Genomic DNA, 144,179 nt, shown 5'->3' on the forward strand with positions numbered 1-144,179 from the left:
TGCAGAAATGTAGTGTGCAACTGGTCAATGTGTAATTGTAGCACAGAATAGTAGTAATATGCCTGTGTGCACAGAATAACAATAACAACAATAATATAATAATTTTATTTCTAACCCGCCTCTTCTCGTGGCTCGAGGTGGGTTGCAACATAGTTAAAAACACATAATCTGTTGTAGTACAGTGTGCTGATCAAGCTACTACTAGTAGTAGAAGGGGAAAGAGGGCTGCTCAGATGCTGGATCAAGAGCAGCAAAGGAAGCGAATTAGGGAGATATTCATGACACCTACAGATACTGAGTCATTCGAAGGTTTTACAGACTCGGAGATGGAGGAGGAGGGAGATGGGAGTAGAGGCTTGAAACGGGTTACTCGGGAGCAAGAGTCAGATGAAGAGAGGGAAAGGAAGCGGATCTGTGAAATACTTAATGCTCCAATTGGGGAAGAAGACTTTATGGGGTTCACGGGGAGTGATGGGACTGAGAGTGATAATGGGGAGGAGGATGGGCTGGACTGGACCCGTGTACAAGAGATCAGGGACATATGTACACAACTCACCTCAAGTGAGGAGTTTGAAGGGTTCTCGGGAGACTGGCAACCTGGAAATACTTGGGGTGATCTAAGTCTTGATAGACGCTGGAGAAGCTGGAGGGGCGGGCGGTGGCGAGCAGCTGTGGAAGCAAAAGCACCCAAGAGCGAGGAGGACAGCGTGGAGTCCAGCTCCACTTCTGATGAGGAGTTATAGGATAAAAGAAAGGTATCAAACTATTGGAACTTTGCAGTAGGCAAAGTATTGTATTGGGCTTGGGACGTTGTTGCTGCCTTTACTGTCGCCTTGGGTCCTGGGACTGCAGATCGTTGTGCTTCTGTGCTTCTACTGACTGGAATCCTGCAAGTGTTGACTTCTACCCCCAGCTGACTTTGGATTGTTTTTGGACGACGACATCGCATTTTGGACTTAACTTCTGTTTTTGGATGTGCCTCAACCTTGGACTGTTTCCTGACTACGTTTTTGCTTGCTCCCACCTTGTTATTTTGTGCTTTGTGAACTCTGAATTTTTGAAGCAGTTTGCTTAAAGTTTTTGTTATACCGGATTATATCTCTGTATAATCCGGATTATTCTTCAAGTTGCGTTTTTTGCTTAGCAGTTGCTGCAGATTTTATTTTATTGCTGGATTCACTGAATTCAAGTGTTTCTAAGCTATTTTTGTTTGTTAATAAACCTTGATTGCACCCTTTCACTTGTGTTTGGCTCCTTTAAGGCTTCTGGTTCACAACATAATCATTGTAAACATTCTATAAAACAAACATATTAAATATATTTCTATAAAATACATATTAAAATACACCGAATAAAGATTAAAACATAGGACTTGAGTTTAAAATTCATGTTTAAAACCGATTGGGTAGGCCTGCTGGAAGAGAGAGGACTCTTCAGATATGTTTTAAATTCTGACAGCTCATTTAGTTGTCAGAGCTTTTTTGGCAGATTGTTCCACAATCTTGGGGTGGCCAATGAAGAACATGCTGTCTACACTCCTTTGCTTCTATCACTATCAGCAGAATGTATTTGTCAAAGTTTGGCCCACATTGGATGCCACCCACAGATTGATTTGCTGAGTAAATTTAAAGCCCCATCTATACTGCCATATAATGCAGTTTAAAACTACATTATATGGTCAGTGCAGACTCATATAATGCTGTTCAATACAGTTAAAACTTCATTATGTGAGTTTATACTGACTATATAATTGCAGTTTCTAGCTACACTATATGGCAGTGTAAATGGGGCCTAACAATAGAAAAGTAAAATTTATTCAGCCTACCATTTTTTGTGTCATATTTGTGGCACTTTAAGAAATCTCCCTCCTGAACATAAATGTCACAACAAATACAACAATGTAGTGTTTGGCTTATACTTAAGAAATGGTGTGCATCTCATAATTCTTTACAATTCTCTCTTTCTTCCTTGGCCCATCTCCTCTAGTGTGTTGGATAGGGTAACTATGGCAAGAAAAGAGAACTCTTGGAAAACCGCCTATTTTCCCTTAACCCAGGAGATGTCTGCTGAGCTTAGTCTTTTCTCTGAAAAATGAACCTAGATGGTGCCAGAGAGACTTCTTCCTTGAGCAGCCATCCGGTCAGGCATCCCCCCATTGCTGCCTCATTTGGGGAAGGAGTAGGGCATTTCCCTCTACTCCGGCCTCACCATCCTCCTTAGGGCCTATGACGAAAACTTAGAACCATTATTTATTTATTTATTTACTTACTTACTTACTTACTATATTCTCAGCCCGTGGGTGACTCAAGGCAGTTTACAGAGGCAAGCTTCAGTGCCCAACAACATAAAACATTTAAAACCATTTAAACATAAACATATAATATATAATCATAAATAAAATCAGTAACACATAAAACATTTCCGTCTCCTAGTTGTGGCGAAATTGCTACTCTATGTTAAATTTTTGATGTATAGCTCTATGTTTACATAGGGAAGAATGGGCACAGACAGGGTAGCAACAGCAGAGATAGGATTCATTTGCATATGGAAGCCGATTGGTCATATGCAGATTAGTGTAGGCCCAGGATTTGAAGTGGTTGCTAGGCCAAAATGACAGTTGGGAAGAGCAGAGCTAAACATTCCCAAAGGGGCGGAGCCAAAGTTTAAAAATAGGCAGTTAGAGAGTCAAATGAGTGAGTTAGGAATTGTTGTTTGTGAGGAGAGTTAGGGATTCCTGTTTGTGAGATACAGTTAGGAACTTCTGTGAGAGAAAAGAGTTAGGAACTCCTGTTAGAAATAAGCAGTTATGAAGATGTGTTAAAAACTTCTGATATATAGAAGCAGTTAGTTAAATAGAGCTCAAGTTTTAGGAACATAAAGAAAGCCAGTGGTGCTTTAGTCAGCATATAATTTCAGTCAAGAGTGTGTAAAGCAAGTAACATGTTTGTGAATGTGAAACACTGAAAGTCTATTTCAGAAAAATAAACCAAGTATATTATACTGACTGAAAGCCTCAAGATTACAACAAAACACAAATGTGACCACAAGCGTTGGAGCCAGAAGTTATAAATAAACTGTGTTACTTTGTTATACAGAAGTGTGTCTCATTGTCTGTACAAAGGTTAAACAGAACATAGAAAGTCCCAGCTAATATAAAAGAAGAAACTGAAACATTAAAAGAGTAAAGAGGATTTTCTTTAATAAGGCAATAGTCTCTCTCCCTCCCTCGCTACAAATCCAGTCCCATCATCCAATCGTTCCATATTCCTATGTCTGTTACACTGCCTTAAAGATTTCCAAACTTTTGCTCGAACAGCCATGTCTTAACTTTCCTCCGGAATGAGACTTACACAACTCTTCCAAAAGCCATAGGTCAGTGTTCTAAATCTTAGTTTTTATGGGTATCCCTCATGTTTCTTAATATTGAGTTGTATGTATAGATATGAAAAATGAGGCACAAACAAAATTTGCACAACCCTATTAAGTATGCAAAATTTTGTAGAAACTTTGAGATTCTCAGAGAGAAAGGAGTTCATAGCATGGTCTTATATAAGTCTATTTCATCAGATGGGTAGACTCAGATCTGTGAAAATCTCATGCTCTTAAGTTCTTTCTCTCTGTTAGTATCCAATGTGTTACAAGATCCCTTTGCACAGATTCAGATTAACAAGGTATACTTAATTATGTAGCTTATACATGATTCCAGCCCTTATCGGTATAGTATTTGATTTTAGCTTGATTCCACCATTTGAAATATTACAGTGCAGTTCTAGGGTTCTTCCAATATCTTTAAAATGCTGAAATACTTATAATGATTTATGTGTTGCCAGCTTTCTTTGTGTGACAATGGTGTTATTTTTCATCCAATTATAAAATTCTTATGCCAAGGAACTTTTTTGACATGATAAATATATTTCTTTGTTGCGTGCATTTCAAAAAGAGATAGAGAAACAAAGGAATATACTCATCCACAAGCCCATTAATCATCTTTAATCAGCCTATTATTTTTATTGCTTTTTCAGAAAATAAAGATATTTTCCTTAGTGTGATTTTATTATTCTCACATTCTAATCATCTTACAAGATGCTAATGATGGAATATCTGATGTGAATGTGTTTTATTTCAGTAATGTGAATGGGTTTCTAACATACAGCTAATCAATAATTTTCAGCAGACCCTAATGTCATTGAAATGTACTACTCCCAGAATTGTTATATTTTTTCTTTATAGTCAAAGCTTTACTGTGGTACTCATATTAATAGATTCTTAATAATGCTATATGGCATCTTAGATTGATTGTCATTTTACTAGTGCAGGTCTTCATTCTTTCTCCAGTTTTCCAAGTAGTTTTTAAGTTTATTACATGCTTCATTTGCACACATTTGGAAAGTTTTGAAGCATGACAAGAGTATAGTTCTTTAGCATTTGAAGGCTCAGGCAGGCCTTCAAATGCTAATAAAGGTGGTCAGTTGAAACATTCACATCTAGCTCTAGCAAGGAAGAGCCCTTTGCCCCACCCCAGTCATTCCACAGATATATAAACCCATTGTCCTATTTCCAACAGACCTCACTACCTTTGAGGATGCTTGCCATAGATGCAGGCGAAACGTCAGGAGAAATGCCTCTAGAACATGGCCCTATAGCCCGAAAAAACCCACAAGAACCTAAGAGTATAGTTCATTCTTCTTTTAGTTCACCTAATGAGTTTTCTGCCTATTGTAATTTCTGTTGATTCTTTCTAAGATCATTTATTTCCTATAGTATCTGTACACCAATTGAAAAATGACTATGTTTCTTTTCATGAAGTTTTCTTTCCTTCCTATTGGCATCCATAGTGAATTGGGTCATTCAAGAAAGCCATAGCCCTAGTTTGCAAGATCCAAGTAGAGTCCCATCTACACTGACCACTCAGGTTGGTGGGAAGTACCAGTTCCCAGGTGACTATACACCACAAAGGCTAACCCTGGTTAACCTGGAGACAGCCACAGTGGGGGAAGATCAATACCTGAAGCAGGATTTGGGTTCTCTCCTGAGTTAGGGCAGTCTAGACAGCATCAGCTAGTTCCCAAGGGGAACCAGCTTCAGCTATGCACCCCAGGCTCAGGTAACTGGATCTGCAGGATGGGTATAACCTCCGGATCCCTTCCCCATGTTTCTGATGGCTACAGCAGACAGACAGTGACATACGCTATCTTGGGGGCTTCTTCTTCATCTTTCCATGTCATGTATATCACGAAGGAGAATGGGAAGAAGGAAAGTGGAGCTCATTACAGATCATGACAATTCTTAGTCTTGTTTTCCTTTTCTAAAAGTACAGTCAATCATCCATATTCACTGGACATAGGAGAGCAAGACCCACATGAAAATGGGGAAACCATGAACACAAATATGCTTTTTAAAAACACAATTTTGTGACTGACTTCCAATATACATTGACCATAAAATTACACTAAATGATCTAAAATGACTATAAATTTTAAGAAAAGACAAACACATACATGTGGAGGGTGGTGTGCGGTATAAATATATTTGACTTGGAAATATCTGCTACACTAAGGCGAACTAAACAAAGGCGAACTACCATATATACTCAAATATAAGTTGACCCGAATATAAGCCAGGGCACCTAATTTTACCACAAAAAACTGGGAAAACATATTGACTCAAGTATAAGCTGAGGGTGGGAAATGCAGCCACTACAGGTAAATTTCAAAATAAAAATAGATACCAATAAAATGACATTAATTGAGGCATCAGGAACTAAAACCCAGCATAAATGCACTACCCTACTGACATGGAAACCACTTGCTCCTGCTAATGGTGAATGACGAACAGATATCCTTCGGTTAGCAAAGGAATAAAAATCTGTGATACGATAAACCCAGGATCTAAATCTCTTCTAAAAGCAAACCATATTTTTCAAAGTGGGGAGTTTCACAGCTTTGACACCTCTGAGTGGCATGAAATCATTGTTGCTTTGTGTTCTGTCTTGTGAACCAAAGAGAGTGTTTCTTTTCCTCTCTTCTTCTTTTTCTTATCCTTCTTCTTTTCCTTGAGACAGACCTGACAGGAAAGCCAGAATGAGAGAGGTCTAGGAGAAATGGTTGAATCGCTAAATAAGTCATATCACCCTTCGCCTTTAAAAACTTTTTATGTGAAATGAGAAGTTATTCTGCAATTCTAATAAGTTCTGTTGAAGTGAATGGTGCTTCGCAAGTATATGGTATGTTTCTGTGTGCTTGTGTGGGGACATAGATAAAGTCGTGGCTTTATTTCTCCACTTCTAATGATATACCTTATATCAGGAGTCCTCAAACTTTTTAAACAGAGGGCCAGGTCACAGTTCCTCAAACTGTTGGAGAGCTGGATTATAATTTTTTTAAAAAAACATGAATGAATTCCTATGCACACTGCACATGTTGCAGTAGAGTGTGCTGGTCAAGTTACAACTGGTAGTAGAAGGGGAAAGAGGGCTGCTCAGGTGTTGGAGCAGGAGCAGCAAAGGAAGCGACTTAGGGAGATATTCATGACACCTACAGATACTGATTCCTTTGAAGGCTTCTCAGAGGTTTGAAGCAGGTTACTCGGGAGCAAGAGTCAGATTAAGAATGTGAAAGGAAACGTATCCGTGAAATACTTAATGCTCCAACTGAGGAGGAAGATTTTATGGGGTTCATGGGAAGTGATGGGACTGGGAGTTGTGATGAAGAGGAGGATGGGCTGGACTGGACCCGTGTGCAGGAAATCAGAGAACTATGTACACAACCAACATCTAGTGATGAGTTTGAAGTTTTCTCTGGGGATTGGCAAGCTGGTAATACATGGGGTGATCTAAGTCTTGATAGATGATGGAAAAGTTGGAGAGACGGGCGGTGGCGATCGGCTGTGGAAGCTAAGGCAGCTGAGAGTGATGAGGAAAGGGTGGAGAGCAGTTCATCATCTGATAATGAGTTATATGATAAAAGTAGGTATCAAACTTTGGGGACTTTGCAGTAGGCAAAGTGTTGTATTCGTGCTTGGGATTTTGTTGCTGCCATTACTCTCGAGCTTGGGTCCTGGAACTGCAGATTGCTGTGTTTCTGTGCTTCTACTGACTGGAATCTCGTAAGTGCTAACTTCTACTACTCCTTTGACTCCGGATTGTTTTTGGACGACGACATCGCGTTTTGGACTTCACTATCTTCTTCTGGACGTGCTTCGACTTGGGACTGTTTTTTGACGTCGATTTTACTTGCTTTCACCTTGTTTCCTTGTGTTTATTGAACTCTGTGTTTTTGAAGCAGTTTGCTTTAATTTTTTCTTATCCCGGATTATATTCCAGTATAATCCGGATTATCCGCTAAGTAACATTTTTGCATAGCAGTTTGCTACAGACTTTCAGTTATTACTAGAAGCATTGAGTTAAGTGTTTCTAAGCTATTTTTGTTGTACTAATAAACCTTGTTTGGACCTTTTCCTTGTGTTCGGCTCCTTTAAGGCATCTAGTTCACGACAGCACATATTTTATTTGTAGTGCAAAAAACACTTAAAAACAATACAATAATTAAAATGAAGATCAATTTTAACAAATATATATTCATTAGTATTTCAATGAGAAGTGTGGGCCTGCGTTTGGCTGATGAGATAGGGTTGTTGTTGTTGTTGTTGTGTGCTTTCAAGTTGTTACAGACTTAGGCTGACCCTAAGCGAGGGCTGGGTAAATGACCTTGGAGGGCCGCATTCGGCCCCGGGGCCTTAGTTTGAGGACCCCTGCCTTAGATAATGTGGTCCACCAAAAACAATACACATCTGAAAGAAACTGAAGTTGTACTTTTTTCATTTATAAAATAAGCAAAACAGTTTCTGCTGATTTTCTGCTTTTATTGACTCTGCACATGTTTGAGGATGTGTTTCAGCTTTTATCATAATGGAAACCTGAAAGGAAAAAGACATAAAGATGTTGGTAATAGGAAACTGTATTTACATTTGATCAGTGTGCCGTCACACCCAGATGCCTTAAAAAATAAAACTGAGATGTGCCGCTCTCTTTGATTGGGCGGACCGCTGGGATTTTACTTTAGAGCAGTGGTTCTCAACCTTCCTCATGCTGTGACCCCTTAACACAATTCCGCATGTTGTGGTGACCCCCAACCATAAAATTATTTTCCTTCCTACCTCATAACTGTCATTTTGCTCCTGTTATGAATCGTAATGTACATATATGATGTGCAGGATGAATTCTCATTCACTGGCCCAAATTTGGCACCATTACCCAAATGCTCATATTGGAATACTGGTGGGGTTGGGGGAAAATTGATGTTGTTATTTGGAAGTTGTAGTTGCTGGGATTTATAGTTCACCTGCAATCAAAGAGCATTCTGAACTCCACCAGCGATGGAATTGGGCCAAACTTGGCACACAGAACTCCCATGACCAACAGAAAATACTGGAAGGGTTTGGTGGGCATTGACCTTGTGTTTTGGAGTTGTAGTTCATCTATATCCAGAGAGTGCTGTACACTCAAACAATGATGGATCTGGACTAAACTTGGCACAAATACTCAATATGCCCAAATGTGAACACTGGTGGAGTTTGGGAGAAATAGATTTTGATATTTTGTAGATGCTGGGAGTTATAACTCACCTACAATCAGAGAGCATTCTGAATCCCACCAATGACAGAATTGGGCCAAACTTCCCACATAGACCCCTCATGACCAACAGAAAATACTGTGTTTTCTGGTGGTCTTTAGTGACCCCTCTGATACTCCCTCATGACCCCTCCAGGGGTCCCGACCCCCAGGTTGAGAACCACTGCTTTAGAGGCTCAAACTTTCTGAGTAACTGAGTCTACTGCAGGTATGGAACAGCAAACGGAGTATTTATTTACAAAGTCCTTGTAGACTAGGCACAGCTTATCAGCGTTACAAACAGGCAATTGGTAAAGCATAGAGATGAGCTTTCTTGCATTCAAATATTGAGGTAATCTTTCTCCAAAAGGTAAAAAAAGGGAGAATTCTGGAACCCCTATGGTTAAAAAAAAAAGCAGGTCTTTTTTCACTATCTATAGTTCAGAGTTAGCCTTGGAGGCAAATGCTCAATACTATCTATCTAGCTCAATAGTTCTTTCTCAATAAACTCAATACTTGCATGGTCTGGGGCCGATGTACCTGAGGGACCACCTCACCCCCTACCAACCCCAGAGATCCCTCCATTCTGAGGACCAAGATCTATTAGAAATTCCCAGTGTCTAACAGCAACCAGACACAGAGCCTTTACAGCAGTGGCACCATCACTCTGGAATACTCTGCCACCTGAAGTCCAAACTTTGTGGGAATTATCAGCTTTCCGCAGGGCATGTAAGACATATCTGTTTCGACGGGCTTTTGATCTCTGATATTGCTGTTTTTACATTGTTTAAAATTGTTTTAAAATTGTGTTCGATTTTAGCCTGTTCTTGTATGCCGTTCCGAGCCCCAGGGGAGTGGCGGCATATAAGTTCGAATAATAAATAAATAAATACTCAATACTTTCTCAATAGCTTCTCTATTGCCGTTCTGAGCCCCAGGGGAGTGGCGGCATATAAGTTCGAATAATAAATAAATAAATACTCAATACTTTCTCAATAGCTTCTCTATTGATCTATCTATCTATAATTTCTCTATAAACTCAATTTATCTTTCTATCTCAATTTAATTTAGTTGAATTTAATTTAATTTAGTTGAATTTAATTTAATTTAGTTTAATTTAGTACTTGCAATGGTTTTCTCAGAGCTATCCTGATTTGGCCACAGCACATCTGAATTCTTCTTCTAGACTGAAGAGGCAGGGGAAACTCCAAAATGGAGAGTCCTTCCCTGGGAGAAAGGGCGGGCCCAAAGAGCTGCTCTCTAGGCCAATAGCTGCAAAGAGTCTGCAGATTGGTTTTCCTGTCTTTGAAACTGCTAGCCTTTTAGGGCTTGCAAAGCTGCAGCAGCTCTGAGATGAATGGAAGGGGAAGACACTCTAAGCAACTAAAAAGGTTAAGTAAACCAGGCTCCTGGGAGACGGAACAATCAGTGACTGTTAAGGAACACATGAGAAATGGATGGCCAACCATAGAGATAACTCTTATATAACATTTGTTCATTATATTTTCTTTTCCAGCTATGAATATTCTGATGCCACATTCTCTTAAGTGCTCAGCAGATTTATATACCAATAACACTGCAAATAGCAATGTTTTTAAGTTCTTACAGCAGATCAGGCGAAATATAAAATTTTAAACCAGGAATAAGCATTTATCAGATCTGAGACAAATACTCTGCTTCCTTCCCTTCCAAAATAAATTCACAATATTTTTCGACTAAACATTCACTAGCTTGGCCCTGAGGAAGTGGTCAAGGTCAAACCAATTTATTGTTATGGAATAGATGGAGAAACATGATTGCCTGCCAAACAAAAACAGTCTGTTTAACCTTTGGAACCATATAGACTTCACAACAGAGGGGAAATGATATCTGCTTGGTGAACTGCTGCTTGCTGAAAAGATTTTTTTGGGGGAAAATTGATAGGATCTACATAGTGTCAGCTAATCGCTTTCTCATTCTCTTTCACTTTCTTTCTGCGAATGAGATGAAGCTTTCACAAATCTGTGTGCAATGCTAGAGTTTGATGAGCAGGCTGCAGCTATGAACTCCAATGTATCTGCAAGAAGTGCATTCCTAGCTGTCACTTTGACTTTTTGTCAGATTTGCAGAACTACCTTCCACTGAAATAAAAAAGGAGAACCAAAAATTTGAGCTTGTATTAGCTTACTATCAATTAATAAAGGTTCTACTGTCTGTAAATAAGGCTTACATGAGACATTTCAACCTTTTGGATTAGTGAAAAATGAATACCAATGCCAGGGAACCTCCTGACAATATATGATGGAAAGGTTGTGCCTATCTGAGGAAGCCCAGTGGGCCTGTTTGGGACTTGTTGGATCTGCAGGTCTAAGGTTTCCAAATCGTTAAACGATTGGAACAGGCTTATGTGTCAGTATGCTTTCAGTACTGGGAGAAATAGCAGCTCTAGCAGAGCAGTTTTGCCAGAAAAAAATAAGTATGTATATGAGTCATATATTCTATTCTGTGCTCCCCATTCAGGCTTTTGGACACCCTCCAACATTTTACATATGAAAAGCTGAACGAGTGTTGCTGAATGACATGAGAGTGTGGTCAAAAGAGTGTGACTAGGCAACCAAAGGACAACATTGACTATTTAGGGGAAACACACACATAACTACTGTTTTAACCAGAGAAAACTTGGTATTAATATATAGGCAGTCCCCGAGTTAGAAACATCTGACTTAAAAATGATTCATGGTTAAGAACGGGGGTGAGATAATAGGAAGTAAGAGAAATGTACCCCTAGAAAGGAAATTCACTCTAGAAAGAGTTAACATGGGGAAAAGTGGTCTCCACTGAAACTTTTGCGCCAATCCTTGTTTCCACAGCAAGCCAATGTTTTTCAAAATCCAATTATCACAGGGACAAAAAATGCAGTACAAATTCAACTTAAGAACAAACATAAAGAACGTTACTTGCTTGTAGCTTGGGGACTACCTATACTGAATTGAGGAGAACCCATGGGAAAAACTCCTTAAATCAGTATGGACAATATTCTCTGTGTTTGAAAGTATACGCATGGCATGATTGATTAGCCATAAATATTTTACAATAATTTGTTGTTGTTGTTCATTCGTTCAGTCGTCTCCGACTCTTCGTGACCTCATGGACCAGCCTGTCGGCCGTCACCACCCCCAGCTCCTTCAAGGTCAGTCCAGTCACTTCAAGGATGCCATCCATCCATCTTGCCCTTGGTTGGCCCCTCTTCCTTTTGCCTTCCACTTTCCCCAGCATAATTCTCTTCTCTAGGCTTTCCTGTCTCCTCATGATGTGGCCAAAGTACTTCAACTTTGTCTCTAGTATCCTTCCCTCCAATGAGCAGTCGAGCTTTATTTCCTGGAGGATGGACTGGTTGGATCTTCTTGCAGTCCAAGGCACTCTCAGAACTTTCCTCCAACACCACAGCTCAAAAGCATCGATCTTCCTTCGCTCAGCCTTCCCTAAGGTCCAGCTCTCACATCCGTAGGTGACTACAGGGAATACCATGGCTTTGACTATGCGGATCTTTGTTGCCAATATGATGTGTCTACTCTTTACTATTTTATCGAGATTGGACATTGCTCTCCTCCCAAGAAGTAAGCGTCTTCTGATTTCCTGGCCACAGTCTGCATCTCCAGTAATCTTTGCACCTAGAAATACAAAGTCTGTCACGGCCTCTACGTTTTCTCCCTATGTTTCCCAATTGTCAATCATTCTTGTTGCCATAATCTTGGTTTTTTTGATGTTTAGCTGCAATCCAGCTTTTGTGCTTTCTTCTTTCACCTTGATTAGAAGGCTCCTCAGCTCCTCCTCGCTTTCGGCCATCAGAATGGTGTCATCTGCATATCTGAGGTTGTTAATGTTTCTTCCAGCAATTTTCACTCCAGCTTTGCATTCATCAAGCCCCGCACATCGCATAGTGTGTTCTGCATACAAGTTAAATAATAATACCTTATTCTAAAACAAAAATTCTTTCATTAGAACTGCTCCAAATGACAGCTTCCTCTCCGATACATTGTATGAACTCTCTGTTGATACCCACCACTTCTGTCCAATGGATAATCATTGCTTCTCAACCTGACTTAAAAACTCCAGAGGAGACCCCATTGTTATGGCAATAATGGCGGGGGGGGGGGGGGGGGGGAGAAGAATACATTTAGTTCCTGAAGATAAATGGAGTGAAATGAAATCAAAGTTGGAGGAAAACATGATTGTCAAAAGGATTTTGATGCATTATAATTGTCTTTTGTAATGTCTTCCTTAACCTACAATTGTGTGGCAGTACTCCCACTGAAATTATTTGGGCATACTTCTGAGCTGATATGTGAATGATTGCATTGTTGCTATGAACAGAATAATGCTCTGCAGAAGAGTCTCCCAATGTTCGCAGTCAGTAAAGTTTGAGGAAAAATGTGGGTTTTAGAGAAGGAAACCAGTAAAACTAAGGATACTATTGCATGAGGATTGAAGCGTGTACCAATGAATCAAAATGCTCCTGATTGCATGGCTTCATCTCATACTCACTTCAATCCAGTTTGCAAGTTATTGTATCGCTTTTTATACAAGGAGTGCGCCTGTTTTCACGTTGCAGAAAATGCAGTCTGTGGATTCAGCCTGTATGAAAATACATGATTGGTTGGTTGCTCCTTCCTAAATCTTCCTACAAATCAAGTGTTGCTAAAATAACTATAGGAAATTATTGTTGAGCCAATGTGAACTTGGCCCAGTAGTTCTGTAGACTGTGTACTTCGCTTTTCAACTAAGGACTAGTAGTTTTGATCTCAAGAAATATGGTACACTTTGCCATGTCTGACCACCTCATTAAATGGGCAAAATTGTCCATACTACGACGCTTGCACCTCTCTTTAAGTACGGAGCCTGCTGGATCCCATCACATGATGTTAGGGGGAAGCCGTATGGCAACACTTTCTTCTGTGGGATAAGGTGAGGGGTGACCCAGGTGATGCAAGATGGAGGACGATGGGTTACCCATGCCGTATTAGCCATGATCCATGGCACATCACCCTGCTATTGCCCAGATCAGGGACCTGAATGTAATGAGGACCACAGTCATATTAATAATGCTGGTGTTTCTAGGAAATGAGATTTAGCAAGCAGACATTACAGCTTCTTTGGTTTGTTGAACAACCAAAACTAATTTTATAATGTATTGTTAGTTTTAACACTGGGCCCATCTACACCGTCTCCTAAATTTGAGGCTGCTCTGGAGCATTGCTGCTTTGGATTGACACTGGATTCAGCAGAGGTGTGTACACGCTCCACCCCTAAACTATGACAGCATCAGGAGCAGAGTCCACACTATCCAGTTGGGCTGAACCTGCTTCAGACTTGCCGGATGGTCACCCCTACCTTTGTTGTTGTTTGTATGTTGTGGCAGCTGGCCATGAAGCTCTGGAGGGCTCATAGCAGACATTGCGTGCCTTTGTTGACATCAGCCAGGACACTCAGTGAAGACTAGGAGCTATCTGTAACTTCATAGCTGGCAACAAAGTGGAACATGCCCATACAGCCTGGAAACCTCACAGCAATCTAGTTATTCTGGCCATGAAAGCCTTTGACAACACACAGAACCAGATAGATTCCATTTTCCTTTGTGCTGAGAAGTGCAAGAAAAAGGAGATGGTGGTACTGGCCCATATGGACAGCTGGATAAGTTTGAATTAGAGCCTATTCAATTATCTGCAACATGCATCCTGAAGTATAGAGTTGCTCTGGCGTTTTGGAGAAAATCTAGAGCATTCTCAACTTCTAATGCAGAGTAAAACTGATTTGAGCTTCTGGCCAGTGTAGACAGGCTTACTGTCCCAGTTCCCAGAAACCTAGATCTCCTTCTTCCCCTTGTGCAAGGATCCAGCCCTTCTATCCATTGGTTTTATTGTGTGTGTCAGGAGTGACTTGAGAAACTTCAAGTCACTTCTGGTGTGAGAGAATTGGCCGTCTGCAAGGACATTGCCCAGAGGACACCAGGATGTTTGATGTTTTATCATCCTTGTGGGAGGTTTCTCTTTTGTCTGTTGAATGTCATGAATGTTTGCCGTATAGATATTGTGCTCTGCCTTCAATGTTTTGAATAAATAAATGTGGAGCTGGAGCTGATAGAGGGAGCACAACCTGCTCTCCCCGGATTCCTGTCGGTCAGCAGTCCAACTGGCACAAGGGTTTAACTCATTGTGCCACCGAGGGCTCCCTCTCCTTGATGGTAGCTACTAGTAAATGTTTTAGAGCAGGGGTCCTCACACTAAGGCCCGGGGCCCGGATGCGGCCCTCCATGGTCATTTATCCGGCCCTCGCTCAGGGTCAACCTAAGTATGAAATTACTTGAAAGCACACAATAACAACAACAATCCTATCTCATCAGCAAAAATCAGGCCCACACTTTCCATTGAAATATTAATAAGTTTATATTTGTTAAAATTGTTCTTAATTTTATTTATTGTATTGTTTTTAAAAAATGCACTATAAATAAGATATGTGCAGTGTGCATAGGAATCCATTGTATTTTTTTCGAATTATAATCTGGCCCGCCAACAGTTGACCTGGCCCTCTGTTTAAAAAGTGTGTGGACCCCTGTTTTAGAAGAAAAGATGCATTTGTCTTTCTTTATTGTTATTTCTGGTGCAACCCTGAGACCAAGATTCATAGGTTGATTATCATCAATGTACATTCTGAGAGACACCTCAGGGTTCTCTCAAATGCACAGTGGTTTGTCAGCAAATTAGATGATGATGATAATAATAATTTATGTTCTGCATATCCCCATGGATCAAAGCAAGGAACAACAACATATTAAAATACAATGTAGACTATAAGTTGAAAACCCATCACATATAACCCAGTTAAAACATTAGTTTAAAACACAACAAAGCTCGTAAGTTAGTAGTTTTTTTCAAATATATGCACAACAGGGGGAATAAAATATGTGCTGTCATTAGCCAGTGGAAAACTGTAAATGCAAAGCATCCTCCCACTAACACCTCCTGATATTATGAAAGAATTAACAGCATGCATCCTTTATTTGCTGTATTTATTTTGTTAAAATTTAACAGACTGTGGTACCACAAGGGCATAGCTCCCTTGTACAGGTGTTACATTAATACTCAAAGAATGTGGGAAGATATGGGAATTAACAGGTGCAATTGTTTTAGTTCAAACATTAGTATTGCTCCTTAGCAGAAAAATAGAAATCAAATCCATCTGTTTGGAATAGTGGAAAGCAGCATGATCCCTTTGGAAGACACTGGGGATAGACTTCTAGGCTAGCGCCACATGATTTTTCTTGCATCTCTAATAAAACGACAAACTCTGAACTGCATTCATAATACTAAGGAGAACACGGGGCTTGATATTCTTTTGGGGCTCTAAGTGAGCATAAAAAGAGTTGCTTGAGTACTTGTACTTTCTTAGAGGTTGCATCTACTCTTTGTACTCTCTCACACTCACTTTTGATTTGGTAGATAAGGATGGAACTGTACAACCATTGGGCTCAAGGAGAGCTCAAGGCCTTGGTGTCCATTGGAAAATCAGTAGACTAGAATCTAGTGTAAACATGCCAGTGTATGCATTCATAGAATTAAAGAACTGGAAAGGACTGGAAGGATCATCTAATTCAACCTCCTGCCATGCAGGAACACACAGCTTAACAGTTCTGAGAAATGGTTCTTTGACATGTGGTTTAAAGGCTTCAAAAGAGGAGGAGTCCACCAACAACAGTTCTGGTCCAACTTACATGTCTGAACGCATCTCTCCTTATGAACCATCTAGGACCTTAAGATCATCTGGTACTAACCAGGGTTCATTCTGCTTAACTTCGTCACAAGTAAGTTTAGCAGAGACGAGAGACTGAGCCTTCTCAGCGGTGGCCCCTCGGCTCTTAGGATTTCTATTTTGCTAGCAAAACATGTAGATCTTGATTCTTTTCAACATGGCAGGGAAGTTGGTGAGGCAGGATAATTTGCTTTCCACCTTTTTCTTTTCGTTTTGCTTTTCAGCAAGTTTTTCTGGAGGCTGAATTTTACTTCTCCTATTGTACATAGGCTTGATGAATGCAAGGCTGGGGTGAAAATTGCTGTAAGAAACATTAACAACCTCAGATATGCAGATGACACCACTCTGATGGCCGAAAGCGAGGAGGAGCTGAGGAGCCTTCTAATCAAGGTGAAATCAGCCTATCAGCCCACCAGGACCCTAAGATCTTCTGGGGGGGCCCTGCTCTCTATCCCGCCTGCTTCACAGGTGCGGCTGGCGGGGATGAGAGACAGGGCCTTTTCTGTGGTGGCCCCGCGGCTATGGAACGCCCTCCCCATGGAGGTAAGATCAGCCCCCTCATTGATGGTTTTCCGGAAAAGACTAAAAACCTGGATGTTTGAGCAGGCGTTCGGTTAACTCAGTGCAATAAGTGTAATGATTGAAGGACTGGCAATTTGGACGACGAAACTGGATCGCGATTTTAGTCAAGAGATGAATTGGATTGTTTATATATTTTTATTTATTTATTTAGTACACTTGTATACCGCTAATATCTCAGCCTGTGCGGCGACTCATTGCGGTTTACAACATATTTAAAAATACAATATTCACTTTAAAAATATAAAATAAAATATAAAAATACATACATATACATACATAGTATTGGGCCACCAATACAGACCGGAACATCTCATAGTTAAAGTCGTAATCCAATTCGTTATCCTTGATTGCTAGTCCATGATCAAAACATCATCACATCGGAATTAGTTGAAAACTTGCTCGAACATCCAAATTTTCAGTTTTTTCCGAAATGCCATTAGCGAGGTGGCTGATCTTATTTCAGTAGGGAGGGCATTCCAAACCCGGGGGGCCACCACAGAAAAGGCCCTATCTCTCGTTCCCGCAAGCCGCACTTGTGAAGCAGGCGGGATGGAGAGAAGGGCTTCTCCTGAAGATCTTAGGGTCCTGGTGGGCTGATAGGCCGAGATACGTTTGGATAGGTATGTAGGGCCAGAACCGTTTAGGGCTTTAAAGGTCAAAGCCAGCACTTTGAATTGGGCTCGGTAGCTAATCGGTAGCCAGTGGAGCTGGTACAGCAGAGGAGTTGTATGCTCCCTGCGCCCTGCTCCTGTTAATACCATGGCTGCCGCCCGTTGGACTAATTGGAGCTTCCGGGCCGTCTTCAAAGGCAACCCCACGTAGAGAGCGTTGCAGTAGTCAAGGCGGGATGTAACCAGAGCGTGGACTACCGTGGCCAAGTCAGACTTCCCAAGGTACGGTCGCAGTTGGCGCACGAGTCTTAACTGTGCGAATGCTCCCCTGGTCACCGCCGAAACCTGGGGATCCAGGCTCAGCGATGAGTCCAGGATCACACCCAAACTGCGAACCTGTGTCTTCAGGGGGAGTGCGACCCCGTCTAACACAGGCTGTAACCCTATACCCTGTTCGGCCCTGCGACTGACCAGGAGTACCTCTGTCTTGTCTGGATTCAATTTCAATTTGTTCACCCCCATCCAGACCGTCACAGCGGCCAAGCACCGGTTCAGGACCTCGACAGCCTCCTTAGTAGCGGGTGGGAAGGAGTGACAGAGCTGGACATCATCTGTGTACAGATGACACCGCACCCCGAAACTCCGGATGATCTCGCCCAGCGGCTTCATGTAGATGTTAAACAACATGGGGGACAGTATTGAACCCTGAGGAACCCCACAAAACAAAGGTTGTGGGGTAGAACAGGAGTCCCCCAGTGACACCTTCTGAGACCGACCCTCGAGGAATGACCGGAGCCACTGCAGAGCAGTACCTCCGAGACCCATTCCCGCGAGGCGTCCCAGAAGGATACCGTGGTCGACGGTATCGAAGGCCGCTGAGAGGTCGAGTAGCACCAACAGGGACACACTCCCCCTGTCGAGCTCCCGACGGAGATCATCCACTAAGGCGACCAAGGCTGTCTCGGTACCGTGTCCCGGCCTAAAGCCAGACTGTGCCGGGTCTAGATAATCCGTGTCTACCAAGAATGCCTGGAGTTGTGAGGCCACCACACGTTCCATGACTTTGCCCAAAAAGGGAAGATTGGAAACAGGCCGATAGTTTACCAATTGAGTGGGGTCCAGTGATGGTTTCTTCAACAGCGGTTTTATCACAGCTTGCTTTAAGCTGGCTGGAAAAATGCCTTCCCGAAGGGAGGCATTAACCACCACCTTAACCCACTCGGCCAATCCCCCTCTGGCCTCCTTTAGAAGCCAGGATGGGCAGGGGTCTAAGATGCATGTGGTAGCTCTCATTCCTCCAAGCACCTTGTCCACATCCTCGGTTTGAACCAATTGAAATGAATCCATCAAAATCGGACAAGCAGATGCTCGTGTTACATCCTCAGAGACTGCCGTTAATATGGTGTCCAGTCCAGAGCGGATCAAAGCGACTTTGTCTGTAAAGAACCGAGCAAAAGCTTCACAGCGAGCTGCCGCGTCATCAGGGCACCCATCCTGAATGGTGGGTTTTAAAAGGCCTCTGACAACTCGGAACAGTTCAGCCGGACGGTTCTTTGCAGACGCAATAGTGGCCGCAAAGAAAGTTTTCTTTGCGGCTCTTATTGCCGCGGCATATGACCTTAAAAAGGACACAAACCGTGTTCAGTTTGGCTCGCTCGGATCCGAACGCCACACGCTCTCTAGTTCCCTCTTCTTTCGCTTCAACACCGCCAGCTCCTCAGTAAACCAAGGAGCTGGTTTAGTTCGGCTACTTGAGAGGGGACGTTCTGGAGCGATCGTGTCTATTGCCCTGGTCATCTCCCCATTCCAGAGAGCGACCAGGGCATCAACAGGATCACCAACCGAGGTGGCGGGGAAATCCCCAAGAGCCATCAGGAATCCTTCCGGATCCATAAGCCTCCTGGGGCGGACCAATTTAATAGGTCCTCCACCTCTGCGGAGGTTAGGGGGCGCAGTAAGTCTAAAGCTGACCAGGTGGTGGTCGGTCCATGGCAACGGAGAGATGGATAACTCCTCAACACCGCCACCTTCCTCCCATCCCTGGCAGAAAACCAAGTCCAATGTATGTCCAGCACTGTGGGTGGGGCCAGATACTTGTTGGGACAGACCCATGGTCGCCATGGTAGACATGAAGTCCTGAGCCGCTCCCGTTAGGGCAGCCTCGGCGTGGACGTTGAAGTCCCCCAGCACAAGCAGCCGTTGGGACTCCAATGCCAGGTCCGAGACTACCCCCGCTAGCTCAGGTAGGGAGACTGTAGTGCAGCGAGGTGGACGGTACACTAGCAGAATCCCTAATCTGTCCCGGTCACCCACCCTCAGGTGGACGCATTCAAAATTTGTTGACTGCGGGATGGGGGTCCTGTTCAGAGAAATGGAATCTCTATAGACTACTGCAACCCCGCCTCCCCGCCCTCCGGATCTCGGTTGATGCTGCACAGAGAACCCGGGTGGACAAAGCTGGGTCAAGTTTACACCTCCAGCTTCGTCTAGCCAGGTCTCTGTGATGCACGCCAGATCTGCCCGTTCATCCAGGATTAAATCCTGGATGAAAGTTGTTTTACCATTGACAGATCTGGCGTTCAACAGCACCACTTTCAATCCTGAGGGACCGCCATCCTGGTTACACCTACTTACCGTATCAGGAGACCGATTTGGGATTACTAATGTTGTTCCACGTTCCCTAGGCCGAATTAAAGGTCTCCTTTTCCCGTATCACCCCTTCCCCACCACGACTTCTATGGGGGCTCCTCGGTTAACGGAAGCCTCTCCCTCCTCCATGATGCATTTGATGCTTATAATAATAAACCAAGGATCATTGCGGTTTGCATGCCATGTTACAGTTTCAGTTTGCCATAGCTTTGCCTTCCAAGTGGTCTTCGGTCCTGTTAGGCTGTATTCGAGTTCCCTCGTGCTATTCCATTTCTTCTTACCCACATATGCAATTAGCAACCAAATTAACAGATGCCAAGAAGTAGATGGTGGCATGAGTAGTAATTGTTAAGCACAGTCAGGGCAGGGTTAAGCTGTTGAAATACAGATGGAAACTTATTTCAGCACAACACAGTAGAACAACAAATAAATGCGATGGCTTAAATTAACCCAAGGTGTTAACTAAAGTGCGTCATGGAGGCCTGATTCAACACTAGCTGTATCAATCGAATTAAAGTGCTATAGTTGGTTAAGTGCACAAAGAAGTAGTTTAAAGTGCTAATGGCATAAAGTGCAAGATCACAACAATTAATAAAATACACGATGTAACCAACTGGTCATGGAATCAAGATTAGTTAGCAACCATCAGGAACGGTCAGCACAAATTAAGATGGTCAACATAGACTGCAATAATAGTCAATAAAAGCAGAGGTAATTGGCACCGTCAAGAATGATTAGCACACTCAAAAATAGATAGCAAGGTTAAGAAAGATTAAGGTGCTAAAGCTCATATAAAATAATAGTCCACTGATGTAATAGGTTAAGGTGCTGATAGTATAAATGCTAGTAACCCACAAAATTGGAGACAATGAGATGCCGGAAGATGGCAATAATTAAACCAAAACAAGGATGGCCCACACGGTTTTCCGGATTTGGTGGGTTGCCCGGCGAGATGATAAAAACTCGAGCAATGGCGGCGGATTACTCCCAAAGGGATGGAGGAGCTGGGGCGCTGGGAAACGGCAGATCAGCGAACCGGCGCAATGAAGAACTCCCTCGAACGCCAGGCCGGACGTCCTTAATTGTTGGGCCGGAGCCGGAACGCCGGGCTGATGACCGAGCACCGGGTGGGTGACAGGAAGGGACGACCAAGTGTCCGGCAGAGCCGGGGCCAACGCGTCGGGCCACGGCAGGCAGCAAGCACACGGGAGACCGGCGCGCCAGAGATCGATGCGCCGGAGGCCCAACCAAGCGCCAAGTCGAACGGCAGCAACTGGGGCCGCGAAGGGTTGGCGGGGCAGGCGCGCCAAGGACCACAGCAACAGTTCCACAACGGAGGCCCTGCAGGACACCAGGCCAGAGGCACTAGCGGCCGATGGAATCGAGGCCAAACGCCGGCTGGGGTTATTGAAGGGTCGCGTCAATTGCCGCGGTAGCAGCACCGGCCGGGCAGGGGGCTACTCACCCTTCACAGCTCCCTGAGAAGGGGAAGGCTCCCACCGTGGCCTTAGCTACGATGATGGTGGTGGCAGTGTCAGCAGCAATGGCGGCAGCAGCTCTCACCCGGTTGCTTGTCCCCTCCCGGGGGCAGCTCTGCCGCGGCCCAATCGGATGGCAGAGTGGCGGTAAAGGCCCAGCTGGAACACGCGGCGCTCGCGGCGGCGGCCTCAGAGGCGGCTTTGGCAACAGCACAGGCCCTGACACGTCCCTCCTCAGCACTCTGAGGAGGGGATGGACTCTGGCAGCAATTTCGCTGCGGCAAGGGCGACCGCAGCAGCGGCAACAACAGCGGTCTGTCTGTCTATCTCCTCTCGGTCTCCAGCACTGAGTTCTCAAGAAGTAGCTACACAAATAGATGTCAAAGGAGCAACTTCGTAGGAGTAGCTCCAAGCACTGAGTTCTCCAGAAGCAGCTACACCAATAGATATCGAAGGAGCAACTTCGCAGGAGTAGCTCCAAGCACTGAGTTCTCAAGTTCTCAAGAAGCAGGCAGGATGATAGTAAGGTGCAGCTGGGAGGCAGAGGTTTTAAAGCCTCCTTTCCTGGCTTGCTTATCTCACCAGTGTGGAGGCGAGGCAGCCAGGACGCCGACCCTCTCCTGTTCTTGCAGGCCGAATGATATATATATGTATTGTGGATCGTGTTTTTATGCTTTTAAACTGTATACTGTTGTTTGTTATAAGTTATTGTAAACCGCGTTGAGTCGCCGGCTAGGCTGAGAAACGGCGGTATACAAGTATAGCAAATAAATAAATAAAAAGAAGAAAGTACAAAAGCTGGGTTGCAGCTAAACATCAAAAAAACCAAGATCATGGCAACAAGACTGATTGACAACTGGAAAATAGAAGGAGAAAATGTGGAGGCTGTGACAGACTTTGTATTTCTAGATGCAAAGATTACTGCAGATGCAGACTGTGCCCAGGAAATCAGAAGATGCTTACTTCTTGGGAGGAGAGCAATGTCCAGTCTCGATAAAATAGTAAAGAGTAGAGACATCACACTGGCAACAAAGATCCGCCTAGTCAAAGCCATGGTATTCCCTGTAGTAACCTATGGATGTGAGAGCTGGACCTTAGGGAAGGCTGAGCGAAGGAAGATAGATGCTTTTGAACTGTGGTGCTGGAGGAAAGTTCTGAGAGTGCCTTGGACTGCGAGAAGATCCAACCAGTCCATACTTCAGGAAATAAAGCCCGACTGCTCATTGGAGGGAAGGATACTAGAGACAAAGTTGAAGTACTTTGGCCACATCATGAGGAGACAGGAAAGCCTAGAGAAGACAATTATGCTGGGGAAAGTGGAAGGAAAAAGGAAGAGGTGCCGACCAAGGGCAAGATGGATGGATGGCATCCTTGAAGTGACTGGACTGACCTTGAATGAGCTGGGGGTGGTGACGGTCGACAGGGAGCTCTGGCATGGGCTGGTTCGTGAGGTCACGAAGAGTCGGAGACGACTGAACGAATGAACAACAATTGTACATTAAGCACATACAACTACAGTAGGATCATCTCAACTTGAATCCCATTCTTTCCTGGATCAAGTTTTTTGCATTGTTTATTACAGGTAAATTACTGCAACCCAACTCTGAAAAGCTGTATTTTTCCAGTCCTCTGTTGTCATTTCCCCAATGTCAATTCTACAAAAAGTTATGATCTCCAAAAGGTTATGAATGCCATTTTCCAAAATGGCAGTTGTTACTTACTTAGGCGATCCCTCGTTGGACGAGTAAGATGGTCTTCCATCATGGGTTTCCTTGTGGGTCCGTATGTGGCTGTGGAGCCCTATTCTTGCTCTGCATCTTCTTCCGCAGTGTGGGCATTGGTTTCCAGGTGGAAGGCGGTCCCGTTTGGGTTTGGCTTGACGCACCTTCCTCCTGGCACGTTTCTCTCTTTCACCCTCCACTCGTGCCTCCTCAAATTCTGCAGCACTGCTGGTCACAGCTGACCTCCAGCTGGAGCGCTCAAGGGCCAGGGCTTCCCAGTTCTCAGTGTCTATGCCAGAGTTTTTAAGGTTGGCTTTGAGCCCATCTTTAAATCTCTTTTCCTGTCCACCAACGTTCCGTTTTCCGTTCTTAAGTTCAGAGTAGAGCAACTGCTTTGGGAGACGGTGGTCAGGCATCCGAACAACGTGGCCGGCCCAGCGGAGTTGATGTTGGAGGACCATCGCTTCAATGCTGGTGGTCTTTGCTTCTTCCAGCACACTGACGTTTGTCCGCTTGTCTTCCCAGGAGATTTGCAGGATTTTCCGGAGGCAGCGCTGATGGAATCGTTCCAGGAGCTGTCTACTGTCTGTAGACAGTCCACGTTTCACAGGCATATAGCAGGGTTGGGAGGACAATAGCTTTATAGACAAGCACCTTGGTATCCCTACGGATGTCCCGGTCCTCAAACACTCTCTGCTTCATTCGGGAAAATGCTGCACTTGCAGAGCTCAGGCGGTGTTGTATTTCGGCGTCGATGTTGACTTTGGTGGAGAGGTGGCTGCCAAGGTAGCGGAAATGGTCAGCATTTTCTAATGTTACACCATTAAGCTATTTATTTATTTGTCGTGTCAGAGCAACCAGTCCATTATATATTACATTTCTAACAGAACAAAGCAAACAGACAGAAAAATACACATCTTGTGAGTTTGGTAGTTGGTTAAATGTCCTTTGACCAGTATCTGGCCATTAAGCTGTATCTCTGGCATTGGAGAGGGGATGGCTGGTGACTGCTGGATCAGCACTTTGGTTTTTTCGATGTTCAGTGACAGGCCAAGCTTCGTGTATGCTTCTGCAAAGGTGTTGAGAGTGGCTTGTAGATCTTCTTCTGTATGCGCACAGACGACATTGTCATCAGCATACTGGAGTTCTATAACAGCAGTTGTATAGTTAAGTTGTATCAAGTCTGTGGCCTTTTGGGCCACAAGGTGCTCCAAAAAGGATCCCAAGACCACTTTGACTAGGCCTCCTCAACCTGCAGCCCTTCAGCTGCTTGGACCTCCAATTCCCAGAAGCCTTTGCCAGCTTCCTCAATGGACAAGAATTGTGGGAAATGGAGGCCCAAACAGGCGCAGGGCCACAAGTGGAGGAGGAGGCCTAGTGAAAGAGCTGCCAAACTCCAGGCTGAGAGTCCCTCCCCGCCGGTCACGTGAGCGCGCTCTATGACGTAGTGCGGGGGTGACATTGGCGTCCTACTGGCCTCAACTTTTGTGATGTTTGAAAAGCGCTGCTTGCTGGCCTTTCTTTTTTTGGCGGGAAAAGGGGAAAATGGCCTGTAGAGAGATGAAGCGGCGGGGCGGACTCTTTCCTCTCTCTCCCTCCTCCTCCTCCTCCTTCTCGCCCCAACCGTACCGCACTTTGCAGGAAGTCCCGGCACTTCCTGCGAAGAGGGCCGGCTGAGGAGGAGGAGGAAGGAGAGAGGAGAGGAGAAGAGCGGAGGCGCGTCGGGCCTCCTCACGAGTAAGTAGGCGTCCCAAACGGGAATGGAGGCCTCCTTTCAAGTAGCTTCGTTGCTCTTCGTCACTTCAGCGCTTTCGAAGGGAAAACTATATTGGGAGAGAGTTGGCCAGGCCGTGGCTGAAGGCGGTGTGGCCAGCGATAGCTGACCTCATCCCCGAATAGAGCCAGAGCGCCTCCTCGGCCCAAAGCGCCTCCTCTGAGGGGAAACAAACAGCCCTCGCCGCCTGCCATTTCCACGCCCCTTTCTCCTCGGCCCAGGCGTCTGTTTACCTTCAGAGCGAGCGCCTTGTTTGTCAGTTATGCCCAGGGATCTTGTGGCACCTTTGAGGCTTCCCTAGGGTGTCTTTGCACAGGGGAATGGCTGCAGTTTGACACCACTTTCACTGTGGCCCCTTCTACACTACCATATACAATCCAGATTCTCTGCTTTGAACTAGATCAGGGCTCCTCAAACTTTAAACAGAGGTCACAGTTCCTCAAACTGTTGAAAGGCCAGATTATAATTGGAAAACAACATGAATGAATTCCTATGTATACTGCACATATCTTATTTGAGTGCAAAAAACACTTTAAAACAATAATTAAAATGAAGAACAATTTTAACAAATTAAAATAGCCTGTGCTATTCCATGGTATTCCCTGTAGTAACCTACGGATGTGAGAGCTGGACCTTAGGGAAGGCTGAGCGAAGGAAGATCGATGCTTTTGAGCTGTGGTGTTGGAGGAAAGTTCTGAGAGTGCCTTGGACTGCGAGAAGATCCAACCAGTCCATCCTCCAGGGAAAAAAGCCCGGCTGCTCATTGGAGGGAAAGATACTACAGACAAAGTTGAAGTACTTTGGCCACATCATGAGGAGACAGCAAAGCCTAGAGAAGACAATTATGCTGGGGAAAGTGGAAGGCAAAAGGAAGAGGGGCCAACCAAGGGCAAGATGGATGGATGGCATCCTTGAAGTGACTGCACTGACCTTGAAGGGGTTGGGGGTGGTGATGGCCAACAGGGAGCTCTGGCGTGGGCTGGTCCATGAGGTCACGAAGAGTCGGAGACGACTGAACGAATGAACAACAACAACAGAGAGAGGTCAACCTTCCTGTTTAAAGAGCTCCATTGGCTGCCGTTTACCTTCCGATCCCAATTCAAGGTGCAGGTGCTTACATACAAAGCCCTAAACGGTTTGGGACCTGCCTACCTGCGTGACCGCATCTCCGTTTATGAACCCACGCGTTCCCTTCGTTCATCCGGAGAGGCCCTGCTCGCGATCCTGCCTGTGTTGCAGGCACGTTTGGTGGGGACGAGGGACAGGGCCTTTTCTGTGGTTGCCCCCGACTTTGGAACACCCTCCCCAAAGAAATCAGACTAGCGCCCACATTGGCAGTCTTTAGGAAGAGCTTGAAGACCTGGCTTTTCCAATGTGCCTTTCTGGAATAGGAAAACTCCAGCATTATGTCCCAGAAGCACTTGCCCTGAAATCCAACATACCACCTGTCACACCCAGCACTTTTTAATCTGTACCCATTACGTGGCCCGGCCCTAGTTTTAATTGTGTTATGGTGTAATGTTTTGTTGTTCTATTGTTATTGCTTTATGTTTTTGATTTTGCTTTGAGTTGTATTTGTTATGCTGTTGTTTTGTTGAGGGCTTGGCCTTTGTAAACCGCATCAGTCCTTTGGGAGATGCTAAAGGTAAAGGTAAAGGTAGTCCCCTGACATTAAGTCCAGTCATGTCTGACTTTGGGGTGTGGTGCTCATCTCCATTTCTAAGCCGAAGAGCCAGCGTTGTCCGTAGACACCTCCAAGGTCATGTGGCCGGCATGACTGCATGGAGCGCCGTTACCTTCCCGCCGGAGTGGTACCTATTGATCTACTCACATTTGCATGTTTTCGAACTGCTAGGTTGGCAGAAGCTAGGGCTGACAGCGGAAGCTCACGCCGCTCCCCGGAATCGAACCTGCGACCTTTCTATCAACAAGCTCAGCAGCTCAGTGCTTTAACCCACTGCACCACCGGGGGCTCCTTGGGAGATGCTAGCGGGGTACAAATAAAGTTAATAATAACAATATTGTATATACATATAATATTTATAATATAATAATAATAATAAAAAACCTTTATTTATACCCCTCTAACATCTCCTGAAGGGCTCGGTGCGGCTTACAAGAGGCCAAGGCCCAATACATCAGTAAAACAACAGCATAACAAATACAACAATAAATAAACTCATAAAACAAAGCAATAAACATTAAAACAATAGCAATAACCATTAGACAATAACACCACAACACATTTAAAAACTAAGGCCGGGCCAAATGTAATGATTAAAGAATTTAAAATGCTGGACATGACCAGGTGAAATGGATAGGTTTTTGGAGATTAGGTGCGGTATACACCTAATATTTTGGGTTATATGGCTGTGTGGGTTATATGGCTGTGTGGAAGGGTCCAACAAGGGGCCTCATATAATCCTGCTCAAAGCATATGACCTGGGATCAGATCCTGGGATATCAGGCAGTGAAGATCCAGCCTTTAACTGCCAAAGGTCCATCTTGTTCGTTCTGGTAACAGACATAAACATCCTATGAAGCCACAAATCCCTTATTTGTATTGTCATGAGTCATTGCAGTTTATGCAGTGCCAAACTGCTTTCATTCTGCAGTATGGCTTCAGCTTTGGGGTGCATTCTCAACTGGAGAATCAATGCAGTTTGACCCCACTTGCCATGTCTCAATGCTGCAGAATTCTGGGATTTGTGGTTTGGTGAGGCACCAGGATTCTTTAACAAACAAGGCTAAAGATCTTGAAAAACCATGACTCCGGGGGTTCTACAGTTTTGAGCGGTGCCAGTTAAATGGCAATAATTCTGCAGTATAGATAGCCTATTAGGTCTATTTCCTCAGAAGCATCTGCTTTTGCACTGCAACTTCTTTCTCCCAGTGGCTGTAGTCTCAAAGGTGCAACAAGGTCCCTTTGGATACTGACATCTCTGACTCACTTGGCTATGTGTTTGAAACTTGTTTATAAATTAGTCACCGGATGAAAATAAATGGTAAATTGTGATCACTTTCAAAACAAGCAGGCAGATTTTTACAAGTCAACTTTTTGATGTGCTTTGTCGCATACTGTTCCTACCACAGAATGTGGTAGGAATTAACAATCCCCTTTAATAGAGAACAGGTGGGCAATTTGTAGTTTTCCAGGTGCTGTTGGTTGTAATTCCCATCAGCCTTGGCTAATAATAAAGGATTATGGGAGCTGCTGGCAAACAGTATGTAGAAGGCCACAAGATGGCTATCTCTGATGCGGAGCATATAAATTTGATGAAACTATAGAATTAAACAGCAACAGTAAGCATCAAACTGCTGTGTATCAGAAATAGAGACCCCTATGTTGTAAAGAGAGATGTAATTACAGAGAACCATACTTGGATGTTCAAGCAAGAGAGCAAGATGGTGCTGCATAACTATCTGTGTGACTTAACAGTTGTTCTGATCTCTGGGATCTGTTCCCTTTTGACATTCCTTCCTCCAGAAAACTTTGTACTACACACTACACTTGATCTTAGCCAAAAGGCCGAGACTACCATGCAGCACTTTTCAGTTGCAGAAAACTATGGACTTTGATGTACTGTGTGTGTGCGTGCACACGTGTGCATGGGGTCTTTGGGGTCTCACCCAGTCTTGTCCAGCACTACATGGACTACTTAACAAAATACTTTATTTGATAGGATAGACAAAGTGTGACCCTTCAGATTGCAGTTCCCATTGTTCCTCACCAATTATTATGCTGGCTAGATTTGATGGGAGAAACTGTCCAAAAAAAGCATGGGGTATAAAACAGCTCTGAAGTAGTCCACAAGCTGATGACTGGGAAGTTGAACAAGAATCTTCCAGAGTATCCATCTGTCATCATTGGGGGGGGGGGGGGGGGGGAGGGTGGCAGGTGCAATTTGTACCAAGTGATGCCATCAGAGGAGGAGACACTAAATAATTGTCTATTCTGGACTGGAAACAATCAGGGCCAGCTAACACCTCCCAACAAAAGATTCCCCTGGGCACGAAGCAGTCAGGCTTTGAAGCTGCAAGGCTATTCAATGCTAATCAAGCTGGCCAATTGTAACATTCACACTTGTCTCCAATGTACAAGAGTTCTTTCTCCCACCCTGGACATTCCACAGATATATAAACCCCCTTGCCTTGTTTACAACCTCACAACCTCTGAGGTTGCCTGCCATAGATGTAGGCGAAACGTCAGGAGAGAATGTTTCTGGAACATGGTCATACAAGCCGGAAAACTCACAGCAATTATTTATTATTTTGATACAGATATCTCATAAAAAAACATTTATCATATATTCAGCTTACATGTTCTGTACAAATATAATGGCAAGGGTAAATCTCTATTCTAATTTCATCCTGTGCTTTCTAATGCACATGCGCTATGGCCAGAGCTACTCCATTATAGTGATGTTCTGAATCTTGTCGATTTATCTGCATGCACTCCAAAAACACACTTTGGAATGCTGCTGTTATTTTAAAATAGTAGCTCATTTTGGCAATCTTCCAGTATTTTAGCTATAATATTGTAGTGTGGAGTGCCATGGAGATTATACAATGAGTTATCACACTGGGTGACACCAACATTGGGCTCCTATCTCAGTGAGGTGTCTCAGGAAAACACCATGGTTGAGGGGATTGAAAGCCACTTAATGGGCCTTGGAACCAACAGGAACACACACACCCCGCCAGGTTTCCAGTGAAGATTGTGTATCAAGGAGACATCAATCCTGTTATCATAGTGAAAAACCAGATTGAAATGGATCATGATAATCGATTTAATGCAGGAACCCAATATAAATCTACCTGACCTTAGATATTCATGACAGGCTCTTCTCTCAATCCCTCCACCCTCAGAGGTTTGTTTTTTGGAAACAGAAGACATGGGCCACTGCACTAGGCAGGTTAGCCCAGTATAAATTTATTTTTGGAGTGGTCTTAGGTGCAAAATTCAGGGCCATTGTTGAGATGACCAGGACCACATCTGTTGTGCCTTTTTCTGCGTCGCCACTAGCAGAAAGGACGTCAATAACTTCTTTTGTATTTAAAAATTGTATGTGTCATGTTGGTTTCTATCTCCCCCCCCCCCCCTATTATGTTGTGACCTACTTCAAGTAACATTTTTGATAGAAAGATGGGTATATCAAATAAATAGTAAATTAAAGATAAACTCATTTGCTCCAGAGCATCTCTGTGGGCGTGTGTTGAAAGGAGATATGAGCAATGTCTTCAAGGAAAATGTATATCTGTCAGAAGAAGTCTGATTGAAGGACCCTGAGAAAAATTCAAGGAACTCGAGCGTTCCTCAACCCACAGTATTGAAAGCAACTATTCTGAAATCTGCATAGCTTTTTTAAAAAGTAACCAAAAGTCAGATTTTTTTCAGTTGAATTTTAGAAAATGTTGATGTTTTTCAACAAGCTCAGAAATAATATATTAGAAAGATGGATTTCAGAGATGGTAAATGTAGCTTTGAAGACCTGTCTGATTTTGGCAACTAAGCTGGCCCATACACAATCAACAAATACCAGATACCTGAAGCTGTTTCAGAAGAAGAAACTGGCAAAACCATCTCTGAGTATTAGTTGTCTAAGAAATCCTTATGAAGTTAGTGGTATTTGATAGGCAAATGGAAGGAACAGATGAGGTGCAGCTTAATAGACTTGTATCAACATAACTTTGCTACCCACCATGACAATTGTTTTGAGTTGCAAGATAATAATTTCATTATCATCATTAAAGTGAATCAACCAGTCAGAATTATTTTGTGGAAAATGTTTGCTTCTGGGTAACGGATCAGAAGTTATATATAGTGATGTTACCACTGCTTAATGATTTCAATAGGTTAAAAACATAAGGTAAGAGAATATTTATGTAGGTGTGATATTTTTGAAGATAATTAATATTGACAATTTTTATTAGAAAATGCAACTAATTCTTTCATAAGTGATTTTGATAGCACTTCTCAGTTAAGTAGGCTCCTTGATTTTTAGGTTAAAATATTTGCTTTTCTGACTCCGCTCAAACAGGAAGCTGATTTTATTTTATTTTTTAATTTTTTTTTGCAAGTGGTTATTTTTATTCTTTCACATTGGATTCTGTTTCAATTCACATGAAACAAAAACATTGGGAGAACTTTGCAACAAACAGAATATATTTCTTAAAAACAAACATTTACTTTTTACTGAAGTATTTTTTTAAAATAAACATATAGACACACAGTTTCCTGACAATAAATAACTAAAGAAGTTATTACACAGGTAAATATTTTACCCAGCTCTTGTGGGTTTTTTCGGGCTATATGGCCATGTTCTAGAGGCATTTCTCCTGATGTTTCGCCTGCATCTATGGCAAGCATCCTCAGAGGTGAGGTCACCTCTGAGGATGCTTGCCATAGATGCAGGCGAAACGTCAGGAGAAATGCCTCTAGAACATGGCCATATAGCCTGAAAAAACCCACAAGAACTGAGTGATTCCGGCCATGAAAGCCTTCGACAAAATATTTTACCATCTACAAATGCAAACATAAAATAAAAACATACATATAGATATAATTAAAAATGATTCCTCGCTTTCCCTTCATTAGTTTACATATAATATTACCGTTTTCATCCACCTCATATGCTGCAAAATATGTACTTCCGCTTACATCTAGAAAAATAGTTTACATCCCAATTATTATCTCTTTAAACTTGCAAATAATATTCATCTCTCTTGTGAAAGTTCCAAGAATTCATTGTTTGTCCTATTGTGCAATCAACTTGTTAATATGTTCCTTTTTGTTAGCTTCAATATCTTTACCATCCATATTACTGTCAAGTCACCACCCACTTAGAGAAGATCATTTTACTTCACTAGGATTATTTTTGAGGCCATGTATTATAGGTTACAGTTAGGAACTTTTTTTTTTATTCTGAGTGCAGATCTGTACTCATGAATTGTTCTCACTGGAAGGATAGATGAGAGATAGGGAGTTAAATTTTTGGCATTATTACTTGCCTTTGCCTGTTGCTTGAGGTGGGGTACAACATTGTTAAAACAAGAGAGAAAGCAGCATTAAAATACATACAACACGATACACAGAGCTAAATACAAGTTATTTGCCCTTCCATTTTATCCATTAGATATCAAACCATTTATCCATAGAGATTACCTCCTCTACCCATGACAAACATTCATATGTTGTATAAAACTGCATGTTTTATGGAAGTTTTTACTTATGCTATTTGTTCTCTTTTTTTGTATTATTAAACTGTCTTGTTGAATCTTGACTTAACTCTGTGACACACATCATCCTTTCTCATGCCACTTGATTATCCATATTTGAAAATGGAAACTATCTCTGCCTGAAAAAGTAACTGTGTTTGAGGAGACATGATGTAGTGGTAAGATGTAGCAGTCTTCTGGTATTTCATCTGTAATGGTCTGTTGCATTGATTTTTCACTTATGAGTCAGGACCTACTGCTTGGATCACAACAGAAGTGGTGTGACTCAGTACATTAATGATACAAACACAAGAAACAAATCTCTCAATACATGCCTGGGTTAAGGAAAGGTTGAAGATCAGAAAAAGTTGAAGGTTGTTGTGGGTGAACAAATGATCTTGCGACATTTCACTGATGATGTGTCCTTTTCTTTTATTGGTTGCTCCATATTGGCCTGTAAATCCCCATCCCTCCCTAGGTAAATCAAGTTAATGTAGTGCCATTCTTCTTTTGTTTACTTCACACTCTGGGTTTGCCTGTAAAGCATCAAGGAAATGTTTAGCTGTATAAGTAATGCCAAGAAGAAAAGATACATGCAAAAAATAAGGTTTTATTGTATTGTGTTCTTATACAGGTGATTGGAAGTGTTGTAATTTGAACAATGGATGAACAATCTCAAGGCATGCCAGGTCCTCCTGTTCCTCAGTTTCAGCCACAGGTAGGATATTCTACTGGTTGGTAAAAGTAGGTAGGAAAGGGTAGATTAATGTAATACTAAACCATCAGTACCAATGGAAAGCTTATTTTTCAATGTAATTTTTCTGTTTCTCATCCTGTACTGTTCTGCTCTCCCCAAGTGTGATGCAGGCATTTATTTCAGTTTTCTGATGGAATTCAAACTGGTCTGTTAAATTATTGCTCTATAGATGAGAACCAGTGTGGTGCCACTAGGTGACCTTAGGCAAGTCACACTCTCTCAGTTTCAGAAAGACAAAAGAAAATCCCCTCTGAACGAATCTTGCCAAGAAATGCTTGAAAGCACACAACAAACACGAGCTGATGTTGTGTAAAGATTATAGTGTAGACAGTTCTCTAGTGAGATGAGGTGCTCATAAACATTGTTACGTATCTTCAAATCAGCTTTGACTAATAGTGATGTCATCATGATATTTTTTGGCAAGATTAATTCAGAAGAGTTGTGCTATTGCCTTCCTCTGAGAAAGAGACATGGAGGGGGGCTGGTTCCCCATAACTGAACAAGGATTCAGATCCTGGATTATGGAGTCAGATCACTACACCATGCTGAACATGTTGATAAGTAATATCATGCTATTTTTGTGGTATTTGTGTGTATACATATATTTCTTTTTTAAAGGAGAATATACCAAACATCAAGCAAAAACAGAATATCGCTACTCATTTCAATGGAATGCATGGTCTGCTTCTAAAATATATATTCTGCCTTTTCTTCAGGACATGGCCCAAACAGTCTTACTTACCAATCTCAGGGTAGATTTTTAAAATTCAGTAGTTAGGAAAAGGGAAAACAGCATATTGTAATGGTTTGAGCTAGCAGTTCGAAATCATGCAAATGTGAGTAAATCAGTAGGTTTGGTGGGAAGGTAACGGCACTCCATGCAGTCATGCCAGCCACATATCTAGGAGGAGTCTCCGGACAACGCCGGCTCTTTGGCTTAGAAATGGAGATGAGCACCACTACCCGGAGTCAGACACGACTAGACTTAATGTCAGGGGGAAACCTTTACCTTTTACTTTATAAATAATAATAATAATAATAATAATAAAGTAACAACTAGTTAGATTCCTCTTCATGGAAATGGCAAGATTTTGGTCTCAAGGAGATTTCTAAAAGATATAGTTCATGTATGTGCAAGACATGATTTAAGCATAGTGGCTATCGCTGAGGAGCAGAGGATTAAATCTTGTCCATTTCTCTGATTCTTGAGCAGTCCTATGTCAGGTAGATGTTGGAAGTCTTGTTGACCAATAAGGGATACACATCTTTGGGGACTTAATACCAAGGAGACAAAGATGTGAAAGTTGGAATCTAGAATGATTAGTAAATTAAGAAGGGAGATTTGCGTACAAGGCGATTTTTTTTTACAATGGTTGTGCTGAGCAGTCACATATCCATCAATTGTCAGTAGTTTTATATACTCACCACCAAAAACAAAGGTTTTAGTAAATCTGCAATAAAGTATCTATCTGTATAAGTGCTTGTATATTTCAGATGTCATGCCTTTGGCAAAGTTGGCTTGGTTTTGTTGTTTCACTTGTAGAGTACAATGTACACTAATGACAAGATAGAAATAAATGATGATTATCAGCCAATGTGATTGTAGATAAATGAATGTGAGACATTTCTTAGTTACCTCTCACAGTTTGAAAATGATAAAAAGTGTGTGTGTTTGTAAGAAAGAGATTTTCTTATGCCTGCAAAACTTCCACCATGCTATAAAATGATTGCAGCCTAGCTTTTGAAAAAGAAACAAACACTTTAATTGAATGATTGAAAATCTATGCTAAAGTATAACAGCAGTTTTTAAGAAAGGGAGCAGTAAGATTATTAATATCCACTATTTTCAGCATATATTTTGCTTTGGAATTGGCAACTGTTTACACTTTATGTCGTAGTCTTCTTTTTGCTGCCTACACATTTAGAGCATGAAGGGGAGATAGATGTTTTTAAAGAAGCTGAGGACATCTGTTGTTTTGTGAACTGTACCATTCCAAATGTCTGGCTGCGGTATAATAGCAAGCCAATGCATGTACATGTGTTCTTTTTATACTTTACCTGTGACAAGTAGCAAAGTACTGGTAAATGTTTCTTTCTCAATCTGGTTTTGGATGTTCACATCAGATCTTGATTTCTGACTCTTGTTCATGTGGAAACCCATGCATGACTCACCTTGAAGCAGACCAGAGATAGGGAAAGTTATCTTTTGAAAGAATAATTTCCCCAATCAGCCTTCCCTCATCAGTATGACCACGACATTCTCCTACGTAGGCTGCAGTACAGTAGTAATTCTAAACTAGGTGTGGGATTGATTAGCCCTCTAGATCAGTGTTTCTCAACCTGGGGGTCGGGACCCCTGGGGGGGGGGGTTGTGAGGGGGTGTTAGAGAGGTCGCCAAAGACCATCAGAAAACACAGTATATTGTGTTGGTCATGGGGGTTCTGTGTGAGAAGTTAGGCCAAATTGTATCATTGGTGGGCTTCAGAATGCTCTTTGATTGCAGGTGAACTATAAATTCCAGCAACTGCAACTCCCAAATGTCAAGGTCTATTTTCTCCAAATTCCACCAGTGTTCACATTTGGGCATATTGAGTATTTGTGCCAAGTTTGGTCCAGATACATCATTGTTTGCGTTCACAGTGCTCTTTGGATGTAGGTGAATGACAGCCCCCAAACTCAAGGTCAATGCCCACCATACCCTTCCAGTATTTTCTGTTGGTCATGAGAGTTATGTGTGACAAGTCTGGTTCAATTGCACCGTTGGTGGAGTTCAGAATGCTCTTTGAATTTAAATCAACCATAAATCCCAGCAACTCCTAATCCCAAATGACAAAAACAATCCCCGCTCCAACCCCACCAGTATTCAGATTTGAGCATATTGGGTATTTGTGCCAAATTTGGTTCAGTGAATGAAAATACATCCTACATATCAGATATTTACATTATGATTCATAACATTAGCAAAATTACAGTTATGAAGTCGCAACAAAATAATGTTGTGGTTGGGGGTCACCACAACATGAGGAACTCCATTAAGGGGTCGCAGCATTAGGAAGTTTGAGAACCACTGCTCTAGATGTTGTTGATTTGTAACTGTCCTTATTCCTCCATCATTGGCTCTGGCTGGCTGGGGGAGTCGGGAATTCTAGTGCGATAACAGCTGAAAGTCTGCATAGTCTTGAACCCCCTTCCCACCCCAATTTTAAACCATAGTTTAGGGTGAAGAGGTAAAGAAGAAAAGAGAAATGGAGTATATTTCTGCAGTTTACTTATCTACAAATCCACAGTTTGGAACGAGACAAGTCTTGGGTTTGGCTTTCAACCTGGGAGGGAATTACGGTACAATGCTGATGATGTACTTCCATACATGGATTGCCATTTAAAAGAAAAGCACTCCTCCTGAAACAGAAGAAGTTGTTGCTGTTATTCTCTCCACCTCCTTCCAATGTGGGCTGGTTTAAAATGCACTCTCCGCTCATTACTGAAATGTATGTAATATGTTCTGTGCCCAATTGATGCCCCCATTATGCATGAGCTTAATGTATTTTTTCCAAATTACACTGCGGCAGGGAAGAAGACCTGGGTGATAGTTGGGAGATGTGCAGCTATGTTGCTTCTCATGTCAAGTCTCCACGTCTAAATTGTCTGACAGGACAAGGGAGCAGATGAGACAAGCTGTCAGTCAGCCACGCTGCCCTTTGAAGAAAGGCCATTGGCAGTGGGGGTGGGTGGGAAGGTGCCGCAAATGGGCTGTGAAGTTTACATACACTGCCCACTGTTAAACAGATTACCTCTAATGAAGTGTCTAATGCTCAGGCCGTATCAGTCTAATCCTTGGTGGCAGTTCATCCCTCAACTGGCAAAAAAACCGCAGCCCTCTGGCCCTCTCTCGCCACTCTGGCCGCCAAGCACAGGGAGGTGCCCAGTCTTAATAAAGCCAGACAGTGTGTGATCTGACATGCAAATGTAGGTCATTGCATATGTAAATGTGTGATTACAAACCTGCATGCCAAAACACATTAGTGAGACTTTGCTCTCAGCATGCGGTTGTCACACTGCCTTAGTAGTTCACGCTAATGTTTGTCAAGTTACTGCACAGACAGAGGATGCAATTCCCAATTCCGAATTTTTTTTTTTTTGCAATATATGCTGGTTAAACAATCACACACATACACACACAAAACCCCTATCCTAGCTTAATGAAGCTGCATTCTGCTTCTCTGTAACATGAGCCTTGGAATAACAAGAGAGAGGACTCCACAGGTCTTGATGTTTTTACTCCACATGCTGCCGATAACCTCATTAAACCTACATAGGCGCATTTCGAGTATACATGCCTAAATTGGTGCAATGCCTTCTCAGTTCCATATTTGGATGTTGGCTCTTCTGTTGGCTATTAATTTGTTTTTGACAGTATGACAGTATCCAAAAGTCAGCAGCCTAGATGTATTTCCAGTATCTGTTGCAGTTCAGAGAACACTCAGTGTGTACAAATGCATTGAGTAAGTTTCTGTTTTTCCTTTCACATTCTAAAGCAGGAATGACAAAGGACAATATTAATGCTGTTCTATAATCCTTTAGTTCCTGGTCTATTTTGATTATTTTTTGCAACCAAGCACCATCCAATGTTTTGGTGTAACCAGAATAGAAAATAGAGAGCAATGCAAAGAATCTCTTTCTCTCAGTTTACAATTTGCCTCCCCGTGGAAAAATCTGCTGTGTATTCAGCATCACTTGGAGTACTGCACTTTATTTAAGAACGAAAACTATTCAATAATAAGCTTTCGTCAAACCTAAATCCATGTATACACAGTGCGTTCTGCTATGTGTTTTTACAATGCAAATTGGTAATACCACAATTAGTTAATAGGAGAATACTATTTGTAGAATATGAACTCTTAATTGGCTACTGCACGATTCTATCTCAGGCATTCAAAAAAATTTATTGTCTCAGCTGTTAAGTGGCAACCCCACTTAACACCTTCGCCCTTCAACTTTGCAGTTCAGCCACATGGGTTTGAGAAGCGCAGGACTGAAGTGGATGGAAGGAGTGGGAGGGAACATTTTCAAGCCAGGGTTGAGGTTTTAAGATGAGACTGGAGTTAGCTAGGTGGATGGAAGGAGGAATGAGAGAATTTAAGGATATGAATTTAAGTCAGGATATGAGTAAATGATGGTTTGAAGAGAGAGAGAGTGTGAAAGTATTTGTATGGCATTTGACTGCTGCCTAGGTTGGCAAGTGCTATTAGCTGTTTAAAGAATTGGGAGTCTCTTCACTTTTCAAGATCAGGTGGTTGGTTATAGTCTATCTGGATTCATCTAAAGGAAAGAGGGTCTGTGCTTTAATTTACTAACCTGCTAATCCTGCTTGATGAGGAACCTAAGGAGTAGACCAGGAGTCCTCAAACTTTTTAAACAAAGGGCCAGGTCACAGTCCCTCAAACTGTTGGAGGGCCGGATTATAATTTGAAAAAAACATGAATGAATTCCTATGCACACTGCACTTATCTTATTTGTAGTGCAAAAGACACTTAAAAAGAATATAATAATTAAAATGAAGAACATTTTTAACAAATATAAAGTTATTAGTATTTCAATGGGAAATGTGGGTCTGCTTTTGGCTGATGAAATAGGATTGTTGTATTTGTTGTTGTTGTGTACTTTCAAGTCTTTTCAAACTTAGGTTGACCCTGAGCGAGGGCCGGGTAAATGACCTTGGAGGGCCGCATCCGGCCCCCGGGCCTTAGTTTAAGGACCCCTGGAGTAGACAATATGGTAGCCTGGTGTTAAAATATCCCACCAACATCAGGAGGGAATGTTTCTAGAACATTGCCATGTAGCCCGAAATACCTTCAACCACCCTATTCCACTAAGAACCTCTCAGTGGTCATTCTTACAGCCTTCTTTGCCATGGCTGTCATGATGATTCCCCCAGCACTGGATCCAGTTTCTGAACTGCTCTGAGGGATATATCCAACTATCTCTCTTATCCCTCTGTTGTCTTTATAACATGGCATACTTTTGAAGTCACAACTCCTGAGAAGCTGCAAATGGGATTCATGATTACTCAAGCAGAGTCCCAGGAAAGCATTCAGTGGCTGCATCATGCACCTACAGCAGTTTATTTATGTTTAATGACTCATGATATTAAAGTGTGCTACTCTGCATAGTGGAAATATGGTATGACAGCAGTACCTGCAATGTTCTTCCTCCATCTGACAAAATGTGACCTCTCTAAGAAGTTTTTACGTCTTCCAATGTGACTGAAAACTTGTTATTACCAACAGTTTCCTATTTCAATGGTAAGTTCAGAAATGTGTCTCTTGCAGATGCAGGAGTCCGTATCTTAAGAAAGTATAATTTTCTTTATTCAGAATATCATGTTTTTTATTTTGGAGAAATCTTAAGTAGCATCCTTCATTATAGAAATCAGTCATTAAAGTGGTTTATGTAACAAATCAGTGAAACAGAAAAGTACATAGGCCTGCATCCCTAAAAAAAAGGTAAAACAACAGTGTTAAGCAGATAGCAAAGAGTAAAATGTCCCATTTGAATAAATCTGTCTTTACTATCCAACTGGAAACAGACACTTGGTAGGGACCGCTTTCTTGTGAAGATGTTCCAAATTTTGAGCGTCACAACTGAAAAGGCCTGTCTACCTTATTTCTGTAGTCCTGATTAGGGGCACTTGTTCAGGAGCTCTTTTAGTCTTGGGCCATTTTAGCCGGGGTGTGCTCTGGGAGGTTCCCTGCGGGACCATGCTTCCTGGTTCCCCCATCCTGTAGGGTACATTTTCTCTGTTAGGCTATTGTAGACCAGGAGAGGCATATTTTTAAAACCAGGAAGTGAATCACCAGTAATTCCTGTTCTTTAAATTTCTTTTTAGGACTCAAAATGATCTGAGGGTTGAAAATAGAATGAAGATGCATCCCACATCACCAGGCAGCATTGGCTTAAGTCTGAGCCCAATTTTTCCCCCAAGGAGCTTAAAATGACTTAAAGGCCTCTTCAATCTTTCGTTCTCCAGGTGTTTGGGCCTCCAACTCCCATAAGCCCCAGTCAGCTTGTTCAGTGGTCAAGAATTGTGTTTGGTAGCTGAAATCCAAAACACCTGAAGGACCGAAGGTTGAATAGGCCTGACTGCTCAATTCTCACTTTAATTGAAAGTAAAAACTAGCACCTTGAATTGTTATTGGGAGTAGACTGGGAACCAGTGATGCTGATGGACCTCGTACGCTGACATAGAAACACCTAGTGATGACATGGAAGTGGAAGGGAGCTATTTCTAAACAGGGCACTTAAAGCTGTAATTTGTATAGAAACTCTGCAGCAGTAATTCGCAGACTTTGGTCCACCAATTATTTTGAATTTCAACTCACAGAAGCCCAAGCCACCTTGTTCAGTGGTTGGAATTCTGGGAGGTGAAGTCCAAAACATCTGGAGGACAAATGTTCAGGAGTTAGAACATATTTTCTAAAATAAGAACTATCACTTAGAAATCATTAAATCATAATGTTGGCTGGAAACAAAGAGTTTGAATGGGTTACTTATTTCTTCTAACACACATTCATGTCACTTTTGCCACTTTTATATTCTTAAATTGACAGGTTGGTGAGAGTATGCATGGATAATGTATAACTTACTGTTTGATGTTGTTTTCTTATTTCTTTGAATGCAGAAAGCCTTACGGCCTGACATGGGTTATAATACCCTAGCCAACTTTCGAATAGAAAAGAAGATTGGCCGTGGACAATTTAGTGAAGTCTATAGAGCGACGTGCTTGTTGGATGGTGTGCCGGTAGCATTAAAAAAGGTGCAGGTAAGGATGCTTCTGTTAATCCAGTTTGAACAACTGGCGTCTTAAGGTAAAAAAAAGAAGTGGGTGGAAAAGCTAATTTGCTGTTGAGCTTAGTCATTTCAAGGTGTTTTTTTCTAACCCTTAGTAAAGGAATACCAGATTTGGCATCATTACAAAATGATTTGAATTAGTCACAGCACCAACTTTTAGGTACAATTGCTCATGTGTGTGTGTGTGTGTGTGTGTGTGTGTATAACCCATATTTCTGCTTCAGATTGCAACCTCTTATAGCATTTGAAATAATATTCAGACCAGGGTGGAAACTGTCTTAAGACCAGAGTAGAATACTTTGTTAAGAAGGTATCTACAACTTCTTTACAATAAAGGCAGTCCAAAGACCAGTCTTAAGAAATCCATTCCTTCATTATCAGTGTATTGTAAGGATTGCTGCAGTTAATACTTTTTCTAGCATTGAATCCATAATTCCAGTCCTAAATGTGGAGTTTTTTCTTCAAAAAGGTTCTAAATCCAAAACAAAAAAATGAAAAATGAGTTGCAGGTGATAGCACATTGTGGACTAGGTGTAGAATATTAGGTACAGATCAAAACATCGCTTTGGTATACAGCTTGGAAAAATGCATTTTATAGCAAAACAATGCACCTCCCCAGCACATTTTTTATTCCTGTAATTTTTTTTAGGTAGCTTTTGGAAACAAGCTCCATAAATATTTGTTTGACAGTAGTTATAGTAAAAGGCCCAAAACCAATTCGTAGTCCCAACTGTAAGAACCCATCTACCTGGGTCAGTAAGTCAGTTCAGAGGTGTGAAATTTGGTTCTATCCCCATGACTCATGGGTTCCATTTGCCTTAATACAGCTTGTCCCATGTTTAAAAAGCTTGACTACATTTTGGAACAACATAAACATGCCGCTTTCTATTCAGAAATGGCCACAGTTGTTCACATAGTCATCTAACTTTCCCCAGATCAGGCAGCCTGAGGACAGGGAATGGTGTTTACCTTCCTCCGGTCTAACAGTGACCACTGGGCATGAAAATGTTGGGGATTGTTGCTTGGCGCTGGTAGTGAGCTACAAGGCAATAAGAGAAGGGGGAAAGGAGGGAGCAATGTCTCATTCCCCTATTCCCCTCTGTTGTGTTGCTTTGTCACTTCAGTTAGTGTCCCTGCAGGTGCCAAGGGATGACCACTGGCCTTTTTGTGACCAGTGGTTTCCAGATTGACAGGGAGAATGTAAGGGTGGCTGTCTGGTGGTGCCAAAATTGTTCCGGCACTGCCGGGCAATGCTGATGCCATCCAGACCCTGAGCCTGCTCACTTGATGGCTGTGTGCACTTTGGCAACAATGATCTGGAATCAGTATCCCCATTTGTGGCACGTGTGCGTGGCCCATCACAATAGCAGCAAAGAGGATTTTTCCACATGTTGCCTCTCATATGAGTGTCTCCCCTTTCCTACACACTTTTTGGTATGTTTAGTTTTGTATGAGATCAAATGTGGGACATTGGTTTAAGTGTTGGACTAGGACTTTGAAAGAACAAGATTTCAACCTGCACTCATTCAGTTATGGAAACACATAGTTGCTCTGTCGTTCTGAGAAGAAGGAAACCAGCAAATCTTTCCTGAATAAATCTCACTTAGAAAACTCTCTTTGGGGTGTGATACATTGCTGACTGCTTGAAGGCACATAACAACATTCATTGTTGTGATGCCCTCCCTTTATTGCTTGGTAAAAATAGCCTCGTTTTCCTTAGATTTTTTTTGTCTTGGAATCCCGTATGCTTTGATATAGGGAATGACTTTCAAAAAGTACCTTCTTGGCAGTGGAAATTTTCTTCAAGCAGCAAGCAGTATTAGTGAGTCATAATTTCCCACTCTTCCTGCAAACCAGTAGTGATTCTTATCAATTCTGGGAAGAAATCCAGGGCTGGGGTGTGAGGTTGTGATGCTGACACACATAATAATGTTTTACCATAGAATTTGGGTGGGGTAGTTTTTCCATCCCAAAATATGCATTTTATTAGGTGCTTGTCTTTGTATTTTCATTTTGAAGTCTATGGAACTTGAAGGTGATGCTTATCTGCTTGAATGAGTTCATGTTTCAAAGTGCTTTTGTTTGTTTTGTTTTTTGTTTAAAAATTTTACCGACCAGAAGTAAACACTATCACTTTTATTATGATATAAGTTGGAACAACCGGAAAGCACACGGCAACACGAGAAGGGAGTTTTTTTTCTTCGTGTTAGTAGCGACTTGAGAAACTACAAGTCGCTTCTGGTGCAAGAGAATTGACCATCTGCAATGATGTTGCTCAGGGGACGTCCTGATGTTATTGATGTTTTATCATCTTTGTGAGATGCGTCTCTCATGTCTTTGCATGGGGAGCTAGAACTAACAGAGGGAGCTCAACCCTCTCTCCCCAAATTCGAGGCAGGGAGTTGAGAAAAGGTTATCAGGTTTATGCTACTACAGAAGGAGTGTTAAATCACAATGTAAAATGCACCAAGGAACACAACTAAATAAAGGCTGTAGTTGCATGCACACATGGTTTTTTAACTGATTTAGAATGTAACAAGATCTTAAATTTTCTAACAAAAATATATTTTTATTGTTTTTGTTTTCTCCAGAATATTGCACTTGATATGAATCATACAATGTTTACCCTCTATTCAAGAATTGCTCTATTCAAGAATTAGGGTGAAATACATTGGTTTTTGGGCCCCAAGTAGTTCCATGTTTTATCCCTTTCATTTCAACACTTAATACCTTGTGTTAGAAGATCATAGAAGGATTCCTTTTATCTCACTCATTGATTAATTATTCATTATGCGTTGTCAGTGAATTGCCTCTTGAGGATTAAATTAGAACTAATTAATCTTAAGGAAGAAAGTTCCAGTTTCATGCTATCTAAAACCGTGACGAGCCATTTCGTTTTCATTGTTGGCTATCACGTTATTGCTTATCTATTTGTAAATCTGTTTGTGGTGTGCTTCACCACAGCCCTCGGTGGCTCTACAGGTTGTGGTTTATTGTTTAAATAACCTGCATTAAAAACGGTTCACTTTTAAGATCCAAAAGATCTTGGCATTCATACATTCTGGATAAAAAGACTATTGCTCTGCAAGATCAAACACCAATACTAAATTTTGCAGAAAAGAGAACAGAATCCCTTGTAGTTGGTGTGTTTCAAAAAGGCTGCCCTTTTAAGTTAACTGACTTATTTTATATGACTTCAAAAGATGAGATTTACATTCAGTTGTTGGATTAAAAGAAATAAATACTGAATCTTGAGGCATCATTGCTTTTTGTTCCTTTTTTGTTGCCTTCTTGATCTCCTCCTTAACAATTCCTTGCCTTGTTGCCTCTTGGAAATAGTACCTCGACCCTGACCTTTAGATCCTCACCCCCCTTTGTGTTCATGGACAGAGATGTTCAATGTATTGTCGGAGGCTTTCATGGCCAGATCACTGGGTTGTTGTAGGTTTTTTCAGGCTATATGGCCATGTTCTAGAGGCATTGTCTCCTGACCTTTCGCTATAGATGCAGGCGAAACGTCAGGAGAGAATGCCCTTAGAACATGGCCATATAGCCCGAAAAAACCTAAAACAACCCAGAGAAGATGTTGCTGATTAGCAATTGATCTTTCCTTTCCTTTTATAATATAGGCTGAATATCCCTTGTCCAAAATGATTGTACCGAAAGTGTTTTCGGCTTTGGAATACCTGTATTTGTATACATCTGCATAATGAGATATCTTGGACACAGGATCCAAGTCTAAACACAAGATTAATTTATGTTTCATATACATAGCCTGAAGGTAATTTTATGCACAATATGTTTATTACTTTTGTGCATGAAACAAAATTGGTTTATAGTGAACCAAAGGAAAGCAAAGATGTCACCATCTCAGCAAATCAGTGGGGCAATTTTGGATTTTTGAGTATTTTGGGTATTGGGAATTCCGGATAAGGGTATTCAAACTGTATTTCTTAATGTTTTGTTGGATTCAGAAATATTTGCATATAGCTATCTTTTGCAATGAACTAGTAGCAAAACAAATGGGATATTTATTTTGGTATGTCACTTTTCGTTCACTTCCCAGTGTGGGAACAAATTGCTTTAGGACATTTTAAAAGGTCTTTGTGACTCCCTTCTCCCTCATTAGTACTTGAACAACTGTTTTCAGGAGAGTTTAGGTGTACCATATATGTTAAGTGAAATAGATGAGTTTGTTTTAGGAGCACTTACGATTACAAAGCCCTTGTGGAAAATAACAGGTATTAGGAAGTGTGACACCTAGCTTAAGACGCTGACGTTGGTCCCAAGGATCTGAAGCTCTTTTGTTGGTGGATATTAACCAAAGAGAATCGATGTATTTGTTACAAAGTTGCTAGCTTGCAACATTTAAAGTTTGTTGAAGGAAATGGTAACACAATATTATTAATAGTGTGTTAATGGCCTCTTCCATAGTAAACCACAAACAAAGACCAACTTCTCTTAAACAGTAATCTGGTTTTTTGAAATTCTCTGAAGGCAATTTATTTAATCAGTTCCAGATGCTGTGCATTGCTTGGATAAACTTGAAAGAATGTCCTTTTTAAAAAGTTGCTTCAAACTTTCTCTCCCGTCTCCCCGCCCTCCGCAAACTGATCTTCATTCTGTGCCAAAACAATGCCTTTTGTCAGAATACATATCCATTTATTACTATAGAAAGGTTTAGCTTAAGCCTTTTTCACTGCAAAATTTAAATCTAAGAAAACCGAGTCAAAGTAGAAGTAAGGGAAGCAATGCATGAGTGTGGCTTTGGAAACGTCCATCACACAAAGTAGTCTTGAGCTCACAGGTATGGTAATTTCATTTTGTTCTTTTTTAAAAAAATAATCTCCTGTGGTCCTGCATATACAGATAATAGTATGCATGCAGTAGAATTTGCTGAATTGTCGAAGGCTTTCATGGCCAGAATCACTGGGTTGTTGTAGGTTTTTTTGGGCTATATGGCCATGGTCTAGAGGCATTCTCTCCTGATGTTTCGCCTGCATCTATGGCAAGCATCCTCAGAGGTAGTGAGGTTTGTTGGAACCTCACTAAAGGACAAGAGGGATCCTCTCACTACTGCAGGAGTCTACCGTGTATCATGCAGCTGTGGACAAATCTACATAGTCGCCCCCGGGCTGAGAACAGCGGTATATAAGCGCAGTAAATAAATAAATAAATAAATAGGGACCACCAAACGCGGCATTGCCCAAACACGAATCAAGGAACATGAAAGGCACTGCAGACTACTTCAAGCAGAGAAATCAGCCATAGCAGAGCACCTGATGAACCAACCTGGACACAGCATATTATTTGAGAACACAGAAATGCTGGACCACTCTCACAACCACCATGTCAGACTACACAGAGAAGCCATTGAAATACACAAGCATGTGGACAATTTCAACAGAAAGGAGGAAACCATGAAGATGAACAAAATCTGGCTACTAGTATTAAAAAACACTAAAATTATAACAACACAACAACAGAGAGGAAACAAACAAGGACATCTAATCACCTCTCAACAAAAGTTTGCTCTAGGCACTGTCAGGCCATTATATGCTAATCAAGGTGGTCAGTTGAAACATTCACACCTAGCTCCAGCAGACAAGAGTCCTTTGTCTCACCCTGGTCATTCCACAGATATATAAACCCCCTTTTCCTAGTTCCAACAGACCTCACTACCTCTGAGGATGCTTGCCATAGATGCAGGCGAAATGTCAGGAGAAAATGCCTCTAGACCATGGCCATATAGCCCGAAAAAAACGTACAACAACCCAATTTGCTGAATGTTTGGCTGCTCACCTATTTTCTAGTGAGCAGTTTTGCAGGGAAACAAATTGCATCGAAGTTAGGGTTAAACCTCACCCTATAACAAGGGTCCTCAAACTACGGCCCGAGGGCTGATTATGGCCCCCCAAGGTCATTTACCCGGCCCTCGCTCTTAAATGGCCTGAAATCACACAACAACAACAACAATCCTATCTCATCAGCCAAAAGGAGGCCCACACTTCCCACTGAAATACTAATAAGCTTATATTTGTTAAAATTGTTCTTTATTTTAATTATTGTATTGCACTACAAATGAGATATGTGCAGTGTGCATAGGAATTTATTCATGTTTTTTTTTTAATTATAATCCGGCCCTCCAACAGTTTGAGGGATTGTGACCTGGCCCTCTGTTTAAAAAGTGTGAGGACCCCTGCCCTACAACAACTTTGTCCATTGACTATCCCCCTTTCAGTGATTCACTAAACAAGGGAAGTGGGAGACAACAAGGAAAGTGAAGCTGAAATGTCACTCACAGTTACTTGCCCTCTGCTGCTCCAATGAAGGCTAGTGAGCAGCTGATAAGAGGGAATTCCTTCCTCCCTTTTTGGATATGCCTTCTGCTACATTTTGCCCATTGGCATGTGGCTTCCCATGTAGGTTTAGTAGAACAGAGAAACAATCTTAGCAATATGTTGTTGAAGGCTTTCATGGCCAGAATCACACCCTCTGAGGAGGCCTGTCATAGAAGTGGGCAAAACATCAGGAGAGAATGCTTCTGGAACATGGCCATACAGCCCAGAAAACTCACAGCAACCCAATCTTAACAACAAGTAGCATAGATGGAGGCACAGCGAGCCTTGGAGTAAGCAGTGGAGATGTTGGCTCTGATGGATTAGACAGAATAGTTCCCAGATCTTCTAGTGTAGTGATTCTCAAACTGTTAGCCTCCGGGTGTTATGAACTTCCAGAAGCCCTCCCAGGCAAGAGAGTCTAGGAGCTGAAATCCCGAACACTTAGCCAGAGTTTGAGAACCACCATGATAGTGTCTACATGTCCTTTGTCTAGTCCGGGGAGTAAACAAGTAGCACTTGGCCTCATTTGGGCATGAGCTGGCAGGAGCTGAGACTAGTCTTATCAGAAAGCTGTCCGGAAATGCTTGTAAAAGTGGAGTGAGCAGGAGTGGCAGGTTCCTCCTTCTGCACTCTTTCCTTTCATCTTTCTTTTTGTAGGTCAAAATTGACATCCTGTGTTGCCTAAGAGGCTTTTCAGGAGGGAAGAAATGAAATCGGGAGAGGACAGAAAAACGATGTAGTGCTTCTTTGGCAACCCCAAAAGGGTATATAGTATGATCCCTGAATCAATGGGGGATATGTTCTAAGACTTATCATTGAAACAGTTAGTGAATACAATTGAAATGTATGTCTTCCACTATGAGTTACTATAGAGTTGCCTTTGAGGACCTAGACATTCTTAGAGAAGTATACCCAGTAGGAGTTTACTGGGTTTTCCAGGGCTACTATTGTATCTTCTAGTGAAAGCATATCACTGAATCTTTTAAAGGACCTTGATATTCCCAGAGAGGACATTTTTGTCGTATGTGGCTAGTTGAAGCCACAGATCCCAATTCTGCAGGTATGGGGGTCATACTGTGCTACAGTCTTATGAGTAGGGAGGAACAAATACAGTTTTACACTATGTCCTGCTACAATTATTCCTTTATAGATTTATACATCAAAGAGTTTTGTGTTTCCTGAAGAACTTACACTTTGCTATTCTTTTGCTTATTTTCAGCATCACACTGGGTTTTCTATGCTTATAGTTCAGTAAATGCATAGAGCACCTTGCTGGCACTCAATTTTTTTTTTTTTACAATCCTCCTTTGAACTTCACTTAGCTTTAATGGAAACCTTATGATGTAGCTTGAAGGGGACTGCTGGAAGGGTGATAGATAAAATTCCCACTAAGAACATATCCACACCAACCAATAGGGTTGATGTAGATGAAGATCGTCCTGCGGCAACCAAACACCATATGAAACCGATCCAGGGTAATGCTGGACAAGGCACCTCAATGTAGCCTTACCCTGCATTACCCAAAGTCATTTCCCCTGACTCAGGAACTTTCTCATGACCTAGGAACTGTGGGGACAGCTCTTAATCCAAACCCCACTATCCTGACAAAACAGAGCAAACTGAAGCCTTCCAGATGTTAGTGTATCCAACTCCCATCAGCTCTAGCCATGATGTCTATGAGAAATATAGTAGTCCAGCATCTGAATGGCCACATACAATGGCATTGCAGACTGGATGGGCCTTGAGTTTGACATATGTGGTTTACAGCAAGTATTTTCACCATTTTGCAAAACCATGGTATAATATGTGTAGCTGGGTGGCACAAAGTGTGGTCCTCATAGTTGCTCACTGGCAACTGTGGGCAGAGGGCCCTTACCACAAGAACCCAGTATCCATCAATGCATATTTTCTTGTTGTGTGCCTTCACTTGATAATTACTCTTTTAGTCAGACTTTTGCAGCTTGCTAAATCATTATTATGTGTGCTGTCCAGGCATTTTTGCTGTTTCAGTAGTGAGCATTGTCTAAATTGATTGCATGCTGTTTAAAAGCCAGGGCCACAGGTTGCTTATGTTTTCTACTGCTGAATTTCACATCTAATATTGTTGTTTATTTGTCATTTGTATGTAAAATCCTTTTGTATATACACCCTGCATTTAAGCATTTAAACATTAAGGTAAAGACGTAGAGTGATAGCCTTTACTTTCTGAATGTGAGCATAAAGTTGAAATTAATTGTGATTTAGAAGGGGAAGTTAACTGGATCAGACACAATTTCTGTTGAAATGTTGAATTTTCTAAGGTAAATATTTAGAGCTCTCAAATTTTAATTGTGGATGTGACTATTACCCTGGGTGTTTTTATTGATGTTTGTAGTTCTGTTGTAATAACATTCAGTCTTTATGGAGCAAGCACTTTTTGTGAGTCATTGAACTCTAATTGCTATGAACAAGCAACTTTTTTCTTATAAGTCTTTTGATTGTCCAGCTCAGTCCTGGGTATTGGGCCAAACTCCATGTTGCATAAGCATACAATTATAAATGTGGGTAGGATCTGACACTAGTTAGTGCCTCGCACTGGTAGGGAGACTGGACCTGGTACACAGGAGCATGAAGCTCTCAGAGAGTGGAGGCTTCTTGCCAGTAAGTCTGAATGCACCCACTGTGTTTTCTTAGAGGTAATCAAGTTCTTGGAAAGTGACCATATGGACCGGTTTTGTAGATTTTTATGCCAGGGTGTTCTCAGCAAGACCGTGTTTTTCATTCTGGCTCTGTCTTAAAGCAGCCACATGTTGCAACGTTTTTCTTTTGCCAGGTATCCTCTAAACCCTAAGTCATAAACCTTTGCTTCTGTGTTTTCCATCAACACTAGCTTCTCTTTCAGTATTTAAAATATCTATACACACACACAAACCTGAATATACTGTGCTAGACCTTCCTTTCCTTTCTGTTAGTCAGACTTTTTTTCTCAGCATTCCATTCATATGACTTATCTTGCCACTCTTCTCTTCTGCCACTCAGCCTCCTCCATAGATCATAAATAGCAACCCAGTGGCTATGCTTTCTATTATCCTAACACTGGCAAGGCACAGAGGTGAGAGGATTCTTAGGCGTTGTCCTTCCTTTTGCATTCCTTAGCCATGTGATTGGTTTAAAATTGCATTTAGTAATAGTTCTCCCATGAGATATCTAGAGAGCATCTTGATTCTTCAGTTAACATTTGTTGCCAGACCTGTTTGGTCTTGCTCTTTTTGGTCATGTTAGGATTGTTCAACATGGCCCAATTTTGCATTTCAGTTAGACATGCTGTACTTCTGTAAGGGAGAGCATCACTCATGGTTTAGGAAGCAAATTATAAAAGGAAAATGGATAAAACCACTACTGTCTTTTGCACTTAACTGTTAGAGAGGGCTTGTGTAATAATGAAGAAGTGGGCTCCCAGGCTCTGGGAGGCTGAGTCTCTTAGTGCCCTTGCTTTGCAATTTGGATCTTTAGTCTAAATTAAAGGTACCATATTTCTTCGAGCTGTGAATTGAATGTTCAAGGACCTCAAGATACATACAGATCTCAGTAGGGTGATGAGAAGGCCTACAAGGCATTTCATTTTGTTTCCTGTGTCAGGCACTGAAAACGAGCAATAGTGCTCAACAGATTTCATGTGTAGCTGTGTGTGTGTTGAACTTCATTCACACATCAGCATTATAGTGCTAAGATTCCACTTCAACTGCCATACCAACTTCCTATAGAGTACCAGGACTTTCCATTGAGGAGGGCCAATTAAAGTGCACCAGTGCCTCACTGAAGTATACACTCCAGGTATCCATAGGATGAAACTCCCTGGCTTTTAAGGTTTCACTTTAGGCCCCAGCTTAACACATTTTGCTACATAAATATCAGGAGGCCTGTGCTGGGTGATCAGCATATAATGTACACTGAAAGAAATGTTCAATGTTATACAGGGTGAGGCAGTATAACTTCCTTTTGTACAATTTGCGCCATTCAGTCATTTGAAGACGTAGCGGAGCGCTAGTGGTTTCGTTCGAGAGGCAGGAGTATAAAGTTTGGTCCTGACACAGTTCAGTCGCCATCATATGTTGGAACAGTGAGGAGCATGCTTTTGCTGTTGAGGCCTACTTTTCGAGCGGATTTGGAGTGGCTGGCCCGCTCTCCAGATTTGGCCCCTTGTGATTTTTTTCTATGGGATTTTTTGAAATCCCGTATTTATGTGAACCGTCCAAGGACCCTACAAGATTTGAAGATCAACATCCAGGAAGAAATTGCCAACATAACACCTGCTATGCTGGCAAGAGTCATGACAAACGCCAGAAATCTGTTTACTCAGTGTATGGAGAACGGGGGATGTCGCCTAGCTAACTTGGTCTTCAAAACTACGTAAAACAAAACTTTAGGTATGCACCTACATTATAAAAAAATAAAAATGTCTGATTCATACAATGGGTTTTATTAAGTTTTTGAAAAAAGGAAGTTATGCTGCCTCACCCTGTATAAGCATTTTAAATGTTATTGTCATATTAAATTAACTTCAAAGATAAATGTCATGGTTCAGATTACTCCAGATAGTTTTTCCTAAGTGTCATCTAGGTAAGAAACCCTAATTTTCCAAATTTAAACTTCTTACATGTTCTAAAAGATTTGTACTAGTCACACATACTGTATGGTGAAATTTAGTTCATTCATTCACCTCTGATTTGCTTTATGAACAGAAGGAGGTGAATATAGAGTACTAACTGCATGAGGCAAAGTGGGATTGTGCAGCCTTCCACAATGTTGCAGAACTATAAATCCCACCTTTCTTTCAATTTGGATGTGTTGGCTCAGGCTCCTGAGAGTTTAAGTGTGATAATATAGCATTCAGAGAGCTGTGAAATTTTCACTCCTGCTGTGAGGAGCCTCCCCTGAGAACATGCTGTTCTGCTGGAGCATCATCAGTATGTAGGCACAGATTGAATTATTCATTTACACCCACAATGAAGATAGGACGGAATTGAAGGAGGCAAAACCAGAGCAGTATATCATGCAGATGTGCAGTAGGTGGGTGGGGAGCTTTTTTGTGAACAGTTGTTTGGGCTCAGAGGAAGCTTTCTTTCTTTTTTCAGTTTAATGTCCCTCTGATGGTGCACAGATTGGGAATTTCTCATTTATGCTGTGGGTTGCTTACTTTTAAGGCACTTTCGGTTTAAAATAAATATTGAAGATACAGACCAAGTGAATTTACATTGACTTAGTCATTTTTCTGTTTTCTTCTCTTTAAATAGATATTTGATTTAATGGATGCTAAAGCGCGTGCAGATTGCATCAAAGAAATAGATCTTCTTAAGGTAAATGTTTACTTTGCTGAAGAGCTCTGTGAATTAGTTGGGCCTCCTTACTTGAAATGCTTGAGACCAGAAGTTTTTAGATTTCAGTGGATTCTGGAATACCTGTATTTGCATATACACAGTGAAGGAGGGATAGGGAGAAAGGGGATTAGTTACATGACCAATGCCCACTGTCCCCGTCCCGTCCCGTCCCGTCCCCCCCCCCCCCAGAAATCTGAATGGGGAAAGAGAAAAGGTGAAGGTGCATAGGATGCTGGTTACACAAATCCCCTGCAAAAATCACAATTTCCTCAAACTTTTTAAACAGAGGGCCACGTCACAGTCCCTCAAACTGTTGGAGAGCCAAATTATAATTTGAAAAAAAAATCATGAATGAATTCCTATGCACACTGCAACATATCTTATTTGTAGTCCAAATTGCTGGGAGTAGCAGTCCAGTAACATCTGGAGGACACAAATGCCTCACCCTAATACAGAGCATATATTGCTTTTAAATACAACCAAACAAGAACTTTTTATCCTTTACAGATTATTGTAGTTAAGAACCATGGAAGAATATACTTTTTTATTTGTAACCCATTGCATAGATTCATAACACCTTTAGGAGAGATCATAGTCAACAACAACAGCAACATAGATTTTATAGTGCAGTCAGTAGCATTCGGGTAGTATGGCAGATCCAGCAATCAACTTTGAGTAGATTTGCAACCAAGAAAAAACAGCAGTTTGTGTAATTGAGAAGTGCTAAAATGTTAACGTGAATCACTAATAAAATCCACCAGAGTATAGTATTCTTGAGCAATGCAAGAACTACACACACTGGGTTAAATTCACCTCTAAGTGTTTGTTTTTTAAAAAAAATAGATTTGTGTTAAGCACATCAAACCCCTTCTTCCCCAGACCTGGGTTTTATTTTTTATTTTATTTTTTGGACTTCCATATCTCTCATAGTGGAGTTTGGAGTGTGGCTGCTTCAGGTTGTCTTTTATACTGATAACAAGTTCAAATAGGTGCCATTACTATAGTTACTACAGGTAATGAGTGGAGGACAGAGGAGCCTCTTAAAGAAGTTACAGGTTTGTGAGACCCAGAAATCTTGCTTGTTTTTTGTAGGTGACCAAGTACTTATTTTCCACTATAATTTGCAAATAAATTCCTTAAAAATCAGACAATGTGATTTTCTGGATGCGTTTTCTCATGTTGTCCCTCATAGTTGAGCTCTACCGATGATGCCAATTACAGGCCTGTCTCATCTTTTAAAGTGGGAGAACTTGTACAATTGGTATCTGACTAAATACTCCCCCCCCCCCATTGTATGTGAAAGGGCGTCATAAGGAAGAGGGAGCAGACTTGTTTTCTGCTGCCCTTGAAACTAGGACTAGGAGCAATGGGTTCAAATTACAGGAAAGGAGATTCTACCTGAACATTGGGAAGAACTTCCTAACTGTGAGAGCTGTTCAACAGTGGAACTCTCTGCCTTGGAGTATGGTGGAAGCTCCTTCCCTGGAAACTTTTAAACAGAGGCTGGATGGCCATCTGTCAGGGATAATTTGTGCTTTTCCTGTATGGCAGGAGTTGGACTAGATGGCCCATGGGGTCTTTTCCAATTCTGTTATTCTGTGATTCTATAATCCTGATTCAGCAGGGGTTAAATCAAATAGCTACTAGAAGAACTAGTTTCAGACATTGGTGGCAATAATGGAATGAATATACTGTGAGATCTACTTTGACTCTCTCAGGCTTCTTAAATTCGAGATGAATTTGGGGTTTGACTAAATTGGTTTCTAATTTGTTCTAAAAGATGATATGCTTTAAAAACTATAGACAATAAATGCCCCCATGAGTATTGAGTTTAAATAGGTATGTATATTTCATATTTTAATATTTAATATTTTAATAGTTACCCTTTGTCACCATTTTATTGATGCTTAAAAGATGTGTAGCAAGTAATAAATGAAAATATCTGTTTGTTTTTGTAGCAACTGAATCATCCAAATGTAATCAAATACTATGCATCATTTATTGAAGACAATGAGCTAAATATAGTGCTGGAGTTAGCGGATGCTGGAGATCTTTCTAGAATGATCAAGGTATGCTGTATTTCTCCTAACAGATTTTTTAATGTGTTCTTTGTTTGAAGCTACTACAAACATTATTTTTCATATTTTATTGCTTTCTTTTTGAATCACATTATTTGGGTACTGTTTTAAATTTGGTTTGTCAAAGATTCTAAATAGAAATAATAGCTCCAGTCTTAGTCCAGGTTACAGATGTGTAAATCCTTCCCCAACTTGTCAGAATTGCACATGTGTAGCTGTCTGCCAAAGTTTGCACTTTATTTGCATAGGCAGTACACGAGTGGAAGGAAAAGTGGGTTGAGAGAAGAGCTCAGCTTTACACTCCAGATCTGGCATCATGCCACCCTTGTATATTCTGTTTGTAGTTCCATTATAAATGTTCTCTTTCAAGAGTTTTTTCCATGATGGTTGTAAAATTTTGCTAATAGCTGTTGAAGCTCAAGAATGTATTTGCTTTGAAGTTGTATATGCAAAGCAAACAAACAGCCCTCGGGGGCATATAAGGTTTTCCCCCAGAATACAAGATCTTTGCAGATCTTGGAATTGCTGCTTTCTTGGGCTGTTGTTCCCAGAATCCAACAATTTGCTGATAGTGCAACATGGAAATGACTTAAAGTGATATTTTGGATGATACTGAAAATATATATATTGGGGGATGGGGGACCTGAGGCTTGAAGGACATCTAAGAATTTTGGGAGACACAAAGTTGGAGTTGCTTGTAATGTGCCTCCTCTAAAAGGAGAAACACATATTATGGCCCAGAGCTTCAGAATCCTGAATCAAATTCTACCATCTCATTAAGCTGGTTTATTTGTCAACTGGCCTTCTTTTATATTCATGTAATGCAGATCTTAGATAGGCTACCTTATTTCCAATTTTGTCACTAATTTTGGTTATGAAAACTGGCATCTCACTATCTCTGTTTAAGGATTAGGAAAAAATGGGAATTGCTGGAGCTAGAATGAATATTTTTGGTCTTAGACCAAGAACCTGAGTGTCATAGTCTTGGAATGAAAAAAAGAAAGAAAGCTAGCTACCTTTTTCCATTACTGTTAATGGAGGCTTTCTAACAAATTAGTTAATCATTGTACTTTGGCCAGTACTCATAACACATTCCAGAGAGATTTCAATTCTCCAGGTATTCAAGGCATAGAGATCAATAGCTTAAACGTGCCCAAGAAGTTGAATAAATTGTGTCTTGAAAAAAGTATGAAACCATGAAACCTCCTTTTATTTTCAGTTAATCTCTGTAAGCCAAAATTTGGCATTATTATTTATTTAAAACTTTTATATCCCGATCTTCACAACCTCGGTAGAGGGACTCAGACCGGCTTTAAAAAAAAAACCTACTTTAAAAAAACTACTTGCCAAAAAACCCTCCAATATTTATGCTACTTCTTAATTGTTGTCATCAATGAAATAACTTATGCCAAAAGATATCTGTTTAAGATACTTTGACTTGGTTGCAACATACCATGTCCAGTGACCAACTCCTCCCGTATTTCAGCTATTTTTCTGGCTAAAAAACAGGTGATTCTCTTTCTCCCGTACAGCCTCACTGTGTGTGTAGGGTGACAGAGGGTTGAGGACATGCTCTCAGGAGAGGGAGATTATGGAGAGGTGGGGGGGGGGGAGAGAAGCCATCAGAAGCACCAGAACCCCCCACTCCACTTTTCCCTTCTATTCCCCTTCACAAGCCCTACCCCTTTAGTAAGGAAAGGAGGTGTGGCTTTTGGGGTATCTCCCTCCCCCATGCCTCCAGGGCAATCAAGGGAGGAGGAGGAAGAAGAGGGAAGAGGGAGTAGAAGGGAAAGGAAGAAGAGAGGGGAGGGAAGGAGGAAGATGGGAAGGAGGAAGAGGGAAAATAAAAAGAGAAGAAAGAGGAGAGGAAGAGGAGGGGAGAAGAAGAGCAGGAAGGCAAAGAGGAAGAGGAGGAGGAAGAAGCTAAGGAGATGAAATTCACCATGTACCCATAACTAACAATGCACATACATGAAATGAAACAACCAAGTCAGATAAGCCATTCTTTCCCACTTCAAGTTTTATTGCAATGTTTATTGCAGTCAAACCCATCATGTTTATTTATACCCTGCTTTTCTCTCAAACGAGGAGACTCAAAGTGGCTACTGAATGTCTGTGTTTCTCCAGCCCTCCTTCACAATCATCTCAATGCTGATGCTGCTCAAAAAAAAAAAAAAAAGACAAGAAGAAAAAAGAAAAGTGGAGAAAGGCCTCTGGGCAGGCCCGTAGCCAGGATTTTGTTTCCGGGGGGGGGGGGGGGGGGCTGAGTTTGGTTCGGGGGGGGGAGGCTGAGTCTGAGTGAAAGAGAGTCTACCCTAGCCAACCTTTTTGTATTGTTACCCCAATACCCCCATGCATATGGGATATAATGAGCATGGTGATCAGATCATGATATGAATAAACATAACCGTTTAAATAATGTACCAGTAAGACCTTCTCGCGGACCATCATGAGAATTTTGGGGGGGCTAAAGGCCCCCAAGCCCCCCCCCCCCCCCCGGCTACATGCCTGCCTCTGGACAGCCTTTGCAAAAAAAAAAAAAGGGGGGGGGGTGAAACAACTCAAAGAGTGTTGCTCTCGGTTTTGTTTAAGAGCACCCATTCCATGAACATTTGTTGGAGTAATATCATGCCACTAAAATGTGCATCTCACTACCTCTGAGGATGTTTGCCATAGATGCAGGGGAAACGTCAGGAGAGAATGCCTCTAGAACATGGCCATATATCCCGAAAAAACCTACAACAACCCAGTGATTCCGGCCATGAAAGCCTTCGACAATAAAATGTGCAAAATTTGTCAAAACTAAATCTCTTTTAAATTTATGGCTGACAGTTAGTTGGTTATCCTAATACCATGCAAGTGCTGTTTTTGAACACCACTATTGGATTTTTTAAAAAATTATTTCCAGTGTAAATCTTTTTCATATTAACTCATTCTGGTTTTTAATTCTATTAATAAAGTGTCTCTCAACAGTTGGGTAAAATAATAAAAGTTCATTCCTTTGAAGTAATCTTTGTCCTGTGCCATCAAAATATTGTTTTGTTTGGATCTTGGAATATTTATTTTGATTTCTACCAGACACTACTGGAAATTTATCTGCTTGCTTTGAAGAATATTCCTTGTCACAATGACAGGGTTAAGCTAAGATGGTGAAAAAATTTGCTACATTGATTGACAATGTCCTGTTAATATTTATAACCAAATTGTATATATTTTGCTTATGAATTAATAATTCTGTAGGTTTACATTTCCTACAACATAAAGGTTTTGTTTTCTTTTCTGAATATTTCTATTTGACATAACACTTATTAATATGAGGTCTCCCTCCCTTCCCACTTCTCTCTCCCTGTGGCAGATTTCATTATGGCCTATTGATGCCTTTATTTTACCTGGGGCTGTCAACTTTTAGCCAATTTAACACTCTTGCTTTAAACTATATAAAATAAGTATTCTTATATTTTTTTTTCTTTTTTGAGACTTTTTAATGAGAATAGCAGTTCCTCTTGAATACAAAATTCTTTATGTATTTGGAACTTTTTTGTATATGTTTTCAGAGTAATCAAATATTGTTTACTGTAATGCAATCAGACCTTGAATGCTTGTTCAGAGAGGTTATCTCTAGATACATCACATGTTAAATTATGTTTGTAATTAGCTTTTTGGTAATTTTAATGCAAGATAAAGAAATCCATAGGACAGGTTGGCTATGTTAAGCTTTGGATATTTCTTTCCTTCTCCTTTGTTATTGTTGAGTAGTTCATTCTGTCTTAGGTGTTGTATCTAATATAGTAAAATCAGATTGCTGTTTGAAGTTAATGACAACCTATCAAGTGATGATTAACTATGTATAAAGTGTCAAAACAGACCTACATTTTCATAGTTTTCATAGATGGAGTATACCCCCAATTCATTTCTAAATGGCGGTTTGAAGAGAAGGAATATGTTATTCAATGGAAAAAAAATGTGCTTCTCTATTTGTAGTGTCTTTGCCATATGATCTAGGAAAACTAGTAATTAAACTCAGGAACCAAGCTCTGAGAATCTAGTAAAGATGATGATGGTTTGCAGCTTACTTTTTCACTGGAGCATATGGTGAATCTTTAATATACTGTTGTGCCTTAAAGTCATTTCTAACTTACGGTGACCCTAAAGTGGTTCAGGATTTTCTTGGCAAGGTTTTTTCGGAGGGGGTTTGCCTTAGCCCCTTCCCTTTTTTTGGTTGATTTATGAGTCAGTTTCATTTTGGTGTAACGGCTATTTTCACGTATTTTAAAATTTTCTTAATACCACAGTTTAAACTAGAGTTGGTCCCAAACCACTAATAACAAAAAGAATTGTAATATTTGGAGGACCATTTCTGTTTAATTTCCGAAAACGAAAAGGTGAAGAGAGAGATGAAAAGACCAGTGAAACAGATTCAGAGAGAAAATACGTGAGGCAGGAGGATCTGCAGTATCTTTTTCTCTCCCCGGCATTTTTTCTTGGAAAGTTACCTCCTCCCCCAGAGAGGGCCCTGGGAGCTTCCTTTCCCAGTGGCACTAGCAGAGGGTGGCAATTGAAAAGTTCAGAGCATGATGGGAGTTGAAGTTTTTTTTCGCTCTGTGTGTCTCAGCCAGTAAAAAGCCTCGTTGTGTCCATCTTCTGATTGGTTGAGAATGGACACAAACAGCGACTACAATTCCCAAATGTTATGGTTAAAACTTAAAATAATTATAAAAAATCATAAATTGGTGAATTGCTTTGAAACTTAGTTGCCCTGCAGTTGTCAATGGGGTCTACAACTGAGGTAGGTTTCACGCAGATAGGCCTTAAAATGGCTGAGGATTGAGCCTTTAAAGTTTCCCATTGTAGCCAATGAGCCGAATCGGCTGAATGAAATGGAAGACACCCCTCCCCTTTCAGGTAACTTTCTGGTAAACAAAATGAGGGGTCAGATGAAAACCGACCCCAAAATGGGATGCCTTTTGGCCTGAAATCACATGCCTAGTTGAAACCATTTTTTTTCTGTATTCAGAGGAACATGCGGCTTTTGGAAACAATATAATAGAAGCCATGAATTTAAGTATATATATTTTGGTTGCACTTGGTGCATCTATTTGGAGCAAGGGTGGGCAACAGTAACAGATCCATTTCAGGTGTCAAAACTGGGTATTTTTAAAAAGTATCAATCAGTTCATGGAGGTCCTGAAACCTGTTTCAAATACAAATGCTTTGCTCCCAGGAGTCACAATTCACCCTCATTTTTTGTCCAGAAAAATGTCAATCTGGGGCCTTTGGAAGTGTAGATTTTGTGTTGTTTTAATGTATTGATTTATCTTGACTTTTATGATTTTTTGACTGATTTTAATTTATGAGGTATATAGTATTTGTATTTTTGTGTTCGTTGTGGCATTGAATTGTTGCCAACCTGGAAACCGCTCTGATATTCCACTCTTATCTCACCCGTTTGGGGTGAGATAGAGTGGGGTAAAAATACATCAAATAAATAAATAAAGGACCACTAAATCATCTAAGGGGCTTCACATAGTCCCAATTCTTTACCTTCAGGCATAATAACTTACAGCATACTGGAAAGCTGAACGCATTGTAAAAATACTTAACACACCCTTTTGATGAATTGAATTGTAAAGTGAGATCAGTGATTGTAAATACTCTGCCATTCTGGGAAGCCTTGCTATCAATTCTAGCTTTTTCTTGAAAAAAATCCTCAGGTGCTTAGGAAATGAGCAATGAGACCCTTATTCATCTGTATAGTAACCCAGAGGATCTTAATTTAGGCTCAATGTATGGTACAGCAGCTATTACCACAGCATAATGTAGGCTAGACATTGCTATTGTTAGATGGATTGGGAATTGGTTGACTGTCTGAATCCAAAGGGTTCCTACTCATCTTAGAGAGAGGTGATCAGTGCAGTGCTATGGGGTAATGTCCAGAGTCTAGTGCTATTTTTATCAATAACTTGGATGACTGAATAGAGGGCATGATTAGTAGATTTGCAAATGACACCAAATTGAGAGGGATAGCTAAGACCCCAGAAGACAGGATCAGAATCCAAAACAACCTTAGACAGCAAATGTCCCTACTCCTTTGCAGTGCTGCATGTCCTGTTATGTGGTGGAAGATCTGTTGCAAAATTTTCCATAATGCCCTGTTTCACATTGGTTCAATTATCTAACATGGTTTCGTATTAGGTCATTGACATTGCTCTGTCATTGTAAAGTTACACATCACAGTCTTACATATTTTAAAAATGTAACATGAACGCAGACATTAAAACTAACTTGTGGCCCTTCACCATCCCAGAAAGTGCCTCCATCTCTGTTGCATTTGCTCATCCTTGTGCTAAGCCCTTTGTCTTGATCATTGGATTTTGACGATATTGCGGTTTTTCAGTGGGAATGTGTCTCTGGTAGGATATCTTCTTTGTCCCACCATCACAGCTGTTTTGAATGGTTAATAGATATCTTTACTTTGATTTTCAGGATTATTGCATAGCTCACAAAAAAGGCTCGCTATGAGTATTTGCAGCTTAAATTCACTTTTGTCTGGCACAATGGCAGGATATAAATTAAAACAGCTCTTTTCTACCTTTCAAGTGAGAATGAGGCAGGTTTCAATCCACAGGAAACGTGATGTTGTTTGAAGGAGAACCAAAAAGCATGGAATGTGTTCAATACCTTGTTTGTATAAATCTACGTTGATGTCTAAGTGACATGCTACTTGCATGAATGTCTCAAATAATATGAAAAGTAGTCCTCATACAGTTTCATTGCGGCTACCTTGACAAGCTAAAGCATTGTTTGTTTGTTAAAGAAGAGTGTAAGATATTGCTGTTCAATAACATATCCAAGTTGGCTTACAAACATCAAATAAAATGCAAAAGCCAATGGAAATATTTAGTAATTTAAAGCATGATTAAAATGTCAATGTATTCTTTTTCAATGGGGAGAGAAACATAAATCAAGTGCTACAATCTCCGAATTGCTTAAATGACAAGAGCACTTGGGGGAGTGGGGAGGCAAGACCAGGTGATATAGCCTGATGATCTACATTGATCATGTGACCTGGAAGATTTACTGATACCTGAACAGCACAAGAGGAGTAAATAGTGTAACATCTTAGAAAGCCTTCATTGATGTGATAATAAGCTGCACTTGTACACTCATATAAGTTTGAGATAATAGTTCAGATGGTAACTCTGTGTATCTTTGGGTGATTTCTGGATGATTTTTCACCCCAAACCTAACAAAAACCATTCACATTCATGACTAGTTATCTTCCTCCCTAGAAATTTCCCACAGTCAGAGATAACTGAAAGTTTTGTCACATTTTCAGTGACCAAAGTAAGGTAGTATAGCCCATGTCAGAGGCCATAGGGATTAAAATTGGTTCCCATCTGTTGCATTAAGTGGTCCACATAATGTATAGATGTCTACTAAAAAGGAAAGCTCTTGGTAACTGCATCATGATTTTGGAACCAGATGCAGCTTCACCTCACACCTCGGGCAAAATCTGCCTCCTTTATAATTCTCTCCAGGGTTTTTCTTTGGTAACTTCCATTGGAATTCATTCATTTCAATAAGATTTGCTATTATCCAGTTTTCTGTTTCCACAATCATTTCAGGAATGTATCCCGCGTGGATACTGCAATTGTACGATATGTGCATGGAAAATAGTACTTTCTGAAATGTGGGAGAAGCCAGCCATAAATTGGGACAAAACTGCATTTCTAAGAATATTTTATTTGTTAAACCTAGATTTTTTTACTGAAACTTTTTTAAAAATCTTTTTTTTAGATTTTCTACAACAAAAATACACTTCCTTCTATTGAGAACTAAAAAATTCTTTTGATATGTACCATCTACTGTTTATCAAGACACTATGTACATTTTATATGTATATGACATTCTGTCACCTTTCTCCTCTGAGCTTTTCTGTGTATTAGATTTTAAAAGTTGTTCTCGATCTTTTAAACAATATTTTTCCAGCAGTACACCAAGCAACACGAACACTAGGTGTATTAATTATAGAACAAAGCCTCAAGTTAATATATTTTTTATTAAGTATCTTCCTAAAGGAAATAAAAATAATACTTTGAACTTACTACATCTGTGCTTGCTGTTAAGAGTTTTGAAGCTACCTGTAATACCTATTTTGTGGCGGGAGGAGGGGTTGTAAGTAATGTTTATTTTATTTAATCTTAACTTTAAAAATCATAGAATTATAGAGTCTGAAGAGAGCAGAGGGGCCATCCAGTCCAACCTCATTCTGCCAGCAGGAATCCACAAAGTACTTTTGACAGATGGCCATCCAGCCTATTTTTCAAAATCTCCAGAGAAGGAGACTCCACCACACTTGGAGGTGGCATGTTCCACTGCTCTAGAGAAAATTTTCCTAATGTTTAGATGGAATCTTTTTTACTGGAGTTTGACTCCATTGCTCCATGTCCAAGCCTCTGGAACAGAAGAAAACAGGCCGTGCCATCTTGAATATGACATTTCAATTACTTAAATATGGTTATCATGTCACCTTTTAACCTCTTCTTCTCTAGGCTAAACATACCTAGTTCAATGTATTGTCGAAGGCTTTCATGGCTGGAATCACTAGGTTCTTGTGGGTTTTTTCGGGCTATAGAGCCATGTTCTAGAGGCATGTCTCCTGACGTTTCGCCTGCATCTATGGCAAGCATCCTCAGAGGTTGAGAAGGTCTGTTGGAAGTAGGAAAAATGGGTTTATATATCTGTGGAATGGCTGGGGTGGGGCAAGGAGCTCTTCCCTGCTGCAGTTAGGTGTGAATGTTTAGCTGATCACCTTCATTAGCATTTGAAGGCCTGCCTGAGTCTGGGAAAATCTGTTGCTGGGAGGTGTTAATCTGTGCCTGGTTTTTTCCTCTCTGTTGTTCAGCTGTTATAACTTTAGAGTTTTTTAATACTGGTAGCCAGATTTTGTTCATTTTCATGGTCTCTTCCTTTCTGTTGAAATTGTCCACATGTTTGTGGATTTCAATGGCTTCTCTGTGTAGTCTGACATGGTGGTTGTTGGTGTGGTCCAGCATTTCTGTGTTCTCAAATAATATGCTGTGTTCAGGCTGGTTCATCAGGTGCTCTGCTATGGCTGACTTCTCTGGCTGAAGTAGTCTGCAGTGCCTTTCATGTTCCTTGATGCGTGTCTGGGCGCTGCGTTTGGTGGTCCCTATGTAGACTTGTCCACAGCTGCATGGTATACGGTAGACTTCTGCAGAGGTGAGAGGATACCTCTTGTCCTTTGCTGAACGTAGCATTTGTTGGATTTTCTTGGTGGGTTTGTAGATTGTTTGTATGTTGTGTTTCCTCATCAGCTTCCCTATGCGATCAGTGGTTCCCTTGATGTATGGCAGGAACACTTTTCCTCTGGGTGGATCTTCATCTTTACTCTCGTGGCTTGTTCTTGGTCATGCAGCTCTTCTGATGTCTGAGGCGGAGTATCCATTGGCCTGGAGAGCCCAGTTGAGGTGGTTCAGTTCATCTTGGAGGAGGTGGGGTTCGCAGATTCTTTTTGCACGGTCTGCCAAGGCTTTAATGGTGCTTCTTTTTTGACTTGGGTGATGGTTGGAGTTTTTATGTAGATATCTATCTGTGTGTGTGGGTTTTCTGTAGACGGTGTGACCCAATTGTTGATCTGGTTTGCGGATGACTAGGACATCTAGAAAAGGCAGTCTTCCTTCATTTTCTTTTTCCATGGTGAACTGGATGTTTGGGTGGATGCTGTTAAGATGGTCCAGGAACCTGTTGAGTTCTTCTTCTCCATGGCTCCAAATGGTGAAGGTGTCATCCACATACCTAGTTCCCTTAACCACTCCTTATAGAGCATGGTCTCCAGACCTTTTACCATTTTGGTTGTTCTTTTTTGAACAAGTTTGGCTTGTCAATATCCTTTTTAAATTGGACACAAGTCTTACTAAAGCAAAATAGACTCTCTACCCCTGTCGATGCAGCTGAAATTTGCATTGACCGTTTAAGATACTGCATCACACTGGTGATTCATGTTCAGCTTGTGGGCTGCTAAGAGTCCTATACCTGTTTCACATAGACCAGCTATCATCCATTCTGTATCTGTACCTTTTATTTTATTTTCTGCCTAATATTTCTCCAAATTTTGTTAGTTTTGGCCAATATAACTGTTCTGTTAAGATTATTTTGAATTCGGATCCTCTCTGTCCCTGGTGTGTTAGCTACTTCATTTTTTTATTATTTATTTACTTCATTTATGTACCACTTTTCTCAGCCCTCAGGCGACTCAAAGCGGTTAGCAACAGCAAAATTCAATGCAAAAACATCACAAAACGAATATGCGACAGTTAAAAACAGTAGCATCATCAATGATTAAACATCAATATAACAATCATTAGCGTCTCATCTTACTGATGAGACGCTAATGATTGTTATATTGATGTTTAATCAGAATCCAATTTCATCATCCATTATTCCGTATTCCTATATTCAATTACACTGCTTAATCGAATGCTTGTTTGAACAGCCAGGTCTTCACTTTCCTCCGAAACGCCAACAGGGAGGGGGCCGATCTGATATCTGCAGGAAGGGCGTTCCACAGTCAAGGGGCCACCACTGAGAAGGCCCTGTCTCTCGTCCCCGCCAGGCGCGCCTGTGATGCAGGCGGGACCGAGAGCAGGGCCTCCCCAGATGAGCTATCCCTCAATTTGATAAGCATGACCTCTATTCCATCAACTGAGTCCTTTATAAAGATGCCAAATAGCACTGGGCTCAGGACAGAATCCTGTCACTTCTTTAAGGATTTTCCTCCCACTGTTGAATGCTTGTACTACTTTCCATTTTTTTCTACAACTTGGATTATTATCTTCTGCACCTGATCATGACCTTCTGGCCTCAAGAATACTGCCTCTTTAATTTTGCTTTACTCTGTGACTGGTGGAAATACATGTATTGTGAATGTTGTTCCCAGGCAGCAGATTCCCTGTTGTGGAACTACATCCTCCAGCATTCCTCCCTCATATGCTGTGCTGGTTAGGACTAATGAGAATTGAAATCCAACAGTATCTCTTTCCAGCCCTGTTCTAATTTTTACACAGGGGCAAAAATATTGAAACTAACAAATAACCAACATTATTGAGAGTCAACATGGTCTCAATGTCAGACTAAGACTCTTGAAGTCTAAGGTTCATATTCCCACTCAGCTTTGAAGAGGTCACAGAGTTACCTTTAGCAGGTCACACAGTTTCATGGTCTTTAATGTTTCTCCATCAGATGCATGAATCATTGGCAAATTGGACAGGCCATGCTGTCTTGGCTTTAAGCCTGGCTACTGCAGTTTCTCATTTGTGATTTCTTACAAAAGTGTGGGGGAATCGTGTGACCTTCCAAATGTTGTGGGACTGAAATGCCCAGCACTTTGCCTGTGCCCATAAGGACTCTTGGAAACTACATCAAGCTATATCTGGGTAGCTGTTAAATTCCTACTCCTCTACAGCAAAATCCCATTCATTTTCACGTAACTCTCAACTTGCATAAAACATACTACAGGAAAAAAGCAAAAATATTCATAATATAGTATAGTATATTATGACTATTTTTGGATAAGTAGGTATTGAATATTTCGGTACAACAAACTGTGTATAAGGAGTTTTCATCAGCAGGTGAAGTTTGTTTAAAAGTTCATTGTTAAAATGAACTCAAAAAGATTTTAAAAACAAAGAGGCGTGCTTTTATATTCATATACTTGAAGTTGCATATTTATTTTTAAATGAAAAGAAACCTGGTCTCTGTCTTCTTGTTGACATCAAACAATCCTCTGATATGTAAATTCCAGCTATGGGAAGAACAGATAGCACAGGATGTGTTTGGATTGAATCCAGGTCTGAGTGAAGACAGCATTTAAGGATTTGAAATTCAAACATTGTCTCTTTATAAAAAGAAGAGAAAAATGCTTTGAGAAAATGATCTATCTATATATCTACCTGTCTATCAATTTTCTTTCTTTATATTAAAATGCATTTCAATATAATTTACTCTTTTTTGGGTGTGTCTCTTGGTCTTATGCGCAGAACAGACACAGTATTGTCTTCCTCTTACTGTAAGTGCAGTAAAGAAAGGAGCAATAACCCAATTTCAGCCCCATGTCACCCATCTCACATCCTCTGGTGAAAACATTCCTCTTTTACTTCTTAGTGAGGTTAAACATTATAAGCATACATACCCCAGTTAAATAAGCCTGTGACAAAGACTCACTTTTACAAAGTCTTATTGAAGCTCCCTATCCAGTCCAGCCCACTTCCTCTGTCTAGAAGTTTTTGTTCTGTTTTGTTTTTCACTATTGATTTCTATTTTGATGGTGAAGTAAGGCTGGTGAGATGCAGACTGTTAATGCTGTGTTGTAGCAGTGTAAGCAATGCAATATGACTTGACCTGGCAAGGAATGGCATTCTAATCTTGGGGCCTTTACACACAGCCATATAACTGAGAATATTAAGGCAGATAATCCACAATATATGCTTTGAACTGGGTTATCTGAGTTCACACTGCCATATAACCCAGTTCAATGTTGATTTTATACAACTGTGTGGAAGAGGCCTTGGTGATCCCACTGTAGTTGTGTGTGGAACAGGTAAAGTGAACACCAGCTTCTGGAATCACTAACTTGAGCATATGTGAAGAGCATATTAGCTACCCTTGCATTTTAAAAAAGGATTGATGTTTTATCATAAAAATCTTTCACTATCAAAATAGAAATAATAAGAAAAGCCATGAGATGCTAGATGCTGTTGAAAGAAGTGGAGATATTGGAAGAAGAAAAATAATCTCAAGATGCATTTTGAAGAAACATTTAAGTGGGCTATAGAATATTGAAAATATGTTTATTTACTTATAGAAGGCTTAGTCTGCTTGTTTCATGTGGTGCATAATGTTGATTTTGAATAAGAGCTTTGCTGGAACATATCAAAATGTTCTTTTTGGTGGTGCTATTTCTTCTCTGGAAGCAAAGATTCTGTTAAAGAAGTAAAGCCCACAAATTCATCTACTTTGTTAACCAAGGTATACCTATATATCAGTACAACATCAAGGCTAACAAGTTTCCATCTTCAATTTGCTTAAGAAGGAGGTAGATGTGTGGCAAGAAATGTGCTCGTAACGATAATCTTGTGGCGAATTCTTGGTTGGAATTTCGGTCAAACATGACCTCGATGATTCTGATCATTTTGATAAAAACTGAATCATTAGCTCCCACTAGAGTGATGTTATTGAGAATTTGGTTAAGTCAGCAGTTACATTACATCCAGTGATTCCATGGTCCTGCTCCAGTTGGAACTCATAGTGAATTTGGGCTTTATAATGTTATCAACGTGCAATGTTTCTCCACTCATAGATGCACAAATTAACAGAGCTCTCTTTCATTTTAAAGCATTTTAAGAAGCAGAAGAGGTTGATTCCTGAAAGGACAGTTTGGAAGTACTTTGTTCAGCTGTGCAGTGCCTTGGAGCATATGCATTCACGGCGGGTCATGCATAGAGGTAACTTAACTGCATGCAAATAAACTAATGCAATTCAAATATAGGGGCAAAACATGATTTATTCCAAAAGTAAGTCATTTATGTATTTCCATAGGGGCTCCCTCCCTGTTCCAAAAATAACTACTCCATATAGCTGTGTGCATATTGGTAGCATTCCTTTTGTCGGAATCACAGACGTCTTAAAGGACCAGACTCAGAGTTAGTTCCAAAACAGAGTTTGTTGAAGTAAAGGAAAAAGACTCAGAGACACTTAACTCAATGCCTCTGGTCAAAACTCAAAGGTAAAATCAGTCCTGGTTCAAAAGGTAAACAAAAGTATAATCCGGATTAACCGGACAAAAGAACTGAATCAAACACAGTACTCCGAAGTCACACAAAGAAGACACAGCATGCAAATGGTAAACAAGAGCAGAGAAGCCGTAGGGAAGAAAGCGTAGCCAAGCGAAGTCAGGGTCGTAGCAAGAGAAATCCGAAGTAGCGAAGTTCCAAAGTCCACAGAAGCAGCGTCGTAGTCAAGCCGGTCCAAGGTCAAGGAAGGGGAAAATCCACACTCACGAGAATCCAATCCGAGTCGAAAGCACACACAAACAGGAACAGCAACCTACAGATCCCAAACCCAATGCCGAACATGAAACAGGCAGCGACAAGTCCACACAGTACCCAATGCACGAACGTATACCAACACCTTGCCTTCTGCAAAGATCCCCCATTCCTGAACCCACTTTTATTACACATCATCAGAAGATGAACTGACCACCACCCCATGACTATCCCTTGTAGCTGCTCCCAACTCTTCACGTGAAGTCCTACGCCCATCCCTCCATCTTCTCCATCTCCTGTCAAGACTTAGATCCCCCCAAAACTCAGCTGTATTCCCCAATTGCTAGTCTTCACTTCCAGATAATCCCATAAATGTATCACTAGATGTTGGCTCCGCACAAATAGCTTGCACTTCCTTTACCTTAGTCCAATCCACAGTGTCATCCCCGTTTTCCCCACTCTGTGTCCCATCATCCCTAGAGAAACCCTCAAATGATTCCTCATCTGTAGGTGCCGTAAGTATGTCCTGAATCCTCTGCCTTTGCCGCTCCTCATCCGATTCCTGCTCCCGAGTAACCCTCTTTCTTCCTCTATTCCCATCCATTGTGTCTCCCTCCTCTCCTTCACTCACTGACCCTTCATCCCCAGAGAACCCCTTAAATGAGTCCTCATCTGTAGGTGCCATAAGTATATCCCGAATCCTTTTCCTCTGTTGTTCCTCATCAGACTCCTGCTCACGAGTAACCTCTTTTCCCCTTTTTGCACCCATACTACTGCTTGCAACATTACTTACAGGCTCTACTACAACACCTTTCCTTAGAAGAAAGTTTTAAAAATAGTCAACTGTATCTGCAAAAGATACATAAGCATTAGTTGTAAATGCATATGCATGTTACTTATATGCTGCAGATACTTATTTGTGTTGACAACCTACTCAGGTTTTCTTACACAATACAGGCAATGATACTTAAAAAAAACACTCTCTCACTTTCTATCTCTTTTCCAGAGTTTGTAATAAGAACTAACAAGTAATATACTTATTCTACCAAGTTTATATATACAGACAAACCATATAGCCCTATAATCTAGGAATTTTGTAACTGTAACTGGATGTTGCTTGTTCCTGTTTCACTGGACATCACCAAGCATGGCAGAAATCAATATGTTTGATGATTTTACAAAACACTGTTTGCAATTACTGCAGTTGGTCTCCTGAAATTTTATAGGTTTTCCCTGGGGTCCAGGTTATAATGAAAACAGTACTGTTGTTTGTTTTCCCCACATGCAGAAGTTATGCATATTATTTTATGTAATAGAATACTTGTTGTCCCACCCGTTATTTAGAGATCTCGGGTGGTGTAGCATCCAGTTTCAAATGTAAAGAGACAACATTTTCTAGTAACTTTTTAAAATTATTGTTATATGGCATTTATCAAATACTTTGTCAGGAATATTTCATTGTTTTATGAAGTCTCCCTTTGATAATTTCCCCCAATCACTTGACAAAAAACAGTAAGCAACAGAGTGAGAGATACTTTGAATTATTTTTGATATTGCCACAAGTAATCAGTCTTTCACATGTCATGGCAGATAACAGGAGGAAATGCCTTTTAAAATTAGCCTTCTGAGTTCTCCTCTCTCACACATGCTCAGCCCAGGTATTAAATGTATAGATCAGTGATTCCCAAACTTTAGTCCTCCAAGTTTTTTTGTTTTGGAAAACTAGAACTCCCAGAAGCTTCATTTGCCTTAGTCAGTGATCAGGGATTCTGGGAACTGAAGTCTAAAACACCTGGAAGATCAGAGCTTGGGAAACACTGTGCTAGGTAATGAGTAGAGCCTTTTGGGGGCTGCAATTAGCTCACAAGCCCTTTCTACACTGCCATTTAATCCAGATTATCAAAGCAGTTAATCCACAGTATCTGCTTTGAACTGGATTATATGGGTCTGCCATAAATTCCTGTTCAAAGCATATAATCTGGATTTTATATGGCAGTGTAAAAGGCATCTAAGTGTTCTCTCCCAAAGGGAGAAGGGTATCTGACTCCCTCCAGTGGTTATTTTTCTGACCAGTAGATGGATGGACCAATACCTCTCTTCCCCTTGTCTTTTATTAATTCATTTTGCTTATATTCCCTTTCAGTATGGAATCCAAGCCAGCTCTCAATATGATTATAAACAGAACACAGTTTAAGCAGTAACTAATGCAAAGGTTAAAAAACAATTAATTTCAAAGACAGCATGATACCAATTATAAAAACACAGCAAATCCCAATTAACATTTTTTTTTTTTGCCAAGGGGAACAAAATCATTGAAGAAGCATTTTAACTACTAACCATTGAAAAAATTATCTCCATTGTCCTCCAAATGTACTGGAAAAGAACACTGCCCTGGGGATCCTAAGACTTGAGCTGCCTCATATCAGGATATACAGTAGTTCAGATAGTCTGAACCCAAGTCATGTATCTTTGTAGCAGGTTGCATTTTATCTTTTCAGATTTTTTGTTACCCTGATTGGTTTCAAGAACCTGTTGTTACTGCTATTTATTTCTAGGATAAATTTTTCCTTATTTTTTGTTGCGGATGTGACATATCTATAAAAGATGTGGGTAACCGAGGGGGTTAAAAACTCATGCTGTGCATAACTTTTTGAATGAAGCTTGAAATAGTGCCGATCGGCCTGTCATTTATCTGAGAGAGGGAGTTAGATCTGCTTCTTCCCCTCCTCCCCAGATGGCAGGGAAATGGCACTGTCTCTTGTCTGCATCATTTTGCAGAGTTGGAGAGACAAGGGGGAGCATTTGGTAGGCTCTGGGAGCCTGGGTCATAGCAGCGCAATTAGTACTTATTAAAATCTTATTGCATGCAAGGCAAAAAGCCTTGGCTGACTGTGAAGCCATGTCAGAAAAGTCAGCTTAAGGACAAATACAGCCAGCTTAATATGCTCTGGCAATACTACAGGAAATCTTGTTCCACTTCAGATACTGCTGTTCAGCATAACCAAATAAAAAAAATCAGTTGCTATAAGGATTAAAATTAAATTATTACAGATTTGGGGTTTTAGAAGGCAAAGGCTCCCCAATGGTTGATACCAAATAGTATTTGGCATTTTTTCAGATTATATATATATATATATATATATATAGGGGGAGAGAGAGAGCTTATATATGTGTGTGTGTGTGTGTGCGTGAAGCTTCATGTTGGGTAAGTTTTCTGTCTGGATCTGAAAAACTGTCTACAGGGTTGGATTATATATATATATATATATATATATAGAGAGAGAGAGAGAGAGAGAGAGAGTATATTCCAACCCTGTAGACAGTTTTTCAGATCCAGACAGAAAACTTACCCAACATGAAGCTTCACACAAACAATTTTAAAAAATGAAAAAAGATTGAATCACCTTGCTTGAAAATGGCAAACTGGAAAGCATCCATTAGCTAGTCATATCCTGTATGTGCATGGAATTGTTTTTAAACAAAGTCCTTGTTTTAATATAATAATAATAATAATAATAATAACACTTGATTTATACCCCGCTCCATCTCCCCCAGGGGAACTTGGTGCAGCTTACATGAGGCCACACCCATCAGTACAGTACATACATTATAATAAAACACATAGCAATACCAGAAATAAAATACATAAAATGCAAATAAAATAAAATAAAATAAACGACGCAAACAATAAAGGACAAGCAATTAAAAACAGAAATTTCACTGGGCAGGGCCACATTCAAAGTTAAAATTTTAAAAACACTGGGAGATAGGACAATATAAATTATCAGAATAAGGATCTGAGAATGAGGGAGGATTCAATTGCACAAACCATAAATGAAGTGCTTCTAAGGACATTTAGTGCAAAATTTGGCCAGGGAGTTTTATCACCCTGAAGAGATTAGAACCATGAGCATTTACCTGACATTTGCCAAAGCACCCTGGCCCATTATTTTAAAACCAACCCAAATCCTACCAGCAATTAACCTAGTTTGTAGCTTTTCAAGGACTTTTCTAGGACTTTGTCTTCTCCAGACTGTCCACCTCCAGAAAGTATCTCAGCTTACAACAATGATCAGGAATCCCAGGCTCCTTAGTCCAAAGAACCTAAAAAATACTGGTCCAAAGTACCTCGAAAATACTGAGAGCTGATCTGTACCCTCAGGTCATGTCAGTCAAAGCTCAACTTTGACTGACATGCATAGAAGTAGCACCTAACAACACTACTCTGGATACCATATAACTGCTTTAGTTTCCTAATTGGGAGAAAGCAAAGATACACATCAAACAAACAAATAATCATAGGCTAATGTGGATGTGTGCCATTATACCTACTGTTCAGCAAAGATTAGTTTGAAAAACTTTGGAAAACTCTATCAGGGTGCATAAATGCAGTGAGGGGTGAAGAGATTGCATCAGTGTCACTGCTTGTGCCTTGAAATAGGTTCTAGTTTATATTTGGTTGAACTTGCTTGGGGACTTCCACCACTGCTGCTGAACTCACAGTCCCTGTTCTTCCTGGAATATGAGTGAATAGAACTGGCTCTCATCTGTGGCAGAGTCTGCCATGTGCTGTGTGTTTATTAAACTATTTTGCACCCATTTTCTTTTGCATCGCTAAAAACTCCCAAGCTGGCTAAGAAGAACAGTTATCAAATAACTCAACCCTAAAATAATATGTCAGAAGAAAGACTACAAATTAAAGCCAGGGCAGTGATAGATTTTACTTAACAGTCGGGTGAAAAATCTACCAGAACAACATTGGCTTAAATCCAGGATAAGTTAACTGCATTTTATTACTGGAGACATCAGCGAGAAAGACCACTCATTCCTTAAATCTCACTGATTTCAGTAGTAACTAAATTCAATTAAGCCTGGGCACTACAATGCTGGGAGTCTTAGAATCATAGAATCATAGAATCAAAGAGTTGGAAGAGACCTCATGGGCCATCCAGTCCAACCCCCTGCCAAGAAGCAGGAATATTGCATTCAAATCACCCCTGACAGATGGCCATCCAGCCTCTGTTTAAAAGCTTCCAAAGAAGGAGCCTCCACCACACTCTGGGGCAGAGAGTTCCACTGCTGAACAGCTTTCACAGTCAGGAAGTTCTTCCTCATGTTCAGATGGAATCTCCTCTCTTCAAGCCATTGTTCTGCGTTCTAGTCTCCAAGGAAGCAGAAAACAAGCTTGCTCCCTCCTCCCTGTGGCTTCCTTTCACATATTTATACATGGCTATCATATCTCCTCTCAGCCTTCTCTTCTTCAGGCTAAACATGCCCAGCTCCTAAAGCCGCTCCTCATAGGGCTTGTTCTCCAGACCCTTGATCATTTCAGTCGCCCTCCTCTGGACACATTCCAGCTTGTTATGTGTTCTTGTTATGTGTTCTTACTAGTTTTGGAAGAGATTGAGGCAGAAGGCAGAGCACTTTAAAAAAGCCAAAAAGCACTTTATCCTAGTCTTAAAATTTTAATCCTTTTTGTTAACTACTGGACAGAGAAGTGGAGAATTTTGGCAGATTTTCACATCCATGATGATTGTCAATCATCTTGAGATTTTTCTCTTTTTTTGCCCTTCATCTTCCATTTGTGGTGGTTTTTGTACAACATACCTTATTTCACAAAACCTGATGTGTTTGCACAGAACTGCAGTACAATATTTCTCTGCAAATGTTTTCAAGGGAAAAAAATATTTATGTATAAAATGTATTATATGCAAAGTATTTTTTTTAAAAAGGAAATGTTTGCAAAAAGCCCCTAGATAGAAAATTGTGCTGAATTTGGAAAACCTCTTGTAGTTGGGAAATAATATATGAAATGTTCCCCACATGAAAACAGAATAAGAGAAGGTTTACATTCTTGTCACTAAGGAGACTTTGCATTCTAGGTGGATAAAGGGCATTGACAACATAGCTAGCAAAGCTGATTGAAAACTCCCCAAGGAAATTCTTAAAACCCTGCAGATCTAGCAGTTGAACCATTTTAATTATGCTACCACCAAGGCAGGCATCAAGAGCCTCAGTGATACACATTTTATCAAGAGGTAAAAAAATCCCTACCAAGGGAAAGCTTACTACACTGTTGCTGTATATAGAGTACTAAATCTAGTGAACCCATAAATGCCTGTATTGTTATTCATTAAATTTTTAAGCATGCTGAAGAATGCAACTTCAGGAATGTGTATTTTTAAAATAAAAAACCTACCCAAGGCAGTAATTGGTCATTATTAATGTTTTTAAGGTGGGGAGGGTCCCTAGATGTTTTGGTCAACATAATCCATCAGCTCAGCCCAGCATGGCTTATGGCAAGGGAGTGTGAGATATTTAGTGTAAAGCACCTGGAGATCTAAATATTCCCTATTCTTGATTTAAAGCAGACTTCCAATATATTTAACATGAAACAAAATTTTATGATTGCTCATCTATTGCTTCTAATGCTGCAGGTATTGAAATCTCACCTGCTAGTTGAACATATTTTTCCTTTCCTTTCTACAGACATCAAACCAGCCAATGTATTCATTACTGCTACAGGAGTAGTAAAACTTGGAGATCTTGGACTGGGAAGATTTTTCAGCTCTAAAACCACAGCTGCACATTCTTTAGGTTGGGACAATTTTCTTGATTTTTTTGTAACAGTGCATGAAAACTAAATTTAAGAATGCAAAGTAGATGCATGTTCAATGGGGTTTGTTTTAGTAATAGACTCTGAACAATCTGTCATACCAGACATTAAATATTTGCCTTTAGATTATAAAATAAATGCTTACTGAGAACTGAGCTGTTCTTTGTGGTGATACTCTTGCATCTGCGTATTTTGGGGAGGATTTTTTAAAAAGTCAACCTCTATTTTAGTAGAGTACGACAGTCAGTGTATAGTCTTGATTCTTGAACTAGGACTCTGAGGATTTGAATCTCTGCTCAGTCATAGAAACCCATTTCATGCCTACGGCACTTGCCTAGTTTCCAACAGACCTCACAACCTCTGAAGATGCCTGCCATAGGTGTGGGCAAAATGTCAGGAGATAATAATTCTGGAACATGGGCATACAGCCTGGAAAACTCACAGCAACCCAATTCAAGAATAGAGAGCAATTTCACCTTTTGCATTACAAACTCCGAAGGAGGCAGTGTCTTCTGGATCGCAATACAGTACTTGAGAAGCATGAACAATGCTAAAGAAGCGTAGTATATTGCAGTTCCAAATATCTGGAAATAACCCAACAGGCTTATTTGGCATTTAATACTTATAAGTCTGTTCTATAAAGTACGCGTCATAAAAGGTAAAACAGTTCACACCAGGTAGCTAAATATAATACTGTAATATTGTAAATATATTCTGACAAGTAATTAGTTGTTAATTACCCTTAACCAGTAGGAAATCACTGGTAAATGTATTTGGAACAATTAACATTTTAAGATGCTGTTAACATCAGTAATATAGGACTACTCACATGTATACAGTTCATGCTGTTTCTGAGACATGGAGAAACATGACTGTCAGTGTAAACAGTATCTCCATGAGCCGAGCCACAACAGTTGCAAAACACTGTTGTACTTTGAACTATTCCCACTATTTTGAAATTCTTCAGTTCATTAATGAAAGTGACATTGTGTATCAGAAAAAGTGTCTAAGTCATACATGTTAAATAAGATCACTGTTTGCCATGTTTATCCTGTAACTAACACAGCATTTTGGAAAGCATAAAATACATTTAAAGATATATAAAGGTCTAGTCCAAAATACGTATCCATTAAGCCCCAACTCTGTAAGATTGCCTAAAGCTGGAGCCCAAGCAAAATTTCAGACTTAAATTGTTTTTTCCCTAAGTGACTTCCGCCTGGGAAAGAAGAAAGTAAAGAGGAAGCTTACTTTATACACAAGTTTTGTGCACAATGACAATAAAAAAGATTAACTAGCTTGTGAAATATCACTGTGTCTTTGGGCAAGTGGAATGTGCTGGAGATTTACCTTGGAGGCACGGCTTTGTCGTGGCTCCGGTTCTTCCTGGAGGGTCGATCCCAGATGGTGAAGCTGGGTGACACCTGCTCGGACCCTTGGCCTTTGACCTGTGGGGTCCCGCAAGGTTCCATTCTGTCCCCCATGCTTTTTAACATCTACATGAAACCATTGGTAGAGGTCATCCGGAGTTTTGGAGTTGGGTGCCATCTCTACGCAGATGACACACAACTCTACTACTCTTTTCCACCTAACTCCAAGGAAGCCTCTTGGGTGCTGGATGAGTGCCTGACCGCTGTGGCTGTCTGGATGAGGACGAACAGGCTGAAGATTAATCCCGACAAGACAGAGGTCCTCCTGGTAGATCGTAAACCGGATCAGGGTATAGGGTGGCAACCTGTGTTGGACGGGGTTGCACTCCCCCTGAAGTCACAGGTCCGCAGTTTGGGTGTCCTCCTGGATTCTTCACTTATGTTTGAGGCTCAGGCGTCGGTGGTGGCTGGGAGGGCCTTTGCACAGTTAAGACTCGTGTGTCAACTGCGACCGTACCTCGTGAAGGCGGATCTGGCCAGGGTGGTCCATGCCCTAGTCACCTCTAGACTGGACTACTGTAATGCACTCTACGTGGGGCTGCCCTTGAAGATGGCTCAGAAATTCCAGACGGTCCAACGGGCAGCAGCCAGGTTGTTAACTGGGGCTCCTTACAGAGAGTGGTCAACCCTCCTGTTTAAGGAGCTCCACTGGCTGCCATTTATTTTCCGGACCCAATTCAAGGTGCAGGTTCTCACCTACAAAGCCCTGAGGTCTGGGTTCCTTCTTATTTGAAGCTGAATTGAACAAAAAGGGATGATACTGGTTTCCTTGAAGGATTGTTGTTAATTCTGATAATTTACCTAGGTTGAATTAATTGATTTTTTACAGCCTCGAAGTTGATCATGAAAGCTCTATATCAGCAGTCAACTAAGGCCCCTTCTACACTTCCATATAAAATCCAGATTATCTGCTTTGAACTGGATTATATGGCAGTGGAGACTAATTGACTTTGAAGGAGCTGGGGGTGGTGACAGCCGACAGGGAGCTCTGGCGTGGGCTGGCCCATGAGGTCACGAAGAGTCGGAAATGACTGAACGAATGAACAACAACAAAATACTCATATGTTCAAAGCAGATAATGTGGATTATCTGCTTTGATAATCTGAATTATATGGCAGTGTAGAAAGGGCCTCAGTGTTGTTAGAGAACCTGTACTGAACATTTTGGGTTGTTTCTGTAGTAGTACTTGATAGACCTCTTCTTAAACGTAATGTATTTAAAATCAGTTCATTCCAGTGGCCGTTGCATGATACATTCTTGTGGCAGTCTAGTCTGTTGTTAATTATTCACTGCATGAATATGTTCTTGCTTTTATCCATCCCTTACCTCTTGCCAATCAGTTTTTTTTTTTCAAATGACCCTCATGTTCTGATGTTTTGAGAAGAATGAAAGAAAGGGCCTTTGAAAGGATCGAAGCTGTCTGTGTTGTTAAACTGATCTTAGTAGGATGTAGCAGTACTTTCTTTCATTTGTTTGTGTGAAGTCTGAAAGTCATTATTGAAAGCTTCAGTTTGTATTATAGTTGAGGTGTTAGGCTAGGCTAAACTCTGCAAAATGCAAGCATTTACTCTCCTTTTTCTGTATCATCAATCTTTCACACTCATCTCAACCCCCTAATGTAACAGCAGGTTTCTGAGAACGACTGGCTAAAGGTACTTTTGCTTTTGGTGCACTACCTTTAAACCTTAGTGTTTTCCACTGCCCCCTGTGGATTCTGTGAAGTTTTTCTCCACCAATCCGCTGCTCTGTGTGTTAGACCCATAAAAACTGCAAATCTGTGCAAATCAGAGGAGTATTACATTAGCTTTGGTTTTGTGATGCATAGGGTGTTGTGTGAGGTTGATTTAGCTTTTGTTTTGTCAACAGGTAAATACAGAATGTTTTTTTCCAGGTCAAATTTAGATTGCAAAAGTAATTTTTCAGAACCATGTTGTCTTATTCTGCTAATCTGCAGCATCATTTTTTTTTAAAAAAAAGGTTTCCTTTAACAACATTTTTGGTATGGAAGTTTTTTAAAATTGCAGTCCTTTAAAATGGGAGAATGTGGTGGCTCTTACCAGTTAGGTAGTCATTAAGAAAGTGGTTATTTTCCATCATATCAGAGCAAAACTTTCCTGTTTTCAGTGTTTCTCAACCTGGGGGTTGGGACCCCTGGGGGGGGGGGTCACATGGGGGGGGGGGGTCACCAAAGACCATAAAAAACACAGTATTTTCTGCTGGTCATGGGGACTCTGTGTAGGAACTTTGGATCAATTCTATCATTGGTGAGGTTCAGAATGCTCTGTGATTGTAGGTGAATTATAAATCCCAGCAACTACAACTCCCAAATGTCAAGGTCTATTTTCCCCAAACCCCACCAGTGTTCACATTTGGGCATATTGAGGATTCCTGACAACTTTGGTCAAGAAATAACATTGCTCTCTTGATGTAAGTGAACTACAACTCCAAAACTCAAGGTCATTGCCCACCAAACCCTTCCAGTATTGTCGAAGGCTTTCATGGCTGGAATCACTAGGTTCTTGTGGGTTTTTTCGGGCTATATGGCCATGTTCTAGATGCATTTTCTCCTGACGTTTCGCCTGCATCTATGACAAGCATCCTCAGAGGTAGTTTCTGATGGTCATGGGAGTTCTGTGTGCCAAGTTTGGCTCAATTCCATCGTTGGTGGAGTTCAGAATGCTCTTTGATTGTAGGTGAACTATATATCTCAGGAACTACAACTCCCAAATGACAAAATCAGTCCCCCGCCCAACCCCACCAGTATTCAAATTTGGGCGTATTGGGTATTTGTGTAAAATTTGGTGCAGTGAATGAAAATACATCCTGCATATCAGATATTTACATTACAATTTATTACAGTGTCAAAATTACAATTATGGAATAGCAACAAAAAAATAATGTTATGGTTGGGGGTCACCACAACATGAGGAACTGTATTAAGGGGTCATGGCATGAGGAAGGTTGAGAAACACTGTGTTAGATGTTTTTGGAGGCATGGACCAAGTAGCTTTGAGCACTCTAGATAGAGGATAGTAATGAACAATTTGCTCTGCCAGATTAAGGGGAGTTTGCCAAGCATGCTGTAAAACAAACTGGTTTACTTGGTCATATAAATTAGGTTAATGATTCAACTCTACTACCCACATGCTTTGGACTTCTATTTCCAGATTTCTTGATGGTTGGCCATACTGACTGAGACTTCTGGGAGCTGAAATCCAAAACACCTGCAATACAAGAATTTAAATAATCACTTATGTAATTTACTATTTGAACCCCTTTACTTGGGAGAAATCACAATTAAAAGCTTTAGATGTTATATCTGAGTAAAGATACATAAATATATAAATACAATACATAAATAGTACAGTAAGCCTTCCATATCCACAGATTCTGCATCCACGGATCCAAGAGTCTATGTCTTTGAAATATTTTGAAAGAAAAATAATCTAAAAATCATACCTTGATTTTGCCATTTTATATGAGGGACACCATTTTATGATGCCAATGTGACTTGAGCATCCATGGATTTTGGTATCCAGAGGGGTCCTGGAACCAGATCCCAATGAGCTCATTATAAAGTAAAAGAATGCAGTTTGGTTAAAAACCTCTCAAGCTATATATTCATTTTAAAGGCTTTATATAATTAGTGAACTCCTGCAAAGCTTTTGTGTTTCAGTCATCTTTAGCTCAAATGTTATTCGTATCAATCCAAAACATTTTTACTTAAGAAACAATTTCATATATTTCATACAATATATTTGGGAATTAAAGTTATTGCTAGTAAAAGTCCGTTTGTATGTGCGGTCTTTACCAAGAATTAAAATATATGTATGACACATACAGTTTTGCTTTGAAATGTGTTTTGTGTTTTCCGACACAAGGACAAGTATCAAGAATCTGAGCAGAAGGGATAGTATGTGATGTATAAGAAAATTGTCCTGTGTGAAGGAGTCTAAAGAGGTGTCGGTATTGATCCTAATGGGATTGCCTTTTACAAGCCCACACATGTACACACATAGTGAATGTAAGACTTAGTGTATTTCTTCTACCATCTTCTTTTTTTCTTTTTTCCAGTCATCGATCCTGATATTTCAGTTGCTCCTCATTAAATATATGAGAAATGTTCTGGAAGAAAAAAAATAGGAAAAAAATCCACACAATTTTGATTTTTGAGAGAGAACTATTTATCATATTTTGTTTCATAAAACTGGAATTATGATATTCTGTTACAAATTAAAATTTAAAAAGCAACTGTTCATTAGCTGTCTTGCAAGCTCAATTCGTTATCTCTTTTTTGTTTAAAAGATAGGATATGATAAAATCAAAATTTTGTTTCTGAATCAGTTACTAGGGCCTGCCTTCACAGAAAAATATTAGTGAAATAGCCCATAATATGATTTTTGTGTTATAAATGCTGTAAATAACCGAATATTATGACTTGTTGGTATTGTAAAACACTGTGAGTCTTATAATTTGCAACCATAAAATTAAGATAATGCTACATTATTGGAAATGAGAATTAGTAATAATTCTAGAAAACGGAATTGATTTTTTCCCTTTTTGTATAAGCCATTTATCATATAGCTGAACCTTACTAATTAATTGAAACAGGGTTGCATCCATGCAAGTTTGTGTTGGTATTAAAAAAATTCTCTGTGGAATATGTAAATTCCTATATATTCTTAAATGTGATGTTGTATACTCTTAATACCTGTAATTAATATGAGGTAATTGTCACAGTTCAAATGCAAGAATGTAAATTACCTGAAAACATGTTGGTGATGTTTATTATATTTCTGTTTTTGTTGCAGTCGGAACACCTTATTACATGTCTCCGGAGAGAATCCATGAAAATGGATATAACTTCAAATCAGACATCTGGTCCTTAGGATGTCTCTTGTATGAGGTAATAATAATGGCAACTGTAGTAATGCTGATTTTTAAATTGTATATACTGGACTGTTTCTGTCCTAAGATCCTGTTGCTTATCTTTGTCCTGTTGTTTATTTAGTAATATATCGCTGTTAAGAAGAAGTGTAGGAATGTGACATTTTACAGTTGACAAAACACACATCTATTCTAAAGGGTGTGATCTAGACACATTAAAACTTATGAGAGAAATTAATCTTATTTATTTATTTCTTTTACTTGGATATTTTTTATTCCAAGTAGAAACACTTGTTCAGTACCAAGGCTAGCTCTATCAAGGGGAAAAATCTTAGTAGAAACGTTTTCCTTATATGCACAGAACAAACCAAGCTTGTAGAATTAACTCCTGGCTATGGCAAGCTCAAACAAAACTACCCTCTGCTTTAAAATGTTTCAGCCTTGAACTTTCGGGTGAAAATGATTGGGACTACTAGGGACGTTTCAGTGGTGCTTAAGGAGCTATCAAAATATTTACAACTGTTAAAACATTAGATCACTGTTGGATTAATTAATACCTGGCAACCCTGCCTCCTGAAGTATCTGAAGCAAAATAAGGCTGTGAACAGGTACCCACCCATTCATTCACATATGCACATGCTAATTATATTGCCACCCTTTCCTCTAGCTTAATGTTAATGAAACAGAAAGCAACAAGATAACCCAGTTGAAGCAAATCCTTCAGGACATGCACAGATGCTGCTAAGATTTCTCCCACAGGGCTGTACTACTGCTATCCGAATGCTCTCTGGAGAAACCCTCCCAGCTCAAAAGCTTCCAGGTGAAGTGATGAACCACCTGCCTCCGTGATTCAGCAGAACTCACCAAAGCTTTCCATCAGGATAAACACCTGCTAGTACAGAATGGGGATTTTGTGAATTACCTGCTCATATTTCACACCAATTTCTTTCCCCTTTTTCAAAAAATCAACTTGGTGCTAAAATGATCTTTTTCTTTTGCTGTCACACAAGACACTCACAGAGCAGATAAAATGGTATAGACCATTGCCATTTCAGTAGCCTTTGAATGGCAGAATTTGGCTTTTTCAAATAACAATAATCATAATCACTAGACTCCTATTCCTCATGAGAATCCTTTTCATGTTGACTCCCTTGCACTCATAAAGAGCCCTACTAGGTTCGCTTGACTGCTCAAGGGAAATACTTTTTCAGGTGTTCTTGATACTATGGGTGGCATGGATGTATTGTGCTTTTTGGTAAAAGTAATGTTATATGGATCCTAAAAGCTTTATGCTTTAAATTTCTAATCTAGAAGTCTAAAATGGGAATTGAAATGCAAAAGTGTTTATTTTCTGCAATAACCATTTAGATTACATGTAGCATGTGTATTCAATTTAATGTAAACTGTTTAGTTATTAAAACCTCAATGGAATAATTCCTTTATAGATAGATATCAGGTTAGGAATCTGTGAATCTGATTTTGCTGCTACTAGCAGCATGCATTTCTAGAAATGATCCTTTATGAAATTAGAAGCTATGTTTTTAGTTAATATTTTTCTCTTCGTTTTTGCCAGTTAGGATTGTAGTATGGTTTCGAGTTCGAATGCTTTTGTGCTTAAGGGTTTATTTATTGGAATATATTGTAAAGGATGTAATATTGATTTCTTTCTCAGAAAGAACCATAGTTTGCTATTACATTTCAGATTTCTTAAAATTATTCCTCAGATTTTTCTGACAGATCAAAGTTGGGACGTGGCTATTTCTCACCTGAGGGCTGAGAAAAGCGGTATATAAATAAAGTAAATAAAATAAATAATAAATAAATTATGCAGCAGAATAATCTGGAAATCATATGGTTGTCATATACTACACTGGTGCCAATAAGATATTTCTCAGTTCCTGAAACTCGTGACCAGTCAGCTCTATTTTATTTGACTGCCCACAGATTATGCCCACTTGAAATCCATATAGTTGTGCTTGTAGGCCAGCTTAAAATGGTTTATATGGAGCAGACAGATTTGAGTCAGTTTAGTTCCATTAACAACAGTGGGCCTGAAAAATACAAGCTTTTCAGTTTCACTTTGCTGTGAGGTGGATTTATTTGTTCCTGGTTGTTCAATATGTTTAATGTAAGGTTCAGTTTAAAATTCATTAATTAGTTGCAGATTAGTTGGATTCATCCTTTCCATTCAACTTAACAGCAGGAAGATTTGGACCTTGTTTGTGACATCTACAAAAATCTTTGCAACATTTTCAAGGAATTGCCTTTAAATTTACATTTTATTTGACTGTTAATTCCTCTCAGTTTGATTAGATTTTAATCTAAGCTTCCATGTATTTTTCTACTCCTTCCTAGTGTATATTGTATATCACTTACAGAGTGATAATCCTTATTGCCTTTGCCCACTACAAGGATTTTTAAAGGTTCATCTTACAATCAGAAAATTAGACTTTCAAATATTCCCGAGATAGTTTTTCTTAATAAAAAAAAACCCTTACCGCCAAAACATTCTCTAATCACTGTGGTTTTTAATTGATATGCAACAAGATAGATTTTACTAATTAAAATCAAGATGCCATGCTTTTGCTACACGGACCTTTACATGGAAAAGTAGGTTTTACACATTTCCTTTATTGTTCAGCACAGCAATTGCATCCGTACAGGGTCGTAGGTTGGTGGCTTACAGTTCCCCCCCAAAAAGGAGAGTGAGCGAGCGAGCAAGCGAGCACACATTGCCACCAGCCCTGAAGACAGACAGTGGGCTTTCGTCCCTCAGACACCCCCAGAATACTAAGCAGGAAAGTCAGACCCTGGAGGTCAGGGAGCAAGTCAATCATTCTCGCGATCGTCTCAGTGTGGAGGATCAAATTAGCCTGAAAAATTCAGCTGCTGGGAGGAGAGGGCGAGCAGCTGTCAGGGGCAGCAGCGAGATGCACTAATGAACCAGATGAATAGTGCAAAAGCTTGAAAATAAAAACAGGACAGTTGACATTTTTCATCTGTCAAAGCAGGAGATGCATGAAAATATAGTATTCCTGTTTTAACTCCTTAGGGGACATTCAGCTTTTCTTTCTTTTCTTTTCTTTCTTTTTTTAACACTCTGCAGTGTTCAGACAAAAGTACTTTTTAATGAACACCTATTGTACCAACACTGATGGTCCCTGCATTTATTTTGGATTTTTTTTTTTTTTGCATACAAACAGGTTCTGTTGATGGGATTTCTGACTTTGATTTTGTTCACATTTAACACACACCCCAAATGGAGGGGCATGAATTATGATGTTTCAAGATTTAATATTATGGTGGGCAATATGGTTGGGAAACTGCTTTTCTTGAGAGCCTTAATCCCTTTGCTCTTAGGGGATTAAAATATACAGTATTTATGATGTCCAATTAGTTTGCATAGCTCTGATGGGTTTTGATATTCTTGCTGTGAAACTGCTGCCTTCCTTTTGGAGGCTTCCTTCCCAGCAGTCTTCTTGCTATACTGCTGCAGAAACAAGTAGCATTTTCAGCCGCGAAGGAGTTAATGTTCTGTCTGGAAGACCATAAGACAGATGAGAGCCATTTTCAGCTTGTCCTGTCCCTGCTGAAGCTCACTGAGTAGCACAGCATGGACTAGCGTGTTTCACACACACTCTGCCTGTCTGGGGAATGTACACATTGTCCTTCCAAAATCAAACTTATTAGCACATGTAGAAAAGGGTGACTGACTTTGGGGCAGCGCTGCACTCCGAGCCGTGCTCATGCTGCTGCGGTTCAGAGATTTAAAGGGTTTGGGAGGCAATGCGAACATTTTTCTACAAATCCTTTTAAAGTTACCAACCTCACTGTGGTATTTGTTTGCTTTTGGAATGTCAGGAGCCAGCATTGCCTTGAAATAAACATTGAAATGTACTAATGATATTTGGAAGTTGCTCTTTTTCTTTGAATATGTTTTAACAAAAGATGTGGTGTATGTATGTACTATATAGAGTTATGTCGGCAAAAATGGAATGCTTTGTAAGTATTAAAATGCCCCCCCCCCCTCAAACTGTTATACCTATTAGATTTCATTGTGTAGAATTGCAGTATTTTTATTTTTGGTGCCTAGCTGTTTCCTTTTTGAATAGAAAATAACTCCCTGACTTTAAAATTGGTTGCTGTCATATTTTACTAAGGCCCCTTATACACTGCCATATAACCCAGATTATCAAAGCAGATAATTATATTATTTGCTGTGAACTGGATTAATGAGTCTACACTTCATGTAATCCAGTTCAAAGTAGATAATCTAAATATTTGTACCCCACCCTTCTTTACCCCCGAAGGGAGACTCAGGGTGGCTTACACCCGGCAACAATTCGATGTCCCATATATACAACAGATAAAACAACAGTTACATAATAAATAAACAATAAATTAGATTAAAAATTATTTAAAATAGTACAAATACTCTGAGTTCAACAGTGAGCAACTTAATCTGAAGCCAGTCCACAGTCCGTACACCCTAAAAGCACCAGATTCTGCCTAATCCTGTAGGCTAAGCAGGGTCCGCCCTTGGTTAGCAATTGGATGGGAGTTTGCTAATGAATACAATTAGCTGCAAGTTAGATTTCATAGGAAGGGACTGGCAAAACCACCTTTGAGGATTCTTTGCCTGAGGAAACCCTATTAAATCCATGGGGTCAGCATAAATCAACAGGTACTTTGAAGGCACATACAAACAGAAATAGTGAAGTGGAAGTAAAATGGACCATGGCAATAAATATGATAAAACCCAATAGTAACCAATAGAATGGCATATGTATGTAAATTAAAGGGATTAGCTTTTTCAAAAGTAACCAGAAGAGTACGTGCATTAAGGACTGCACAAACATATTTTATATCAAGGAATAATTTTTTACACCAGTGGGAAAAAGCCCATAGTCCAGTTGTTGTATATAAAAGGTCTCAGGTTGTGTTCTGTCATATTCAGGCAGAACTTGAGATGAAACCTAGGGGAGCTACTATTCACTACAGATTGTGTGTGTGTTTGTGTGTGTGTGGAAGTGGCTGTTGTGTTGTCCTCCAAATGTTGTTGGACTGCACCTTCCAGAAACCCTGAGTAGCATAGTCAATGATGAGGAATGATGGGCACTATCATTCAGTAGCATCTGTAGTCCCACCCAATTTCTACCTCAGCTGTAGATAGGGGTGATCCAAATGGCCAGTAGTCTGACTTCATATCAAGTTAGCTTCATATAAAGTTTCTTGTTGAATGTAAAAAGAGAGTCGTTGGGGTGGATAATGAGGCAACATGCATAATCCTCTAAACATATGTCGGTGTACATGAACAGATAATGGTTCAACCTTCATTGGTGCCATTTCGGAAAAAAAGCTGAAGTCCTAGGAGAAAGGTGAGCTATAAATAGAAAAAATTGGTTTAGCAAAATCTTGTTGGGTTTTTGCAGTACTTGATGGTTTTAGATAGACTTAGGATTTACCATTATATTTGGACAATGGTTACTTTATTAAGATAAAAAAAAGATCATTAGAACAAGTATATTAAAGAAAACAACTTTAGGTGCATGCATGAACTCACGTATGCCCATTGAAGTAATGTTTTACTTCAAACCATACTTTGTACAAATTATTTTTTTAAACTTCATTTGACTTCAGTAGAGGTCTCCATTTCCCTGTGAAAAGTGTGTTAAGGTTCAGGAGACTAAGACCCCGCCCACACAGTCATATAACCCAGCAAGGCAGAAAATCCTACAATATCTGCTTTGATATCTGAGTCCACACTGCCATATATTTCAGCTCAAAGCAGATAAAGTGGGATTTTATTCAGCTGTGTAGAAGGGTTCTAAGACCCCTTCTACATTGTCCTATATTCCAGGATCCGATCTCAGATTATCTGCTTTAAACTGGATTGTTTGAGTCTCCATTCCCAGATTTTTTTTATCTTTTGGTGTCAGGAGCGACTTGAGAAACTGCAAGTCACTTCTGGTGTGAAAGAATTGGCTGTCGGCAAGTACGTTGCCCAGGGGATGCTTGAGTGTTTGATGTTTTACCATCCTTGTGGGAGGCTTCTCTCATGTCTCTTCATGGGGAGCTGGAGCTGACAGGGGGAGCTCAACTCGCTCTCCCTGGATTCCAACCACGGACCTATTGGTCAGCAGTCCTGCCAGCACAAGCGTTTAACTCTGGGATAAGGAGATAATCTGGGATCAGATCCTGGAATATAAAATCCAGCCATATAAAATCCAGATTATTTGCTTTGAACTGGGTTATATGACAATGTAGACTCATACAATCCTGTTCAAAGCAGATAATATGGATCATCTGCTTTGATAATCTGGATTATATTGCAGTGTAAAAAGGGCCTATGACACCTGTCTTAGAAATGCAAGCTTAGAACCAGTTGTATTAGCAGCAAAATTTTGTTTATAAATGAATGTTTATACAGAGTTTTTTCCTCTGTATTCAGGAAAACCTGCTTCACACTAAATATTTTTAAGTAACATTCTGGTTACAGAAATAAATTTTAATTACAAAAATGACATAAATTGGCTATAATGTTAGCAGTACCTACTTTAGTGGCCTTCAGCTTGTCTTATTTAAATTATACAAGCAAATACAGTGGAATTTGAGGCAGAACATAAAACAAGACAAAAATAATGCAACCTTTTCTGGAATTATATAGAGAGGGCTAGTTTTGTTTTTTCTAACCTAAATTAGCTGTATTTTTTTACTGGTATTACTGGTATTAACTGGTATTAGAAAAGATAGCTTCTTGAAATAGTTCTTTATTTGAAATAGTATTCTTCAATGTCTCTCAAAAAGTGTATTTGTCCATCTTTTTTCTGTACATATAGATGGCTGCATTGCAAAGTCCATTCTATGGTGACAAAATGAACTTGTATTCCTTATGTAAAAAGATAGAACAATGTGACTACCCACCCCTTCCATCAGATCACTACTCAGAAGAGGTAAGTAACATCCCTTTTCTCTACAATTCCTTGAAAACAGTGGCATTATAGCAGGTGCTGCAAAGTGAATGGTGCTTCTCTTTTTGACAAGTCTTCCTTTGTCTGGCGATCTGAGATGCATTCTACCATGTAGATGTGTTCGTGCACAGCTTCCAATTCCTTTCAGTGGTGGTTTCTGCAATGGAACTTCCTTGTCTCTTTGTAAAGGTCTGAAAACCATATTTTCTCTCTGAGCTTGATTCTTGAAGTCAATAGTGCACTCTCAAAGCTTAAAAATGTCAATGCACTATTTCTGATGGTGATGGACCAATTTCTGTTGAGACTGTTTCCGATAATCCGAATTGCGATTTCTTCTGTGGTTGCTTTTCTATGCAAAAGAGTAAAAAGCAGACTGTATTACATGGGGAAAATTGCTTCAGTGAATAAAAGTAGGACTTAAATACTCTTTGTATAAGTCAACTACACCATAGTGAACAATAGGATTCCTTAAATTAATCTGTATGATACTTACTGTTGTTTCCTGATAATTAATTGCTCTCTATAATTACTTCTTAGACATGGTTTAAAATAGCTATGCACTGTCAAAGGAATCTATAACACTCATAAGAGGTGCATATACGAATGGGTTTTTCAACTGATCATTGAATTTCAATTTATATTCCAAACTAGCCATCCCCTGCCACGCATTTCTGTGGCCCAGTCTGGTGATCTGGAAAATAAAGTAATGAGAAAGTGTTGGTTTCTAATATATGTAATTTCTTTATATGTGTGAGTAAACAGTATTTGATTACATTTTTTGCCCTGATGAAAGGAGTTGGACTGGATGGCCTTAAGTATTTTCTATTGGTCATAGGGGTTCTGTGTGGGAGGTTTGCCCCAATTCTGTCGTTTGTGGGGTTCAGAATGCTCTTTGATTGTAGGTGAACTTTAAATCCCAGCAACTACAACTCCCAAATGCCAAAGTCTATTTTCCCCCAAACTCCACACTGTTCACATTTGGGCATATTGAGTATTCGTGCCAAGTTTGGTCCAGATCCATCGTTTTTTGAGTACACAGTGCTCTCTGGATGTGAACTACAACTCACAAACTCAACATCAATGCCCACCAAACTCTTCTAGTATTTTCCATTGGTCATGGGAGTCCTGTGTGCCATGTTTGGTTCAGTTTTTTGAGTGATGATCACTCCTTGGGTTGGTAGGTGTCTTGTGGCCAAATTTGGTGGCAATTTGTCCAGTGGTTTATGTGTTATGTTAATCCCACAAATGAACATTACATTTTTATTTATATAGATTGTGCATATGTTACTAGCACAATCATAGGCATAATCTAAGATTATGGAAGGGAGTATCACAATGTGTAACAGAGTCCCCTTTCCCCTATCTCTTCTGAGCATGTATGTATGGCAGAATCTACACTGCCATATAATGCAGTTTCCGAATGCAAGTTAACAGCATTGAACTGGATTATATGGTAGCATAGACTCATATAATCCAGTTCATATAATGCATTCTGAAACTGAATTATATGGCAGTGTAGATCCAGCCAATGGGCTTCACTCTCTGTCTTGCTTTTTCTGTCTGCTAAATTAAGGGACGTATGCTCAGAGCCCATGTTTCTTCACCAAAATTATAGCTGGACAGGAGAGCTTGGTACATCCTTCCCATTCCCAGTGACAACCTGAAGCAGGACTTCTGTGCACATCCGTATGCTTATGCAGAGATAGGGAAAAAAGCGAGTGTGTATATATATTTATAGGGGTCCCATAATTATTTATAGGGGCTACAGGGAAGAATCATGCCTGGAGAGTCAAAGATTTAAGAATGTGCTGCTGTTTCCACATTGACAAACTTGCACTAGTGATTTCATTTTGATGCTGAAGATAGTTCAAGAAAAGCACAAACTGAAAAAAAGCAAAGGTGAAAAATGGACTCTTGTTACACTCTGGTTGGCTACAGGCCAACCAGTAATTTAAGACATGTTAGGAACGAAATTAAATATATGTTCGCTTGAAGATCCTGGAAGTTAAGGGGAATCTATGTATGTGGATTGTATTGCGTCATAGGGTGGTAGAGGCTGGTGGGATAGGGGCAAAATTTGTCTTTGTGTTTGGGTTAGGTAGGTAGGAAGGCAGGACGGCAGTGGCAAATACATATTATGAAATTAGGCTTTGATAAGTACGTAAGAATTTAGTATACACAAAGGGAGGTATTCAGCCACTAATTGTAGTAGTAGTAGTCATTTTAATACAAAGGTGTGTTTGGTTGTTTAGGAAGGCAGGTAGGCAGTGGCAAATACATATTACAAAATTAGGCTTTGATAAGTACGTAAGAATTTAGTATACACAAAGGGAGGTATTCAGCCACTAATTGTAGTAGTAGTAGTCATTTTAAGACAAAGGTGTGTTTGGTTGTTTGTCTTGTATGCCGATATGTTTGTGTTGCTCAATTTTTTACTTCAATAAAAATGAATTTAAAAAAAGAAAACAAAAGCACAAACTGAAAAAAGCAAAGGTGAAAAATGTACTCTTGTTAACCAGTGCATTTATGCACACAAGAAGAAAGTATGCACATCCCTCCCTTGTGCATAAGAATTAGTATATTTTCATGTATGTGTAATTTCTTCATCAAATATATTACTGGCTGAGTTAGATTAAGATAAAATTACATTAGCGGCAACCCAAGAAAGAGGCTCCAGCAACTTATTCTAGTTATTCTAGTTCTGTGTACATGAATTAAAGATTATGTTGAAGCGTACATAAACGTCCTCTCTGAAATATGTTTTGTAGGTATTAAAGCTTTGTACTGCTCACCGAATGGAGGGTGACTTGTAATTCGAAACCTGGAACCCTCTTGCCTTTCAAGATTGGGATTATTAATAAAAGATTGCAGTCCAGGAATTTTGGTGTGACAATTCCTACCATTTTATTATTGTGACAAATTCAAATGTTGTGTATGGACGTGCGCGCTTGTGTTCTCATATTATTAGGAAGATCCTGTGAGGTGGAGCTAATTCTATCCATTAGAGTGTGCAATATATCCTTAATGTAGTCTTCCCAATTAACTGTTTCTTTTCTTTTTTCAGTAGCCATTTTTAATTATTACCCTTTTTTTTGGTAGAATATAAATACGGCATTTCAAGAACCGGAGGCCTAGAAATACAGTAGGGTGTGAACAATAATGCAAAACGATCGCAGGGATGTCAGGGGCCGTTCTTTGTTGTGTCATTCATGCTGTCTTCCTTTTTCCGCGAAGCGCATGAATATTTCACGTATCTGCATCCTCATCCTCTATTCTTCTTGACTAATTTTCAGACTGTCTGAATTTGCATTTCACATGGTAGCTGATTAGGAGATGCCGAGTGCAGCAGTGAAGCCTCAGCAGGCGGTTGCCATGGTGACCTTCAGCAGGATTTTAATGATGATACCACTAGTGGTTCGTTGAAGTCGGCCTGCCTGGAGGGCTACTTCGCTGCTGCTAAGTGTGAAGTTGGATATATGGATTCTCAGCCAAGGGGCAAATATCAAAGTCCAGCCCGGATAGAAGGTCTTGGTGCTGGCGATGCAAATAGATCCCACTATTTTCTTCTTCTTATTAACTTAGTCTGCATAGTTTCCGGTTTTTGAGGAGGAGTAGGAGATCACAAAACCTTGTTATTCCCCATTCAGAATTGGACAGGTTTACTTCTTTTTAGAACCGTTTTGCTATACAGCGGCACTCGGAAGAACCAACTGTGCTATCAGTTACAAGGATGGGAATAATTTCTTAAGAAAAACGGTGGTATATTTAAGTGGCTTTAACACAGAAAATGCCGCTAACTGGGACAACTTGTGAGTCCAAAATATTACCTAATATAACACTTTTAAAAGGGATACATTTAGCTATTTGGTCTCACTTGCCTTATAATGCAGTTTTAATATTGAATGTCATGGACCAAAGGTAACGAGAAGCAGGTTAAAGTATCTCTGACAGAATACAGGGGCATCCCAAAGACTTTCGCCTTGAATATATAGGCTTTCCATCTGCTACCTAGGTTGAAAAGTGCACTCTCCTGAGCAATTGGGTTCAGGGATCACTGAACAATGAAACTCACTTAGATTTTTATGCAACTGAATTTGATGAATGAATTTGCATCAGATTCAGTTTGCTTTCACACTGGGCTGTTTAAAAGAAAAAGAAAGCCTTCATCACAACAATACCATTTTATTTTTTTTCTCATTTATTTATTTACTTCATTTGTATACCGCCATTCTCAGCCCTAAGGCGACTCATAGCGGTTTACAACAAGCAAAAACAAGGCGAACAATCAAGGCAAAAATTCAATGCGGCATCAACAAGGTACTTAAAAACAGTTAACACAGAAACAAATTAAACAATTTAACAGTAATAAACATTCAGTGGCGTCTCATAACTAGAATCATGATCCAAACTCGTCCAAACAGGTTGTTTTTGGTCATATCATGATATATTCTATTTGATAGTTTTTTAGCATTTAAACTTATTGAGTGGGACGTGTGGAAAGACTGTGTTCTTCATTCCAGAGTGAGAACAGAAGGCTCCTATGCTTTTAATATCTGTGTAGATTTTCAGAAAGTTGCCTGGTTGTGAGACAAGCAACACCTGCTTTTTTCTTCTTCTACACAAACATTAAAGGTAAATGTTACCAAACTTTCCATAACACTTCAGCTGGTGAATTCAAGTGAGGTCTCATTTTAGTGTGCTGAATTTAGCCAATGATTGCAGTTGTCAGACTGCAACCTGAATTTTGAACATTTTTGTTTTGTTGCTTGTTAAAAATTCATTTGATGTGAACAACCAAATGTTTTGAAATCTGCATGCTCTGTACACACATTTTATGTATTAGTTGTCTCTGTAATTCTACTAAACTTAGTGATGTTATGGAAAACTTTTTTTTCATGTCAGGAGCAACGTGAGAAACTGCAAGTCACTTCTGGTGTGAGAGAATTGGCTGTCTGCAAAGATGTTGCCCTGGGGACACACCAGATGTTTGATGTTTTACCCTCTGTGTGGGAGGCTTCTCTCATGACCCTGAATGGGGAGCTGGAGCTGACAGAGGGAGCTGAACACAGTTTCCCTATATTCGAACCACTGATGTGTCGGTCAGCAGTCCTGCCGGCTCAAGGATTTAACCCATTGTGCCACCGGGGGGGGGGGGGGGTCCTATGAAAATCTGGCTCTAATTTTATAAATACATAGATATCATTCCAAAAACAGTGCAAAGATATATACTAATTGTTAAAGTCAATTAAGTATTTCATTAGCCAGAGTTTTCTCTGGGATGCTTTCTTTGTGTGTGTTGTTTGTGTGTGTGCGTGTGCGTGCATATGTTTGTGTTTCTGATGATATGGAAGACTGAGATAGTCATTAGATACTTTCAACCCAAACTACTCGGTTTTTATTAATTCTGCTTTTGTGCTGTTGACCATTGTGGTTCTGATATTGCAGACCAAAATAGGGATGTCTAGTTCTGTGTTTGGAATTCCCAGGTCACTGTGACTGGGAAATGTAGTAGGGAAAAGGGATTGCTCATTGATATGCAAAGGAATAAAAAGCTGTTTTTTAAAAAAAAAAATCATGGTCATTGAGATGGGGGCATTTGCAGTGGCTAGTACGTATGTAGGTACCACATTTTACTCACCTGAAGCAGGCCTTTGTTATGTTGCTATGGATTAGTTCCATTTATTAGTCCAAACTAAACTTGGTAAGTTAGTACTAGCATAAATTTGAATGATACAGCATTTCTATTTTAATTGTTTCCCTAGTTCTATTTGAGCCTCTGCCTCTGACCCACAACATTACTAGGCTGATATGGTGGGAGCAAGTGAAGAAACGTTCTTGCTGACCGACTTTGTAAATCCCTTCCTAGAGAGGCTAGGCTGGCTCCCTCCCTACTCTTCTTTCTTTAGCAATTGGAAAACTTTCCTATTAAGTTAGGATTTCAGAAATTGACTGTGATGGATTTTTAAAGGTCTGTCATTTTGTTGATTTTTATATGCTATGTTTTAATGAATTTGAAATGTTTTAAGTGGTGAAGGTTTAATAGTTCTTGTATCTTATTGATCAGCAATGCGTTTTAATAATTTGTACGCCATTTTGAGTCCCACTACAAAGTGGGTTAGGATGGCTTCAACACAGAAAGTGAAGATAGATTTTAGCCTGCATTCATTTCAGAGGGAACCTTCTGACATTTAGCAGAGCTTTATTTAAATGGTAAGGAATCAAAAACCACTTTGAGCCATGAGGAAAGGCAGGTAATTAATAACATTACTACTACTACTACTACTACTACTACATGAACACATGCCATCAAGTGTTGGTGATGCTAATTAGGACATGGCTCACTTTGCATTACATTAATATGGTCCTGGGATCAGTCATGAAATGAAATAAATCTTCATTTCTAATATTTGTAAATGCTACTTTCTTTCACTTCCATTTGGAACAAGTGTTATTAGTTACCGACTCCACATTAAATTTGTCTAAAGTCATGTCAGTGGTTCATAAAATGCTCAGGTTGCATTGTATAATCGCCTCTATCCTTGTAGAAGTTGACTAATTATGTAAATCAGTATAAAGATGCCCATAGTGGAAAGACCGAGGGAGGAAGCAGCCTTTCTCCAGCTCTAAACAGTTTTGGTACAAGTTTTTCTCCACTGGTATTCCAAAGTGGATAAACATGACTATCCCATATAATAGTCTTAGAACAAAAGCAAAAAAGTAGCCTCTTCCATTGAAGCCTGTTAGTATTAAATTTTTATATTGTTTATGTATTTTTCAAATGTGATCACACCAAAGATTTATATTGAAAGGCATTTCGGCATTGTCAGGTTGGTTTTAATTCCTTTTCCAACAATTCCAAATAGGGAATTGGCATCTTTCAGAACAGTCTTAGTGTTTTCAGCAGGCTCTCAATCACAGTCCCAAGGTCTGTGTAACACTGATTATAATGAATGGACAACCAACCCCCATCACTGTGCACTTTACAATTTGTCAATATTGAAACATACTTCAAGATCATTTTCCTGGTTTGAAGATATTTTTGGTGCTCTTTATTATAAATTTTAGTGTTAACTGATCTGAAAAGTTGATAACAACACTCACTGATCATCCTAACTCCAGATATTGAGTGAATAAGCTAGAAGGAACCAGTCCTAATACATATCCTAGATTGGAAATTTCTGTTATAAACCCCAATTTTTTTCTCCTTGAAATAATTGTTGCATTGCTCTTTTTCCAAGACAATAGGGGTTCCAGGTGATTGTTTTTATCTTGCCATTACTTTGTCTGGCGCCATTGACTCCTTCTTATTTTTATACCACTGCTTCTATCAGCCAGAAATCAGTTAAAGCAGAATAAATGTAACTACTGCACATTAACTTCTGATTGCTAGCTTGGAGATCTCTCCACCTGGAAAGGCCCAGTGATACCGGATGAAATGCCACATGTCTCATCAGCTTCCCAGTATTGGTTTATTTCATGTGTTAAATGATCTTAGGAAACATGGCTGATAAAGACTTAGTTTTGCACCTTGGAGGGTCACCTGCCACACCTTAGAGTAGACAGTACTGGACGTAGATGACTGGTGGTCTGTTTCAGTGTGAAGCAGCTTCATATATTCATATCCCTAAAAGAGAAAGCCACCAGACCCTTAGTGGCAGCGTTTTAATGAGTAATACATGAGGTGGAGTGAATACCTGAAAGGAACACCGCTTCTGCTTTAAATCAGAGTTCCTTGCCTTCACAGGACTTTCCAAGCCCTTGACTTCCCTATGCCACCTTCCTTTTTTCCCCTTTCTTTTTGACCCTCCTTTTTATGACTTGAGGGACACTTTCCTTTCCTCTTCCTTACTTGGAGACTGAAAAACCAGTTAAAGTGAAGAAGAAGAAGAAACAGAAGAAGAAGAAAGAAAGCAAGAAATATGTCCCGCTGCTCCCCGCAACCAGGCTAAGCTCCAGGCAAAATACTGTCATTGTGCTAAGTTCACAGAGGAGGTTAAGGAGAATAAGCAGAGCCGAAGGAGCATGCTGCTCAGGGATGCAACAACAGCCCTCCCCACCTTCAGCTTAGGTCCTGTCCCGGTCTGCCTTCTTGTAAGCAGGCTGGTCATTCTGAACCTGACTAGAATATATTGCTATCCCACCTAGGATTCTGCTGCTATTTTGACATCTCGGCTCAGCCTAATTCACATTAGAATCCCCCAGGTCAGCCAAATACGACTGACGCTACTAGCTCCATGTTAATAGGCTAGCTTCCCAACTTCATGAGAATACATGTCCCTGGCAAGATGTTTAGAAACTCTAATTCTGTATTGGAAAGTGACTGTTGTCATTCTGCACATCTCTTGAAAGTCAGGTTGTCATTCTTGTGCTTTTTAAAGATGTTTTACAGTACTTGCAAAGACAAAATGGGAGTTTTATATGCTATTTATTTATTATTTATTTACAGCTTTTATATTCCGCCCTTCTCACCCCGCAGGGGACTCAGGGCGATTACAGTGTACACATATATGGCAAACTTTCAATGCCAATTTTTGACATGCAAACATATACAGAGATACACAGAGGCTATTTAACTTTTTCTGGCCGCCAGGGGAGCTGTCGCTTTCATCATCCATCTACGATGCTGATGAAGCACTTCTGCATTCCCCGCATGCTTCCCCGCTGGAATGCTTTGCTGGAGTCTTCTTTATGGCCTAATAAATCAGTTAATTTAGCCTCCCCACACTTTAAGGTGGTACCTTATTTTCCTACTTGACAGATGCAACTGTCTTTCGGGTTGCAAAGGTCGACAACAGGCTACACACAATTGGTTGGAAAGCCACTCCAACCCGGGCTGGCTTCGAACTCATGAGCTTTTGGTCAGAGTGATCTTAATGCAGCTGACACTCAGCCAGCTGCACCACAATCCCGGTGCTACACATTAAATATTAAAAAAGGAAGATATCCTTGGTTCTTTCTCAGCTTTTTTTTTTACTTCTGTACAACAAAGAGCAAGTTCTTGATTAAAACGAAATTGTTATTTTGTTCATAATTTTCATTTGGGTATGCGAGGTGGGTCTTTTTCACAGTCATCCTGGACATTATGATTATAGAAAATGTTGCTGGTAAATAAAAGTGCATTTTAAATCATGATTTATTGCTGTATTGTAATATTGCATACATTACAAAATATTAATAAAAATTTAAAAGAAGGAAGAACCATTTGAAGATGAACCTGCAGTTTTATAACATGGAATGGAATTTGCACTTAGGGAGTGAAAAAAATTACCGGGGGTAGATGACATACCAATCCAACTTCTTCACGCTAGATTGTAAACCGGATCGGGGTATAGGGTGGCAACCTGTGTTGGACGAGGTTGCACTCCCCCTGAAGTCACAGGTCCGCAGTTTGGGTGTCCTCCTGGATTCATCACTTATGCTTGAGGCTCAGGCATTGGCGGTGGCCGGGAGGGCCTTTGCACAATTAAGACTCGTGCGCCAACTGCGACTGTACCTCGTGAAAGCGGATCTGGCCAGGGTGGTCCATGCCTTAGTCACCTCTAGACTGGATTACTGTAATGCACTCTACATGGGGCTGCCCTTGAAAATGGCTTGGAAATTCCAGATGGTCCAACAGGCGGCAGCCAGGTTGTTAACTGGGGCTCCTTACAGGGAGCGGTCAACCCTCCTGTTTAAGGAGCTCCACTGGCTGCCATTCATTTTCCGGACCCAATTCAAGGTGCAGGTTCTTACCTATAAAGCCCTGAACGGTTTGGGACCCGCCTACCTTCGTGACCGCATCTCTGTATACGAACCCACATGATTTCTTCGATCATCTGGAGAGGCCCTGCTCATGCTCCCACCTGCATCGCAGGCGTGATTGGTGGGGACGAGAGAGGGCTTTTTCAGTGGTGGCCCCTCAACTCTGGAACTCACTCCCTAAGGACATCAGGCATGCCCCAACTTTGGCAGTCTTTAAGAGGAGCTTGAAGACATGGTTGTTCCAGTGTGCCTTCCCAGAATAATGATCCCATAGCACTTCATCCTCCAAAGCATTTTATATTGCTTTAGGTTTGCTTGTATGTTCCCACAAACCGCCCCATCACTTTTTTTGCCCATGTCCAGCATTATTTTTTTAAATCTTTTAAATTTTAATTACATTTGGCCTACCCATAGATTTTAAAGTGTGTTGTCCTATTGATAATGCTTATGTTATTGTTTTATTGTTTTGTTGTTTTAAATTGCTTGTATTGTTATTGTTATTGCTTGTATTGTTGTATTTTGGGCTTGGCCTCATGTAAGCCGCACCCTTGGGGAGATGGTAGCGGGGTATAAATAAAGTGTTATTATTATTATTATTATTATTATTATTATATTATTACTTGAAATGTTACTGAGTTCTTTGCGATAGATTATGTGAAGGACCTCTTTCACCTGTACCAGCCTGCTATACTTTCAGTTCATTTGCCGAGGTCTTGTTTGCTTGCATGCCTTTGAGGTCAGATAAGTAATCAGAAATACAGGTTTGTTAGCAGTGGCATTATTCTTACAAAACTTACTATCGGCTGGAGTAATTCATGCTATACTTTTTGTAGTCAATGTTGAGCTCTGCCTTCTAAGGCAGTGGTTCTCAACCTGTGGGTCCCCAGATGTTTTGCCTTTCAACAGCTGGTAAACTGGCTGGGATTTCTGGGAGTTGTCGGCCAAAACAACTGGGGACCCAGAGGTTGAGAACGACTGTTCTAATGGTTTCCTGGACTACATTGTGGAAATAATTTTAGTGCTCAAATGACTGGGTTGTTGTATTTGACTGGTTTTCATCCCTCTGTTTGATTTTTATTACTTATTAAGGTGTAAATCTAGTGTGATTGCCCCCACTTGCAAAAATAAGGAGTTCAGTAAGAACAGCACAGCTAGTTGCATCCAAAACTCTCTGTGTTCAGAATGTGTGTGTTTCCTGCACATTTAATTTTCCTTGGAGCCTGCATGAGAAGTTGTTATATATGAATTTTGTTGGCAATGAAATTGAAAATAAATTACTTCATGGGTGTCTTTAAATCCAGTGAAAACAATAAACGTTACCACATGCAACTTAATTTTTGGTTTGTGGCCATTCTGTTAGTCTTGCACATTCCTCTTAGAATATTTCAATCAACAAAAAGTGAGGTGCAGTGAAATTACTTTTAAAGCAACAGTTTAATAGTATTGTAGTTCAAAGTGTGTAAGAAATATTACAGGAAATAAATGGTGTGCCTGAAAGAAAAGAAGACTTCACTGTACTTCTCCAAAGGAGAGATTTTAATATATTTCATCACCAGGGATTTCTTTTTTACTTTTCTTTGGTCCTTAACATTTCTTCTTCTTTTTTTTTCTAGCTGCGACAATTAGTTAATATGTGCATCAACCCAGATCCAGAGAAGCGGCCAGATATAACCTATGTTTATGATTTGGCAAAACGTATGCATGCACACACCGCCACCAGCTAAAAGACCTGACTGCTTATGAAGACAATAACAACCTAGAAACTTTCAAGTATTGTTGTATAAATGCTCTTCCACATTTTCTTCTATTTGCCTATTGCCTTAAATTTAGTTATGTGCAATGAACATATTTAAACAATTTTGTCATGGCGTTTATGACTTAAAACTACTTATATTTTTTAAAGAATAAAAATATATTGTGAAATACAACAGTTTAAAAATATGACTGGGAGTCCTTGCTAATGGCGGGAAATGGCAATTTCATGTATATTATTAGATGAGAAGTTGACATATGTTTCCAATATTTGGTTCTTACATATGAATGCTGCAAATTTTTATGTAAATACAGATGCTGTATTCCTACAAGCAAAAATATTGATCCCCTTTTGTTTTTAATAATTTATAGAAATGTTGAATCAGCACCATTTATTGCTCATTACTTTTATTTTGCCTCCTCCTTCTTGAGGTCTTTAATTATTGAATTTTACAGTGTTGCTTGCCCAAATAAATGTAGATAGAAACCATTTTATTGGCTGTCGAACCTCAACACTGAATGTGAATAAAATGAGGGCTTTATTTTTTAAAAACTGTCCAACACTGAAAAAATATAGCAGTGAACTGTTCATTTCTTTTTATTGTACTGTAACTTAACCCCAAAATACACTTTTATTTCATTATTTGCGTTACGCAGTGACTTGTTCCACCAGCCTGTTGGGTGAGTAAGAAAAAATCGTACATTTGCACAGTACCTTGAACTCTGGTTGGATCATTCCCCAAATTGGTAGCTAGATTTAGCTTTACCAGCAATTCCAAACCCCTTAATTTCAGTGTCACAACACTGAGCATATGAGATCAGCAGTGTGGAGAAAAAGGGTTAAGGTGAATTGTGCCTTCCTGTTGTAGTAAATCAGTTAATTATATAGAGACACATGGCTCTTTGTAACAGTGTCTTTGAGAAGCCTAGATTGAAGAGAAAATTGCTTCACAGACCTGTCCTTTTTATATTACTTTTGCAAAGTTAGATACATGTATAGCTTATTCAGATGCTTTTTCATGCTTCAATTATTTTGAAGTCTAGTTCACACCCAAAACTTGAGACCTAGAGGAGTTGGGATTAGTTCATTGTAGAGATGTATAGGAGTATACTGCATATTGTATGAGGCCTAAATTATATAAAATATCTGCTGTTCGGCAGATGTATATAAATTCATACCTGGAATAGTTTCGTTATGCACCATAGTGTCTGTTTGGGTCAGGGGGTAGTATATATTTTTTTTACATGGCTGAAAACTGTTGACAGAACTACATTGTGGCACAGAGCTAAACTTTATGGCAGTATACCGACTTTGTGGCAGACAGAAATTGTTAAATCTACAAAAATGGGGAAAACTGCTTCCTAAATAATTCATTATATGTTTTCTACTTCTCTGGTTTTATTTACAGAAAATGCTACCTTGAGAAAGCTTCATTTTGTGTGTTTTAAAGAATATGCTGAACAAAGCCATAGTTAATTGGATAATTAATTAATTAGATCAGTGTCCCAGGATTGTTCCCTATTTTCAAGGGCCTGGAAGAATATTTCTTTTGGAGTAGGAAAGCATTAAATTGTAATTTGAGGTGTTGATCACTTGCAAATTTCTTGAAGTATTAAAGTGTTTTACTTTATAAGGATAATTTCAGCAAGAGCATGATGCGGTAGTCAATGGGCATTATTCTCAAATTGGTGGCACTGAAAGAAATATTACAGCAGTGTTGAGTGGTTTGTCACACTCCCGACATTACTGGGCTGCAGTTCCCATTGCCCGAGCTGTGTCGCTAGTGTGGAGGATGATGGGAATTTTAGTCTAACATTTGGAAGATCACACTTTTCCTGTCCCCTCTTTACAGGGTTTCTTTATAAATAGTAATCCCAACAGGTTTAACTAATTCACAATGGAGCATCTCCTTCCTCCTTTCCTTTCTACTTTCTGCTTTATGTTAATTGCTATTAAACTATGAATAATAAGCAAAATGTATACAGAACCCCCCTGATGCTTATGTTGATGATGCTTATTTAGTTTTGTTGTAGTAGACTGCAGTGGTGACACTGCCTCCACAATATTTTGTTTAACATCAGGCGGAATTGTGAATCTTACATGCATGGTACTTCTTCTCTATAATGTAAGAGTCAGCCATTCAGAACCCTCTGTCACACTTATATATGGAGATGATTATCAAGGCCTTTAGGATCTCTAGCTCTTGTGACAAGTAAAGTGGGAGTCATTTCTTTATAGAGCAATGCTGTGCTAGGTGCTCAGATATGTTTATCCCAGTTGCAGAGGGTCTACCTAGCTGCCTGGGGATTGTCTTTCCTTGGTAAATTGTGATAATAAGCACTTTCATGACTGGAGGAACATCTATCTGTCTTTTGAAGTCAAGCTCTCCAATTTTGCATTTCCAACCAAGGGATGCTAAACTCAGATTTGATGGTCTCAAATCCCCATCAGCCCTAGCCAGCATGGTCACTATTGAAGGGTAATGGAAATTGCATGCCCATATCCTACCAGATATGCCTGATGGAGTGTCTTTTGGGCTTGAGTGCCATCTTTTGGACTGTCTTGAACCAGAAACTTTGTATTGATACACTTTGTGCTTAGGACTTTTTAATTTGTATTAATGCATACCTTGTTTTCAAGAAGGAGAAACAACAATTGGCTATATGAGCAAGTTGTTTAAGCACAAAGAAAGAGAGTGGATGCCGTAGTTTTCATTAGAAGGTTTCCCAAGACTCTGGGATTGTTTTGCATCCCCTCCCCTTATGAATGAGACCAAAATTGCATTTGCTTTGGAATTCGGCATAGTGTAGGGCGGTTATTTACCAGTAATCAATGAGGGTCAAACAAGTATCCAGTAATATGCTTTTGGGTTTTTTTCTTGAAGCAAATGTAATTTTAGTCCCATTAGCCTTTTAATGAAAACTATGACATTACCAAGACCAGCTGTCTTTTGATACGCTTCTTTCCCCTGCCTCCTTTTAGAGTGTTTAAAAGAATCGGAGGCAAAACCTTGCTGCATTTATCTTAACAGCTTAATTTCGTTGTCTTTTTAGTTTGGTATAAGTCTCACTATACAAATGCCAGAATTTCTTTTTCCAAATGCACCCCTAATTGCAAAACAACAAACCTTTTTGGAAACCAGAAAATTGCTTCTAAGCTGAAGTCATGCTGATAGTCATTTTGAAGCTTTCCTGAACTGACCCCTCCAAAACAAAGAGACTTTCATTAAGAGGCTGTATCTAGTCCTAATAATGTATCATGTTTTGTGATGAATGACCAGTGACATTGACTGCGTCAATCAAAGAAAAACTCTCACTAATATTTCATACATGTTCCACTGGCCTCTGCAAAGCTGGCTTAGCACTGATGCCCCTCAGGCACTATGCTATTGCTGTGTAATAAAAATAAATGTAATGAAGATAGATTTTGCTCATCATCCTATCAGGTTACCAGTATACTTCTGCTCCCAGTACTGAAGGATGAGGTAAAAATGGAAAACTTGCTTCATACAAAACAATGCAGCTGGGAAAGCAGTAGCCATTTTTACCTTTTCGGCACTGATGCTGGCAGAATCACATTACCTATTCAAGACTGGGAGAGTTCTATTGGAGCTTTTCATACCAGTACCAGAAACCCTTTAAACAGATGAACATCTTAAAATGTTGACCTGCAAGGAATGCTTTCTCCCAAACATTGCTACGAGCCACTGTTTAGGCAATCAACACATGTCCACATAACTTTTTTTCATACTTGTCCTTGTATTCAATGGATTCCCTTTATGGTCTGTGAAAGCTGGCACTCCCATCACCTTCAGAAGAACTTGCTGTGTGCATAAAATATGTTGTTTCCTAATTATAATCATCCGCCACCATGTCCTCCAGAATTGGGAGTGGATTCGGCAAGCAGCCACCTCAGTTTGTTTCCAGGAAAGGTGAATGTAAGAAAATGAAAGTGCCAGAGAAAGAGACTACAAGAAACCCGTATTCTAGAGTAGGCCTGCACAACTTGTAGCCCACCAGGTATTTAGCTCCCAACATTCCTGACCATTGGACAAATTGTTAAGGGCTTCTGGGAGTTGGGAGCCCCAAACATCTGGAGTGCCATAGATTGAAAAGGCCCGTTCCAGTAATGAGAGTGTATCAAAGGTGGGATTCTTTCACGTGGGACTCAGTTGTGGCAAATTGTCAACTCAGTCAAAGTTTGGAAAAGTTTGATCCACTTCTCATAGAATCTTCCCAACTAGCTGATAGGGGAATCTGGGAAATGCACTCCAACAGTTTAACTTTTCAGAGCTCCACCTTATTTAATTGCAATGTCATCTAGGGATAGCTTTTTCAGTAAGAGTATTTGCATATAAGAATTACTGCTAATGAACGCCCTAACTTTTTTCCTTTAGCACTAGTGGGAAATACTCTTCTAGAAACTACATATATGCAGATATTTAAACATTTTCTGTATTTATTTAATCTGAACGATTGTTTGCATCAAGAATGCTTATTCTTTGAAATGAATGTATTACTCAGTAATCAAAACATGTATGCATTTTCCTGGCCCTATAATCCAGTAATATTGTTAATAGTTTTGACTTCATAAAATACTTGTATTTTTGTGTTTATTTTGTGCTGTCTTCACTCACTGTACACAAAGACTGTGCTTTGTGCTTGGAAATGTATATTGTACAATAATATAAATAAAGGATGCACACATCAAATATATTATAAAGTAAAACAGCCTTGGTATCTTTTCTTTTCTCTTTATTATTTTCCTAATCTTATGATGTATACTAGTTGAAAGTTATTTGTTACACTTGAAGTTAAGAAAAGGATTTACCTTAACAAAGATAAAGGACTGTAGTCTCACATTTATCAGAATATAAATATCATCCGGAGTTTCGGGGTTCGGTGTCATCTGTACGCAGATGATGTCCAACTCTGTTACTCCTTTCCACCTGCTACTAAGGAGGCTGTTCAAGTCCGGAACCAGTGCTTGGCTGCTGTAACGGACTGGATGAGGGCCAACAGATTGAAAATAAATCCAGACAAGACAGAGGTACTCCTGGTCAGTTGAAAGGCCAAACAGGGCATAGGGTTACAGCCTGTGCTCGACAGGGTTACACTTCCCCTGAAGGCACAGGTTTGCCGTTTGGGAGTGATCCTGGACTCATCGCTAAGCCTGGAACCCCAGGTCTCGGCGGTGGTCAGGGGAGCTTTTGCACAATTAAAACTGGTGTGCCAGCTGCGCCCGTACCTTGGGAAGTCTGACTTGGCCACGGTGGTCCACGCTCTGGTTACATCCCGTATAGACTACTGCGACACTCTCTACGTGGGGTTGCCTCTGAAGACTGCCCGGAAGCTTCAACTAGTCCAACGAGCGGCAGCCAGATTACTAACAGGAGCGGGGTACAGGGAGCACACTTACTCCTCTGTTGCGCCAGCTCCACTGGCTACCAATTAGCTTCCGAGCACAATTCAAAGTGCTGGTGTTGACCTATAAAGCCCTAAACGACTCTGGCCCAGTTTACCTGTCTGAACGGATTCTTCCCTATGAACTATCAAGGTTGTTAAGATCTTCCGGAGAGGCCCTGCTCTCGGTCCCACCACCCTCGCAGGTGCGTCTGGTGGGGACGAAGGACAGGGCTTTCTCGGTGGTGGCCCCTCGGCTCTGGAACTCTCTCCCACTAGAGATTAGAACTGCCCCTTCCCGCCTGACTTTTAGAAAATTGGTGAAAACTTGGCTCTGGAACTTAGCATTTGATGAATGAATCAAGAACTTCTGGCCACACAGATGGATGGCAATGAATTGTGATATCCTTTGGACGACTTGGCTTTATGTAATTATATGACTGTTTTTAATGTATTTTATGTATTAATGTGTTTTATGATGTGATGTTTTAAATTACTGTCCTTGAATTATGTTGTAAACCGGCCTGAGTCCCTCTCTAGAGGTGAGAAGACCGGTATATAAAAGTTCTAAATAAAATAAAATTAAAATAAATACTTTAGCAATCTGTTTCTGTATTCCCTATATTACTGCTGTTATTTACTCCATAGAGAGTGTCACATATGTACATAACAGCAACTCAATAAAAATGTCAGATATTTGTGGATGTTTCCATATGCTCAATGAAGGTGCTCAAACAGCAACTGTCTCTCCCGTTTTTCGCACATCTTGCAGGCATTCCCATTCTGCCAAGAGAGACAAAATTGCATCACTTAACATGGTAAGCTTCTATAATGCTAAAAAAGAATGTGTGTCCTTGACCAAGTTTATTTCAGTCATAGCTCCAAGATTTTGAAACCTTAAACCCTGCAGGAATTTTGAGGGGATTCTGAGCATACATCTCAGGGTTATTTATTTTTTAATTGATCATTTCTAATTCATATTTGTTGCCTACAGCAACTGTCTTCAGTTACTACCTGAAGAAATTTCCTAACCAGGAGAAAACCATGAAAACAGAAGCCAGGAACTTGAGACTGAATGAAGCGTTCCAGGTGTAGGGTGGAAATAAGAGTGGGAACTCTGCTTCCTTTGTCTTCTGCCTTGTAGACATGCTGTTTCTCTAACATTCTTCCTTTCTTAAAGATTTTGCTGGATATATATACATCCTTCCTTTTGCTGATCATACGTGCATCTTTTCCACAAAAAGCATATGCCGAGAGGGATTTAATATTTCAGCATCCATTAGACTTGGAACCAGTGGTCCAAATGTTATTCCCCATTTCTATGAAGTCTGTACTCTTCAGAGAAGAGGATACCTACTCATTTGGTCACGAGGTGAGAAAAGCATTCAAAAATGTGCTTGCTATGCAGTTACAAGTTTTCAGTTGTCGGGATGGGAGTAAGAACAAGAACATAAAAGCAGCCTATCTATATAAATAAAAATATAATGTTCGTTTGTGGGATGAACAGAACTCAAAAACCACTGGACAAATTGGCACCAAATTTGGGCACAATACACCTAACAACCCAATGTATGTCCTTCACTAAAAATTGATTTTGTCATTTGGGAGTTGTAGTTGCTGGGATTAATAGTTCACCTGCAATCAAAGAGCATTCTGAACCCCACCAGCGATGGAATTGAACCAAACTTGGCACACAGAACTCCCATGACCAACAGAAAATACTGGAAGGGTTGGGTGGGCAGTGTCCTTTGGTTTTGGAGTTGTAGTTCACCTCCATCCAGAGATCACTGTGGACTCAAACAATGATGAATCAGGACCAAACTCTACACGAATACTCAATATGCCCAAATGTGAGCACTGGTGGAGTTTGGGGAAAATAGAATCTTGACACTCGGGAATTGTAGTTGCTGGGCTTTATAGTTCACCTACAATCACAGAGCATTCTGAATCCCACCAATGATATAATTGGGCCAAACCTCCCACACAGAACCCCCATGTGGGCTACAGCAACGCATGGCAGAGGACGGCTAGTATTAGAATAGAGCAGATACCCATCCAGTTCAGTAACATTGTCCTTGATGCCCCTGGAAAGTTTGTTTCATCTAAACACCATGTATGTATTAATATGGCTTATACAGTTATTGAATACAATGGTCCCTTCATATTCACTTGAGTTGGTTCCAGAATTCCCCATAGATACTAAAATGTATGGATTGTGTACAATCGCATAGTAAAATGATCCCCGTTATATAAAGTGGCAAAATCTAAATTTGCTTTTTGGTTTTGTTTTTTTTTTAAAAAAAAAAAAAAACATGGATGGCTGATTCTGTGGGTGCATAATCTAGAGGAACTGCTGAAAAATTTGATTTACACCATGATATAATTTTCAGGTAGCAAATAGTTAAAGTACAAATGAAACACATTTCTGTAACTCCTATGCTAAATTTTTAGAAATCTGAATGAATGGAGGTCTTGAAGCAATAGCTATCCTGGATAATTTTGCATGCTTGTTTTAGTATATCGTAATTTAAAAGATGGCTTGATCTAGTGCTTGCGCATTTGAACTTAATTCATTTCAATATATTGTCGAAGGCTTTCATGGCCGGAATCACTGGGTTGTTGTAGGTTTTTTCGGGCTATATGGCCATGGTCTGGAGGCATTCCCTCCTGACGTTTCTCCTGCATCTGTGGCAAGCATCCTCAGAGGTAGTGAGGTCTGTTGAAACTAGGAAAAAGGGTTTATATATCTGTGGAATGACCAGGGTGAGACAAAGGACTCTTGTCTGCTGGAGCTAGGTGTGAATGTTTCAACTGACCACCTTGATTAGCATATAATGGCCTGACAGTGCTTAGAGCAAACTTTTGTTGAGAGGTGATTAGATGTCCTTGTTTGTTTCCTCTCTGTTGTTTTGCTGTTGTAATTTTAGAGTTTTTTTAATACTGGTAGCCAGATTTTGTTCATTTTCATGGTTTCCCCCTTTCTGTTGAAATTGTCCACATGCTTGTGTATTTCAATGGCTTAATTCATTTCAACATGTTCGTCTTCATCTGTTCATGTTCCATCTTGCTTTTGAAACTTTTTGGTCCCAGCTATAGTGGTTATAACGGCCAAAACAAAGGACTTTGATATCTCCTAATGGACACAATTTTTTTGCAAAAGTGCCCCAGGACATGCATTTTTCCAGATCAGTCCAGAGAGGGCAGTGAATACCCAGCAGCACCAAACTGTATTTCCTATTGGGAGACCTCTTCTCCTCTCTCGTGTAAGTAGGGTCTTTGTTTTCTAGAATAACAATGTAGTGGAGTGATACTATCATAGTCAATTTCACAAAATCATTTCTGTGTAGAAAGAAAAAAAGAATCTCCATGACCAGACTATTGCTTTGGTGCTCCATTTCACTGTCCTTGCTATGACCTGATAGTTTCTCCCTAAACTTCTTAAGAGCTTTGTAGCTGGTTGCCTCATACACACAATACGATATCTTCATAAATCTCTGGTACGGGGGAAAAATGAAGCAATTATTTGGGCTTGCAGGCCGTTTCTATCGGTATCGGTGTTAACTTGCAGCTGTTAGCAGGCCTATGACACCAGTTCAGCCTTCATTAAATAGAGCCCTGCTGATAGAGGCTATTGATCCAACAGCCAGCACAGGTGTGCTATGGCACAATATGTCCTCTCCCCCTCCTCTTTACTTCTCTCTTGGGAGAACCAATCGGAAGAATTGACCCACTTGCCTGGAGTGTTGAGAAACTGATGAGCAGTTTAATTTCAATTGTCAGTCTGACCGCTAACCCTGTAAATCAAATCCCAGCCATAGGAACATTGGAGCCTTTAAAGCTCCACATTATATATGCCTTACTTGAAGACTGCTCTGATTAGTAGCATCGGTTTGACAGGTGCTAAATAAGATCATAGATTGCCTGCAAATAGCTTTTTCCTGAAGCTCCTTTGTCACAGGATTTTTTTTAAAAAAATCCAGATATACATCTGTTGTTTTGTCTTACACATTAAGGTGGGGATCCTCTATGCAATTTTCATGCCCTTAACTAAGGACTTTATTGCACAAAGGAGACACACTGGCTATTACGTGGCACTGTGTGCATCCTGTTGCGAATGTGCCTCCTGCTCATGATAAACCCATCTCCGATTATTGAGGTGAAAACCATCTTACTACTCAGTAAGAATGACCAATTGACAGAGCTTCATGATGCTTCTGAAGCTAAGCTATAGAAGCCTCCGGACATGGAGTTGGGAGATGAAGAAGAACAAAGATAGACCAGAGTGGGGACTGTGGGAGATGCTGGTAGTATACTGACTTGAAGCACCATTTTCTCCTATGAACATCCTGCCAAGAGTTCCATCTGTTCTTTGAGGAGAATAGGAAATGTTTTTAAATAGACTGCAATAGGTTGTCTTGTTTTTAAAACTTAAATTTTTGTAACTTGGTAACTTAGCTGTAAGAATGCTTGAAGGAGATCCTTTCATGTTTTGAAATACCCTTTTTGTTGTCACTTTCTTGCTTAGACTAAAATGTCTCCCTTTTGCCATCTTCTGTTTCCATACTCTTTCGTATACCTGCTTCGCTCTGTGTATGCATGGATGTATGCGTGCACACAGCTTCCTCGGCAATGTCCCTCTGTGGTGCTGATTTGTTGTTCATTTGTTGAGTCATTTCCGACTCTTCGTGACCTCATGGACCAGCCCAAGCCAGAACTCCCTGTCGGCCGTCACCACCCCTAGCTCCAGGCATGTAGCCGGGGAGGGGGGGGGGGAATTCTCATGGTGGTTCGCGAAAAGGCCTTAGTGGTGCATTATTTAAACTGTTACGTTTATTCATATCATGATCTGATCACCATACTCAATATATCTCATATGCATGCAGGTATTGAGGTATTGATACAAAAGGTTTGCTAGGGTAGACCCTCTTTCACTCAGACTCAGCCCCCCCCGAAACTCAGCCCCCCCCGAAACCCCCCCTGAAAAAACTCACCCCCCCCCCCAAATCGAAATCCTGGCTACGGGCCTGCCTAGCTCCTTCAAGGTCAATCCAGTTATTTCAAGGATGCCATCCATCCATCTTGCCCTTGGTCAGCCCATCTTCCTTTTTCCTTCCATTTTCCCCAGCATCATTGTCTTCTCTAAGCTTTCCTTTCTTCTCATGATGCGACCAAAGTACTTCATCTTTGCCTCTACTATCCTTCCCTCCAATGAGCAATCGGGCTTTGTTTCCTGAAGTATGGACTGGTTGGATCTTCTTGCAGTCTCAGAACTTTCCTCCAACACCACAGTTCAAAAGCATCTTCCTTCGTTCAGCCATCCCTATCGTCCAGCTCTCTCATCCGTAGGTGACTATGGGGAATACCATTGCTATAACTATGTGGATCTTGGTTGCCAGTGTGATGTCTCTACTCTTCACTATTTTATCGAGATTGGACATTGCTCTCCTCCCAAGAAATAAGCATCTCCTGATTTCCTGGCTGCTGTCTGCATCTGCAGTAATCTTTGCATCTAGAAATACAAAGTCTGTCACTGCCTCCATGTTTTCTCCCTCTATTTCTCAGTTGTCAATCATTCTTGTTGCCATAGTCTTTATTTTTTTACGTTTAGCTGCAACCCAGCTTTTGCGCTTTCTTCTTTCACCTTGATTAGAAGGCACCTCAGCTTCTCGCTTTTGGCCATCAAAGTGGTGTCATCCGCATATCTAACGTTGTTAATGTTCCAGCAATTTTCACCCCAGCCTTGTAGTCGTCAAGCCCCGCACATCGCATGATGTGTTCTGCATACAAGTTGAATAGGTTGGGTGAGAGTATACAACCCTGCCGTATGCCTTTCCCAATCTTGAGCCAGTCTGTTGTTCCATAGTCAGTTCCTACTGTTGCTACTTGGTCCTGATACAGATTTCTCAGGAGAGAGAGAAGGTGATTTGGTATGCTCATACCACCTGATTGCTGATTATAGGATTGAAATTAGAGAATGGTGGCACTACTATAGATGATTTCATTGCATCCCAATTTCCTACTCAAGCATAGGAGAAAAGACCACCTCGGTGAAGGAAGTTTGCTTACAATTGATTTGGAGCAGTTCACCATCACACCCTGGCTTCTTGAGAGACAGACATGACCATTGTATGCCCAGAGTTGCACAAGTTCTCTAGCTACTGCTCTGAAATATAGTTAAGAGTCCTAAAGTCAAGTCTTGTCTAATTTAATTGCCTCCTCTCCATATGCCAAGTGCAATTCTACAGCTAATTTAAAATCAAGTTGTAGCTATAGAAGCTGTTTTAAAATGTTCACTGTTTTGAGGTGGCAGTAAAATTAATTGTGTGGGTTTTTTTGCAAAGAGATCACAGCCATTGTCTTTTATATTCACTATTATTTAATCTTCTACCAAAGTCAAAATACAATATTTCATTCTCGACACCTAATCCATGAAAGAGTCCTTGGAGATCCATTATTCCTTTAAAATAATTGATGTGCATTTTAGGATGACTGTCCCTTATAGAAGGCATATTGAGACCATTTTTGCTTTGCCACAGGACAAAAAGAAAAAAGAAGACAGACTGCTGAGATTTGCTTTATAGTAACCTTAAAATTATTGTTTTGGAGGAGAAGGAAGAAGAGGGAGAGGAGGATTAAGAAGAAGAGGAAAACATTGCTATTCACCAAAATGATCCATTGACTGGGTTGTTGTAGGTTTTTCCGGGCTATATGGCCATGTTCTATATGGTCAATTTTTCTCCTGACGTTTTGCCTGCATCTATGGCAAGCATCCTCAGAGGTAGTGAGGTCTGTTGGAAGTAGGAAAAATGGGTTTATATATCTGTGGAATGACCAGAGTGAGACAAAGAGCTTTTGTCTGCTGGGGCTAGCTGTGAATGTTTCAGCTGATCACCTTGATTTGCATTCAATGGCTTGGAAGTGCCTGGGGGAAATCTTTTGTTGAGAGTGATTTTATGTGCCTGTTTGTTTCCCCTCTGTTGTTTTGCTGTTGTAACATGAAAGGCACTGCAAACTACTCCAACCGGAGAAATCAGCCAGAGCAGAGCACCTGATGAACCAACCTGGACACAGCATATTATTTGAGAACACAGAAGTGCTGGACCACTCTCATTACCACCATGTCAGACTACATAGAGGAGCCATTGAAATCCACAAGCATGTGGACAATTTCAACAGAAAGGAAGAAACCATGAAAATGAACAAAATCTGGCTACCAGTATTAAAAAACTCAAAAATTACAACAGCAAAACAACAGAGGGGAAACAAACAGGCACATAAAATCACTCTCAACAAAAGATTCCCCCCAGGCACTTCCAAGCCATTGAATGCAAATCAAGGTGATCAGCTGAAACATTCACAGCTAGCCCCAGCAGACAAAAGCCCTTTGTCTCACTCTGGTCATTCCACAGATATATAAACCCATTTTTCCTGATTCCAACAGACCTCACTACCTCTGAGGATGCTTGCCATAAATGCAGGCGAAACGTCAGGAGAAAAATTGCCTCCAGAACATGGCCATATAGCCCGGAAAAACCCACAACAACCCAGTGATTCCGGCCATGAAAGCCTTCGACGAAAGCTAAGTGGTTGAGTCCAAAAAGCTGAGCATAGACCTGCTTCCTTCAGAGATCAAGACTGGGGAAACGTGGTCTTCCAGATGTGTAGTACTGCATTTTCCATCAGCCCTAGTCAGCAAAGCTAATGGTAGGGGATGATGGGAGCTGGTGTCAAACAGTGTGCCCTAGACCTCACTACCTCTGAGGATGCTTGCCATAGATGCAGGCGAAACATCAAGAGAGAATGTCTCTAGACCATGGCCATATAGCCTGAAAAAACCTACAACAGCCCAATGTACCCTAGTCCTGTGTAGATATCTAAAATCAAAACTTGCTTAATTTGAGCAGTATATGTTTGGGAAGATTTGTTGAGCTGATTTATTGCTATTATTCAACTATTAGTACTCAGAACTTGTCAATATACAGCAACCAAGCATATATTGACTTATACACCCCAGTCTCCCTTCTGTTTATCTCTAGAGTATATTTACTCACTACAAATCTATATTAGCTGCAATCTGATTTCTTCTGTCATGCTTTACCCTTTCATACAGACATGGGAATTGTCATTCAGTGTGTAGAGTGCTATTTATTAATTTATCGTGTCAGAAATGAATTGAGAATACAGTTATAATGTATAGAAAAAACACAAACAAAGTTCAAAAACTTGGCATTATACAAATTTCCTTTGATCAGAAGCTTGCCACTTGGAGTGCCTCTGGTGTCACTGTGAGAAGGTCCTCCATTGTGCACGTTACAGGACTCAGGTTACATTGTAGTAAGTGGTCTGTGGTTTGCTCTTCTCTGTACTCGCATGTTGTTGACTCCACTTTGTAGCCCCATTTCTTAAAGTTAGCTCTGCATCTCATGGTCCCAGTCTGTTCAGCACCTTCCAAGTCGCCCATTCTTCTGTGTGCCCAGGAGTTTCTCATCTGGTATCCGCTACTGATTGAGGTTCCGGGTTTTAACCTGCCACTTTTGAGTTCTTGCTTGCTGATGTGTTCCTGCGAGTGTCTCTGTAGATCTTAGGAAGCTGTTTATTTATTTTAAGCATGGGTTTGCTGGCTGATTTCCGAACAGAGGATGGGCCAGAGATGTCAATGTCTTGGTCCTTTCATTACAGACTACTACTTTCCAAAGGATGTCAGGTGGTTCAATACTTGCTAAGCAATATAATTTCTCCAGTGGTCTAGGGCGTAGACATCCTGTGATAATGCGGCAATTCTCATTAAGAGCCATATCCACTTGGTGTGGTGAGATGTATTCCACGCTGGGCATGCATATTCAGCAGCAGAATAGCAAAGCATAAGTGCAGATGTTGTGATCCCCAGGTTGTGCCAGTCAGCATTTGTATGATATTATTTCTAGTATCCACTTTTTGCTTGATAGGAATAGATTTCTGCATTTCTCCACACTATTTACAGCAAAGATCCTGTCAAGACGCAGAAGCCTTAAAGAAGCCAAACACAGTAAAAAGGGTCCGAACAAGGTTTATTAATAACGAAAACAGCTTAGAAACACTTGGATTCAGTGAGTCTAGCAAGAAAAATAAAGTCAGTAGCAAACACTAGTCAAAAACACAGTTCAAAGGATAATCTGGATTATATAGAGATATAATCCGCTTTAAACAAAAACTTAAGCAAACTGCTTGCAAATAACAGAGCACACAGAGCAAGATGTAGCAAGGTGGGAGCACACAAAAACGAGGTCAGAAAACAGTCCAGGGTCAAAACATGAGCAAAACAGTAGCCAGAAGTCCAAAACACGATGTCGTAGTCTCAGAAAAACAGTCCGTAGTCAGCAAGAAGAAAGCAGTCAGCACTTACAGGATTTCCCAGTAACACGGAAGCTTGATTATCTGCAGTCCCAGGACCAAAAACGAAAGTAATGGCAGCAACAAAGCTCTAAACACAATAAGACACTTTACCTTCTGCAAAGACCCATTGATTTCTTACCAACTTATATCCTATAACTCATTATCGGAGGATGAACTGCTCTCCTCCCTTTCCTCATCCCTCCCAGCTGCCTGATCTCCTACAGCTGAGCGCCGCTGCCCATCTCTCCAATGTTGCCAGCATCTTTCAAGACTTATATCATCCCACGTGTCCCAGGATTGCCAGTCTCCCAGAAACCCCTCAAAGTCATCACTTGATGTGGGCTGGCTACATATGTCTCTGATCTCTTGTACACGGGTCCAGTTTAACCCATCCTCCTCCCCATCATCACCCCAGTCCCATCACTCCCTGTAAATCCCATGAAGTCCTCCTCCTCAGTTGGAGCATTAAGTATTTCACGGATCCTCTTTCTCTCTCTCTCCTCGTCTGACTCTTGATCCCGAGTAACCCGCTTCAGACCTCTACATTCCTCTCCCTCCTCCTCCATTTCAGAGCCGCTGAACCCTTCGAATGACTCAGTATCCGTAGGTGCCATGAATATTTCCCTAATTCACTTCCTTTGCTGCTCTTGATCCAACACCTGAGCAGCCCTTTTTGCCCTTTTACTACTCGTTGTAGCCTGCTCAGCACACTCTACTACAACAGATCCATGTGTCATCTTGAAGACTAGCAAGCTTTATTTGGCTTGGTTTTGGGGGATTGTAGCTCATTTCATCAGAGTCATTGGATGTAGAACCAGTAAGCAGACATATATATGCAAGTGTGTGTAAAAATAAGAAATGCAGTAGAAATGCAAAGCTTGTTAGCTTGGTGATGATCTTAACAACATTAAGATTCACTCCCCTTAAGTAGACCCTTTTAAGATTCACTTCCCTTGAAGAGACCAAAATACTCTTTCATTATTATTAATTAGCAAGCAAACATAGCTTTTCTACTAGCTTAGAACTCACTATGCTTGATGTATTGTCGAAGGCTTTCATGGCCGGAATCACTGGGTTGTTGTAGGTTTTTTCGGGCTATATGGCCATGGTCTAGAGGCATTCTCTCCTGACGTTTCGCCTGCCTCTATGGCAAGCATCCTTAGAGGTAGTGAGGTCTGTTGGAACTAGGAAAAAGGGTTTATATATCTGTGAATGACCAGGGTGAATGACCATTCACACCTAGCTCCAGCAGACAAGAGTCCTTTGTTTATTCTGGTCATTCCACAGATATATAAATCCCTTTTCCTAGTTCCAACAGACCTCACTACCTCTGAGGATGCTTGCCATAGATGCAGGCGAAATGTCAGGAGAGAATACCTCTAGACCATGGCCATATAGCCCGAAAAAACCTACAACAACTCACTATGCTTGCTTCCCCAGTGACTATTATTTGGGTAGTTTTTATTCTAATTTTTGCCTTTTTCATGTCTTCTTCAAACTGGATTTCTGGCATCAATATGTGCAACATTACTGAAACCAAAAATACATACTTTAAAAAAAGGTTGATATTCTATTTAGAGCAGGCCACAGCCTAACCAACTAAAGTGGTACATTCATGCATTTGCATATCCACTTTGATTTGGTTGCAGTCAGTTAAGGCTTCTTCTTTGGCTGTGAGTGATTCAAATTAATGTTTTTATGTACACCACTTAGAATGGCTTAATATGGATTCTCTTCTCCCACTCCTTCATTGGCCATTATGCTACCCAACCATTCATTTGGCTTTAAAGGCCCATTTTCCTCTAATTATATCTATCCTAAATAATTATGTCACTTGCAAATTGTTCACCCTCTGTTTCCACATCATTAATGAGTATATTAAACAACACCATCTGTTCAGATTGTCCTTTTCCTAATTATAATTTTAACTACAGGATTAAGGAATTCCCTGCATAGACAATACTAGTAAAGACTCCCTTCACACACACTTATTTTCAGCGGCAGTCAGCTAAGGGGTTGAACTGTTGTAGCAGATTGGAGTGAACTTTTGGTTCCAGACGGTGTTGTTTCTATTTAGGAAAGTCATCGTTTTTTAAAATGTCAGCAGCAGTAAAAGTAAATGGATTACAGATCTAATTTAGCCAGCAGGAGTCTCGAGTCCAGACAGCTTTAAGAGGTGAGAATTACTTGAGTTGGTCCATAATGAATCTGCGAGATCCAACTATGATCTAATGACTCTGCTTCTTTAGACCATATGACATTTTCCTGTAGCCCAAACTCAGAACAGATAGTTTACTGTGCTGATCAAAAGCACCTACTTCTCCTACATGTTGTCTGGTACCCAATCTGATTGATTTCAGTCAATTATGAAATGCTAGCAGCTCTTCAGGTACTGCAGAACTGTAACTTCCAGCATTGCCTATGATAGCTAGGATGGCTGGGCATTAGATTCCAAAAATATGGAGGACCACATAATTGCCACTCATGCAGGACTCTTGTTGGTGAATTACAATGACATATTTTGGACTTATACCATTATTTGTTTGATTGTTGGAGAAATCGCAATTCTCTATAGACTGCTGTGACCAAGATCCCCTGACAATCCGTGACATATCCTATATTGCTAATCATACTTTAGTGCCTTCATTCCCAAACTCCAATCCTCCAAGTGTTTTGGACTTCAGTACCCACGTGCATTGTCCAGTGAAACTGGAAACTGAAGTTCCAAATGTCATGTTGCCAGGGCTCTGCCAATATTTAGGCAGAGATGAACCAAACTCCTAGTTTGGTTTAAACAATTTAATTAAAAGAGCACTTACTTTCTGGCTGTTTTAATAGTCCAAAACAAAAAACATAAAGGTAACACTCAGCCACAGAATATAAAACAAAACTGACAGCAAACACTGTTGCAGGTTCAAGATAACACCGGAGTCAAAAGGTTCAGTCCAGTGGTCAAACACCGAGAGTTCAATGAGCAAAGTCCAGGGATCAAGAGTCTAATACGTAGTCAAAAGCTAGTCTAGAGATTCAAGGTTCCAGGGTTCCAAGAGTACAGGAGACAGGTCAAGATACCAAAAATCCACAAACCTGGGGGGAAAACCAGCAGCATCTACCACCAAAATAAGACAAATACTTTTCTCCCAAAGATCACTCCCAAGGCTAGCTCATTATATCCAGAAACACCCAGCTGCAGCCTGTCTCTTGTTCACCTCGACCCTTAATTGCTTTCACCCATGAACTCTTATTTACAGATTATTCAACCCTTTAGAACTAAGACTTACATTAACCCTTCCATCACCAACTGCTAGCCCTACCACCACCATCAACTACAGAACATGATACATTTATTTATTTATTTATTTACTTTGCTTATATACCGCTGTATCTCAAGACCGAAGGTGACTCACAGCGGTTCACAAACAGTAAAAACAGTAGAAACAGCAGTGGTTCCATACAACATATAACAATTGACTTAACACATTATCCATAAATTACCAATAAGCAATTACAATGCACAATTATTACAAAAAACAACCGTACCCAATCTTCTCATCATCCAAGCGTAGTCCAGGTTCGTCGTCCATTGTTCCATTCCTATGTTCCATTACCAGATTGCACTAAATTACTCAAACGCCTGCACAAACATCCAGGTCTTCACCTTTTTGCGGAATACCATTAGAGATGGTGCTAGTCTAATGTCCGTAGGAAGGGCGTTCCACAGCCGAGGAACCACCACCGAGAAGGCCCTATCTCTTGTCCCCGCCAGCCGAGCTTGAGAAGCAGGCGGGATCGAGAGCAGGGCCTCCCCGGAAGATCTCAAAGTCCTGGTGGGTTCATAGGCAGAGATGCGGTCAGATAGGTAGCTTGGGCCGGAACCGTTTAGGGCTTTAAAGGCCAACGCCAGCACTTTGAATTCAGCCCGGTAGCAGATCGGTAGCCAGTGGATACATGACATTAAACACCTGGAAGATGTCTAGGAAACACTGATTTCATGCAAACATCCCCAACCTGTTATGGACTGCAAATCCCATAGACTCCTGGTAGCGTGACCAAAAGTCAGCAAGGGTAAGAGTTGGAGCACACAACATTTGGAGGGCCCTAAAAAGGCTGCTTCAGTCATATGTGAACTGGTCCTTTCTAAAACACAGGACACACAGGTATCATTACACATTGGTTTTGTAGATTCTCTCTGTACAGACAGAGCAGTAAACTCTCCCTGTTAACCAGAACAAAAATATTGAAATATAACTTTGGAGGAAATTCAAACTCATTAGTAGAATTCCAAGTGGTCGTTATTTCAGACTGTGACTGCCAATCTCTTTTAATGACTACAGTCTCCTTTTCTTGTCCCGAACGCACCAACCCAAACCCTTGTCAGTGTTATTTTAGAAAACTAAATCACGGCATTCCTCTCAACCAGAAGTATAGCTATGGAACAGGGAAAAATTGAGAGCATTGCTTCTCACATTAGAAATTCTGACCCCTTCTGAAAATTTCCTTCAGTCTCAAAATTTCTAGCATTGCATAAAAAACAGCATCGGTGACAACAATATGTGCTTCTAAGGTGTGCAGATGAAATCCTATGAGTTGAGAAATCGGTGTAATTGGACAATGATTGGAGTGCATGTGTATTTTCAGAAAGTTCAAATTGTAAATAAACACAGAGCCTTAGCCTTGTAAGTACAGGCAGTCCCGAGTTACAAACATCCGACTTACATCCTATTCCTAGTAAAGAACGGGGTGAGACAACAGGAAGTGAGAGAAATCTACTCCTAGGAAGGGAAATTCACTCCTGATAGTGGGGGAAAGAGGTCTCCACTAAAGCTTTATCACCAATCCTTGTTTCCACAACAAGCCAATGTTTTCAAACCATCATCATAAGTATTGTCGAAGGCTTTCATGGCCGGAATTACTGGGTTGTTGTAGGTTTTCGGGACTATATGGCCATGTTCTAGGTCAGGAGAAAATGCCTCTAGAACATGGCCATATAGCCCGGAAAACCTACAACAACCCATTATCACAGGGACAGAAAGAAAAGTGAAATCTTCTGAACACAGAAAGCAAAAGGAACACCAGTGTTAGGTGTTAACCTTTTCCTATGCTATCCGAAGTTATATAAGCAACTTAAGAGCAAACCTACAGAATCTATCTTGTTTGTAATTTGGGGACTTAATAAACTTTATTAAACTTTATTTATCCGCCACTATGTCCCCAAAGGGGACTGCGGTTGGCTTACATGAGGCCAAGCCCAGTAGTGAATTACAACAAAAGAAAACCAAGAACACAAAACAAACATCGCGATAAACTAAATCTATATAAATAAAAATGTAATGTTCGTTTGTGGGATTAACAGAACTCAAAAACCACTGGACGAATTGACACCAAATGTGAACACAAGACACCTAACAACCCAATGCATGTCCTTCACTTAAAAAAATGATTTTGTCATTTGGGAGTTGTAGTTGCTGGGATTTTAGTTCACCTACAATCAAAGAGCATTCTGAACTCCACCAATGATGGAATAGAACCAAACTTGGCACACAGTTCTCCCATGTCCAACAGAAAATACTGGAAGGGTTTGGTGGGCAGTGTCCTTTGATTTTGGAATTGTGGTTCACCTACATCCAGAGATCACCGTGGACTCAAACAATGATGGATCCGGACCAAACTCTACATGAATACTCAATATACCCAGATGTGAACACTGGTGGAGTTTGGGGAAAATAGAATCTTGACATTTGGGAGTTGTAGTTGCTGGGATTTATAGTTCACCTACAATCACAGAGCATTCTGAACCCCACCAACGATAGAATTGGGCAAAACCTCCTACACAGAACCCCCATGTGGGCCACAGCAACACGTGGTAGGGAACAGCTAGTAAAACACAAGAATACAATAAAACAGTGCAAAAAATACAATCACAATCAGCGGGCCACATGAACAAGATAAAATGATGAAAACTCAGGATGAAATAGAAATGGAATGGAAATATTTGTGCGGGAGAGAATAATTGGAAATGGAGTGCTGGAGACAGGCCTTTGAACAGGCAGGGAGAAAATACAGTATGGGAACAAACATTTTAGGGGAGCGAACAAAGGAGATGTAAGGTCATTCTCCAAAGGCGCAATGGAAAAGCCAGGTTTTGAGATCCTTCTTGAAGGCTGCTAGAGTGGGGGCTTGCCTAATCTCACCAGGCAGGGAATTCCAGAGTCGGGGGGCCACAGAAAAGAAGGCTCTCTCCCTCGTTCCCATAAGTCGGGTCTCTCCAGGTCTACTATTCGCTATGGATTACAATCAAGCCAAAGCACTTATTAAACAACGTATCACAGACACAGAGCGACAACTAGATCTGGCCTCGGTTCCAACCTTCCTTATCAATGAAGACAGCAGATATTTTGCCTCCCCTATGGCATATTTAACAAACTGAGAGGTTCATATTCATCGAAGGGCTTTCACGCTGGCTCGATACCACGCTCTCCCATCAGCTGTACTCGAAGGCCGCTACCGGAAGATCCCTTTCCCAGAGAGACTCTGCCCCTGTGACTCGGGTCCCGTTCTACAGGGATATCCGTGCCAGGCTTATCTTACCTCTGATATACAAGCACCCAGGCCATTCAGGACAATTTTATACCTCCATGCTACTTGGAGATATTAATTCAGCTACAACCTACAATGTTGCAAAGTTCTGTGCAGCAGCATACAAAATCCGCCAGGGAATGGCTAGTCCCAAAAGTTAACTGTGTGTCCAGTAATCTTCTTCCCTGAATCTACAATTTGGTGATGGATCTGGGCATTGTATGTTTTCCCCTTCCGCTCTCTCACCCAAATTGTGCTTCAGTAGTTATATTTATATTTTTAATGTACCAAACATACCAAGTTTGTATGAAAGTGTGACTATTTCCTGTGCTGGTCAATGACTGAAATAAATGTTTTGATTTGATTTGATACTCTTAAGTCGGGTCTGTGATAAAGGGAGGAGTGAAAGGAGGGCTTCTCCTGAAGATCGAAGAGATCGGGCAGGTTTGTGGAAGGACTTCTTGTACATGGATACTGGGTTTATGAAAAAAAATGGTTCCATTTACCAAAAGGGATTTTTAAAAGATTAAAAAAATCTGCTGAAATACTGCTCATTTTTATAGACAAGTCATTTTGGTGTCACCCCTTCTAAGGGGATAACCTGGTGCGGTTTGCACCCTTTGCACTCCACTAGTGATTGGTGGCGGCAGGAGTCTTATTCGAAGAGGCAAAACCCTAATTTTGCCCCTACTATAACCCTTCTCTCAGCCTTTTGGAGGTGGGAATATAACAGATTTCTAGAGCAGGAAATCACACAATGCCTATTAATTAAGGACATGCCCAGAAGGGTCATAAATATCCTTGAAAGTGAGAGAGAGGCTTCACGTTACCACTATTTAACGATGGCAAACACGTGCAAGTCTTTGGAAGCGAAGCCTCCAATAACTGGCTGCGACATATTGAGATTCTGCTAATAGCAAACCTTTCCAAGTGCCCTTATCAGACAATCTCGTCTTGGTCACTGTTATAACACTTCTGCTATTTTACCCTGACTCCCCTTTCAAGCTCTTACACGGTTTGTCTGGCCTGGAAAGTGAAGAATTCAGAGCACACAGGAGGTCATTTCTTTCCATGCCTTGCTAATCAGCTCTGGCTTCTTTTCTGTCACTCAGTAAAAACTTGGCAACTTCCAAAGATTAGTAGTCTAGCCAGCCCAACCAAAAGCAGAAAGTGAGGTCTGATATTTGTAACTGCATACGTCGGGAATGCCTGTGTGGGCCAATGTTGGTATATCTTTTTCTTCGCCGCCCCCAGATTGATTGCCTTGGATTCTTCTAGCCATCACATATGCCCCATTTCCATCTGTATCCCAGAAGGATTGTTCCAGAGATTCACCTTAGATTCTGCACAGAATACGTCTTTGATACTGTAATAGGTTTTAAAAAAAAAAAACAGAAGGAGAAAAAAGCTCTCCTTTGATGTCAACGGCTGTATGGAACCTGTTCTTTTGATTAAGAAACACTTAGGCTGTTGAGGGAGGAAAAAAATCTAACAATGGATAAAAAGAGAAGAAAATGATTGTCAATTGTGCTTTGCTAGACAAGATTGGCATAAAAGAAGCAGCCTGTGCCTGTGTACTTTGCCAAAATATAATTCTAATGGACAGAAGTAAAGCAGCCAAAGCATTTGCTCCTTAACAGTCATGTTTGCCAAGCCTAGGTACCTTTATGCTACTTTTCATGCAGATGTTTTCGCAAGCGTTGTTAAATAGGTTGATGGTTCCCTTTGGAAATAATAAGGCTACAATTTTAAGCATACTTTGGAGGCACCTTAAAATTGTAGCCTTATTATTTCCATACTTTGGAGGCACCATGATTGACAAATGGAAAATAGAGGGAGAAAATGTGGAGGCCGTGACAAACTTTGTATTTCTAGGCGCAAAGATTACTGCAGATGCAGACTGTGACCAGGAAATCAGAAGACGCTTGCTTCTTGGGAGGAGAGCAATGTCCAGTCTCGATAAAATAGTAAAGAGTAGAGACATCACACTGGCAACAAAGATCCGCATAGTCAAAGCCATGGTATTCCCTGTAGTCACCTACGGATGTGAGAGCTGGACCTTAGGGAAGGGTGAGCGAAGGAAGATCGATGCTTTTGAACTGTGGTGTTGGAGGAAAGTTCTGAGAGTGCCTTGGACTGCGAGAAGATCCAACCAGTCCATCCTCCAGGAAATAAAGGCCGACGGCTCATTGGAGGGAAGAATACTAGAGACAAAGTTGAAGTACTTTGGCCACATCATGAGGAGACAGGAAAGCCTAGAGAAGACAATTATGCTGGGGAAAGTGGAAGGCAAAAGGAAGAGGGGTCGACCAAGGGCAAGATGGATGGATGGCATCCTTGAAGTGACTGGACTGACCTTGAAGGAGCTGGGGGTGGTGACGGCTGACAGGGAGCTCTGGCGTGGGCTGGTCCATGAGGTCACGAAGAGTCGGAGACGACTGAACGAATGAACAACAACAACAATTGGAGGCACCAATAACAATTTCTTGCCCGTTCCTAACAACAGCTTTGAGAAGAGAGGATAATATTTCTGGTGGGGTCATGTTGTCAGGGAGATTTTAATGCCTGATACACCTTCTTGTCCTGCCCCTGACTGCATACATTATTGTTTAGAAATAAAAAACCTGAAGACATGGAAAATCTATATAAATAAAAATGTAATGTTCGTTTGTGGGATTAACAGAACTCAAAAAACACTGGACGAATTGACACCAAATTTGGACACAAGACACCTAACAACCCAATATATGTCCTTCACTCAATTTTTTTTTAATTTTGTCATTTGGAAGTTGTAGTTCTTGGGATTTATAGTTCAAATAGTTCAATCAAAGAGCATTCTGAACTCCACCAATGATGGAATTGAACCAAAGGTGACACACAGGAGTCACATGACCAACAGACAACACTAGAAGGGTCTGGTGGGCGTTGACCTTGAGTTTGGGAGTTGTAGTTCAACTACATCCAGAGAGCACTGTGGACTCAAACAATGATGGATCTGGACCAAACTTGGCACAAATATTCCGTATGCCCAAATATGAACACAGGTGGAGTTTGGGGGAAATAGACCACAACATTTGGGAGTTGTAGTTACTGGGATTTATAGTTCACCTACAAGCAAAGAGCATTCTGAACCCCACAAACAACAGCACTGGGGCAAATTTCCCACACAGGGATGTTTGTCTGTTCTTAAGGTGAAAGGCACCTGTCTGTGTTTTAGATGGATTAAGGATCAGTTGGTTTTCCCTGTAATAGGCAGTAAGAGCACCTAGAGCTTTGGAGAGCTTCTGTTCAACCATCTCAAAGCTCCCTGCTGGAGCGTTAATGGCACAATCATCAGCATAGATGAAACTGTCCCATCTGGCAGTGGTTGGTCATTTGTGGAAATGTTGAACATGGATGGAGCGAGCACGCTCCCCTGAGGCAGGCCGTTCTTCTGTTTCCGCCATCTGCTTCTCTGGCCCTGGAACTCAACAAAAAAGCTCCTGTTTTGTAGCAGGTTTCCTATGAGGCGGGTGAGATGGTAGTCCTTTGTGACATTATACATTTTTCTCAGCAGGAGGCGGTGGTTCACAGTATCATAAGCTCCTGACAGGTCTATGAAGACAGCTCCTGTGATCTGCTGCCTTTCAAAGCCATCTTCTATGTGCTGAGTCAGGTTCAGCACTGACTCAGCACATAGAATATTGATGATGATGATGATTGACACAAAAGCACACAGTAATAATAATAATAATAATAATAATAATAATAATAATAATAGAAAGCAAACAACAGCAAGCAACAATGTGGAAGAAAAAACAGAATTTGCTATAAATGGTGCCATGTTTTCCAAGATCTGGGGAAAATCCTCAGTTAAACTTTCCTACTTTTCTGCACAGAAACAATTTACATTTGTTTTCCTCTGGATATTGTTTCTCTTTGTAGTCACTTTGCAATGGAAATTAAGGTGGATCGCTTTTGTATTTATGGATTTAACATAGGTTCAGTTGCCCGTTTGGGGATGTTTATTGACTTGTCTCCCTTCTGAAGTTTTGATCAATGTGTTTGAATTCTAGTTCAAGGCAGACATTTAAAACAAATCACCATACTCCTGTTCTTGCTCTGAAGTTGCTGGTTTCCTGTGTATGCAGGCATCTCACTTTGCATTTTTGCAGGTAGGATTTTGAATTTTCCGTGGAGATTTGCTAATGACTTCCAGGAAGATGTGCTCTCCAAATTTGGGGAACAAACTTTGCTGTGCATTTGCAAATCTGTAATATAATTCCCTAGTTGGCAAACATGTCAATATATGATCTTTTCTAGCTGATGTGGAGTTCCTATGTTTGACATGTATAAGTGAATTTGAAAGAGGAATAGAGTTTAGCACCTTTAGTAGCTCTTTTAAAATTCAGTCTTACACCCAAAGATTCATCACTTTACTGACATTGTAGCTACCAGCTACCATTCATCTTACTTTTATAGCTACAGGAATGCTTCTGTTGCTGTCGCTGTTGTTGCTGCTGCTGTTGTTGTTGTTGTTTGTCTTCAAGTTCACTACCTCATTACCTCTGAGGGTGCTTGCCATAGATGCAGGCAAAACGTCAGAAGAGAATGCCTCTAGACCATGTCCATATAGCCCGAAAAAACCTACAACAACCCAGTGATTCCGGCCATGAAAGCCTTCAACAATACATTGTCTTCAAGTTGTTTCTGGTTTCTGGTGATTCTAAGGTAAACCTACCACACGTTTGTGTCACTTAATGGATTTCCATGGCTAAGCGGAAAGTTGAACCCTTTTCTCCAGAGCTATGGGCCAACATTCAAACCACTACATCACACTGTCATAAACAGTAAAGGGGGAAGATCATCTGGTTCATAGAATCATAGAATTATAGAATCAAAGTTGGAAGAGACCTCATGGGCCAACCAGTCCAACCCCCTGTCAAAAAGCAGGAATATTGCATTCAAATCACCCCTGACAGATGGCCATCCAGCCTCTGTTTAAAAGCTTACAAAGAAGGAGCCTCCACCACACTCCGGGGCAGAGAGTTCCAGTGCTGAACGGCTCTCACAGTCAGGAAGTTCTTCCTCATGTTCAGATGGAATCTCCTTTCTTGTAGTTTGAAGCCATTGTTCCGCATCCTCGTCTCCAGGGCAGCAGTAAACAAGCTTACTCCCTCCTCCCTGTGGCTTCCTTTCACATATTTATACATGGCTATCATATCTCCTCTCAGCCTTCTCTTCTTCAGGCTAAACATGCCCAGCTCCTTAAGCCGCTCCTCATAGGGCTTGTTCTCCAGACCCTTGATCGTTTTAGTCGCCCTCCTCTGGACACATTCCAGCTTGTCAATATATCTCTTGAATTGTGGTGCCCAGAATTGGACACAATATTCCAGGTGTGGTCTTACCAAAGCAGAATAGAGGGGTAGCACGACTTCCCTAGATCTAGACACTATGCTCCCATTGATGCAGGCCAAAATCTCATTGCCTTTTTTTGCTGCCACATGACATTTTTGGCTCATGTTTAACTTGTTGTCCACGAGGACTCCAAGATCTTTTTCACACGTACTGCTCTTGAGCCAGGCATTTTCCCCCATTCTGTATCTTTGCATTTCGTTTTTTCTGCCAAAGTGGAGTATCTTGCATTTGTCACTGTTGAACTTCATTTTGTTAGTTTTGGCCCATCTCTCCAATCTGTCAAGATCGTTTTGAACTCTGCTCCTGTCCTCTGGAGTATTGGCTCCTCCCAATTTGGTGTCGTCTGCAAACTTGATGATCATGCCTTTTAGCCCTTCATCTAAGTCATTAATAAAGATGTTGAACAGGACTGGGCCCAAGACGGAACCCTGCTTGTGGCACTCCACTCGTCACTTCTTTCCAGGATGAAGAGGGAGCATTGGTGAGCACCCTCTGGTTCGTCCATTTAACCAATTACTGATCCACCTCACCGTAGTTTTGCCTAGCCCACACTGGACTAGTTTCCTTGCCAAAAGGTCATTGACTGCCACCTATTTACAAGCTGGGGTGAGATCTCAAGATGCTCATTACAAAAAAAAAGTAGATTAACAGCCAATTAAGCAGGGTGAATAAGTAAGACAAAATTGCACATGAAAGAAAGAGGGATCTGGTAGGCTTTCAACTGAGTGCTATGTTACTGGAAATGACAACAGGGCCTTCTTGGTGGTAGCCCCCCACCTGTGGAACTCGCTCCCCAGTGAAATTAGGTCAACTGCTTCCCTCCTTCCCTCCTTTTTTTTTAATGATCTTTATTTAAATTTTCATAAAAATACACATTTTCTAAAAACACTTTAGTGGATACAGAAAAGAGAAAAAGAGAAAAAGAAAGAAAATATAGAAGAAAAAGAGAAGAAGAAAAGAGAAAAGAAAATAAAAAAATAAAAAAGAGGGGAAAAAAAGAATATATCGAAGAGTTTGACCTCCTGGTATCTTTCAGAAGTCTTCTATATGATCATCTTGTTTTATACCTTCACTTCTTATCCTTTTCTTGTTTTTCTTTCCCCTCTTTTTTGCGTTACATCTTAAATCACTATTTCTTTCTTCTTTTTTCTAAAGTAGTCAGTAACTTCTTTCCAATCTGTTTCTTTCCTTCTCATTTCTTTATTCTTCAGCAATAGAAAGGTGAGTCTGTCCATATTTCTAATTTCTAAAATTTTTATTAGCCACTCATCTTCTTCTGGTGTTTCCTCTTGCTTCCATCTTCTTGCGAAGCATATTCTTGCTGCTGTTTAGAATAATATTTTATCTGTATTTTTATCTAATATTTTTTTGTACATGCCTAATAAAAATAATTCTGGTTTCCATGGTAATTGTATGCTTAGCATATTTTGGATCTCTTTCTGTATTTTCTTCCAATATTCTTTTGCTCTGTGACATGTCCACCACATGTGATAGTAAGAGCCTTCTTTTTTTTTTGCATTTCCACCAGGTTGTGCTTGTGCTATAATTCTCAATTGTGTTATGATTCTCAATTATACCTATTACGTCGCCAGTGAATGCTCTTATTTTGTAATTCTGTCCTTGTATTCTAGCCCCTTCCAATTTTGTATCTTCTCTTATTTTATTTAATAGTACTTCTAATGTCAGAATAAATATTAGCAGCGATAGGGGACACCCCTTTCTTGTCCCCTTTTTTATTTTTATAATTTCTGTTTCCTGTTCATTAACTATAATTTTTGCCTTTTGATTTTCGTAAATTGCCTCTATTACATTCGGGGGGGGGGGGGATGTTGCTGGTTGTAAGCTGCCCTGAGTCCCCCTTCGGAGGTAGAGAAGGGCGGAGTACAAATATTTGAAATAAATAAATAAGGCGATGCTTACGTAATATCCATCGAAACATATCCTATGATGATATCTAGTCCCCCTGAACTCCCAGTGAGGAGAACTGAGTGGACCAGAATTTTGATAGTGGTCTATGAGGATTATGATTAATAAGGAATGTACACTGTTGGAAACCCCATCATGTGACTGGGATAAAAGGAGTTCTTCTCAAAGCCTGATGAGAAGTTGGAGATTTTAAATGAGAGATTTGTGGCTTCATCTGTGCAAGGCCTTTGGAAGAAGAAGAATCTGTAGATAAACAAAAACAGTGACGACAACACCAGATCATTAGGAAAGAAGACTTCCTCCACCTCACCGGCTCATTGCAACATTTCAACGTTTGGGGGGTTCTTCTATGTGGATCCAAAACCTTTTTTCCATTCCATTTTCAGGCTGGAAGCTGACACAGCTCTCGCTCTCTTCCCCGTTCTCTTTCCCTCCGTTGTTTAAGCATGCTGTAAACTTCTTCATTCCCCGAAGGCAAAAAGCAGCTATCTGAGCAACACTTTGTCAGCATAATACATTTACAGAATGCATATTTATGAACCTTTGAGCTTTTATTGTTCCAAAGGGCAAATAAAAAAACATGAAAAGTAGCAATACAGTGTTTCAAAGTTCCCTCAAGGAAAACAAAAGTAGTCGGAAATAAATCCAGTTCTTTCAAGGGCAGGGGGAGGAATTCCCTAGAAAAGACCCATGAATTAGAAACATGCAAAACATTACCCATGTTTTGGGATTCCTTTTTTAAAAAAACAGTCTAGCCCCACTGGAACACATAAATCCAAGTATTAGGAAATGTTAAAACTTTTTAATGATTCCAAATTCCAAGGAATATTGGGTGTGAGTTGGGGAAGGAGGGCTCATTTAGTATACCACCTGATGCTATGATGTTTTTCTTGGCTGGGTAAGATGGGAAGTTGGCTTTACACAAGTGCACCAGACATAAATACTCTCCAATGACTGAACTTTTTGCATCAATTCAAGCTATGGCACAACATCGGCGACCATCATCCCTAGACTATAGATTTGAGCTGCTTGGCTACATCTTATGCATGAATGTATATATAAATAAAAATGTAATGTTCAATGTATTGTCGAAGGCTTTCATGGCTGGAATCACTAGGTTCTTGTAGGTTTTTTTGGGCTATAGGGCCATGTTCTGGAGGCAATTTTTCTCCTGACGTTTCGCCTGCATCTATGGCAAGCATCCTCAGAGGTAGTGAGGTCACTACCTCTGAGGATGCTTGCCATAGATGCAGGCGAAACGTCAGGAGAAATGCCTCTAGAACATGGACCTATAGCCCGAAAAAACCTACAAGAACCTAATGTAATGTTCGTTTGTGGTATTCACAGAACTCAAAACCCCCTGGATGAATTGGCACCAAATTTGGACACGATACACCTAACAACACAATGTATGTATTGCTTTCATGGCCGGGATCACTGGGTTGTTGTAGGTTTTTCCGGGCTATATGGCCATGTTCTGGAGGCAATTTTTCTCCTGACGTTTCGCCTGCATCTATGGCAAGCAACCTCACTACCTCTGAGGATGCTTGCCATAGATGCAGGCGAAACGTCAGGAGAAAAATTGCCTCCAGAACATGGCCATATAGCCCGGAAAAACCTATAGCAACCCAACACAATGTATGTTCTCCACTCAAAAAAACCACGAAAACAAAAAGCAGAAAGGACTTCTGAACTACATGTCCACAAAGGAGAAACTGCATGTCTACAAAGCGACCCATGGCCACGCCCCCTCCTTCTCCTCACGGGGAAACAGCCAGCCATTAAAGCTTGAGGAGCCAGGCACATGTGCATGGCCCCACACGCACACACAAGCGAGAGTGGGCCGCATGGAGCCCCTTCTCTTTCCCTGCTATGCCAGGAAGGTGGTCTCCTCCTCCTCCACCTTTCCCTGTTGGAAGAAGCCGGCGGGTGGGGGACGGACTTTCTGTAGACCCTTCTTTCTTTTTTAACTCTTTCCTTTCTGTCTGACCTGCTTGCCTGTCTCCGGCAACACGAGCACACATTTAACACACACACACACACACACACACACACACACACACACACACAGGAGGTAGCTGCCTCTGCCACACTCCACCTGAAAAGACTCCCTTCCCTTCTTTCCTCCCTCTCTTTCTTTCCTTTTCTTCCTTCCAATTCCTTTCCTCCCCTCCTCCTTCCTTCCTGTCCCTCCCTCCTTCCTTCTCCTTCCTTACCTTCTTTCCCTCCTTCCCTTCCTTCCTGTCCCTCCTTCCTTCTTCCTTTCCTTCTTTCCCTCCTTCCCTTCCTTCCTGTCCCTCCTTTCTTCTTCCTTTCCTTCTTTCCCTCCTTCCTTCCTTCTTCCTCTCCTTCTTTCTATGTAATATATAAATACAATATTTTATATATTGTTATATAGATTACTATATAATATGTTACTATTATATATGTGTGTGTGTGTGTGTGTGTAATATTACTATATAATACAAATTAAATGGAAGGTACAGTCAAGAAGTAACAAGGGAAAGAGGGGAGGAATGAAGGAGGGAAAGGGGGAAGGAAGGAAGGAGACAAGGAGGGAGGGAAAGAAGAAAGGAAGAAAGAAAGAAAGAAAGAAAGAAAGAAAGAAAGAAAAGCAAGGAAGGAGAGAAGGAAATAAAAAGTGAAAGGAAATGAGAGGGAAAGAAGGAGAGAAGGAATGAAAGACAGGGAAGGAAGGAAGGAAGGAGAGAAGGAAAGATGCAACCAAAGAGCAAAGAAGGGGGGAAAGAAACAGGTAGAGATGGAGGAAAGAAGAGAAATAGGAAGAGAAAGAAATAGAGGAAAGGAAGGAAAGAGGGAAGGAAAGAAAGAGGGAGGGGAGTTTGGCCACAGCAAAGCATGGCGGGTACAGCTAATAATAATAATAATAATAATAATAATAATAATAATAATAATTCACTACATCCTCACAGTGATGTTGACCAGCTCTATCTGCCTAGAAAGTCTGGTGGCAGAGGACTCTTACAAGTCAAACAAGTAGTCGAAGAAGAAAAACACGCCCTGGCAGAATATGTAAAGGAAAGCCAAGAACCTGCTGTAATTGAAGTCTATAATCGGAAACTTATCAGGGCACCCGATGTTTTGGAGGATGGTCCAGAGAGCACTGTGATTCACTGTGTTGAATGCCTTTGCAAAGTCAATGAATGCCATGTACAGTGGTTGATTTTGTTCCCTGCATTTTTCTTGGAGCTATCGTGCAGTGAAGATCATGTTACATAACAGGTCAGGATGTAAGAGATCATAATTTGAGTCTTTAAAGGAACAAAGAGACATCAAAAGAGCCAATGTGGTATGGTAGTTAGAGTGTCAGGCAATAGGCGAGTAAAGATCACTATTGAGGTGCTCATTCAGTGACTTAGGTGCTGTTGTTGAGTATATCACAGGGTGATGGTGAAGAAGAAAAGGTGATAGGAGGAAGCCATCTTTGCTCTCTTGGACTGGAATGCTGATGGGTTGCCCCAATTAAAGGACAACAGATAGGTGTGATGAAGTGTAAATTTTTAACTTGCAGTTATGTATAATTATAGATAGATGTTTAAAGGGTAAGTATTTAAGTTGCATAACAAAGGGGGATGGTAGCCAGCTCAGCTCATGTTGAGCTGGGTTACTATGGAAACGGGGTGGAGCCAACTGCCACTTGGCAGGGCAGCCATTTTAAAACAGTTAGTCTACAGTCTGTGAACTGTAGGAGTGGCTGGTTCTGTTGAGTAGTGGGAACCAGGAAGGTAATCTGTAGTTTAAAAAGTATAGGTAAAGGCTGATTCTATAGTAGAGAGAATAAGGAAGGTTTTGGCTTTCAGCCTGAGTAGTTTAAATAAGTCGAGTTGACTTAATTATATTAATAGTTAGTGAATGAGAGAAAGGGTGAGAGAAACCCAGTGAGGATCTCTACTGCAACAGAAACATCACAAAGAAAGAATAAGCTTGTAACTGAAGTAACCTATTAAGGAAAGAAACACAGTTTAAAGAAAAATAAGTTTGAAACCTGTTTAGTGGAAGGAAGTATCCTTCCCAGAGTTGTTTAAGAATGTTATAAATGTAATCTTTGAAGATTTGTGCCTCTAAGAGTTAAGTTACATTGAAACCATCACGCTCCTTCTACATTTCAATAAACTTGTTACTATTTTTCCTGAAGCCTTGTCTCTGATACAATTCCTTTCCAAGTCATGCTACACAGAAGAAAGATCAAATCAATATTATAAGCTCCTGGCTTGGTTTTTGGCTTTACCGGCACGTTAATGAATGCATTGATGATTTTGTTTAATGTTTTAAAAATGATTTTATTGTTTTAATTGTAATTTTATGGTGTATATGTTGTTAGCATCATTTGATACTTATGTGAAGCTGCCCTGAGTCCCCTTATAGGGAGAAGGGCGGGGTAAAAATTTACGAAATAAATAAATAATATATTATATTAAAATAAAAATGCTTTAATTAGACCTGCTCAAAATGACAGCTTCCTCTCAGATACACTGCATGAACTCTCTTTTGATACCCATCTCCTCTGCCCAATGGATATTACAGGTCAGGTCTAACCAAAGCAGAATCGAGGAGTACCATGACTTCCATTGATCTGAACACTATATTCCTTTTGATACAGTCCAAAATCCTATTGGCTTTTTAAGCAGCTGCATCACATTGTTGGCTTATGCTCAACTTGTTGTTCACTAAGACTCCAAGATCTTTCCCACATGGACTGTTGTCAAGCCAGGCATCACCTATCCTGTATCTTGGCATTTCATTTTTTTCTGCCTAAGTGAAGTATTCTACATTATATAAAATATAAAATAATATAAAAGCTGTAAATAAATATATAAATAAATTCTCCTTGTTGAAATTCATTTTCTTAGTTTTGGCTCAGCTCTCTAATTTGTTAAGGTCATTTTGATCGTGTCCTCTGGAGTATTAGTAATCCCTATCAATTTGGTGTCATCTGCGAACTCGATAAGCATGTCCTCTAAACCTTCATCCACGTCATCAATAAATGTTGAACAGCACTGGGCCCAGGATTGAATCCTGCAGGACTCTACTTGTCATTTATTTCCAGGAGGAAGGGGAACAATTGGTGAGCACCCTTTGGGTTCAGTCGCTTAACCAATTACAAATCCAACTAATGTTTCTCCCACATTTTACTAATTTGTTTGAAATAAGATCATGAGGGACCTTGTCAAAGGCCTTCCTGACGTCAAACTATGCGACATCCACAGCATTCCCAGCATCTACTAAGTTTGTAACTCTCTCTATATAAAAAGAGATAATATTAGTCTAGTGTTAATGTCTGGATGACTAGATGATAATTGTTTGGGTCTTCTTTTTTCAATTCTTGAAGATGGGGACATTTGCCATCTTCTATTTGAAATAAGTGGGGTCACCATAATTTATTTATTTACAGCTTTTATATTCCGCCCTTCTCACCCCGCAGGGGACTCAGGGCAGATTACAGTGTACACATATATGGCAAACATTCAATGCCAATTTTGACATACAACGTATACAGACATAGACAGAGGCTATTTAACTTTTTCTGGCCACCAGGGGAGCTGTCGCTTTCATCGTCCATCTGCGACACTTCCTCATTCCCTGCATGCTTTTTGCTGGAGTACTTGCTGGAGTCTTTTTTTTATGGCCTCATAAATTAGTTAATTTAGCCTCCCCACACTTTAAGGTGGTACCTAATTTTCCTACTTGACAGATGCAACTGTCTTTCGGGTTGCAAAGGTCAACAACAGGCTACACTATTGGTTGGAAACCCACTCCAACCTGGGCTGGCTTCGAACTCATGACCTTTTGGTTAGAGTGATCTCAATGCAGCTGACACTCAGCCAGCTGTAAGTCTACAGACAACCTGAATACACAAGTACAAATATATGTTTCTGCCCAAATTTAAATCAACACAAATCCCCAGAGATCTGTAATCTTGAGAGGAAAAAAAAATGTGTATGTGAAGAAAAAATATAGAAGAACATTGATTTTTTTAAAAAAAACAAAACTTTTTCGGTCACTGGAAATAAAGGAGTGAGCTTTGAATGGTTCAAATATTTATTTATTTTTTTAAAAAAATGTTTTTAATTCCCAGGTACTTGGAAACGGAGAGCTAAAGTAAAAATATGTGAAAGCTTACTGACAATTTACTGCCAAGATGAATTTTCCTAAAAAATAAAAAAATTAAGCTGTATCATCAAGAAAAAAAGTACTGCAGACTACGTAGCAGAAAGCGATAATGATGTTGAACATCATTTATGGCTGGCAAGGCAATGCAGTCTCCCAGTTCTCAAGGGACAAAACTAGAATGGTTGAAAAGAAATCATAGGCTGAAGCCTTAGAGGAGACCTACAATTCTTTTTGCCACCATCATTGCAGTGATAGGAGAAAAAGAAAGGGATCTTGCTACGAAAAAGAGGCATTAAAACATTATTATGGCTATAATAATGAATCTTTAAAAGGATACATATAACATGGTATGGACAGGCTCGATTTGCAGAAGGATTTGTAATGGTTATAGCTGGCATTTGGTAAATTCTTTAAATGGCTTGATTTACTCTGTTGGTTTTTATATATATATATATATATATATATATATATATATATATATATATATATATATGCTGTCCCCTGCCACGCGTTGCTGTGGCCCTGTCTGGTTATCTGGAAAATAAAGTAATGAGAAAGTGTTGGTTTCTAATATATGTAATTTCTTTATGCTTGTGGGTAAACAGTATTTCTTCTTGTTTCTTTGTCATTGTTGATGTGGTTTGCCTACTCTGGAAAATGCAACATATAATTGTCCTTCTTTAGGGGTCCCTTTCAAATCTATGCACTATATCTCTCTGTGTGAATCATATCTATCTATATCTATGGCTGGATGGCTCTTTGTCAGGAGGGGTTTGATTACGTTTTCTTGCCCCGATGAAGGGAGTTGGACTGGATGGCCTTAAGGCAGCATTTCTGTTGGTCATGCGGGTTCTCTGTGGGAAGTTTGGCCCAATTCTCTTGTTGGTGTGGTTCAGAATGCTCTGTGATTTTAGGTGAACTATAAATCCCAGTAACTACAACTCCCAAATGTCAGGATCTATTACCCCCAAACTCCATCTGTATTCATATTTGGACATATGGAATATTCGTGCCAAGTTTGGTCCAGATCCATCATTGTTTGAGTCCACAGTGCTCTCTAGATGTAGGTGAACTGCAACTCCCAAACTCAAGATCAATGCCCACCAAACCCTTCTAGTGTTTTCTGTTGGTGATGGGAGTTCTGTGTGCCAAGTTTTGTTCAATGCCATTGTTGAGGGAGCTCAGAATGGTCTTTGATTGTAGGTGAACTATAAATCCCAGCAAGGACAACTCCCAAATGACAAAATAATAATTTTTTGAGTGATGGTCACTCCTTGTGTTGTGAGACGTTTTGTTGCCAAATTTGGTGTGATTTCATTCATTGGTTCTTTTGTTTTTAAGGTACTAATTATGCACAGAGCATTTTTATATATATAAGATATAGAGAGAGAGAGGGGGGGGGGGAGGGAGGGAGGGAGTCTAACACTATACAAGACCTTCATGGTTCATGAAAGCTTCCAGAGATGGGCATTTGTTATCCCTGTCTCCACAGTAGAAAGACGATCCCAAAAAACGGAGGCCGTTTCACACTATAAGGGTGTAGCACTATGATTCTGCTTTGTTTGTTGTGGCTGTATTCTATGGAGATGTAGAGTTTGTAGTTTGGTGAGGCACTGCACCTCTCTGGATAAGAATACAAAATGCTTTTATCTAATTCCAAGGAGGCCTCTCGAGTGCTGGACGAGTGCCTGACCGCTGTGGCTATCTGGATGAGGAAGAACAGGCTGAAGATCAATCCCGACAAGACAGAGGTCCTCCTGGTCAATCGTAAACCGGATCGGGTTATAGGATGGCAACCTGTGCTGGACGGGGTTACACTCCCCCTGAAGTCACAGGTCCGCAGCTTGGAGTCCTCTTGGATTCATCACTTACGCTTGAGGCTCAGGCGTCGGCGGTGTCCAGGAGGGCTTTTGCACAGCTAAGACTTGTGCGCCAGCTGCGACCGTACCTCGCAAAGGTTGATTTGGCCGGGGTGGTCCATGCCTTGGTCACCTCTAGATTGGATCACTGTAATGTGCTCTACGTGGGGCTGCTCATGAAAATGGCTCGGAAATTCCAACTGGTCCAACGGGCGGCAGCCAGGATGTTAACTGGCGCTCCTTACAGAGAGAGGTCAACCCTCCTGTTTAAGGAGCTCCATTGGCTGCCATTTACCTACCGAGCCCAATTCAAAGTGCAGGTGCTTACCTACAAAGCCCTAAATGGTTTGGGACCTGCCTACCTGCGTGACCGCATCTCCATTTATGAACCCACGCGCTCCCTTCGTTCATCCGGAGAGGCCCTGCTCACGATCCCACCTGCGTCGCAGGTGCGTTTGGTGGGGACGAGGGACAGGGCCTTCTCTGTGGTTGCCCCCCAACTTTGGAACACCTTCCCCAAAGACATTAGACTAGCACCCACGTTGGCAGTCTTTAGGAAGAACTTGAAGACCTGGCTATTCCGATGTGCCTTTCCAGAATAGGATAACCCCCAGCACTATGTCCCAGAAGCACTTTATTAGAGTTTAAGACTCTCTGCACATTGCACTTGCCCAGAAATCCAACATACCACCTCTCACACCCAGCACTTTTTAACCTGTATCCATCACTGGCCCAGCCCTGGTTTTTATTGCGTAATAGTGTAATGTTTTGTTATTGCTTATGTTTTAATTTGCTTTGTATTGTATTGTTATTGTTTGCTGTTGTTGTGTTGAGGCCTTGGCCTTTATAAGCCGCATCGAGTCCTGCGGGAGATGCTAGCGGGGTACAAATAAAGTTTAATAATAATAATAATAATAATAATAATAATACAACAGTCTCGGGATTCTGTAGGGTAGCTATTAAACACCATTACTATTTAGTGTGAACCAGTCTCTGGACTGGATAAACATATGACCATATAGGCTACCTTTGCTGAACCCTGAATTTCATGTGCATACAATATTAGAATGAATATTAGAAATTAAGTTTACTAGCAGGACTATGCTCACTTATGTTGATAGTGTTGCACTCCAGGACAGGAAAAGCCCTCTGCCTTTAAACATCACATCATTGAGTAGGGAAAAAACCTTTATGGAAGATAATTTAAAAGCAGTAAAGTAAAAAACACTTTAAAGAAATAGACATATCCAATTAGGTGAGAAGGGGAACAAACTTTCTGCTTCCCTGGAGACTAGGATGCGGAACAATGGCTTCAAACTACAAGAAAGGAGATTCCATCTGAACTTGAGGAAGAACTTCCTGACTGTGAGAGCCATTCAGCCGTGGAACTCTCTGCCCCGGAGTGTGGTGGAGGCTCCTTCTTTGGAAGCTTTTAAACAGAGGTTGGATGGCCATCTGTCAGGGGTGCTTTGAATGCAATGTTCCTGCTTGGACTGGATGGCCCATGAGGTCTCTTCCAACTCTATGATTCTAACATATATTCACTCCCCAGTATATACCATATGTTATTCCACTACTTCTTTCATATTGACTGCTTTCACTCACATAATCTCAATATCCATTTTAGAGCTAGGTTCCCATGAACAAGGACAAAAACATGAAGTTGGTGAGCGCATGCATAGGCCATTATTTATTTATTTATTTATTTATTTTATTTACTTTGCTTATATATCGCTGTTCTCAGTCCGAGGGCGACTCACAGCGGTGTACAACATAGAAGGAACAGGTTCAAAATTCAACATAATCTAAAATATCAATCTAGCAATAATCAAAAAACATCATCATCAAAAACATCAACAATATCGAAATACAAAAAGCCATTCGCGTCGTCTCATCGTTTAAACCACAATCCAGTATCATTTTCCGTTGTTCCATTCCTGTTGTCATTACCAATTATTGCACTTCTTGTTCGAACGCCTTCTTGAACAGCCAAGTCTTTAATTTCCTGCGGAATATCATCAGGGAAGGAGCCAGTCTGATGTCCACGGGAAGGGTGTTCCACAGCCGAGGAGCCACCACCGAGAAGGCCCTGTCTCTCGTCCCCGCTAGGCGTGCCTGTGAGGCAGGCGGGATCGAAAGCAGGGCCTCCCCGGATGATCTCAAAGTCCTGGTGGGCTCGTAGGCCGAGATGCGGTCAGATAGGTATCTTGGGCCGGAACCGTTTAGGGCTTTATAGGCCAACGCCAGCACCTTGAATTGAGCCCGGTAGCAAATCGGCAGCCAGTGGAGCTGGTACAACAAGGGCGTTGTATGCTTCCTGCGTCCCACTCCTGTTAGTAACATGGCTGCCGCACGTTGGACCAATTGAAGCTTCCGGGCCGTCTTCAAGGGCAACCCCACGTAGAGCACGTTGCAGTAGTCTAAACGGGATGTAACCAGAGCATGGACTACCGTGGCCAAGTCAGACTTCCCGAGGTACGGGCGCAGCTGGCGCACGAGCCTAAGCTGTGCAAATGCTCCCCTGGTCACCGCCGAGACCTGGGGCTCCAGGCTCAGCGATGAATCCAGGATCACACCCAAGCTACGAACCTGCACCTTCAGGGGGAGTGCGACCGCATCCAGCACAGGCAGTAACCCTATACCGTGTTCGGCCTTGTGACTGACCAGGAGTACCTCTGTCTTGTCTGGATTCAATTTCAATTTGTTCGCCCTCATCCAGACCGTTACAGTGGCCATTAGAGCTGGAATTATCTCATTAGAGGATATGAAATAGAGGCTGTGTTGTAGAAGTCATTCGTCAACAAGTATCCACTAATACTATGACTCTAATATTCTGATTTTTTAAAATGAGTGTCTTGCTTTCCTTCCGTACCCGAATCTTGTGAATTGTCATCTGGGAATTTGCCGGCCCAGAAAGTGGCAACTTCCTTGCTCCACAGAATTTCTCTCAGTCTTATTAATGCTTCGGTGTGGCATAGAGTCTCATTCATTATTCATACTAATCCACCAAGAGGGCACCCTGAGACCAGATAAATTCTCACCTAAATGACAACCGCTGACAGAGCCTTGGGTTTTATAGCCCTTCTTCTGCCACAGCTAGGTGTGGTGGGCAAAGGTCCAGAATGATCTTCCACTAATGGCCAATGTGATATACGAGTTGTTTCTGATTTACTGACACAGAGTCTACTCAGCTGAGTATCCAGCCTGCTCTCTGTGAAGAACAGAAACGTATTTGACAGGCAATGCACCTTCTCTCTGGAGCAGGGAGCAAACGGGTTAATTCTAAGCTGGACAACTGGCAAGGAAACTACATTCTTAGGATCTGTTGAGTGCGTTGGTGTGTGCATGTTTATGCGTGTGTGCACACGTGTGGGTGTGTGAAAGAGAAACCTTGTCGGAAATATGTAAAACCTGACCACCAGGTTTTACATCCTATTAAGTAAAATTAAACTGTAAGAAGGAGCCCCCGGTGGCGCAGTGGGTTAAAGCATTGAGCTGCTGAGCTTGTTGATCAAAAGGTCGCAGGTTCGATTCCGGGGAGCGGCGTGAGCTTCCGCTGTGAGCCCTAGCTTCTGCCAACCTAGCAGTTCGAAAACATGCAAATGTGAGTAGATCAATAGGTACCGCTCCGGCGGGAAGGTAACGGCGCTCCATGCAGTCATGCCGGCCACATGACCTTGGAGGGGTCTACGGACAACACTGGCTCTTCGGCTTAGAAATGGAGATGAGCACCACACCCCAGAGTCAGACATGACTGGACTTAATGTCAGGGGACTACCTTTACCTTTTTAAACTGTAAGAAGACTTAAGAAATGTATTCGATCTTATACTGCTTAGTAAAGCAAAGTGATTTCATGATAAAAATCTTATTTATTTATTTACTAGACATCCCCTGCCATGCGTTTCTGTGGCCCACATGGGGGTTCTGTGTGGGAGGTTTGGCCCAATTCTATGGTTGGTGGGGTTCAGAATGCTCTGTAATTGTAGGTGAACTATAAATGTCAAGAAGGCTGAGAGGAGATATGATAGCCATGTATAAATATGCGAGAGGAAGCCACAGGGAGGATGGAGCAAGCATGTTTTCTGCTTCCTTGGAGACTAGGACGCGGAACAATGGCTTTAAACTACAAGAGAGGAGATTCCATCTGAACATTAGGAAGAACTTCCTGACTGTGAGAGCCGTTCAGCAGTGGAACTCTCTGCCCCGGAGTGTGGTGGAGGCTCCTTCTTTGGAAGCTTTTAAACAGAGGCTGGATGGCCCTATAACTGATTTGAATGCAATTTTCCTGCTTCTTGGCAGGGGGTTGGACTGGATGGCCCATGAGGTCTCTTCCAACTCTTTGATTCTATGATTCTATGATTCTATTTTCCCCAAACTCCACCAGTGTTCACATTTGGGCATATTGAGTATTCATGTAGAATTTGGTCCAGATCCATCATTGTTTGACTCCACAGTGATTTCTGAATGTAGGAGAACTACAACTCCCAAAGTCAAGGTCAATACCCACCAAAACCCTTCCAGTATTTTCTGTTGGTCATGGGAGTCCTGTGTACAACGTTTGGTTCAATTCCATCATTGGTGGAGTTCAGATTGCTCTTTGATTGTAGGTGAACTATAACTCCCAAATGACAAAATCATTTTTTATAGTGAAGGACATAGATTGCTTGGGCAGGGGTCTTGTGTCCAAATTTGGGGTTAATTCCTGCAGTGGTTTTTAAATTCTGTTTGTGTATACAAACGAACATTACATTTTTATTTATATAGATTTGCCATATTTATACCACGTGCTTCTCACCCCTTAGGGGACTCAGAGTGGCTCATATATATATAGGGAGCGATTTGATGCCACATGAACATACATCAAATAAAATAAACATATACATTAAAACAATCACTAAAACATATCAAACATTTCTTAATCTTAAATAATAAGTGTAATAAATTGATGTTAATTGAAATTTCTCTATTTAATGTTGTTGTTGTTCATTCATTCAGTCGTTTCCGACTCTTCGTGACCTCATGGACCAGGCCACGCCAGAGCTCCCTGTCAGCCGTCACCTCCCCTAGATACTTCAGAGTCAAGCCCAGGGGTCCTCAAACCTTTTAAACAGAAGGCCAGGTCACAGCCCCTCAAACTGTTGGAGGGCTGGATTATAATTTGAAAAAAAAAATTAATGAATTACTATGCACACTGAACATATCTTATTTGTAGTGGGGAAAAAAACCCACTTAAAAACAATACAATAATTAAAATGAAGAACAATTCTAATAAATATAAACTTATTAGTATTTCAATGGGAAATGTGGGCCTGCTTTTGGCTGATGAGAAAGGATTGTTGTTGTTGTTGTTGTGCTTCCAAGTCATTTCAGACTTAGGTTGACCATGAGCGAGGGCTGGGTAAATGACCTTGGAGGGCCGTATCCAGCCCCTGGGCCTTAGTTTGAGGACCCCTGGTCAAGCCAGTCACTTCAAGGATGCCATCCGTCCATCTTGCCCCTCTTCCTTTTTCCTTCCATTTTCCCCAGCATAATTGTCTTCTCTAAGCTTTCCTGTCTCCTCATGATGTGGCCAAAGTACTTCAACTTTGTCTCTAATATCCTTCCCTCCAATGAGCAGTCAGGCTTTATTTCCTGAAGTATGGACTGGCTGGATCTTCTTGCAGTCCAAGGCACTCTCAGAACTTTCCTCCAACACCACAGTTCAAAAGCAACTATCTTCCTTCGCTCAGCCTTCCCTAAGGGCCAACTCTCACATCTATGGGGAATTGTTGTTCATTCGTTCAATCGTTTCCGACTCTTCGTGACTTCATGGACCAGCCCACACCAGAGCTCCCTGTCGGCCGTCACCACCCCTAGCTCCTTCAAGGTCAAGCCAGTCACTTCAAGGATACCATCCATCTATCTTGCCCTTGGTCAGCCCCTCTTCCTTTTTCCTTTCATTTTCCCCAACATCATTGTCTTCTCTAAGCTTTCCTGTCTTCTCATGATGTGGCCAAAGTACTTCATCTTGGCCTCTACTATCCTTCCCTCCAATGAGCAGTTGAGCTTTATTTTCTGAAGTATGGACTGGTTGGATCTTCTCGCAGTCCAAGGCACTCTCAGAACTTTCCTCCAACACCACAGTTCAAAAGCATCTATCTTCCTTTGCTCAGCCTTCCTTAAGGTCCAGCTCTTACATCCGTAGGTGACTACGGGGAATACCATTGCTTTAACTACGCGGATCTTTGTTGCCAGTGTGATGTCTCTACTCTTCACTATTTTATCGAGATTGGACATTGCTCTCCTCCCAAGAAATATTTAATAATATGGCTTATTTGCACATTTAATTATATGGCTTATTTGCAAAAAAAAATATGCAAAATTGTAATCATTAATTATACCTTTACCTGGAAAGTGAGGTGCTCCAGCCAAACGTTTAGCCTATTTTAATTTTGGCCCCTTGCCTACTACCAAGATGTGCAGGTGTGCTATAGGGTTTTTAAGTTCAACATGGGTCTGAACCTTATTGTTATTTCCAATTAGAGTAGAACCAATTATTCAATGGGTGTACTATACTTAGGAGTAGTCAACCAAATTCTAGCAACAATATGTATTTTAGTGCAGGCACCTGATATTTGATTTGTGTTATCTACTATGAACCTGCAATCTATTTTAATATATTTGGGTCAGTCAATAAAATATAAACCAATTTGTATGGTATTAAATTAAAATGCAAGATTTAGCTTTCCTAAGTGATAACCCTAGCAGAATATTGTAGCATAGTGTAGGTGGGTGAATGTTATGGGAGAGGCAGAGGATGAAGGAGAGGAACGTAGCCTATTGGCAATGGGATCTTTTCAGAAGGTCCCTGCATCTTTGCAGACATATACCCATGAGGCCTAGCAACTTGCCTAACAACTTTAAATGAAGTCACTTCACGCAATTATCTCAAGTTATAGGAAACCTGTTGCTTCACAGCATGCTTCCCAACAACACTTCTCGAAGGTGATAAGAAAAGTTTCACACATTGGGGCAATCAAATTATCATATGATAAGTGTAACTTGTGAACTCTCCCCATGACTTTCAAGAAACAGATTTGTAGTGTTGTTGACCAACATGTCGAGCCTACATTTCAGTCCATTTTTTTCAGAGGGAGGGTGTAAATTCCCTTTGGCAAACCTGGCTTTCTGCATATTATATGTGCCATATTTGCGGGGAAGTTTTGGTGGATTTCAAGCATTAACATAAATTGATAACATTAATTGATAA

At 40.6% G+C, this 144,179-nt stretch overlaps 1 protein-coding gene across 1 annotated transcript; it reads left to right on the forward strand.

Annotated features, from left to right (window-relative positions):
* The first annotated feature begins 24,893 nt into the window (after positions 1-24,893).
* Positions 24,894-104,993, forward strand: NEK7 (NIMA related kinase 7). Its single transcript, XM_060774566.2, has 10 exons — positions 24,894-25,171; positions 33,061-33,144; positions 40,862-41,002; positions 52,646-52,708; positions 54,688-54,798; positions 68,222-68,330; positions 75,360-75,467; positions 81,725-81,819; positions 88,640-88,753; positions 100,126-104,993. The coding sequence occupies exons 2-10, from the start codon at positions 33,088-33,090 to the stop codon at positions 100,234-100,236; spliced, it is 909 nt and encodes a 302-aa protein (XP_060630549.1). The 5' UTR covers positions 24,894-25,171; positions 33,061-33,087; the 3' UTR covers positions 100,237-104,993.
* Positions 104,994-144,179: the final 39,186 nt, after the last annotated feature.

The sequence above is a fragment of the Anolis sagrei genome, chromosome 4, assembly GCF_037176765.1.
Source record: "Anolis sagrei isolate rAnoSag1 chromosome 4, rAnoSag1.mat, whole genome shotgun sequence".
Lineage (NCBI taxonomy): Eukaryota > Metazoa > Chordata > Lepidosauria > Squamata > Dactyloidae > Anolis > Anolis sagrei.

Coding starts and splice junctions, on each gene's coding strand:
- NEK7 (XM_060774566.2), top strand. CDS start 33,088: ATGGATGAACAATCTCAAGGCATGCCAGGTCCTCCTGTTCCTCAGTTT. Junction 54,799..68,221: donor ATCTTTCTAGAATGATCAAG/GTATGCTGTATT, acceptor TTCATTTTAAAG/CATTTTAAGAAGCAGAAGAG. Junction 88,754..100,125: donor CAGATCACTACTCAGAAGAG/GTAAGTAACATC, acceptor TTTTTTTTCTAG/CTGCGACAATTAGTTAATAT.